This window comes from Manis pentadactyla, chromosome 4, assembly GCF_030020395.1.
Source record: "Manis pentadactyla isolate mManPen7 chromosome 4, mManPen7.hap1, whole genome shotgun sequence".
Classification (NCBI taxonomy): Eukaryota; Metazoa; Chordata; class Mammalia; order Pholidota; family Manidae; genus Manis; species Manis pentadactyla.
Genome location: NC_080022.1, coordinates 123,312,510 through 123,456,688, shown reverse-complemented (window position 1 = coordinate 123,456,688; position 144,179 = coordinate 123,312,510). Strand labels below are relative to the sequence as shown.

Genomic DNA, 144,179 nt, shown 5'->3' with positions numbered 1-144,179 from the left:
CCCTCCCCATCGCTCACTGCCCCGGCCACACCGGCCTTCCTCCTTTCAAACACACCACGCTAGTACCCACGCAAGGATCATTCTCCAGCAGCTCCCTCTGCCCGGGATACACCTTTCCCTGATCTCCACGTGGGGTGTTTGGTCTTTTGAGTCAGGATTCAGCCTAAATGCAAATTCTTCAGTGAGGCCTTCCATGACCACCTCAAGTCACCCTCTGTCACTACCATGTTAATGTTCTTTGAAAATTTAATCTCCTATTTTAATTTTCTGCGTAGCATTGTGTCTGACTGACATGTCTTATGCTTTACTCATTTGTGTATTTTGTCTTCACCAACTAGAAGGCAAATTCCAGAGGAGGAGGAATCTCGGGCATCACATTCTGTGTCCCCAGGTACTTGCATCAAAATCATTAGCTAAATGGACGTAACTGCAATTGCCAAAGCAGTTTCCCCTGGAAGGCCTAAGGACTTTTAGAAACCTAAGTATCAGACAGCTATATACTTGCACAGGACCCAAGGGAAACCAGTGACTAGCTGACTTGACAGTAGCGACTGGGGAGGGTCAAGCAGCAAAGGTGAGATGTTAAATAACATGATGAACAATCATGGCTCATGGAAAGGCCTGGGTTCAGTTCCTAGCACTGTCACTGCTTTTAAGTGGGCAAATCACTGCCCCCCACCCACTCTCTCAGAGCCTACTGCCCCCCACCCACTCTCTCAGAGCCTTAAGTTTTTCCATCTGTAAAATGGGACATCTCCCTTGCAGGAGTAGATTAAATGAGAGCCTGCCTGTGATGTGCCCAGAAAAGAACACCAGTGCAGTAACTCAAAGCCATGGCCATCCAGGATTCAGTCTTCTTCAAAAGACAAAGTGAAACCCTGGCTGATGTAAAAAGTCCATGGGACCTAAAGGTACCAAACGCCAGCTAAGCCCTATTCTGTCTCCCCTCCAGACCTCCATTTCCCTCCCTGCTTGCCCATTGTGTGTCTCCTCCACTCCCAGCAGACAGCGCTGGTCTCACTGCCACCAGCTGCAGCCTCAGGGTGCCCACACACCACTGGACATGCTGCCTGTGCATGGATGGGGTTTTCTTCCCTCAAAATGATAACAAGCTCAGATGCACAGCCCCGCTATCCTTCAATGCCCCAATGACACCCACCTTGGGAGGCCAGCCAGGCCTGTGGGCAGGCTTCCACATCCCACCTGGGCCTCATCCATCAGGGCCATTTACTCCACTGCATGTTACTTAGCTGGTATGTGTTTCCGTCTTTCTCTTCCTAAGCTTGCTTCTTATGGCTCAGAAGTAGGATCTTTCAACTCCAGTCACCTCTGGGCCCGCATACTGTCTACCCCGAGGACTGACCTGGAGCAGACTCGCTCACCTTCCTCTGACCTCCTCTCGCCCTCACTTCTTCAGTTTGCAAGTTATTGCAAGCACGTGGTGCAGATCATTTCACTAGGTTTCTGAGAAACAGAGAACAAGAAAGATAAACTGACAAAATGTAATAAAATCTTAACTAATACAGATGACTGGGGGAAATGGACAGTTGAATATATAGAAAACTGTTGCCTATGGTTAAAAGAGAAAATTGCAATCATCAATTCCACAGGGGTCACGGAAGAGGTCTTTTGAGATTGGGGAGAAGTCTTTAGTTACTGGTTTCAAGTGAATCTTTCTAGGCACAAATATATGAGTGGTATACAGTGAAACATAACTGCTATCCACATCGAAATATGTGTGGGTAACATGCCAGGAAGTCTTGAAGTTCTGACAAAAGGAGTTTTTGTTGAGTCAGCAATCCAATTAAACAACAAGGGCTATAATGTGTCTCCTTGGCAGGGGAGAGGGATGCATTGAATACTTTAAAAATCTGGGGACAGGCCCTCCTGGAGTGTGTGGTGTGGATGTCCCCCCAGCAAAGGCCTGGCCTTTAAAATCCATCCTTGTATAGCATTTCAGGAAAACCAGCTCTCTCCTTGCTGTTCTGGTTGTGTCTGTGTGATATTGTGTGCATTTCCTTTTCTCAAGAGGCACCTGATAAGAAAATTAGCCAAAGTTCCTAATATGGAAAAGCCGCAGAGCACACAATTGTTTGGAGTAAAGGATAGCATAGAATTAAGAGTGTGAGTTCCAGACAGGCCAGTTTCTTCTTAGCTATGTGACCAGAAACAAGATATTTAAAGTTCCTTAGACTCAATGTTCTCATCTGTAAAAGAGGGGCAGTAATAGGAACTATCCTTGGATTGTTATGAGGATTTTTGTCATGAGATAATTTAAATAAACCATCGAGCACAGGGCCTAGGCAAATGGTAAGAGCCAGTTGGCTGGACTGTTATCATCCTCACTGATATGTAGGACTGCGGTGTCTTCCACGATGCCAAAACAATGTGGTCCAGTTTCCAGGAAATTAGTAACAAAATGTATCTTACCAAACTGGCCAATAAGCTAACCATCAGAAAAGAAAAGACTGGAGCAGCAGGCGGGGGTCAGAGGATGGGCTCAGGGGACCCTCCAGCTCAGGGGACAACACTACCACCCCTACATTTCAACCAGCCCACCCCACCCACCCCATTTCCCAGGTCCCAACAGCCCCACTTATACCATTTGCTCACTAACCGGACACCCTCTGGAGGTCATCCCTGAGCCCGGGCAGGTCTGAGGCAGCTGCGCCCACTTGCAGCCACATAGATGATCACATACACATACACACACACACAGACCAGGGCACCTATGTCATGCACTCACAGACATGCACACCCACCCTGCGTGACTCCCCAGTCACCAGCCGTGTCTGCTCTGCTGCCTTCAGCTTTGATATCCCTGGCCCAGCTGAGCTCTAGTTCTCAGGCTTCTGCAGTCCTGGTCTAGAATGACTTAATGAGGGAACCTGAGCCAGGAAGTCTTGCTAGACTCCTAATGGGAATAATCTGGAGCCTTAGCAATGTTAAAGAGGACACAGGGTGGAGCACAGAACTTGGAGTCAGGAGAACTGGTCTTCAGCGCCAGCTTCACTTCATCACGTCCCATCTGTGCAAGTTACTTCATCTTCTGAACCTCTTGCCCCATGTCCAGGATAAGAAGCGTCCTGCCTCTTGGGACGTTGTGATGATCCAGTTAGTTCAGGTGAAAGTATTTCATGATCCATAACGATCTATATAACTGTCTGCTTTTGTGGTGAAGACCAAGAATCTTAATGGTATAAGTTTATTCTCTGGTTTATGCCTGGGGTTTCCTTTTGATAAAAGAATAGTGAAGCCATTGGCACAAAGGTGGGGACAAGATGACCTCTAGAGACAGCAGCTGTGTCACGGAGCTATAGGGGAGTGACAGAGACCACAGAGAGAGGGTGGCTCATGCGGATGCTGTCTGAGGCTCCTCTGCTTCCCTTAGGGTGGAGGTGGGCTGAGAGAACAGAGGTTAAGAGTAACTCATTTAGAAAGTCAGAATTATTTGCCCTGAGAAGTCTTCAGAACACTATGCCCAGGCAGGTACGCAGCTCCCAGGAGGAGAATAAGGAACTTGGAACTCATTTCCCTCAGCCCCTCACAGCCACTGGCTTGTCAGAACTGCTGGGGTGGCAGGGCCCGCAGGCTGACAGATGTGACAGCAGCTGGGTCCAAAGGCCTGAGGCGGGCAGCCCCCAGTGACACCACCTCCTGGTATTCACCTTCTCATGAAATCTTCTCCCTTTGAGTGTGAGCAACATCTATGGACTCACTTTTAACAAACACAACATGATGGAAGTGAGGGGATGTCACTTCTGAGATTAGGTCCCAAGAATCCTTTGGCTCCCATCTTAAATATTCACTCTCACAGTCTGTCTTGCTCTGTCGTCCGTTCTGGGGGAAGCAAGCCACTGTATTAGGAGCTGCCCTGTGGAGAAGCCCATGGGGCAAGGATCTGCGGGAGGTCTCCAGCCAGCAGCCAGCCAGGAGCTGAGGCCCTGAGTTCAATAGCCTGTGACTAGCTTACTCTTGCCAACAGCCATGTGAGTTAGCTTGCAGGTGGGTCCTCTCCCCAGGGCAGACAGCCCCGCCTATACCATGACCGCATCCTCACGGAGATGCTTGAGACAGGTCCACAGCTGAGTGACCCCCAGATTCATGACTCACAGAAACCGGGAGATAACAAATGTTTGTTTTAAGCACCTGAGTTTAGGGTGATTTTATTACACAGCAAGAGATAACCAAGGGATGGAAGGCTCTTCCCAGACGTTCCAGGGGAAAATTCCACCCAGGAGACTGAACAGAGAAGGACTTCCTACTCCACCAGCAGTGGGAGCAGTTTCACTGCATAATCCCTTCCAGTCCACACCCACCTCCAGCGAACAAGGCCATGCCTTCTAGAAGAAAGGAGCACAGGTAAGTAAAGAATGTATGGCTATAAAGCAACACAGAGATGAGGCCAACCTCTGACAGCCAGTTTTGCCACAGCAAGTGTTCTGACATGGCTCCAGGTCAGGGACGGAGGGAGGGATAGGGCAGGATGGAAGGGGGCTCAGAGACGGTGCCAGGGTGCTTGCCTCACACAGTACCTGAGAGGTACGGAGAGCTGAAACTGCAGTGGTTTCTTTTAAGACCAGGTAAAAAATGTCTTTGGCATCCAAATGGCTTTGTGAAAGGAGCCAGCCAGATCATCATGCCAAGTTCTATCACAGAACTAACTACTTTACCAGCTCCTCAACATAAATGCTGTATGGCTCCCCACAGGTCCTGGACCAATCTTCCCTTCCTGTCTGTGTGCATGCGTGCACACACACACACACACCATAAAAGGGTTCAGGGGCAGATTTCCAGGGTCCAAGAGCACAGGGTCTAGAATGATGTGCATTTCAAAACTGTCTGCCCCAAGCCTACTGGGAGGTGGGCTGTGCTGACTCCGAAGGCTGACAGTCGCCTGGCCCAGAGGCTGGAGCTTCACCAGACTCCAGAGAGAAAGACACAGTGGGGTCCCAGGAGTGTGCCCCCTGGTTTGTTCACCATCCCACAGGGTAAGGATGAAGAAACTGCTTATTGTGCACAGTGAGAGTAACAAGCACTGGAATTGGAATTTTATCTTGGAATTGATCCTATTGGTTTCTGAAGTTCTCAGTACCTTGAAAGCCACTGATGCACCAGCATTTGATAAAGAGAAGAATGTCTCTCACACCCCATGTGGTTGTATGGCAACAAATAACAGCAAAGTCACAGTGACCCAACCCCCACCAGCGCACTTCTGAGTGACCTACCCAGCAGTGTTGTGGGGTCTGCCACTCTTGTGCCCCATCCAGCTCTGAACCCCTGCATATGGCCCCCAAAACCAAACAAGAATAGCCCACTGAATAAATTCCTTATGAGCTCAGCTTCTGGGTTTACACCATCAGGGAAAACGGGGCAAGGCCTGACCTTCAGAACTCAGCTCCTCCTCACTCCCTGCTGTGTTTCAAAAGAGGAAAGCTAACTTTTGCCCTCTGTGGTGGGAAATGTGAAAGGCACGGCTCAGAGCCCCGAGCTGAGACCACCACAAACCGCTCCCGGGCGTGGAGCCCTCTGAGCCAGCGCTCACAGCTCTCCATCCACTGGGAGGAAATTCTAGACTCAGGAGGAGCCCAGACAGACCCTGGCTTGGCTCCCCTGCCAACTGCCGTAAACCTGGTTCTGTGCTGTTGGAGTTGCAACGTGGAGCCCGAAATCTGGAAGAATTTAACACCCAGTCGGTTCAGACACAGGAAAACATTGTTCAGAGTAAACACTGGAATCCCTCCCTCATCATCCAGGAATGCAGAGCCAGCAGGGTTGAGATCAGCAGCTTCTCAGAAAAGCCGTGGCCCAGCTGCTCTGCCTGGGCTGCAGCCCGGGAGGCCCAGAGGGGCTCCGCCCGGCTTTCTGACAGTGACCCGGCCAAGGCTGAGTGGCCAGCAGGGCTCTCCTCTCACTCCTGGCAGGCAGGGGCTACCGAACTCGCTGTTTCTCCTGGACTCAGCCTCGTGCAAAGGCCCTGCGCTGTCCCTGAACTTGGGAGAGGTCACTGAAGGCAATGTGCCCCCCACAAACTGGAGGGGCTTGGGGCATTCTGGGACTTTCCATTTCCTGAGCCTGTGGCAGGCTGTGAAAGAGTCACTTTTACTCAAGAAAGAAAGAAGGCTCTGTGTACACAGCCAAGGTGCAGAGCCCCTCACCAGAAGATGTGTGCTGGTGCGATGTGGCCACCGGCGTGCCTTTTGCTTTGAGACTTAACTAATTCCTTCTCTCAAAAGCCATGTGCCAGGCCCCCACCCCAGTTCCTCTGGCCCTGGAGGGTGGAGAGGAGGGACTGACTTTCCCCAGGGGCTACACAATGGATCCAAGGAAATCATTATGCATTAAATCTTTGTGTCCCTGTGTCCACCGCCTGAACTCCACCCAAAAGGATGCAGTCTGAACTGAGTTGTTAAAAGGCTTCTGTCAGCCCATGTGTAGGAGGAAACCTGCGAAGGAATGGTTCAAGAAGAGTGCAGAGTCTGAAGGTGGCCGCTCTGCCCTAGAAAGCTGGGAGGAGTGTCCTCCACGGTGGCTGCTGGGGCAGGGGGAGAAGCTCAGGGGCAGCAGCAAATTGGGTGACAGCCATCTGTCCCTGACCCTCACCATGGCACTCACCCCATTCCTCAGCCCTGGGGGATCCACAGAGGCGTATTTAATACAGATGCATTGAGTGCTTCCTCTGAACCAGGCAAGCAAGAGGGAGCTCCCTGCTCTCAGGGAGCGTAGAATCCAGACCTGAGGTTGTCAGCCGTGTCACCTACTAACGCTGGGAGCTCATTAGAAATGCAATTTCTGACCCTCCCTGGCCTCCTGCATCAGCCTCTGGACAGGGGCCTGGGGACCTGTATTCTCCAAGCCATCCAGGGGATGCTGATGCACTGGGAAGGTTGAGAACTGTCAGCCTAAGCTGTCCCCACCTTACTGGATAATAGAGAAAAGATGAAAGGTTCCTGGTTTGCTTTGGGAAAGTCATAGAAATGGTGTGAGTGTTAATATGCTCCTGGATTCAAAACAGCTGCACCAAATGGTGGTGTCACTGACAGGTTTGGATTCCAGCTTCAAAAACTTTTTCCACCCTAGTCTCGGTCACCCTTCACTGGTGTTGTCTAAAACTCTGAGGAAACGGGAATGTTTCCCCACTATGAGCAATGGAAGAGGTGGATTCTTCCAACCTGCAGCGCCCCCCTGGGTGGGGGCACCCCTGAGAAGCCTATCTGCCCTATTGTCTCATTCTTGCTGGGCACCGAGGAGAGTGTACATCCAGACTTCTAATTGAACTGATTTGCGTATAAAATTACCAACTGACAAGTAAGACTTCATCCTTCCGTTCAGCAAACGACCTGAGTGTCTCTAGGCGCAATTATCTGCTTTGTATTTGGTGGGTGGCTTGCCTGACCTACTGGGCAGCGTGGCAGCCTGGCTGCTCTCTCTCCCTCTTCTCTTGCCTCCCTCACTCCACTTCCTCCTGGTTTCATCACCGCACCGCCTGCCCTTTTCAGACTCCAAGCAGGATGCCTCTCCTCTGCTCCACCGTTAAAGCAACAGAGCCCGGGGCTCTTCTTTCTCCACCCGCACAGCCTCCGGGGTGACCCCCTGATGGTGCCATGTCTCCACATGCCTCCAGCCATTGACTCTTCCCCGGCTCCCATCTCCAGACTCCTGCCAGACGTCTCTTCTCGGTGCCTCAGAACCACACTGTTCAGAGCTGAGCTCCTGATAAACACACACACACACCCCAAAACCTGCTACTCCACTGGCCTTCCCCATTTTGTTGAACACCACCACTAACCTTTGGCAAAAAACTAGGGGTCCTTTTCTCTCCTCTTCGTTAAGACCCAATGTATCACCACCGTGCCAACTCAGCCCATACAAATACCCTGAATCCATTATCTCCTCTCCATTCTCTATTGATCACAATTATCCCACTGCTACTGCAGCTAATACTATAAAATAAAATAACTCACAGTGTGGGTGCTCACATCCTGCCTGTACGAACTCACTGAGCCTTGCCCACAAACCTATGAGTTAAGTGCTGCTAGTATCCCCTCTGACAGAGGGCACAATCAGGGCTCGGTGACTCGCTCAAAGCCATGCACCTGTGGTGGAGCTGGGATTTGGACATGGGTAGTTGGCACCAGGATCCACGTGATTAAACGCCATGCTCCCTGTGCTGCCCCTGTACCCCCCAGATAGTCACAGGGCTTCCAAATTGGCCTCCCTGCTTCCACAACTTATTTTATGTGCACAGCAGCCAGAACATGCCTGTGTTCAGCCACTCTCCCACCTGACATCCCTCACCAAAGGTTTCCACATAACTCTCAGATGAAAACCCAAATTCCTCCATGCTGCCTGTCTCCCTCTCCCTCCCCTAACCGCATTGCCCTTCTCTCTATCCTCATAGGCACCCAACTCCAGCTCTTCCCTCAACCTGGATTGATCTTCCCAGATTTTCATGGAGCTGTCATTCAGATCTTGGCTCCATATCACCTTCCCAAGAAGACTTTCCCTAATTTCCTATCCCAGACTGGCCACTCAGCCCTTCTCCATCATGTCACCTTATTTTGTTTTCATCATGACATATCACTATCTGAAACCATCTTAAGTTTATTTGTTTACACTTTATTTTCTTGCATGCTTTCTTAGAATTTAAGCTGCACAGGAGGATGGAACTTGTCTTTTCCTCACATATATCCAGACTCTAAATTGGACAAACTCACTGAGCACCTACTCTGTACCGGGCATGGGGATAAAAAGGTGAACACAGCAGTATCCCTACCCATACGGGGGCCACCGTCTGAGGCGCCACTAGAGCATGAAGGACCATGTAACAGGAGACAAGTGTCATGAGGACGCCAGGAGCAGTTTCCCACCCAGCCTAGGAAAGTCACAACTACAACCTGGGGCAGAATTTAATTGATTTCATTTCAAGAAACAATTATTCTGGAACCAGAACTGCCAGATACAGAGATGGAGGAGACCGGTGGTTATCTCCCTAGTCACCTAGAGAGCTTTGTAATGCACAGACTGTTGGTTTCTGATCCAGTAGATCTAGGGTAGGGTCTGAGAATTTGCATGTCTAACACATTCCCATGTGAAACTGGTGTTGCTAGTTGGGTGCCACACTTTGCAAATCACTGGACTGGACCCTTTCCTTGTCCAGACCTCCATGAAGAGAGCTGAGCATGATGCTGTGTTGCTATGTGCCACCTGCTCTGATAGAAACATGGGCTGATAATGCGGGAGGGTCCCCAGCTCACCTGGGAGAAGGACTCAGATGTGACTGCTAGAAGGGACTGGTGCCCGCATTTAGTTCTGCATAGCAAGTAGGCATTACTGAGACAGAGGAACAAAAACAGGAAAATGTTTAAAGCTGTAAGTAGCATGATTTGATTTTAAAAGTTAAAATATATTTCAATATCTCTGAAGCCTAAAGCATAAAACCAAGATTCACTGGATGTGAGACTGAAGCAAGTACCAGATGCAACAGTCTTACAACATAAGCAGCAGGAGGCCAGGCTGAGTAAGAGTAAGGTGAGTGTGCTTGCTCAGAACTTCAGGAAGTATGGCCGACACACAGGGGGCACACAGGTGGAAGGAGAGGGCTGCACAGAAAAGTGAGTTTGTCAGCAAAGGTAGTCGAACCATGAGGGGACCCCCCTTGGGCCTTTGTTTCCTGTTGAACATTTGTGCTGAAGAGATCTATCTTTGTCTTTCAGGCACTGGGTGACTGCTGCTGCGTGGCTCTGAGCAGGGAGTAGCACTGTCAGCTTCATGTTGTAGAAAGATGCCCAGGGCAGATGTATAGCTGTGCACCAAGGATTTGTACTCCCCGTTCTTTGTGCAAACTTCATGATGGAAATCAAGGTGCCAGCCAAGAATTCTATTCCACCCAATTTGTATCTTGGTGGAGTCCTGTGTCTGAGTTCTGGTCCATGGGTGATCTAATGTGACTCCTCACTCTCTTTTCCCATTCAAAGGCTGGAAGGAATGCAAGGAGATTGAGAAGCAAGGTGCCAAGAAGCAAAGGTGCCACGGGATTGCAGAGACACAGATGGAAGACACCTGGATCCTTGAATCACTGCATGGCAGTTAACCGCAAAACACCCAAGTGATTTTTAATGACATGAGAAAAAATTTTATTGTGTTAAGTCCCCTGATATATAGAGGGTTATTTGTTACAGCATCTGGGGATATCTTCATAAAAACCAATGGCTGCAAGCTTGAAGGACGGAAATCAGCAAATAAGCTGATTTTTTACCAACTGGGGGGAAAAAAATATGAGAAACGGAACCAATGTAATGGCAGTGAGAATGAACATAAGAGGGAAAGATCACAACTAACTGCAGGGAGGAAGGAGAGAGACACGCCAAGGTTGTTCTTGTCTCTGAGCTGGGTGATGGAGGTGAGCACATTTGGGGCATACAGAAAACCCACAGAGTTATACCCAGGGGGCAACTGTCCATATGAACCCTGTATCCAAGAAAATCATCATGGCTACAGATATATAAATCTGGTAAAAGATGAGGCCAAAGATTGTCATATATCTCATTTGCATAGAATGAGCTGAGAAGAGGGATGAGAACAGAATCATGAAAAACAAATCAACTTTTAAGGCATGGGAGGTAAAGAGGATCTGGACAGGAGACTGGCAGAGAGAAGGAAGGAAAAGTGGGGTGGACAGGGTGGGAGCAGGGGGAGGTGCGGGGGAAGCCGAGTAGACCAGGAAGCCAGGAGAAAACACTTGCCAAGGAGAACGTGCTGTAGTATAAAATAAAAATCATCAGTATTTGTTCTTTGTCCCCCATTCTTACACAGAATTTCTAAAACCTTTGGAATTTTTTGTCCTTTGTACGCTAATAAGATGGTTCATGGGGGAAGCCCTAGATTCCTTCAGGATGGGGGCTGGTGGCCAGGGAGACCCATCAGGTAATTAGAGGGTTAGAACTTTCAGCCCAACCCCCAGCCTCCAGGATGGGAGACAGGCTGCAGATTGAGTTCAGTCTCCAATAGCCAATGACCTAATCAACTGTGACCACATAATAAAACCTCCATAAAAATCCCTCAACAGTGGGGTTCAGGAGGTTCCGGGTTTGCACCCGGAAAGTGGCATGCCTGGAAAGGGCAAGGAAGCTCTGTGCCACCCCCATCTCTTCTATTTAGTTGTTTCTAACTTATATCCTTTATAGCATACTGGTAAACATAAATAAAGCATTTTCCTGAGTTCTGTGCATCATTCTAGCAAATTGTCGAAGCAGAGGAAGGGGCCCTGGGAACTCCTGAATGTATAGCCAATTGGTCAAAAGTACAGGTGGCCCCTGAGATTTGAAACTGGAATCTAAAGTGGGGGCAGCGGCAGTCTCGTGGGGCCAAGCCTTAACCTGTGAGGTCTGCGTTAGTTTGTGTCAGAGTTGAATTGAACAGTTGGTATTGGAGAATCAAAGAATTGGTTGATGTGGAAAACTCCACCCATTTGGTGTTGGAAAAAAGACATTGCAGAGATGGAGATGTCAAGGGCCACAGAAATGCCAAGAAACTCAAGCACTGGATGAACCCACAGGAGTTGGCACGGGAATGCATTTATGAGGGGTGATTCCATGAAAAGACAGAGGAAATGCCAGAATTGGGAGCCCTGTGAAGTTAATGGGAGAGGAGGGAATGAAGACAGTGAATGCAGAAGCAAAGGGTGGCCCTCAAGATGATTCGTGCTTCACTTGTTTCTTACTGTAAATGCATGAGACAGTGTCGCCATTCTGCAGAGAGAAATGAGCCTCAGAACAAAATGAAGTAATTTTCTCAAAGTGCTGCATTTAGTAAATCATGAGGTTAGAATCAAAACCAAGTCAGATTCTAAAAACCAGTGTTCTTAACTAGTATTATTATGATAGAAACCCAAACAAATCTACAAATTCAACTATTAGAACAAGTGAGTTTAGCCAATCATTTGCATTTCTAATTATCAACCATAAACTGATAAAATAAATCATCTAAAAAGATACTGTGTACAACTGCTTCAAAAATATTGAAGTCAAGAATAAATCTCACAAAAGATGTACAAATCCCGACAGAAAATTATACATTTTTAAAAAAAAAAACATGTTTAAACATCGAAATGAATGAAGGGATGTGCCATGTTCACTGTAAAAATGTCAGTTCTCCTAAAATCGGGCAGCAGATTCAATATAATATCAACTGAAATCCCGACAGGATTGTTTACAGAACCTGACAAGCTGATTTTAAAGTTTATGTGGACACAGAAGGACCTAACAGAGAAGGTAACCCTGCGGATGACAGAACACAAAGAGCGTCATGGTACGCTGGGTTGCAGAACTTACAAAGCCAGAATAACTGAGATGGTGTAGAACGTGTGCAACACTAGATAAAAAGACAATGGCACTGAACAGACAGCTCAGAAACGACCCCCTTCTCTACAGCTCTGCCGAGCAGCAAGGGAAGGACAGCATTTTCAGTACGTGGTGCTAGGCCAGCTGAATCTCCATATGGTTCAGGAGTCACACAGCTCCTACCCTCTCATGACACCCAAAAAATCAAGTCCAGGTGGGTCATACTTCTAAGTGTTAGAAGTAAAACTATAAAACTTCTAGAAGATAACACAGGAAAATATTTTCATGCCCTCATGAAGAAAAAAGATTTCTTAAATTTATGAATTTCTAGTCACTGAAAAACAACATTGAGAAAATGAAAAGGCAGGCCTCAGTATGGGGGAAGATTTCTGTACTCCATACAACCAAAGAGAGCTTTTATACAGGATTCATTTTCTTAATTGAAGTATCAGTGTTATACAATGTTATATTGTTTTTAAATACACCATCCAGTGGCTTGACAGTTCAGAATACACTTTTAAATTAAAAAAAAAAAAAACCTGCAATCAATAATATAAAGACAAAAAAATATATAAAGTTGATCAAGGGACTTGAATAAGCTCATCCCAAAAGACAGTGTATCCAAGTGGCAAAATAAACAAATGAAAAGGTATTCAACCTCCAAGAAAATTGTGTTAAAACCACCGTGAGATATCACTACACCCTGAGAAGAATGACCAAAAATTTTTGAAGTGACAATACCAAGTGGAAGGAAGCTACAGAGCAATGGGAGTCCCCACAAGCTGCCAGCGGGAAAGTAAACTGAAAGCAGTTTGACACCGTCCCCTGAAGACACACACACCCACTCCCTGACCTAGCGATTCCACGGCCAGGTCCAGAAATGCGTAACATAAAAATTCATATTCAACAATGCTTATAAAATAGCCAAAAATGGGAAATAACCCAAATATCCACCTAGAGTAAAATGGGTATCACAGCGGTACATACATACGGCGGCACACTTCACAGCACTGAAAGTAAGTAAGCGAGATGCCTAAGTGGAGCCACGTAAATGAAGCTCACAAACAGAAAACAGCGAGGGAAAGGAGTCAGCCAGAATGGTGTTTAAGAATACATGTACTTGGTGTCAAACCCAGGCGGGATCACCACAATCAGGGGCACAGTCACCGCTGAGGCCCCGGGAGAGGGAAGTAATGGGGGGCGCCACAGGGAGTTCCTGGCAGGGTCCCACATCCTGACGGGAGTGTGTTACCACGTGTCCACTCTCAGTAAATCTCACAGCTGTAAGCTGTATGTCTTTGTGTACTTGATGTATATTTCAAAACTTGGTTTTTTATTTTTTAAAGATATAAGAATGAGAGAGGAAGGGATAGGGAGGGGTGGTCAGGAATGGAGAAAAATTGCTAGAAGGAGGAAAATGGAAGATTGTGTCCCTGTAACCCAACCACCATGAGAGAGCATGATTGTAGGGTTACCAGTGTGTGTGGGAGATGGGGGTGGGGATGGGAAGAGGGGATGGGGGTGGGGGTGGAGATGGGCACAGAGGTGGGGACAGGGCTGGGATGGAGATGGAGATGGGCTGGGGGTGGGGATGGGAGTGGGGATGAGAACAGGAATGGGGGTGTGGATGGGGTGGGGATGCACAAGGGTGAAGACCCAGGGGCCAGGCAAGCCTTCAGGAGTGAAACGCTGACTCATCTGTGTCCCAGAACACCTCGAACCTGTCCAAGGCAGAGGCAAGCAGGGATTACCAGGCATGGTAATGAACATGCAGGTGCATGAGCAGTACTATCAACCTGCAGATGTGCTGCCATTTCAGACTTGCTTCTCTGTCTACCCCTTTACGGCGAGGAGCTCGTTCCTGACTGACATCTCCAGAAACTGGGACAATGGGCAATCCCAGAGCTTGGGAACAAGTCCTGGGAGGAGGGTGGCCCTGCTGACATCCATTTCCCTGCACTCTCATCCCCCCCATCGCATCCCAACCCCCACCCCTGTTCAGCCTCACTCCCAGCCTCCTGGCCAGCACCTCACAGACAGCCCGCTCTGCGGCCCCACCTTTCTGCCTTCAGACTTTCTCAAGTCTCCCCTCCTCTACAGAATTCTTCCCTTGACCCCAAGCTTCCCCGACTTCTATTTTTTTCCTTTTCTCTGCCAAAATTCCCCAGGGAGTGGCCTGTGCCGGCTGCTGCTCTTCACTCCCCAAGCCCCTGTAGCCTGGTGTCCATCCTCGCAACTCAATGACAGCCACTGGGCAGGAAGGAGCCAGTGGGCTGACATGTAAGAAGCAAGCACAGCCATCAGCTGGGGGGACGGGGGCTCTAGAAAGTGTGGGCAGGTGGGCACGTACACAGAGTCACACAGCAGTGTAAAAACACACTAGCACAGACAGAAGCATCACAAACATGCACAGACATATGGACACACACAGATGCACACAAATACACATCATACAAAGGTAAACACATACACACAGGTGCACACACAGACACAGACACACATACACCAACACACACACACATGCACAGAGATGCACACACACACAAACCCATTCCAGGAAGGCAGCCAAGGGGCTGTCATTTTGATTAGAGAGATGAGGGGACATCTCAACCTGAGGACTCCAGCCCCTGATGGTGACAGCACCGGAGCACTGCTGCACCCAGGGCAGATTCGGGTTTCCTGGGACCCGCACACCCCACAGCTGGGGAGGAAGCCGTCTGTGCCCTGCACCAGTCCCAGCTGTGAGCACTAGAAAGACACCCCCAGAATAGTGTCAGCTGCAACATAGGGAAAGACATGCTTGTCAGGAGGCCCGGACAAAGTGACCCTGGGACTCAGAAGGTCAACTGTGCAGGAACCAGCCCTTGGAACACAGTGGGAGACCCTCTCTGGAACAAGGGGCGGAGTCTGGATTTGGCCCTAGGGGATCTGCCTCCCCAGGTTCTTGCCCTCCTTTGACTGCTTCTCTCATTGTGACTCGCAGCTCAGACAAAACCACAGCTGCCAGCCTGAGGGAGCGGCATCCGAGCGCTTGAGCCTCCAGAACCGCCACGGGGATGGGTGCCCAGGGTGGGCCCAGCCTGCAGCGAGCAGGGCAGAGAGGAGAACATCTCTTCACTCCCCCTCCGTACTCGCACCTGCACCCAGTGCCTTCATGATCATAAGACTTACTAATTGCTGTGTTTATTTATTGACCCCTTTTATTCCTTGTTCTTAATTATTTTTACATCAGCAACTCAAATATTCATTATTACTTCTTAAAATTGTTATTGTTCATGTGGCTGTTAATGGTCTTGTTCCCTATAAGCTCCCATAAGTTCTCAATAATAAAGGCGTTTACCAGTCTTAGCTTAACATTTCCTTGGTCCTTGGCTCTGCGCCCTTGGAGCAGGGGGCTGTGGTGTAGGGCACACAGTACCACCACCTGCTCTGCCCCCTCCGCCCAAGAGGAAACATGGGTATAGTTTGGGTCTGCTTCATTTCCCTGTTCAAGTAGAACAGACCTCATACTAAAATCACCTGACCATTTTTAAAATATACCCATGCCTGAGCCCTCTGCAGACAAAACTAACCAGAATCGGGGATGTGGGGCTTGGATGTCCCTGTTTGCACAGAGTCCCAGTAGGTGTGTGACTGTAACTGAAGGGAAAGGAGATGGGGGTCCTCAGACCAGCAGAAGACTCCAAGGAAGGGAGTGACCTCCGGATAGGGGGCCCGTGGGTTTTACACTGACCTGGGCTCTCCTCACAGCGCCCCCTGGTGTCCTGCGGTGTGAAACAGGACCCCACCCAGGCTGTTACCTGAGATGCTTCTGGCGCTCCTCGTGCCAGCTTCGGGGTCTAGATGGCTCTGCTCCCCTGTCTTTCCTCTACACGTGTCCCCAGTCCCACCGCCCCCTTCGCCCTCTGCTTGCTGCTGCCAGCCATCCTGAAGTCCGGGCTGAGTGGGGGCACTGTGACATCACCCGTTGCCGTGCTCCCCAGCCTGACTCCTCTGTCCTTGTTCTCTCCCTCTGTGAGCGCAGCCTGCCCCAAGGAGGCAGACCTCAAAGCCCCGTGCTGGGGCAGCCCCTCCTGGCCCATAGCGAGCGCCTGCTGTGTGCAGGGCCGCAGCCCAGGCGCTGTGTGTGCATAGTCTCTGATGCCACAGGAGCAAGTGAGGTCCTTGAGTCTGTTAACAAACACTCCTGCACCAGACCTGGCCAGGTGCGGGACGTGCGACCAGGGGCCGACTTCCTGGGTGCCAGAGTCGCCTGGAGGGCCACGACACAGTTTGCCGGGTCCCTCCCCAGAGTTTCCGATTCAGTAGCTGAGGGGTGGGGCCCAAGAATTTGCCATTCCAACAAACTCCTCAGCCTTCTTCTGAAACATGATGCCCTTTGGATGTTTGGAGAGGGAAACGCTGTCGCCAAGAAGCTGTTTGGAATCGGCCGCCTCCCCAGGCTCTCCATGGACCTGCCCATGTTTGCAGTGAGCATGCACACCTTCTGACCTCACCTGCAACCTCATGCTCTGGAAAACATCCTCCAGGACCCAAGGAGGACCAGCCCGCAGCAGGCTGGGAAGTGTGGCAGACCGGCTGCAGGGGCCGGCGTGGGGCAGCCTCGGGGCCCAGGCTGGGCTTCTGCGGCACAGAGCCGGCATGGCTGAATGAGCATCCCTCCGGACTGTCTCTCCTGGAGCCCACTCACCTCCATCCACCCACCACTCTAGTCTCTTCCCGCAACCTGTCCACCCACAATCCAAAGCCCCCTGGCTTCCCTGTGCCCAGAGCAGCGCCTCGGCTTCCTCGGTCTCATCGGCACATCCCACTGTGCCCTCCTCCTCGAGGTTCTCTGGAAACTGGACAGGCACGTGCTGGAAAAAGCCCAGGACTAGAAGGCAGGTCTGTTGCCTGGTCACAGTGTGATCACCTGGAGGTAGGAAAATGCATGCCAAATGTACCAACATGAGCTCACCTTTCTTACTGCCCACAGGCCAGACCTTTGCCCAGACCTTCTTCTCCAAAGGCCTTCCTTAGCCTCTCTGTCCGCCCTTCCCTCCAGACTCCAGGTCCTCTGCAAGTCCTGTCTCATTCCCTCCAAATCCTGCCCCATTGCACACCCCCATGCCAGAGGGACCATGCTTCCCACCTCTCCTCGGGCATCACAAAGACTCTCCAAACAAAGGCCAGGCTGTTTGGAGGAGCCGTCAGGCAGGCATGGGTGAGGAAGATGAGGTCTGAGGAGGTTCTGACCTCTCTCTTGTCAAGTCTGGACATCTTCATGTGCAAAAGCCAGGAGCAGGAATAGGTACAAAGTGTGGAGGGTGGCATGTGAACTACCCCAGTTTTATGAGAACCTCCAAAGGTGCTACCCTTAAAGGCTTCTGCAGCTGGAAGTGGCTCCTGGAGCTGCTTATAGGCCTAGCGCTGCAGGTGATGGGCCCCAGGCCCAGCGGGGAGCCAGACTCCTGGACTGACTGGTTAAAGAGCCGAGGGGACATTAGGGAGTGACATCATCCCCACCACCTGCCAGCACACAGACGATGCTTCTGCAGGCCGTGATGCTAATCACGTCTGTGTCTATGTTGTTCATGGCAAGACTCCAAGCCTTGGAAATAAAATCTATAGCCCAGGTTTCCTCTTACAGGGCTTGCCTGGCATTTGTCGGATTTAGAGGGTGCACTTTTCCCTTCTCTGTGGGAGCAAAGTCCCCACGAATCAGCATGATGTGCTCCGGGCTCACCCAGCAGCTTCTATGGGCTGTGAGGGGTGAGCTGAGCATGCTTGAGCTGCTGAGGTCCCTCAGTGCACCTCCCTGCCTCCTCACTGCCTCCAGGGTGCTGAGCAGGCCCCTCCTTCATTCACAGAATAAGTTAAGGCCGTGGGGCTTCAGGAACTGGCTCCTGGTTACAAGCACATGGATCCTGTACTAGCTACTGTTTTCAGCTTTCCACACACTACCTGATCCAATGTTCAGAGTCTCCTACAGGGACCTGACAGGTGAGTTCTACTGTTTTTCCCCATTTTACAAATGGAGAAACTGAGGCAAGAGAAGTGAGTTGCCCAGGGCATACATGCATCATAAGGAAAAGAACTAAATGTGCCAATGCCAGAACATAAGCCACTAAGAAGAGGAAGCCAGGTGTCTCTGCATCGACTCCACATCAGGACCCACCAAAGTCCACAGCGGGCTTGCCAGCCCCAGCACCCCCCTCTCCAGCATGAGCTACTCTTTCCCCTCCCCTCCTCAAATCTCTAGCCGAATGGACTCCCACATATCTCTTTGGTCCGTACACTCAGATTTTCTAGGAAAACTGAAAAGAAAATCAGGGGACAATGATCAGTACTTCGGGTCAGAAATTTATTGGCTCTCCCTCTGCATCCCCAAATTGCCTTCCAGGATGTCAAACGTCAGGACACATCACCGCGTCCTAGTGGGGCTCCCTGTAGCCCCAGTTGAATAAGCCAAAGATGGACTTACGACCAAATCAGGTGGCCCATTGCCTGGCCTCTGACCTGTGGCATGACCAGGAACAAAAAGAGGACTCAGTCCACTTCAGTTCTCTTGGGAACACAAACAGGAGGTGAAGAAAGAACTAGTACTTGGCATCAGAAGCTGAAGCTAAGAGGATGTCCTGAGTAGCATAAAGGCTGTGAAGGGTCCTGGCAAACCCAAATGAGGGCCACAAGCAGCTGATGTACCTCTTAAGTCTCTCTCATTGTACAGGTTTCCTTCCCTCTCATTTTGTTTCCTTATTTGTAAAAGAAGCTGAGTTTTCCACAGTCTAGATTTGCTGATCGCATCTCCCTGGGGTCCTTTAACTCATTCCTCAGTCCCCTATAAATTGGCCATAGGATCTGGAGTCTTGGCCAGGTCCCGTTTTGCCTCCCATACGTGGTGGTGTAAATATCGGCAGGCACGTGATGCCCAGTTGTCTGTCCTTTTGTGATGTCAGCCATTGTTCATGATTTTAATGAAAACATTTCATTAGTAGCTTCTAGTTGGTAAAATTCTATCATTCCTTCTTCATTTTTTTATCCAGAATACTTCCATAAGGGGACCCTATCTGTCCATTCTTGCTCACACTGAGGTACAGTTCATGGGAAAAGCAGGACAAATTCTGGATTTTTTTCCTTACTTGTAAGTTTTCAAAATAGTAAATAGGATATTTTGCGTGCTCCAAAAGTAAAGTTTTTGAGTTTTGTAATGAACTTGCAGATTTAAATGTATTAAAAGTGTTTCAGTCCATTGAAGCTCTTATTCTTGTGAATTCTCAAAATGTCCTTTCTCTAGCCAGTCAGAACATTTTCAAGCTGGTTCCTGAGTCCTCTCGACAAGACCTTTTGACATGACCCTAGAAGGCTTTGATAGCTTCCTTGCTATTTTTACAACCAGCTATTCCAAGTTCATAGAACATGAGATGGGCAGTTTTTCTAAGACACCCCCTCGCTTTGGTGGAAATAGTTATTGGAAGTGGCACAGAGACTCCCCGTAGGGGGTCTTCAGCCACATCCTCACCCCTCTGCTGACGCTCCCCACAGGACCTTCGTGCAGAGCTGCCCCCAGGGACCTCCCTGCCTACCCCACAGCATAGTATCCCAAGGCAGATTCCAGAGATCCACTGCTGTGCTACAAACCAAGATTATTTCATGTAGGCCTCTGTGGGTCTGGAATTCAGAAAGGGCTAGGCTGGAGAGTTCATCTCTGATCCACACGGCATCAGCCACAACAGCCAGACTGGAGGGTCCATTTCCAAGATGACTTCTTCATTACATGCCTGGCATGGTGACGCTCCCTCCCTTCTTCTCTCCCCCTCTCCCCATGGTGTCTCATTCTCCAGGCCTCTCCCTGTGGCTTGGAGATGCTCCGCACCAGCAGGGTGGTCTCAGGGCATAACTTCTCACACAGTGGCTGGCTTCCAAGAGGCAGTAAGTAGAAACCACAAAGCCAGCTAAGGGCTATTCACAGAACTAGCACAGCATCACTTCTGCCATATTTATTGGTCAAAGGAATCACATTTGCCCAGATTCAAGAGGGTGGTGAAACAGATTGCACCTTCTGATGGAGGAATGACAGACAAGGCTGTGTTGCAGAAGAGCATGTGAGACAGTAGGTATAGTTGAGACCATCTTCAGAAAGTGAAGTCTGCCACAGTAACTATGCATAGTCACAGCCCTGGGAGTCATTCACAACACTTTCCCCTGACTCAACAAATAATTCCTGAGTTAGGTCAGTCACTCTTGCTAAAGACATAGAATTTCTGAGAAAATGAGAAACGTTTGGAAACAATTTCAATTTTTTAAATTGAATTTCCCTTTAATTCCCACCTTACTTTTTTTTTAATGTTATAAAAAGTAAATCTTGCCTGTTTTAGGCAAGCTCCAATATCACCACCACCTCTAAGAAGCCTTCCCTGATCTCCCTTCAGGCACACTATTAACTACCACAGCACTTTGTTCACACTAGCAGTGCAGTGCTTATATATGATTTATAGCTCATATCTGTAGCTTATATATGATTTGTAGCTCACATCCCCCCGAAATAAAGACCATTTCCCAACCACTTGTGCAACTGGATGGCCGTAAGACTAAGTACTGACCTACAAAATTTAATGGGAAGTGATATTATGCAACTTTCAGAAAAAGTCCCCAAAGAAAGTGAGTATATCCTTTCCTTTCCTTCCATTTTCTTGATTCCTGGAATACAGACACGATGGCTGGAGCAAGCCAGCCATTTTGTACCATATAATGATTTGGGGAGTGGAAGCTACATACAGGAACAAGTTAAAGAGCTTGGGTTCTTGACACTGTGGATGGTCACTCCCACTCTGGGGCTCCCACGTCCAGGTTTTTACATGAAACAAATGAATTTCTATCTGGTTTAAGCCACTGTTCAGGATTTTCTGCCACCAGAGCTGAACCTAATCCTAGCTGACAAGACACATATCAAAGAGGAGAGTGGAAAAAAACAAAATACAACTGAGTGACTTCTCCACTGAACTATGTACAGAACTTGTAGCTTTGGGGAAATACTAATTCTACCACTCTAATTCTACTTCCCAGGCAAGAGAATGGGTACAGCAGATAGTAAAATAATGGCCTGAAACTGAATGTGTCTGGTGACATTGCATATAATGCTCAGAGACTAGAAATGAGCTATATGCTGACCCAGGGAGGACTGATTAAAATATGGAAGATACGTATGTTGGAAATTCTATATCTCTTTTTAAATGAATGAGGCAAATCTGTATGCACAATGACCACAATAAATATTTAGGTAAAAATGGCAAGGCCTTCAAAATACTAAAATCCCAGTGGAAACCAAACAAAATCAAAGAAAGCAGGTTGTAAATGAAAAAAACTTGGGCAAAAGTGGAAAGCTGTTGAAGCCGGCCGCTGGGCACGTGAGGGTCACTGCACTTGCCTCCCTATCCATGTGTACACTTGAGAAATTTCTGTCATGAAAGTAAAACAAAACCATGTGGTTCTGAACCTTTTTAATAGTTGTGTTTTTTGTTTTCACTTTTTATTAAAAATACTTTCAAGGGGCTGCCCTTGAGAAAAGATGAAAGGGATGAGAAGGTGCAAATCTACACTTAAGTGTTTGAATATACATGGAAGATTGGTCTCCAGAATGCAGGACATCAGGAAACTACCCCTGTGACTGAGGAGGGAAGGCAGGGCCACAGGCTGGAGGTGGGAGACTTGCTCTTGGTTTTGCAGTTTGCTTTACCGCCTGCCTGTGCGCCTTGGCACACAAAAACGAATTTCTAAGAGGAAGCATAGGAAAGGCGGATAGTCACCTGTGGTAGGTCCGGACACTTTGAGGTAATGAACCCCCACCACTGCCCCCCTGCCCCCCTTGGTTTCCTGTCTGGCTAATTGAGACCAGTCCTAAAGTTCCAGGTCAGAGGTCACCTTCCACAGTGAAGCACAGAGCTCAGAGGCTTTGAGCAACAGGCTGGGAATATAAGTGTCCCAAACAAATAAGCTTAATTTGTTAAGGAGTGGCAGGAATGCCGGGCAGCCTAAAGTTGCTGAATTTCAAAATATTTAAACCCAGCAGCAGCCTCCAGTACATGTGTGTGTGGACCAGGTCTGGATCTTGGCCCCAGGTTGCATCCTGCACAAAAGCCTCCCTCCTCAGGCATCCACCCCACATAGAAGTGGCTGTTCCTTTACTGTGTCCATGGCCATTTGGTCATATATCTTATGCCCTAGTATAATCACTCTTGTGCCTCTCAGACTGCAGCTCTTTGAAAAATTAGTGTTAATCATTGCCAATCTTCCCTGAGGGCTTACCAGGGGCCAGGCAGCATGCAAGGACTTTGTATCGATCCTCTCACTTGGGCGTCATAGCCACCCTAGAAACTGGGTACAATTTTTTAACCCCCATTTATCAGATGAAGAAACTGAGTCTGAGAGAGGTTGAATAACCTGCTCAAGGTCATACAACTAGCAGTGGGGAAGGCGGCGGAGCTCGGGTCTGAACACAGGCAGTTTGACTCCTGAACCTACCTGCTTAACTGGCACTTTATTTTGGAAAACAGGACTTGTGTCCCAATCCTATTGGGAGATACAGCATCTAGCATCTTACTTTAAATAAAGTGACATTAATTCAACCATATTTTATTGAATAATTACAATATGCAAAGTCTGCATCCCTGCTTCCATAAAGGCAATAGCAGAGAGTCATTTTCGTTACATCTCACCTGACCCACAAGTTCTTCTTGAGAAAAACAGCCACTACGTGAATAAACCCTGAAAACATTATGCCCAGTGAAAGTAGTAACAAAGATATCATGTTACATGACTCTGTTTATCTGAAACATCCAGGATAGACAAATCCATAGAGAGAGAAGCAGACTGGTGGCTGCTCAGGACTGGGGGAGGGTGGGGGAGCTGCGGGGTGACCCTAAAGCTACGGTGTTCTTGCTGGGGTGATAAAATGTCCTATAGTCATGGTTTCACAACTCTGTTAATACGTTAACACTATTGTATGATTTAAATTGGGGAATTATTTGGAATATGAATTATATCTCAGTAAATTCATTATTTTAAAAAGGAAAATACCTGAATTATCTTTCCAAATATATGCCAAAGATTAGATGAGAAAGAGAATAGATGAGGGATGCAGTTAATAAGTAACAGATAGTGACAGATTAGATAGTTAGCTAAGCAGACAGATATCTGGATAGACAGATGATAGATGGATCTAGACACGTCTCCTGTTTATTTTTTTCTCCGGGTTTTCCCTCCCAAGACCAGCAACCTGAGAGAGTAGATCTATCAACAAATCAGGACAGCAACTAAGTTGTTAAGAGGATGGCAAACAGCAGAGAGTATCAAACACCAAGCCATACAAAACCAGGGCTTCTCCCAGGCAGAGAAAGACAAGTACCAAATGGTTGCACTCATCTGTGCAGTATAAGAACAAAGAAAAAACTGAAGGAGCAAAACAGCAGCAGACTCACAGAACTCAAGAATGGACTAACAGTTACCAAAGGGAAAGGGACTGGGGAGGATGGGTGGGAAGGGAGGGATAAGGGAAAAAAAGGGGCATTATGATTAGCAGACATGATGTGGTGTGGTGGTGGGGCCGCACAGGGAGAGCAGTACAACACAGAGAAGACAAGTAGTGACTCTATAGCATCTTACTACACTGATGGACAGTGACTGTAATGGAGGGGGACTTGATAATGGGGGGAGTCTAGTAACCATACTGTTGCTCATGTAATTGTACATAAATCATACCAAAAACAAAAAACAAAAAACTAGGGCTTCTCCACAAGCAACTGCAGCACTTTTTTACCAGTTCTGATGCCCCAAATCATCTGAGGGATCAGTTACTTCTCTCAGATGTGCATCGAAACCCCTGGCTTTGCACTGTGCTGCCATATATTAAAACACATCACAAGATATATTTCACCCAGCCAACCCTCAACTTTCAACTCAAGAACGAATGTTGCAATAGCTAATCAGACTAGCAGGTTTCCTAAGAAACCCATAGGAATTTCTTTTTTCTGTGGAACTCTTTACAGAATTTATTTGGCAAGAGATCCACATACCCAATGCCATTTTTCATTGGCAGCTATTCACAGGAATTCACGTTCATTCCCAGAAGAAACTGAAACTCCACAGGATGCTGGTGGATGGAACAGGAGGAGAGACAGGAGAAAGAGCAGATTCTGAGCCAAGGATCCTGCAGTGCTGAGAGGAAGGGACTCTGTGTCAAGCGGACTTCAACTGTGGACCCTCACTGACTGTCAACTACATCTGCCACTCAACAGCCCCAGAACCACACGGGAGGAGGGACTCAACAGCCTTATAAGGGGGTGGGAGGCATGAAAGCAAAGTGTTGCCCAGGGGAACTAAACAGAACCTTTTGAGGATTTCCCGAGGAGCCCAGCCAATGTGACAGGTGATGTTTCAGAATACTCACCATTCCCAGGGCATCAGGCACATTCAGGCTGTTCCCTCCACCTGGAATGTCCTCATCTCCTTCTCTAGTTTGCAAAACTCGACCCGTCCTTCCAGGCTGGTTTCACCTCCCTGGGGCCTTCCCTGACCCCACCAGGCAAAACTAATCACTCCTCTGAAGTTCCCCGAACACACCATTCATGCTTATCTGGCTGTAATATTCTTGGTTGTTCATGTGTTTGTTTTCTCCAGTGAGTCAGTGGCTTCTTAAGGGTAGCAACCGTGTTTTGGTTACTGCTAAATCCAAGGCTTTGTGCCCTTTCTGGGCTGGCAGTAAGCCTGCCACACCTCCTGCTGTGCATTACTGAATCACTATTTTTTAGAGACACTGTAATTAATTTACAATAGTACAATTATATTTCACTGCACTTTTAGTATATTGATGAATTGCTGTTTTATTGCAAAATTCCCTTAAGATGGTGGTTTTATCATCTGGCAAGATTCCAGTGCCAGAAGATGATGGTTTTTCTATAAGACAAACCTGATAGTTCTCCATTTCCTTTCCAGCCCTAGACTGTAGGATGCTATAGCCCATACTTACCCTTTAAAGCATATCCCAGTAGGCAGCCTGCCTCCTGGCCCAGCCTAGCAGCAATCCCTCCTTAGCATAGTCCTCCCATGACTACTTAACACCTAGAAGTCCCAGGCAGAAAATATTTCTGTTCCAAGCAAATTGTGGCACAGAGAAAAGGTTTAAATTCTGCTTTTTACTAACTTGGGAGCCTTAGGAAGTTCTCTTCACTTCTCAAAGAGTGCAGTTTCTTCATTATAAAAGTAACCACATTTGGTAAATGTAAAAGTAACCACATGTGTAAATGTAGTAACCACATTGTTTTTTCATGTGAAACCTTCATAAAAGTGTGTATCACTAATACCTTAATAAGATATTTTTTAAAGTAAACAAAATAAACACACACACACACACAAAAAAAAAAAAAAAAAAAAAAAGATCATCATAAGACCTGCCCTATTTGTTTTGCAAGGATGCTTTGAGTATCAAATTAAAGACTATATTTGGAAGTGTTCATAAACTGTTCAAGGGCCATGCAAATGGAAGAGTTTTGCTGTCAGCTTCTCCTCTGTATGTGGATAAGCCAGGCTTGATATGGAAAATGGTACCATTTACATGCAAAAAAAAAAACTAACATAGAAAACCCTCACTACTATTGAAGCAAGAGCTGGACGACCCACTTAGACAAGCCCAATCTTACTGTACAAGAAGGCAATCTTTTTTTAACCTAATCCTTCTTCCAAAAAATGCAAATATAATTCCTTCCTTTAATGTTACTTAAAACTTCCAATAATTAATAAACTGAATATAATGACTCCAATAGGACCCCATACCCACCCTCCCCAGCTAAAAGCCACTCTTGGGGCTATTAGCTATTTCTAAATGGGGGCTTTGTATTGGACATGTATAATGTGCCAGGCCCTGCTCTAAACATTTTATGAGTGATAACTCAGTAACTGACAACTTTACAAGATATGTACTTGTATTTCTCCCACTTTACAGATGAAGAAACCAAGGCACAGTTGATGAGTAATTTGCTCAGACACAAGACTGGAGAGTAGCAGAGCCAGACTTGAATCCCCGACCTCTAACGGGCGCACCCAGCTCCCTCACACACACTGATCAGTGATTTGAATCAATCTCAATTTGGTTTTCATTCGACAATGGGCAGTTTTTAGAGCATCTGCGGACTGAGCAGCTGCAATAGGAAGCCTACCTGGGAAGAAGGTGAGCAGTAACGCTCAGCAGGAAAACTGCTCTGAGGACACTGGTTGCCACAGCCCCTGCTTGTGCCCACCCAGAATCCCACACCGCTAAACAAGCCCATGCAGTTGGTAGTTTGTCAGTGTTCCTAGGTGAGAAAACTGAGCCCAGTGGGCTGACCCCAGACAGTACAGCTGTGAAGCCCCCCAACTGAGGGCCACATCCAGGTGTCCCATGGAATCTTCTCCCTCCCTACTGTACCCGCATCCTTTGAGATTTCCAGAGCCATATACATATTTTTTCACCCCTGCATAAGAAGCTGCTCTGATCTCTTGTTTCCTGGGACAAACCAGAGACCATTTCTGCTTTCCTGAGGTCCCAGCCCCCTTCAGGGGAGCCAACCTTCACCCAGCCTGAACATTTGGAAGACCATTCAAGAAAAATTCAGAACCCCTATGTTTGAAGCATCTGTTACATTTCCAAAATGCTTGTACTACATTTAATGATTGAAATGCTTTCTTTTACAATGCAGCCAAAAGCTGCCAACCATAGAAGGATGGACTCCCCCAGTTTATGCTGGCTGGAGGTGCAGAAAGTAGTGGAAACGGGTGAAACCATCAAGGTCATAGGAACAACAGCAACCAGCCATTATTTGTGTCCCTTGGGAAGAGGGTCTAACTAATGTAAAATCCACAGGAGGCTGGTGAGAGAGAGAGGCACCAGGCAGACATCCATCACCTTCACACAGCAAGCTGAAATGACAACACAAAACAGGGTCGGGGAAGCCCACCTCCGCGTGAGAGAGACGCCGTCCTTGTCCAGGCGGATAGAAAGCATGCGGGACTGGACCAGAGGACGCCAAGGCCGGCCCAGAGCCCAGCTCTGGCAGAGAAGGGGCAACGTGAAAGAGGCAACAGAGAAGCTGGGAAGAGGCTGTAACATCTCCCAACTTGGAGAGCGGCCCAGGCTACAGGCTGAGGCAGGCCATGGGGGGACTGGCCACCGTGGGGAAGATAGGGGATCTTCATTACCAGGCTGGGGGCTCATGGGACTGCATGGGCTTCCTCACAATGAAATGGAGACCCCACTAACCCCACTAGGATGTAAGCCCCGTAAGACCCAAGTCTGTGTTTCTCTTGCTGGCTGTTGTGTCCTCGGCACCTAGAAGCGTGTCTAACAGGACTTGCTGTCCTTTGGGCACTCACTAAAAAGCCAGCCAAAGACAGGAGTGCAGACGTCACCCATCGGTGCAGCCCCAGTGCGCCCGTCACAAAGGACATGCCCGTCTGCGACATCAGCTCCCCGCCTGGGACAGCCTCCAGCTTCAGCTTCGGCCCCTCCCACCGCGTATCTCAAGCCACTGGGCTGGGTGGCCCACACCTGCGGGAGGTTTCAACAGCACCAGGTAAATAAGGAGAATCCTTCTGGGGGGACCAATAGAAGTCAGATTTTTTTTTTAAATACCAGGATTAACACAAGAAGAAGAAATCACAGAACTGAAGCATTCTGTACTGTAAGTGTGGAGATGACAGATACATAGATAACAGACAGATACAAATAGCTGTAGACAGATAGATAATTAATAGGTAGATGGTGGATGAATGGACAGATAGGTAGAAGTCTGAAGATGGAATATATCTTCACATATATGTATAAAATGTATACTATATCATGTCTATATAATAAATTAATAATATATATAGTACACAAAATATTCAGTGCTGTCTTTATCCCCCCAAATCCAGTGTGTTGTTTATTTTGTTTCTGGCCTCCTTCTTCCCAATTACATGGAAAAATCGTATAGAAAGAACTGGAAATTTCTAGTGTTTATTTGGATGGCTTCCTGCAAAATACACAATTTGTTGTATGGACCTGAAACTTTAAGCGACTAAGACTCTCAGCTGCAAGAAATGTGATACGGGCTGAATCGTGTCCCCCAGAAAACATGTTAAAGGCCTAATCCCCAGTAACTGTGTATGTGACTTTATTTGCACTAGGGTCTTTATAGAGGTAACCAAATTAAAACTAGGTCATTAGAGTGGGCCCTAATCCTAAATGACCGGATTTTTAAGCCACCCCGTTAAAGGTACTTTTTTGCAGTGGCTCTAGGAAACTAATGCAGACAGACACCAGCTAAAAGCAGGAAAAGGAATGTTCTCAAGCTCAGTGTTTCTTGATTTCCCTAAGCTCTGCTTTCCTCAGTCTGGGCTCCAGTCCCAGGCTGTCACCGCATAGTGGCCTCCCAAAGGGACAGACTTTCATTTCAATTTCAAGTCCATTGGAAGGAGAGCTTCTTTTCCCAGGAGTTCCAGCAGAAGACCTGGAATCAGGTCTTAGAGACGTGAACCTTGGGGGTAGTGTCAGCCTCCGAAGAATGTGATGAGGACTTTTTCACATGGAAAACCAGGGTTTTAATCCCCCCAAAAAGGGGAAAATGGATGCTGAATGCTGTACAGGCAAAGCATAGGAAGGTATCTGAAGCACATTTAACATAAAGGACTCGTGCATGTATTCAATCAACAAGGCACTACTCTAGGTACTTGAGATACAGCAGTGAACAGGATGGGCAAAGATCGCTGCCCTCCTGGAGCTCACTCCCCACTAGGAGAAAGAAGTCATCACTGGAGGCCAAGGAAATCCCTGTGGCAAAGTCAGAGCCTGATATCTTGCAGGCTCTGCATGTTTGTTGAATGAATAAATGAATGGAATATGAAAACAAATAGATCTGCCCACTGAATTCCAGCTGCCTCTGAGAGCCCATAGACACAGGGGATTACGGGGTTCCCAAATGCTATGTAGAATGGGACTTCAGTTTTAAAAAGGGGGGGATGTCTGAACCCCCGGAAGGTGATAGTAAATAACTTCCTCCACACTGGGAAACCTAATGCCTGGTGATGGAACATTGTGACAGACACAGAAAACTGATGAAAATGGACACACAAAACCCCTGTGACAATGGACCTTTGATGGAGCTGGGACTGAACGTCTCCTAAGGGTTGTTTTTCTGTTCCTTCAGGGAACTCCTGGCCCGGGTGTGCCAGCATGAAGAGAGCTGTGCTTATTCTAAGGGAAAAGAGAACAGTGTGAAGTCACCCTATTTTGCAATCAGGATTCTTCAACAGCCAAACATGTTTAAATCCAAAACACTCCCTCCCCAAATGAGATCACAGATGGAGTGAGTACTTGCAGCTGCACCAGTAAACTTTCAGAAAAAGGAGAATTCTAAAATAACAGCCTCGACACTCCCTCTGAAATTCTGAATCATTCAAACAGGTCCCCACTCCCCGAGCGAAGGACACAGTCTCTTCATTTGCTTTAAACCAAGAGCAAAGACGGTGGCCACTGGAGAAGGCTTCAGTGGGTATTCACCACCTTTAAAATCATCAATGTCATTTTATTCATTAATTTACTCACCCATCAACAAATATTTTTTGAGTGCTGTATGCATGAGAAACAATGACCAGCAAAAGGAGACTCAGTTCTACCCTCATGGTGTTTACAGTCTATCCAGTTTGTGCAGCCTACAGACTGACATCCATCAATCACAAACACAATTTCAAGTTGCAGGCAACATAAATGTGGCAATTGATCCAATTGGGGGTGTCAGAGAAGACTTCTCTGAACAAGTGAGAATTCAACTGAGGTTTAAAGGATTGAGTAGAAGGTACCCAGTGAAGACAAAGGAAAAGGAATTGTTCTGAGAGAAGGAAAAGAATGTTTGGCAATTAGTAGTGAAATAGAATGACGTTCAGCATGCATGCCATACACACGGGGTGGGGGGGTTGGCAGTGGGAAATAAGCCTGGAAAAATTGGCAAGGACAGACATTGAAGAGAATCTTTCTCTTCACCCACCACCCCCACCAAGAGCACAGGGAGGCATTAAGGTTTTAAGCAGGGAGTGAAACTCAGATTTGTGTTTTGAAGCTGTGGTAGATACAACATGGAAATGAATGGAGGCTCAAGATGGAAAGAGACCACTGAGAAGGCTGCTGCAGTCCGTGGGCTGCCTGATGAACTGGGAGGCAGTGGAGGAGAGGAAGACAAGAGGATGAGTTTGGAATTGTCTGGGAGGTTAAAGCCACTGCTCTTGCTGATTAAAAGATGCAGAATTGAGTGAGAGAAGGTATCAAGGTCAGCTCCTGGGCTTCTGGCTTGCATAATTGGATGCTTGATGACACCTTTGATTGAGAGAGAACACACTGGAGGAGGAAGAGGCTTCAAGAAGTTAGTTGGTGAGTTGCTGCTGCTGTTGTTTTAATTAAGAATTTTAGTTTTTACCCCAGTTTTAGTTTTACCAGAAAAAATTGATTAAAACAGTACAGAGTTCCCAAATGCTCCCTCCCCCATTATCAATACCTTGCACTGGTGTGGTGCTTTTGTTACAATTGATTACTCAGTATTGACATATTATTGTTAACTAAGGTCCAGAGTTTACATTAGGGTTCACTCGGTGTCATACAGTTCTATGGGTTCTGATAAATGTGTACTGTCACGTACCCACCATTGTAGAACCATATAGAATAGTTTTGCTGCCCTGAAATTCTTCTATGCTCCACCTGTTCATTTCTCCCTATCCTCTAACCTTTGGCAACCACTGACCTTTTCACTGACTCTGTGGTTTTACATTTCCCAGAATGTCACAGAGTTGGAATCGCACAGTATGTAGCCTTTTCAGACAGGCTTCTTTCACTTACAATATGCATTTAAAGATCTTCCATGCCTTTTTGTGGCTTGGTAGCACATTCTTTTTTATTGCTGAATATATTACCATATCTAGATGTCTCACTGTCAAGTTATCCATTCACCTACCAAATGATATGGTGGCTGCTCCCACGTTTTGGCAAGTATGAATAAAACTGCTATGCTCATTCATATGTAGGATTTTATGTGCCATAAGTCACAACCTCACTGAGGTAAATACCAAGGAGCATAATTCCTGGATCATACGGTAAGAGGATGATTAGGTGTGTAAGAAACTGCCACATCGGCTGCGTGTTCTGCATCCCCCACCTGCAGTGAATGAGAGCTCCTGCTGTTCCACATCCTCACCAGCTTTTGGTGGGGTTCATGTTTTAGATCTGAGCCATTCTGGTGGGTGTGTAGTGGTATCTCCTTCTTGCTCTAACTTGCAATCTGTGATGACATGTGATTTTCAGCGTCTTCCCATATGCGCATTTGCCATCTGCGGATCATCTTTGGTGGAGTTTCCGTTCAGATCTTTTGCCTATGCTTTAATTGGCTTGTTTGCTCAGTTTTGAGAGTTCTTTGTATATTTTGGATCCCAATCCTTTATCAGATATGTCTTTTATGAATGTTTTCAGCTAGGCTGTGGTCTGTCTTTTCATTCTCTTCATGGAGTCTCTTGCAGAGTTGGTGAGTTTGATTTTGAACTGGTTTACCCTGAAGAGCCTTGGTGGCCTCAAAGGGGAAATGCCAGGCAGGTGGGGCAAAAGTCCTGGGACAGGAGGAGCAAGCTCAGAGTCCCAGGAACCAAAGAAGGGAGGACACAGCTGGTCTTCACAGGGTCCTGTGGGGTTTGGTGAGGAGTTTGCTCTAATTCCTGAAATCCTGATGAGTCACCTTTGAAGCCAAGCCTTTCAATTCTGATACAGTTAAGGTCACAGCAAAACTCCCTTGCGAGGCAGCAAGGAGCAAGTCACATCTCAGGGTTTGATCCAGGGCCTTGGCTTGAATATATGTTTAATCAGTGTTTGTTGAGTAAATGAATTAAATGTCTAATATGTTGTATGGTGGCATTTATATAAATATCCACGTGAAAAATTCATTAATTCATTCAAAATGTATTTCATGAGTGACTGTTCTGTGTCAAGCACTATACTAGTTGCTATGAACAAGACAGACGAAGATCACTGTCCAGTAGGGGGAAATAGTGAATAAAATACAATAAGAAGTAAATTATATTGGATGCTGAAGGGATTGTCAAGCTCTAGAAGAAAAGAATATATAAATCAAGGTAAGGAAAGTGTTTAGTTTGTGGGGTTAAATGGAAGGCCATGTCATGCTTCACTGATAAGTGACAGTTAAACATTTGCAGAGGGGGGGGAACAGCCATGTGGGGAAGAGCATTCCAAGGGGAGGGAACAGCCAATGGAAAAGTCCTGAGGCAGGGAAGTTCAAGGAACAGCAAGGAGGCCAGGTGGCTGCAGAAGAGAGAGAAAGGGAGAAAGGAGTAAGGGGCTATGTCCTAGGCAACAGGAGGTGAGATCCCATGAGGTCCTACAGGCCAATGTGTGGGTACAGACTTTTCTTCAGTAAAATGGGGAACTGTTGCAGAATTTTGAACAGAGAAGTAACATGATCTGGCTCGCATTTTTTTTTATTGAAGTATGGTTGAGATATTATATTAATTTCAGGTGTACAACATAGTGATTCAACATTTATAGGCATTATGAAATGCTCACCACAATGTATAGTTACCATGTCACCATACAAAGTTATTCCAATATTACTGGCTACATTCCCCGTGCTGTGTTTTATAAAGATCCTTCTGGATGGTTGAGAAGGATGGGAGGAAGGAGACCAGTTAGTGACTGCAGAATTCAAGCAGGTGGTAATAATGGCTTAGTTCTAGATACAGGCAGGTTTTCCTGACAGATTGGATATGGGGCGAGTGCAAGAGAGGGGTCAAAGGTTCCTGACCTGAGCAACACAAAGGATGGGACATGCAAACAACTGAAATATAAAAGGATGCAGGGAGAGCAGGTTTGCGATGGGGGATCCAGAGTTCAGTTTTGGAGCTGGTGAGTTCAAGATGCCTGTTAGAGAGCTAACGGACAGAGATGTCAAGGAGGAGTCCGGGCTGGAGACACGAGCTGGGAGTCTTAGTAACACAAGGTGGTGGAAACCGTGGCACTGAGTGAGATTGGCTAGAGAGTGCAGATGGAGGAGAACCAGGGTGGCACCCTGGGGTGTCCCACACACCACCCACGTCCATTCACCCCCGGGTCCAAAGCCCGGCATCATCTGCATTGAACAGCCTCCAACCAGCCTCCGAGGTTCCACGCTTGTCCACCTTCAGCCCTTTCTCCATACAACAGCCAAAATGGTCCCACCACTCCTCTGCTCAAACCCTGCCGTGGAAAACAACCGAGATGTCTGTCAACAGACCAGTGGATAAGCAAAATGTGGTGTACCTATACAATGACTATTATTCAGAAATAAAAAAGACTGAAGCGTGGGAACAAACTGCCACAGGATGAACCCTGAAAACATTGTGCTAAGGAAAAGAAAACCACACAAAAGATCCCATATTATATGTTCCATTTATATGACATGGTCAGAATAGACAAATCCTCTGATTCAGAAAGAAGATTGATGGCTGCCAGGGGTTGGAGGGAGGGAGGAATGGGGAGCAATGCTAACAGGGAAGGGGTTTCAAAAGCTCCATGGTGATGATGGTGGCATAGCTCTGAATACACTAAGAATCATTGCAAGGCACAATTTAAATGGGTTAATTGTATGGTAGATTAATTATATCTCCACCTGCCTATTTAAAAACCTTGCCACAGCCCCCAATCTCACACAGACAGGAGCCTACTCGTTCAAGGACCCCCTGCGGCTCACACTGTCCAGTCCCTGCCTCTGCTAAGGGAATCTTTCTCCTCTGCTCTTCTGCCCCAGCCTTCCTGCTGCTCCTCAAATATGCACACTGTACTTGGTCTTTTACACCTGCTATTCCTTCTTGCTCCATTTACCTGCATATTTCACCTCACCTCCCTGAGGCCTTCACTCCAGCATCACCTTGCCACCCTGTCCACGAGGCCTTCCTTGGCATCCCACACCGGCCTGTGGTGGCAGTGTACTCCCGGGACCATAGCAGGTTCCCCTTTTCTCCATTCCCCATCTCGCCATGTAGCCCATTATAAACTTACCCATTTCATTTATTGTCTGTGTCCAGACCAGGAGGTAAGCTCCCGCGAGGGTGGGAATTCGCACTGGTTCGCCCACTGCTGAAAGCACAGGACTTAGAACAGAGCTTGGCGCCAAGAAGGCAGTCAATCAACCAGTAAGTCTTCTGAGTAAGTGGTTTTCTCTGTGTGCCACATTATGCAAACCTTCTGCTTGCTTTTCTGAAGTGTTTTGTTCAGTGTTTTTTATGCTGCAATTTTTCTACAAGGGATATGTATTACTTAGATATTCAGGGGGGAAAAATAGTAATAAGGTAAAAAAGTCCTGCCACTGGTCTCCTCTGCCCCCAGGATGAAATCCTAAACTTCAGGAGATCCTGGTTTTTCTGAAAGCCGAACTCCCCACCTCTCTGACCCAGGCAGAATGAGTTCTGTGTGGCTCTGGTTCCTCAAGTTGAAAGTGTTTTCTGAAACAAAAAGAAGGGGTTTCCTTTGCTTAAAAATGGTTGAGCAGGTGTCTTGTCTCATTTTGTTTTGTTTGCATATTGAAGAAGAAGTCTGCAGTATACTTCTGTGCCTGGTGGAACTCAAAGAGGGCCAGATAGCAGGACCGCTCCTCTGGTGGCTGGTCTCCCAGGACTGGAGTCCGTGGAACAAGTCTCAGCGACACGGCCCTCGTGAGCCAGGACTCCAGCAATCCAGCAACGTCTCATGCTCTCCCAAGACACACTTTTGGAAACTTCAACCCTTCGCGGCCTGCAGAAACCCTACTCCCGCTTCAAAACCCAGTCCAACAATGTCCACCTGTGACATCTTTCCCCATCTCGGGCTCTAATTAGCATGTCATTTCCCTGCATTCCTACAGGGTTTTATTTATATGACTGAAGCTTGTCATACTTGTGGCTTGAGCTCTAATCAACTATTTGAGTGTCTTTCTCCAACCCCAGACTGTGAGCCCCTCAAGGGCAGAGTGGTGGTGCCTCCTCTGCCTGGGTTTCCCAAGTGCCCAGCGTGGCACTGGGCTCCGGGAGTGTTTGGGCTCCTGGCACTGCCTCTGGAGGCAGGTGGGCCTCCCCAGGGTGGCCAGCAGGCCAGAGGCAGCCTGGAGGAAGGCCCCAGGCAGACACTCTTTCTGCTCTCCCTTCTTAATGTCTCTGGCATCTTAGGGGAGAAAGTCCCTGATAATCTTTTTTGTAGCTATTCTCTCTTTATCTCTGGAACTTATGTAAAAGACTGGGATTTTCTGCCAGTTTTATTGAGATGTAATTGACATATAACATTATATTAGTCACATGTGTAAAACATAATCATCTTAAATTTGTATATATAGTGAAATGATCACCACACTAAGTCTACTTAACATCCATCACTACACATAGCTAAAAATTTTTTTCATGTAATGAGAACTTTTAAGACCTACTCTCTTAGCCACTTTCAAATATACCACAGGTATTGTTAACTCTAGTCACCATGATGTCCATTACAACCCCAGGACTTATTTATCTTTTAAATTGAAAGGTACCCTTGGGTCACCTTCATCCGTTCCCCCACCCACCTCTGGTGACCACCAACATGTTCTCTGTGTTTGAGTTTAATTTTTTTAAGATTCCACATATAAATGAAATCATACAGTGTTTGTCTTTGTCTGACTCATGTCACTAAGTGTAATGCCCTAAATGTCCATCCATGTTGTTGCAAATGACAGGATTTCCTTCTCTTTATGGCAGAATGACCCACATACATATATATTCCACATTTTCTGATCCATTCATCCGTTGGTGGACACGTAGGGTGTTTCCTTGTCTTGGCTATTGTAAATAATGCTGCAGTGAACATTGGGGTGGAGATATGTTTTTGAGTTTGTGTTTTCATTTTCTTCAGAAAAATACCCAGAAGTGGAATTGCTGGATCATATAGTAGTTCCATTTTTCATTTTTTGAGGAACCTCCATCCTGTTTTCCATAGTGGCTGCACCAGTTTACATTCCCACCAACAGTGCACAAGGGATGCCTTTTCTCCACATCCTGTCCAACACTTACTCTTCTCTTTGTGATACTAGCCATCCTAACAGCTGTGATGTGATCTCTCATTTTGTGGTTTGGCTTACATTTCCCTGATGATTAGTGATATTGAGTACTTTTTCATGTACCTATCAGTATTTGTGTGAAAGGGGACTCCTTTTTGTTTTTTGTTTTTTATTTTTTATTAAGATATTATTGATACACACTCTTATGAAGGTTTCACATGAAAAACAATGTGGTTACTACATTTCCTCATATTATCAAGTCCCCACCCATACCCCAATGCAGTCATTATCTATCAGTGTAGTAAGATGCCACAGAGTCACTATTTGCCTTCTCTGTGCTACACTGTTTTCCCCGTGATCCCCTACACCATGTGTACTAAACATAATACAAAAGGGGACTCCTTTTAAATCAGAGGTTCTGGGTTCTGGAGTTAGCCTGGCCTGGCTATGATTGTGTCATATTGAGCCTGACATCTCCTACCAACTTATTAGTTGACAAAGGAGCTGTTTAGAAAACAAAACTGCCCACTCTGTGGGAGGAGGGTTGTGATCTTCTGGAAAAGCGCTAGACTGGAAGTCGGGAACCTTACGTTTGAGTCTGAGCAGTGTCACTAACACTGTAAGGGTTTGGGGCAATCCCTTAACTCTTCTGAGATTCTATTTCCTCAATTCTAAAATGAAAGGATCTCAGAGAACCTTAACAGCTCCAAGATGAAAGATATGCTTAAAAAGAATAGCCCTCAGGATATATATTTGCTGAGAATTTTATTTTAAAACAGTCTAATGACCATGAAGTACCATCTCACACAGGAAAGCTCCAAGATCTTCACCAGCATCCATAATAAAAATCAGATGGGATTTTCATCCATCCCTCTTGCCAGCCGCTTTCAAGATGGCCTTTGAGGAGCAGCGCAGTAGTCGTCTATCTGGAAGCTCGTTGGTGACCTCAGATTGGAGAGAGCTTGCATATAGCTGCACTCGCCGGTGCCACCTCCCCTGCAGGGGAACCATCTCCAGAGAAGCCACTCATAAAGTCAATAAAGTCATTGAATGTCCAAGGCCCTCATGTCCCATCAGAATCCTGTCCATCCAGGCCCCTTGTCCTGATTTAGTTTGGAAAAAATGGTCGCTATAGCAATGGCTCTGTTCCTCCTGCAGGCAAGGAGCTAGGGAGAATGAGTCAGTTCTTCCTGGATTTTCAGGAGCCTCTGAGCAGAGGAAGGACAGGGAAGCGGAAACAAACAGAAATCCTGGACAGTCACGGAGCCTCGTCATGGAGCGGTTCCTAAGGACCGTCCCTGCAGAGCAGTGAAGGGCCATTGATCTGGCAGGGGGAGGGCGTCGCCTGGATGGGTGACATCTCAGGCAAGGGAAGGCTCCGATGTCCGTGCTGGCTGAGATAACAGGCCCCGCAGGAAGTCTGAGTCACCTCGGGCGGACTCTCTTTCGAAGCATGTGGGCCTCACTCAGAGCAGCGCAGCCCGGAGGCTCGGGGAGTCAGCGTTTCCTGTTGGTGACCTTTGACCTGGGCAGCCACCATCCTTGGGAAGCTTCCGGCCACGCTCACCCAGGCACTGTGAGCCTGGTGTTAACAGGTCTTTGCCTCTCTGCGCATCTTGCATTTGTTTCCCCTGGAATGTTCCAAGCCCCTTGAATCACCCTGCACCAGAAATCCGAACATTCCAGTGTGGGAGAGGCGGCCTGTTACTAATCCCTCCGTGTGATTTCCCAACGGAGGATCCAGAGACCTGCATTCCTGTCCAGGTCCACAAACCATTAACAGTCCCTCTCTAAGCTTTACTCTACTCATATGCCTACCTGGGGTGAGGGGGGAGGATGGAACAGTTTGGGGAAAGCAAACTTTAGAGCAGGAGCATTAGGACGTTTATGCTTCCTGCAAATGAGTTGCTACCTGCTGGCTGATGCCTGCCATTCCATCATTTGGTGCAAAAGAAATACTTGAAGCTGTTACCGTTCTTGAACTCCTAAGTATATGCGAAGGATCCAAGCAGGCTTCTGGAGGAAGCCCCGGTGAAGAATGGAGAAGGAAAGAAACACGGAACGGATAGAAGACTCCACTCCACACGTTTCTTAGGATGTGGCGTAAGTGAAGGGACTTTCAGAGAGGATGACATAAGGGTATATGAGTTAGAGTAAAAAAATCACAGGAAATCAGCTGGTCCACCTGTGATTTCCCAGGTACCGAGACGATGAGTTCAGTCTTATCAAAGTTCCCAGAGCCGGGAGCAGTGCGTTGCTATCTCACCTGAATAGTTCATGCCTTTGGGCAAGCTGCTCGACCTCTGAGGTCTCAGTTTCCTCAACTGTCAACTGGGATGACAGCAGGATTGTGAGGAATAAATGACACTATACATACTGTGTCTGGCAATTGTAAACATGCAATAGATGTTAGCACAATAGAATGACAATAATAGTAACATCACCCTGGTCTCCCTACAAGAGCTGCCCCTGAACCATCCTCTTCACCAGCACTCTATACTCTTCTCGAAGGTTTTTTCAAAAACAGAGATAATATAATACAGTTCTTAAATGAACCTAACCTCCACTTTTCACAACCCCTTTGCCCAGACCTTTGCTGGAGCCCCACACCCATGTGCACCCACAAGCACCCCAAGAGAAATGGGCAGGGAGGTGTGATCGTGCAGTAAAGGGGGCTGAGGGAAAGGGAGACCAGCCTGTCTTGGAGACCCTCACAGGAGGGAGCAGCTGCCTCCACCCCCTGACCAGCCTGGCTCGGCTATAGACGCTCATCTGCTGGAAGGGACTGGGCGCTGACTGCTGACAGCCCTGTGCCCTCCTGGCACCAGGGCTTAGAGCCTGGTGTCCAGAGCTTCCCCTGGGTGGCCTCCAGAGACAATGCTGGGGGCCAGCTACCACTGCTAAGCTGTCCTGCATCCTGAGAGCCCTGGTCTCTGTCAAAAGAATGGATTTGTGCAGCTCAGGCCCCACAAGGCTTGGGCATTGTGGACCTGTTCGCCTGCATTTCAGTGCCAGGCTTCACCCTCTGCTGAAAGGGATCCTCCAGTCACACAGGCATCTAGATGGGAAGCAGCAGCAGTTCACAGCCTCACTGTTTCAGGCCAGGAGCTGTGTGTGGTTCGGGCCAGAGGCCTGTGCTGGGGGTGGTGGGGAGAGTCACAGGAGTCAGAAATCCTGCCCCTGCCCGCGAAGGCTGCTCTCTAGTCTGGAGAAGGATGGGCATCTGCAGCAGCAAGAATGAAGTGCTGCCTGGCCTGGCATCTGACATGCTTATGTGATGATAATAGTGTTATCCTGGGAAATATAACAGAACCAATCATTCACTACATTTCACACATTTGGAAGATAAAATTAAGTAAGAGGATGTTCCTGGTAGTTGTTACAACTTACATTGTTAACCCTAAAGTCTGGGTACAAGTTACATGGACCACATTAGGTCATTCATCTTGGCTAACTTTCATTTGACAAGCTGTGGTTTACCTCAACTAACATTTTCTCATTATTTGCAGGTTATTATAATGTTTAGGTTTCTTTTTTGATGCTGTTACTGTGTCTCATGGGATAGCCCCAAAGCACAGAATGGAGCAAGAGTTCAAAAGCAATTCCCTGTTGAGTAAGGAGGAAAGCAGTGAGGTAGAATTTACTCAGAATGATGTAATGGGAACATAGGCTACATCTCAGAATGTCATGGCAGCTGTTAATGTAAGCATGACCTCAGTGGGCATAGAGACTGAGAACAGACCAGTACTGAGACTAGTTAATTCACTAATTCACTAAATCACTAGTTAATTTGCAAATTCACTAATTTCCTACACCCCACTAAAAAACAAAAAGAAAAAGGAGCACATAAACAGGAATTAAGTTAATTTATATGTAAATATTGAATGTCATCGGAACAACCCTCCATTCCAATTTCCAGCGGACTGTCAGGTAAGAAAGTCTATTAAATCACTCATTTAATCACAGGTGAGTCAATTAGTTTTTGTAGAACAAGTGGAAAATCATGTTTAAAAAAAAAACTAATCATGTCAATAAAGATGAAGAGACCAAAGTAGAGACATCATACTAAGTTACACTTGAGTAGCAAAAGCAACTCACACTATTGCTAAGATGCTAGAGAAAAAAAAAGACCTAAAGGAAATGACAAATGTAGGGCTTAGAATGAAAGACATGTTTTTGTTTTAATGTATCAATAAATTCCTTTATCAGATGATACTGTTGGGCACCGTAATGTCCATGTGTAAGAGCAATTACTGACGAATGTGACAGCAGAGATTTTCATGTGTATTTGTCTAAACCAGTGATCCTCAACTGGGGTCCAATTTCTGCCCACCCACCCCCCCAGGAGACATTCGGCAATATCTGGAAATAGTTTGGGTTGTTATAGCCAGGAAGGGAGGGGGAGGGGGGAGCTGTTGGCATCTGCGTGTAGAATCCAGGGACGCTGCTCAAGTCCTACAAAGCAAAGACAGTCCTCCGCAACAAAGAAGTACTTGGCCCAATCGTCAGTAGTGCTGGGGTGAGAAATGCTCGTCAAAATCACTAATGCGCAGATGTGAATCAGTTACATAGGTTGAAAGAAAGAAAGGAGAGAGAGAGATGAGGAGCCTGAAGACTTTTAATTGTCTTTTCTCAAAAATCCATGCAATAAAAGAGATGCTGTTATTAAGGTAATGATTGTTTTCTGATTCATGATGTCCGCAGAGCATCTCAGCCCCCATGTGATGAAGAATCCGGCATTTGTGCAGCCGCCCTGCATGCGCCCGGCTTGGCTGCAGAGACCAAGCCAGCAAATTTTCCGGCGTGATTCATGCCGAAGTTAAACCATAAAAACTGTGAATATGGTCAACTTGTGGTCACTGGAAGTTCATCTTTTACTCTCGTGAGGAAATGAGCCCAAGTTCAAGCTTCTCTTTTTCTACCCTGCAGAATACAGCACTCAGGGGCCAAGCACTTTCCTGGGGTTTTGAAAGGAACACTGTAAGTTGATTTTTTTTTCTCTTTTTGCTTTGATGAAAATTATGTTGGGAAAGGCTATTTTCAGGATTTCAAGTAGCTTAGGAGGGTGGTGTATCTCACTGATGTGCTGGGGATGATCTTCGGGGCAAGAGCTCCAGTCCTGCTCAGAACAAATGGAGCTCAGAGGTGGGCTTTCTGCCTGCCAGGGTCCCGGATGGCAGGTGTGGAGAGTGCTCTCTACCCCTGGATCTGCAAACCCATTCGGGAGCCCTCTTGTCCCGCCACAACCCCACGCTTTGCAGTTAACCGTGTGGAAGGTGGCAGGGGAGCCTTCTAAGGGAGCTTAACTCTCCTCCTTAACCATTCTCTCCTCCATAGGAAAAAGAGCTCCTAATCTCCTCTTTGGCGAGAGTATTTCCAGTCCCCAATGAGGAAGCAGCCACCAGGAAAGTGGAGTAGAGACCTCGCACGGGGTACTCAGGAGCTCCACAGAGTCTTGCATTGCCACATGCTTGGAGGCAAGCAGGCAGGGGGCTGAGAGCCAGCAGACCTGAGGTCCAAGGGCCAGGGTGCTGAAGCCGTGCAGGGGGACGGCGTTACCTAAAACTCCGTAAGGTGCCAACACACAGACTGCAACTGCTGTAGGACCGGAGCATCTTCCCCTGCCCCCATGAACGTTAGATGGTTGGTGACTGGACTCAAATACTTCTCTGAAAGGACAGGGGATGGAGGGACCCTAGATAAGCAAAAAAACACAGAAAATTCTTGATATGACTAAGTTGTACCTCTGAATTGGCAAGGTTGTATTTTCTACTGTCTGTGAAAATACCTCAGAACTGAGAATCCAGTCATGCTAATAATATTAAATGTGATGGTTATAAGAAACAGAGCTCCCTGAACAGTGTAGCACAGAGAAGGCACATAGTGGATCTATGGCATCTTGCTGCACTGATGGACAGTGACTGCATTGGGGTATGGGTGGGGACTTGATAATATGGGTAAATGTAGTAACCACATTGTTTTTTCATGTGAAACCTTCATAAGAGTGTATATCAATCACACCTTAATAAAAAATTAAAAAAGAAACAGAGCTCCCTTTCCTGCAAAGCAGAGTACCAAGTTTGAAAATGTGAACCCCCCTGCCCTCCTGAACTCAGTGGAAATGTAGAAGCTCAAAGGAAGATGCAGATTTCTATCATACCAAGGGGGCAAGCCTCAAAAGAGGGCATACTTGCCCTTGAAGCACCAGTGTGAGGCCATGAAAACCCAGACCTGGGGAGAGCTGTTCTTGCTTGGCTTCCTTCCTACCTACCACATACTCACGCACTCCATGCCTGGGCTAGGAGGGCTCTGGCCCTGGAGACACTTAAAAAGTAATGAGAGCAAACATCTGTCAGTCAGAACCTTCCCTTGGAACAGATTATTTCGGCTTTGGGGTCTTCAGAAGCACAAGAATTTCTTTTGTAGAAACTAAGAAGGTCAGGAACTGGAAAGAGGAGATGGTTATGAGAAGTTAGTTCCAAGGAGCCTGGAGATGCCTCTCTGTAGAAGAAAATGAGCAGTTTCAAAGTCCTATCTTGGAATTTCTGTACAGATGCAGATCCCCTGAAAGAAGCAGATTAACCCTGTGAAACGGCAGTCGGGGCCAAAGCAAGACCTTCGCTTTTGGGGAGTGAGAGAGGGTGTAAGTATACAATCACATTGATGCTCAAAACTACCCTTTAAAGTTTACTCCAAAATTAAGCATACACACCCACATAAAACAATAGTCTACAATGTTCATCAAATGTTATACCTGAGAAATGCTTCCAAAATTATCCATTCTGGCAACCTCACTCTGCAGATGAGGGCTCAGTGTGACCTGATTGGTGGGAAGGAGGCAAGAAGGTCCAGTCTGGTGGGCACTGACCCTAAATGAGAAAAGCACTGCTCCCCACAGTCTGGAGGAGTGGTTTCCAAATGTTTTGATCACCTATCAAAAAAGTTTGAGCATTAAATTATAGACATATACTAACTATATTAGTATGCTGTATATTTAGAAACATGAACACCAAAGGACAGAAAAATTTTATAGGTATTTTTTAAAAACAAAGTTCTAGCAGAAGTGGACTTAATCAACATAGGCTGTCATTATAACAAACATGCTCCAAATGTCAATGTATAACAAACATGCTCCAAATGTCAATGTCTTGACACAAAGTTTATTTCTTGCTCATGTCAGAGTCTGGAGTTGACTGGTCAAAGGGGCTCTGTTCCTTGCACTCATCTGAGGATTCAGAATCCTTCCATCTCATGGCTCCTCCCTCCTCTAGGGCTTTTGGTAGGGGGCTAAAAACCAGACCTGGAAGTGGGGCATGACTTCCCTGATCCCACTGGTCCAAATGTATCATGTGACCCCAGATCACTGCAAGGGAGGCTGGGAAACGTAGTCTAGCTCATGCCTGGAAAGAAAGGCACAAACCACAGCCAACTCAGACACAGAAGTTCAAGTCTCCCATTCTCCCACCAAAGACTTGTTGAGCACCATGGGGGTATGTGCTCCCCACTTTGGAAACCACTGATCTGGTGTCTAAGTAAAGACTGACCCTGTGGCTCTCCTTCCTTCTTCCAGAGAACAGGACTCCCCAAGAGCCAGATTTGAGGTAACAAATGGGCAACATCTGGGTAGCATCTTCTAAGGAAGATGTTAATACTAATTACTTTGCATTCACCCTGTCCAGTACTAAGCAATTTACATACATTAACTCATTTAATCCAACAAACAACCCACAGAGGCAATGCTGTTATTATCCCCACTTTCCACAGGAGGAAACAAAAGCACACAAAGCTCAGAGAGGTATGTAGCCTGCCCCAGATCACACAGCGGCAGGGATGGGACAACTTTGGATATTGGTTCCAGAAGCGGGGCTGTTGGCTAAAGGGAAAATGAGAGATGAGCTCACAGCTCTTTGCAAGCCTTCCACACCAGGTAGAGAGGGGGCATCAGAAGAGCAGGGAGGGGCTGGCAGGAGGCGAGTAGTGCTGTGAGAAGGGAGGCAGCCAGGGACAGCACTGAGGCCGGGGGGTGGGCACCAGGGGAAAGGGGGATGAAGAAAGCAGGTGGGCTTGCAAGGTCAAGCTGTTGGAGCTCATTCAGGAAGCCAGCGCTGAGTCGGAGTCATTGTCCCCAGGTAGTGCTCAATGCCCGGAACCCTTTTCATGCTGGTATCTCCCTTTGATTAAGCACAGGGTGACAACTGAGAATAAGATGGCCCCACAGGAATTCCATGGACTGCCCATGCTGCCAGAGCTCACACCTGTTGCATCCCCAGGGCAAGTTCAGCCTGTCCCCTGCCCTGGCAACAAGGTCCAAGTGCCACCCAATGCATGGGGTGCAGCAGCTCCTGCTGTGGGCCAGACCCTCCAGATTCCACCAACAAGAAGTAAACTTGCCCGCCTCCTCCAGCTGCCTTCTGAGGAGTCCACCCTGAAGGCACCTGCTTTTCCCAGGCCTTGGGGTGTCAGCTCCAGGGCACCATCCCTGATACCCTCACTTTGGACTTGAAGCCAGTGGGCTGAACAGCCTTGGTTCCGGCTGCCCTTCAGATCTGATCAGGCTGAGAAACAGACTGTCCCATCATTCTGCCATCACTGACTGTCAGACCTCCAGCAAATCACCCCCTGGTGCAGTACCTCAGTGTCTGTACAGTAAAATGGGTTTAGAGCCATGATAACGTAAGCTCCCAAAGAAACCCCTGGGTAGCTCTTTGTCTCTTCACCTCAAAACTGGTGAGGCCTCCTTCAAAGTGGGTAGAAGGGTCTTCCTCTGAGGATATGTCAGGTGATGAGTTAGATTGAGAGACCCAGGCATCTCCACAGGGCCCATCTTCCAGAGAGAGGCCCACCTCCGCCAACAGCAGGGTGCCTGGGGAAGCCATACTAGTCCTGTCACAGAGCTTCCTTGCTCCGGGGGCTGTGAACTCTGCTGCTGAGGAAAACCTCTGCTGGTCAGAGCCTCCGCCTTGCTCAGGGATCCAGCCTGGACTACAGCCTCAGCTTCAGGAAAGAAAGAGATACATGCCTTTTCTGCCTCTGGTTTGATTTTCTTAATTGTCCTACCTATCAATCCAGCCAGTTACCATTTGTTTTAACCAATTTGTATTGTATACAATCCAAATAGGTACAAAGTATTAGGTTCTGCAGTGCATTATGGAATACCACTCCCGCCCCCTAAAACACTCTGGAAGGCTCTATTATCCTTCCGATCCCATTTAACCCATACGGTAGTCCCTGAAGAGCCCTCTCCCATCTGCACTGTCTGGATAATGAAACCGCTATACAAAGAGTGTAAGTGACTTGGTCAAGAACACAGAGCCAGTGCGCAAGTGAGCTGGAATTCAAACCTTGGGTTCACTTGACTCCGAATTTCAGCTGTTTACACCTCACTCTGCCTCATCAGTAAGATAGAAAGTTACATAAGCCAAAGACAGATGTACTAAGAGGAAAGAAAAAACAGGAAGTGAGGGGGAAGTCACAGAAGGCTTGACAATCAGGTCCTACAGTGTATGACTATTATTATGGTGGACTTAACTATTTGACCTGTTTGAACTTGGAAAATAGTTTTTCATTCTGTAATTTATTCATTCATTGTTTCAATAAGAATTTGTTGAAAAATTACCACATGTGAAAATATCTTGTAAACTCTTAAGATATATGCAATTATTACTTTTTAAGCCTTGTGGGAGATGTGAAAGATGTAGAAGATGCAATTTCTGCCCTCTGGGGCTTGTAACTTGTTTAGCCTATAATATATATTTCCCTTAAATTTCTTAGACCAAGACCTAAGCATCCTCTAATGACAGTGGGAAGGTGCAGGATGTAACTGAATCATTTGTCAGGGTTTCCCCAGGATCTCTTCCTATTTGTCACTGTCCCATCCCATTGACTCACTTCAATTTGGGATTCACTGTGATCACTAGATCCTTCTCTTCTGTCTTTTACTCCTTTGGGAGCCCATTTGGAGATGAACTCCTTAGAGATGATTTACTGCTGAACTTGGAGTAACTTCAGGATTTACTCCTGAGCTCCTGAACATTTGGAATGATTTAATTCCATATCCACAGTGCCTCTCTCCCTGATCTTGAGCTGACTTGGTGACCTGCTGATAGTTTCTATTTCATTCCATGTGTCACTGGGGAAAGAGGGGAACATCCCATTTGTGGGACTGGCTGCAGTATGCCTCCAATGAGAAGCTTCATGACAGGCTGCTGATAACCCTGACTCAGGGAGTCCCTGGGGAAGGCAGGGCAGAAAAGGGGGCCTTACAAAAAGTCAGTTCAGCTGGACCTGCCTCCTAAGTCTGGAGTCTTTTTCCATACAATCCCACCAGAATAGAGCCCGCAGGAGCAGTAGGAGAATGATGACGTTGTGCACAGTGGGCAGCCAGCTGCAGTGGGCTTGGGATGTGGTTTAAGTGGAAAGGTATAAAATGATCCATTTCAGGGGGCCCTACCCACCTGAGGACAGCTGTAAGCCTCAGCGAGCAAAGCTATACACAGGGTAGCCCAGCTCCTCTACACCTGAGCCACAGTCATCTCCGGCCAAAGGAGCAGGAAGAACCAGACCTCATTCTCCGAATGGGAGAACTGTCCCCACTGAGGCACAGCCCAGAGAGGTGGCCCGGGAGACCAGCCCCCATCTCCCTCCAGGCGCTTCCCCTCTCACCTCCCTCCCCACCCAAAGCAGTGCTGGACCTCATCTGCCAGTTGATCACGTAACCTGTTGGCACTAAGTAGCGAAATCAGACAACTGTTTTCATCATAAAGGCCCAGAAAAATGTAAGAGATTAAATCAAATTGTGAGACGAAATCAAATTGTATGGGGCGGGGGGACCATTAAACAAGGACATGTTCTGGAATTAGACCCAGTTAGCCTTACCCATTAGTCACCCACAGAAGCAAGGGTATGTCATTCTGTAAATGGACAGAGTTGCATGCAAAGGAGGAAGGTGGCAGGCCTCCACCCCTTCCCTCCTTGGCCCTGCCTGGGAGAGAGGGCAATGCCAGTAAAAGAGGGCCTGGCAGGCGCAGGGCTGGGGGATCCCGGTGTGCCATCCTTTGTTTGGAGCCCTCTGGCTCACCGCTTCCTTCCTCCCGGCAGTCACCCCGTCCTCCCGGACCGGCGGGCGGGGGCGCAGAGGACGCCCTTCAGAGCCAGGCCGCTGGGCGGTCCTGCGTCTTCCCGGCCCTCTTCCCCGCCTAGTCTTTCCGATTCCCTGTCTCTCTCTCTCTCCGCTATTCTCTTCCAAGGAGATGGGATTCCGATTTGTGGGCTGTTGTTAATGCATTCCAGATGCCAGAAGCAAACTTGGCCCAGGCCCGGCAGTTCGGAAGTGGGCCTCTCCCCGCACCCGGCTCCCTCGCCCAAAGGCCACGGGGAGAAAGCCGGCGGGCTAGCGCCCCCTGTCGGCAACAGCCCGAAGCTCGGCGAAGGGAAGAGGATTTTAGGGTGGGGCTGGAGGTTTCCGGTAAAAGCTCAATTCACGAGTCCCGGGTGAAAGAATTCGGTTTATCTGATGAGAAGTCCCCGAGGCGAAGGATTACATAAATCAGACCTCTGTGGTCCTCAAAAACGAACAATGAAGGGGGCTAAAGATTTATGGAGTGTTTGGACAACCTCTTTGTCTCATTTTGATACTGCCTTATATTCTATTTAAACCTTTTTTTTTTTATTCCAGTCTGGAGCCCAGATGGGTTGTTTCTAATGTCGAATCCTTTGAAGGGTGGAGATCGTTGCGTCCAGTCTTGTGTTACATAAAATAAGCTAAGAGAAGCCAACATGTAAATTAACTTGCGCGTCTGTGGCTTGGTGAAATCTCTTGAGCAGAGGAGGAGGAAATCTTAAATGAAGCAAATGGAAATGAATGGTCTGTTTTTGTTAGGAAAAAGCAATCATGAGGATTTTCAAGGCTAGTCTTAGGCCATTGACTTTCTAATCAAACAGAGAGAAACTTTCTTAAAATGTGAATCATGGCAGTGCTGGGCAAGGAGAGGATTCAAAGTCCTTTGGAAGGGGAAGCAGTCCGTGTGAAGACCCAGAGGCCAGGCACAACCCGGGGCTGGGTGGGCAGCAAAAATCCCAGAGGATAATTCCTCTGGGAAAAGGATGCAGTGCACAGTCTCCCCAGAGCAGAGCACGCAGCCCTGGCTGTGGGTATATTTCACTGAATGTGGTCCTGCCCCCCTCAAACCAGGCCTCATGGAGGATCGGGAAACACCTCCAGGCGCTGGGCACTCCCTCCCCAGACAGGCCGGAACCCAGGGCTCAGGCTTGAATAGTGGGAAGTGTCCCATATAGGACTTTTTATTCATGCATTTTCAACAGGGATAAGACTTTCTAGGGGGGTGTTCACACCCTTTCTTCCTTGTCTTCCTGTTAAAGAGACTTCTATCCATGCCAGCTTGCCCCTGAGCAATGGTACTACAGAGAATGCAGGCAGAAAAGGCAAAGAGGCAGAATGGGAGATGCAGTCATGGGGTTTGGTTTCTGGACAAGGACAAGGATTACTTGAGCAAGAATATTAAAAAGATGGGCTGCTTAAACAGAAGTGCTGTGCAGGCTGCTCATAAACAGGGCTTGTGCAGGAGAATTGGGAGAGGGGAGGTGAAGCAGTTTTGGAGGTCAGCAGCCAGTAACGTGGGAGACTCCAAGAACCATTTCAATGAGAAAAAAGACATTTTTAAGGTGATTTGTTGTACACTGGGAATGTACTTCCCTCCCCGACCCATGTGTAGTGGTTTCTTGAGGGACTAAAAAATCAGAATTACTTTCCCTTGCTTTTTTGCCAGGAGGAGAGAGGTGTGTAAGACTGTTGTGCCTTTGAAACAGCATCGTGACTAGACTGGTCCACGTGGGCCCCAGTTGTATGGTGATTACATATTCAGTGCATATATGTTCCAAACACCGAAAAGTACCAGTAATAAAGGCAGATTTGGAGATATAGTCTCAGAGCCTTTTTCTTTCCCTCAATGTTTAAAGCAAACATGACCAATGAAACAAAGAAGTAACAGATATATCAGTTTCTTTATCTAGACTACGTGTCTTTCCGAGATGACTGGAAATCTTTTGTCCGAGGTTCATGGCTGTTGATGAGCCTCTGGGTGGGAGTGGAAGTCTGTTAGCGGGGCTTGGGGCTGTGGAATATGTACCAACCCCCATCCCACAGCCTCAGGCAGTGAAGCACAGTGGTTAGGAGCACGGTCCTCCCTCAGAACTCCCTGGGTCCAAATCCCAGCACAGCTACTTCTTCCTGGTAAGACCCAGGCTAGTCATGTCTCCTGCTTGTGCCTCCACTTCTTCATCTGTAAGGTGGGGATAAAAATAGAACTAGTCCCTCAGAGTCAAGAGTCAGGGTAAGGATCAAATGAATGAATAGGTGAAGTTATTGGCCCAATGACCACCGTATTGTAAATGCTCACCAAAATGTTCGTTCCTAGCAGGGAAAAAGAACTATTTTCTGAACAGGCACAGGGCCTTTGTAAATACCTGTAGTCTGACCATTCAATGAGATCAACCCAGAGGCCACCTGCACTTGCGCCACGGGCCGGACAGCCATCCAACAGAGGAGCTCCCAGGTGGAGGCAGGGATTCTGAGGGGCTGGCTCCACGTCCTCGGCCTGACCCCGTGCATTCTGACTCTTCGCCTCCCCCTCTGGCAGCCCTCTACCTGCTCTACATCTGGAAGTGGGGAGGAGAGGATGTTGGTAGGCAGGTCTGGGCAGCTGTGGTCTTTGTTCCCACCCCAAAGCCTCTGGAAGGAATGGAAGGACATCGGAGGCCACTCATGTCCCCTCAGCCCCCTGCAGTTACCCACATGCCCTGCTCCAACCCGCCAGGAGTGCCCCCTCCTGGTCCTCAGGAGCCTGGGCTCCCAAACCCCAGCTGCTCTTGCCATGGGGCTCACAAGCCCCTGCTGCCCTCCCCATGGCTCCCCTGCTGCCTCACACACACCCAAGTCTCCACCCTCCTCATCGGTCATGCACCTGCATTGTGCAATGCCTCTTTGGAACCAGGAAAATGACCCAGTAATAGGCCCACAACTCACAAATGGGTATGGATGAGGCATCACCGTAATGCTTAAAAATATTCTGGGTATTTCTGGACCTACTTCATAGTCACATCTTTTATAGCCACTCCCTCCCTTGAGTTCCTTCTGCCTCTTTCTATGTGAAGGGAAAGTCACTGCCCAGCCCAGCCTCTCTACTGTCCAGACAGCACCCAGCAGGTGGATGCACCCACCCAAAGGGAGGCCAAGCTGAGTCTTGGTCAGAAGATTGGCTGTGGTCAGAAGATGCTCTAACTTGGATTTATATTTGTTTTTACTCTCGTTTTTTAACTTCTGTTTTTGTGTATGTTTCATATTTTACACAGGAGCACAATAAAAACCTTACATTTATAAGTAAATGCACAGCCATGGGGGCACATGCTCACACACAGAGGTGCACAGTGGCAGAGGTTCGGTGACCTCTGCCCTGGCCCACAGCTCCTGTCAGTCATCCTCTCATCGGGCTCCAGGTGGCCTTTGCTGCTGCATCGGCACCCAGAGCAGTTCTTCCAGCCAGGGCCCTATTCACACCTCTGACTGCAAGGGAAGCCTGGCACCCTCATGACGATGTCAGAAGCAAACAGGGGCTCAGGGTTAAGCCACAGTAACACTTTAGTTCTGGATTGGGGAGTTTGTTGTGTTCCCAGTAGACGGAGCAAGCAGCCCTGCAGTAGCTGCTGGCTGCAACCAGTTGGGAAATACTTCAGAAGGTTAACAGCCAGCCTGCTGAACATCAGTTCCCACTGCACCCACACCCTTCCTGCCAGTAGGTGGTCACATCAGCTGTAGCTTTGCAAGTATCCTTCTGCCTTTTCTCTGCCTATGAAAATCCCACTCTTCACTCAAGATCTAGTTCTGACTGTCCCCCTCAGAGAAAGCCCTCTGGCGCACCCAGTGAGAAGGAAGCACTCCCTCCTTTGCTCACACTATGCGCCTGGGCTCTCTCTCTCCTTCCAACTTCTGTCCCAAAGAAACACTGTAAGTCCCTTAAGAAGAGAACTGCTGTATTTCCATAAATCCAAGATGTAAACCAATGCTGTGAATAAACCATGCATCATTATTCTATGCCCCTCTAAGAAAGAAAGAACCTGTCAATAGACTGCAGACTATAAGACATACCCTTATTTCAGAGATGCTGAAATTTTTTAAGCGCTACTTATGAATGAAACATGGTGCCTAGTTTGTACCTGCATTGCCCCATGTCTAGGGCAGTGCTTTGCATGCGGTATGTGTTCAGAAAATATTTTTGTGCTTTGTTGGAGGTTCTAGCTCAGAATTCTAGGAGAGGAGGGAGTGAAAGAGATCAAGGGCTGGTGAGAGATAAGGTGAGGATGCAGGGAGACAGGATGGGCTGAGTATATGAAGCCCCCCACCAAGAGTCAGATGTGTCTGCTCCCTGTGGTTCAGGAAGGAGTCCAGGCTAAGGCCCCAGGCATCCCAGTTGGAGTTCCAGCCCTTTAATGACCTACATGTCACCAGAAAGCCACTTTACCTGAGATTCCCCCATTGAACGATGACTTGTTAATGACAACTAACATTTATTGAGTGCTAACTACATGCCAGCGCTTTTACACATGTGAACATATTTTCTTCAAAAATGGAAAACTGGTGTCACTGGCCCTTTTTATTTTAAGAAGGATAATGGGAGGGGCAGCCACCCATAGGCTATGTGACATTAGACAAGCCACTTCCTGCATTTCATAGCTGAGGAAACAGGATCACAAAAGTTAATCAGGTACCCAGTCTACATCAGAGGTATCTTATGAAGACAAAATACAAGACAGAATGTCAAAGAGCTTTGAAAACCACAAAGCCAGACAAATGTGAGAGGTTATCGTGGGCAAACAATGACATTACAGATTTCAGAGTGCTCACTGCCGTCCAGAACAAGGATCCTGTTTCATTGCAATGTATCATCACAATAGACACAGAGTCCCTGATCTCAACCATAAATTTTTCCCACTGGAAGCCTTCAGACAGTGTTGAAGTCATAACTCATTAACAGAAAAGCATCCTGAAAGTTTCTATAGTTTCCAGGAACCCAGAGGAGTTGGTTTTAGGTCTTGAAGAATTGGAATAATTAAAAAATATAAAGTATCGATACAGTGTCTGGTAGTCCTACCATTTTAGGTCTCTGCACAGTTAATAAACTAGAGGATAGAGGGATTTTTAATTGGTCCTATTTTCCCATTTCTCTTTGCTCTAATGAGAAAAGCTCTAGTCCCTATCCTTGTCCACATCGGAAGAGTGCTGACTTTACAGAACGGGCTTGCCTGGTCTCCATTTGAAGCCTCGAGAAAACCATTGTTACACTCTCCACTTCCCCTCTCAATAGTATTCCATGACTCTGGAAAAATAACTTATGTATCTAACATGTACAAGTAAAGCAGTCTGATATCTTCAAAGCTTAATATCAGACTTAACTTATAGAAGTGCAAGGAAGACTCAAGGAGATGGGTGGAGACCGAGGCTTTATTAGGGGTTATTTAGAGCACCGGATCTCAGACAGCAGTGAGCATCAGGGTCACAGGACCACTTGCTAAAACTCAGACCACTGTCCCCCCGCCGCTCCGAGTTGTCAGTCCCTAGGACTGGGGTGGGGCACCAGAGCCCGCATTTCTGATAACCTCGCAGCTGATGCTCGTGCTGCTGACCTTGGGATCCCACTTTCAGAACCACTGAGCTAAACAGCAGCTCTTGGAGAGCCAGGAAAGACAAACCACTGAAGCCTTCTCCTGTTTTTCTTCGGATGTGGTGACAGTCGGCTGGGCAGCTTCACTGGTAGAGTCTGTGCCAACGTCTTTCTAAGTGGGGTGGTAGACCCGTCCTGGCAGCCTCCCTCAGGGAGCTGGAAAGCGTGAGATCCCAGGTGCCTCCTTTAAGGCCAGGCCCTGTCTCCCCTGGGTCGGTCCCAAAGGGACTTGCCCTGACAGGACTCAAGGGGCCAAGGCGCCAGTGGGAGGCCCCCAGGACCAGAGCTGTGATGTGCCCACACCACCACGGTGCCACACTCAGGGCTTCATGAAGGGTCCCAACGGGTGGCGCCCAGCCCTGAGCAGGCAGCGATCTATGTTGTCACAATATGAAACTACTGGGGGCCCTCCCACCGCTGTGTGTATTGATTATTGGATACAGACTAAACATATATGTGTAAACCTCAAATAGCCCCTAGAAGGACACTGAGATTTTTTTTTTTTAACATAGTATAGCTCAGGTCTGGAAATACTGGAAGATCTCCCTGCTTACCAATGCCCAAGCAATCATTGTGTGCCAAGGAAACCAATCCTACGGGCCGTGACCAAACCTAACCGGCTGGCAGGAAGGTGCCCAGAGGAGGAGCTACACTGAATCAAGACGGGGCCAACCGGCAGGCTCCTCCTGGGAGGCTGAGGGGGGAAGCGGATGGGTGGCGCGGGACCTCCAGCGAGTGCCCCCTCCTCCCTGGGCTTTCATCTTGTTTCTGAAAAGCAAGGATACTCTGGCAGTGCTTAGCTCAGGAGCCCTTTCTCTCCACCTGCCATAAACACAGTGACTTCTGTTCTTTCCCCTTCCCTCTGTGCTATGCTAGGAACTTGCCCCATCATCAGATTTGGGTTGGCTGCTCAGAACGGCTGAGAACAGCCCCTAGGAAACCAAGGCAGACTTCAGACTGTACAGTCGGACTCACATGGCAAGGAGCTTGGACAATGTTACATTGTGGAGTTAAAAAACACGCATTTTTAAGAGCCTGGGCTTACTGAGTCAGCAATTGGGAACATTCTCAAGAGACTAAAAATATCCTGAGAGTGCACTGAATTTTAAACTATGCTTTAAAAAACTTTCTATGTGAAAACAATTGGGCATTTCTTCTTCAAAACAGTTATGCATTTTCTTTATTTAGATTTTCACTACTGTAATAGTACATATAGCGGGTTCAAGCCTCAGTCGGGGCATTGAACACAATGGCCCAAAGGGCCATCCACTCCTAAGATTCTATCCAGAGGACCAAGATTCATAACTCTAAATCTATCAAACAATTTACATTTTGAAATAAACGAGGTAAAAAGCTTTCCTTGCCTTCTTGTGGATAGTTGGAGGGTTCTGGTTCACAGCATCAATCTGTAGGACAAAGGGTTCTTTTAAGCCAGGGGTTGGCATCTGCCAAATGCTCAGTTCTTGGTGTTAACTGCCCTCCTGCAGCATGACATAAGAGAGAGACAGTCTACAACAGGTCAGATGTACCACCACCACCCTCCCCTACGAACCTTTCCTTATACACACAGTGCACTTGGAGACATAGGGAAGGCAGAAGTTCATGATACCGAAAACTGACACAGGTAAATGAAAACGACAACCTGACTCTAAGCAAAAAGCAGAAGGGGCTGGAAGGGAAAAGAACCTTCCACGGTCTTCTCAAGTGTGCTCTGAATCCAGGGGCAGATGGGGAGGGAGGCGCAGAGATGCAGGGTCTGTGAGGAACCAGAAGACCACAGCACTGAGAAGCAGCCTCACACACTGCCAGAACTTTCCCTTTGCCATTCATGGGGTGTCACACCTTACTGTGGGCTGAGGAATTTGAACATGAATTTGTTGAGGACACAATTCAGTCCACGGCATGTCCATTCAACATCCATTTATTGAGCACCTACTATGTGCCAGACATGTGCTGGGTGCCAGGGATACAGAGACCAATAAAACATAGACCCTGACCTTCAGGAGCCCCCAGGCAGTAGGGGCACAAGGGAAGACACATTACTGCAGTTCAGTGCAGGAGTTACAGTAACAGACACATACATGGAGCACTCTGATGGCAAAGGGAAAGCCTGAGGGCATCAGAGAAGGCTTCCTGGAGGAGGTGGCATCTTTGCTGAGCCCTTTCTCTTCTTTTTATTGGATTTTTTATTAGAGAAGTTACATTTGTGCTCAGTATAAACAGTAAAGTGAAGGTTTATGAAAAGAAAGGGGACTCATGTTCCCCACTCTGCCTACAGCCCTAAACTTCCAAATCTAATGAAGGGTAACAATTTGCTATGGGCCTTGCTCAACTTTTTCTGTGCTTTTACAAACAGATAGGCACCTATGTGGAAGAGTCATGCAAATTCTTTAATTTTGTAATAAAAATGCAAGTATAATATGCACGTCACTCTGAGCCTTGCCTTTCTCTGTATCACAGCCAACCCTCCACCCAGGCCCTCCTCATTCTCTTTAACCAGCTGTCCCCAGAGTGGCTATGTCCTCTAGCAGATCTTCAGTTAGTAATAAAGCATTGATGTGGTTTCCTTATTTATTCATATTTTTCATTAAATTTTAGTTTAATTAGCTGTCTCACTCTTCTCAGTTGAGCAAGGCGATCAAAATCTTGACAGTGGCATACAGCTATCCATGATTAAATAGACATCGGGAGATATAAGCAGACTGCTAGAAGTCTGGCCACGTGACAGGCACAGAAGCGCACACAGTTCTTAATTTACACTTCTCATTGTCAAATCTGTAAATTAACAGGGTAGTTTTCACACCCCAGCTGGAATCTAGGGAAACACATCTCAGCATCTGGTATGGATGGTGGAAGACAGCAGACTGCTAACCAGCAGCTGCAAGTCAGCTCAGTCAGGCCCTTCCCCATGCAGGTGGCCCGAGGCAGGGAGGGCCTGGGGTCCAGGTGTGTCCAAGGCACTGTGCGTCTGGGTAACCAACCTGTCTGGAGAAGGAGGTGCAGTCAGAGTGCTGAACTGTGCCCAGAGCAGCCAATGTGACAGGACACTGTCCACAGTGGTCTGTCCCGACTGGTCAGTCTGTCCAAGGTGGCTGGGGGTAGACCTTAAATTTTATTTCTCCTGGAGCTTATTACAGGCCTGGATACAGTCTTTTGGTTTGGCTGGGGCGGGCGCTAGCCGACTGCCCTCGCTGTTGCTGGCCCCCAGACCCCCATCCCTGGGACACATCCCAGTGTCCCAGCCTGGCCAGAGGCCGCACAGCAGCAGGCAGCAGCCTTGAAGGAGGTGGTGGCCTTGAAGCCTGGCTGCCTGTTTGCGGTCAGCTCATTAGACTACCTCACACAACTTCAGCGTGATGGCAGAGCCCTCACCTCAGGCATGGATGTGGATGGCTCTGAGGGTGTGAAAGTCTGGAGGCCGTGCAGGTTGATGAGGGCCACCACGACCCCAGGACAGAGCTGCCGCCATGTCATTTGATAATCATCACACCACAGCTTCGTGCCATGACGTGACTTGTCCAAGGTGGTAGGCAAGCCAGCGAACCTGAAGACGAGACTCAGCCCCAGGTAGGCCTCCTCTGGAACCAGGAATAAACTGCTTGCACAGGGTCACCATCCCAGTGTCCGTTCCAGGGTCCGGACCCATGATGAGCACCCGGGAGAGCGGGGCACTGCCTGGAGCAGCGGTGTCTCCATGCTCAGGAAGCGCACATGCCTCCCTGGGGGCTGAGGTGGTTGCTGCACCAAATGCGACCTCTGTGCTGAAATGTCTTCAGGCATTTGGATTCAGAGAAGAGTGAGATGGAGTATTTTTTTTATTGTTTCTGTTTGTGGAGAACCAGAATCTAGGAAAGCCAGATGACAGAAGACGAGTCCCTGAACACCAGGCAAAGGAGTTGAGACCAGTTACCCTAAAACCCACCTTTCATCATGTGCCTGCCTTGCTCAAGGTCTCTTCTTGCCTTCAGGCTGACTGGACGTGAGCAAGAAATTCCAAAGAAATTCCAAATTCCAAAGACAGTGAGGCTGAGGGCTGCCCCCAGCGCACGCCAAGGAAGCAACAGCAAGAATGGAGAAGAAATCCTGGTGGTCAGTGTGAAGGAAACCCGGGTGAGAGGTCAGGTGGGCCGGGCAGTGTGAGCGGCTCAGGCTGCCAGAACGCAGAGCCATAGACCCAGGCCTCTAACAATACACAGTCATTCCCTCACAGGCTGGAGGCTGGGAGGCCCAGAGCAAGGTGTCAGCAGAGCTGGTTTCTCTGAGGCCTCTTGGGCTGCAGGCGGCTTAGTTCCCTGTCCTCACACAGTCTTCCCTCTATGTGTCTGTGTCCTGGTCTCCTTATAAGGACACCAGTCATAATGGATAAGGACCACCCTAATGCCTTTGTTTTAACTTAATCACCTCTTAACCACTGCCTGTCTCCAAAATCAGTTACATTCTGAGGTATGGGGGTCAGGATAAGAATCTGGGGTGGGGTGAACACAATTTAGTCCATAACATTTAGCAATAAGACAGTGAGTTTGAGTCCAGAAAGACTGAGTTTAAGGTGATGGCCAGACCTTCCAAATAAGTATCCAGATCCAGCATTCTGTATTCCAAGTCTGGGATAAAACTCAGGAGAGAGGCCATGGTGGCAAATGGCTGGAGGACAAGGCTGCCTGTCTGCCTGAGCCAAGCACGCACCTCAGGGCATATGCTGTCTGTGGAAGTGCCCAGGTGTGGTTTCCACCCACGTGTGCAAGTTCAGAAATACGATTGTATCCAGATATGGAGTGCTAACCGAACCCCAGTGAGTCGGTTCATGCCCAGCAAACTCAAAGGAGGCTACCTTGGAAATGAGACTGCCCATTTAATAACTCACCAGCAGAGATTCCTGGCAGGATAGTGAGTGCCAGCCTTTCCGATGGGACACTGCTTCATATCCCCATTCATTCATTCCTAAATGTATTTTATTAATATTTGCATCCTCCCCAGCATCTAACCCTGTTTCTTGCAGGAGAAGGAGGCCTACAAATATGTCGATGGTCATGCAGGCAAGACCAGGACTGGTCCCTAACAGGTGCAAAGTAGAGACAGGTTCTGGGTCAGACTTCCTGTCTCTGCCAAGTACTAGCCATGTGACCCTGGGCAGAACCAACTGCTCTGTGCCTCGATTTCCTCATCTTATCAAATCAAAGAGGAAGAAGCCAGGTCCAGCAAAGGGAAGCAACCTGCCAGCAGCTGCTCAACTGGTAAGTGGCAGACACAGAATGTGAGCCCAGAGCAGTCTCACTCCCATTCTCTTTCTACTGTGCCACAAATTAGGCTGAAGCTAATCCTCAGCCAAGAAGAACGTCCCCAGGCTGTCACAGGGAAACTGACAGGCACGGAGTCAGAAGGCAGGACTTTACCCAAAAATAAGGGGTCAGAGATGCGATCATGTCCCAATTCCTACCCTACACTTGCAACCCAACATACTATATTAACATCACACCCAAGTTCAAAAGCTTTTTCATTTGCCTCATCCGGAAGGCATCCAGTGCCCCAGAACGTCCCCCTTGGCACTCAGCCAAACCATCAGCAACCCAGCAATGCCCACATAGTTCCTATGTCTGGAAAGCAGATGACAGCTGGGCTCCCCAGCAGCTGGTGCAAACAGATCATGACCAGAACGGGTTGTTACTGTGCCTTAGAGAATCCTAAGCATTCCTTCAGCTCCAAGATGGCAAAGAGTAAGACACTGTCAGTGCTAATTCTAATTAGTTAGAAGTGATTGCCTGGAATCAGTGTTTTCCAAAGAGTTCCATGGCTAAGACTGAGCTGAGGGGAAAATGCTCCACAGTTGACCAGTGATGTCTGCCAGGGGCACAGGAGGGAGCGCAGCATACTAGATGTATGTTTGCCAGCCTTCTTCAGGCCAAACTGCTGACATTCTCGCAGGTCTGGAGGAAGCACCTGGTATCCACATGGTTCACTAAGGGGGACATGAAAGCATGGATATGATGTGGCCCCTGTCTTCAAGGAAAGACACCAGAGGTGAGAAATCAAATGAAAATGTAAATACACTGATGTGTGGGGAAATTTACTCCGTTTTAAAACCCTATATACTTTTTTTTAATATGGTGGGGCCCTCAGGGGCTCAGTTTTCTCAACATGCTTTAAAAACACAGTCATTTGATGCCTCTTGCCTCTTATGGAGGCTAAGCTATAAAAACCAAACCATAAAAAGAATTTGCAAGTGGTCCCTTGCCCACCGCAGGAATACCTTTGGCAACAGCGCAGCTGGACAAGAGAGCCACTCCAGTCGGATCAACCACAATGGCCAGAAAGCATTTCCTTGGGCTTAGCCAAAATCCTCTTTAATTTCTATCCAACCTTCCTACTTCTGCCTTGCAAGGAACTACAGAACATGAATACTCCCACTGAGGACAGTTTGCACATTTCCCCCAAGTCTTTCCTACTCCCAGTTAACCACTGTTAACTCCAGGACTCCACTGTTTTTCCAGGCAACCTGGTTTCAGATCACCTAATTTACCCTGGGCTCCCTGCTTCCCAGTCATCTTGATCTCCCCCCAACTCCTTACCAGGCTCTGTTTGGTTTCCTCCCCACTGATCCTACTGTCAGAAACTGCCTCCAGGCAGAAAGCCAGGTGATTATAAGGCTCACTTCATTTATTTCCCTTTCCTCAGGCACCACAATTGTGCACCACCTGTTGTCCAATGCCTGAAAAAAAAGTTATTTTCTGTATCTTCCCCAGCTCTCTAATTGTTTATCCTATGGGAGATTAAGTCTACTCCTTGTTACATATCATGGCTGGAAGTGGAAGTCCCAGAGTGGTTTTTTTGTTGTTTTTTGATACATTTATAATTTTGGAAGTTATTTCTGATGGAGACCCATCCACTTTGGAGCCCCACCAGTGATATGTGAGAATGCCTGGTCTGACAGTTCTCCAAAGGTTCTTTTATGTCTAAATCTGTATCTATGTATTAACAGGCTCTTGCATACTTATTATTATTGAATTCTCACAATTCTGTGAAGAAGGTATTACACTCATTTTTCAGACAAGAAAACTAGGCTCAAAGAGATTAAGGAGTTAAAAGGTAGGCTTGTCCTTCCAGGGTAGGACCAAGTAAGAGGTGCATCTCTTCCCTCTAATTCCCAGTCCACTAAACACACATAATCTTAAAGTTTAAATGGGAAAATGTGTGCTTTCTAGTGGTGTTGACTTTACCAAAAGATCTAACACGCCAACTTGATCATTTCCACTCCCATGTTTCAAAACTGGGCAAAGTGGGACAACTCTCTTAAAAAAATTTAAAGAAACCAAACAGACTCAAGAAAAATAGAAAGCCTGAACAGACTAACAATAAAAGCAACTGAATCAGGAATTTAAAACACACACGCACACACTATCACCATGCCTAGAGTTTTACAAGCAGTTTCTACCAAACATTCAAGGAACAGATAATCCACATGTTGCACAAATTGTTCCAGAGGAATGAAAAAGAAATACTCCCAAACTCATTTTATAAGGCCAACATAACCCCGATGACTTCCCACAAAGAAACACCAGGCTCAAGCAGTGATTCCGGGGAGCAGTACCAATCACTAGAGAAACAATATTTCCAGAGTTACACAAAGGAGTCTATGATCTAGAGAAAGAGAGAGTGCCTGGCAACTCACTTCACAAGGCAATCATACCCTTGACATTGAATTTCAACAGGACAGTTTGAAAAAGTAACATTTCAGATTGCTCTCACTTGTAAACATAGATAAAAAATTATTTCAAAGTATGGAAGCAAACCCAATCCAGCTCTATATACAAATGGCAAGGAATCATGAACACATTGTATTGATCCCATGAATGTAAGGTTAGTTTGACATTAGAACATTATTTAATACAACTTACCTCTAAAAGAGAAAAACAAAATGACCTTCACAATGAATGAAGAAAAAAATTTAATAACATTCATCAGCCATTTGTGACAGTCTTTCAGCAAGCTAGGAATAGATAGGAGCTTCCTTATCTTGATTTTAAAAAATGGTATCTACAAAAATCCTACAGCAGATATCATATGGTAAAATGTTAAAAGCATTCCCTTTAATATCAGGAACAATATTATGCTATCACCCCAACTTTGCAACGTTATACTGGAGTGCCTAACCAGTGCAGAATGCCTAATTAAATAAATAATATAAAAATTGGAAATGAAGAAACAAATTTGTCTTTATCTGAAATTTGTATGGTTATCTACATAAAAGTCCCAAAGCAGCTACACAAAAATCCTAACGTATGTACAGTTAAAACACACATTTAGAAAACATGACTGTAAAAGTAACACTTGTTTATGTTGGCAACAAAAAATAAAAGTACCTAACAATAAAGCTAACAAACAAGCATATAAAAGGCCTCTATGGAAAAAATTAAAACAACTTTACAGAAAGAAACCAAGGAATGAAGATATGCATAATGTTCATGAATCAGAAGACTCAGTTTTGCAAAGATGAGAGGTTCCCCTACTGACATATAGTTTCAATTAAATTCCAGTAAAAATCAATAGGGTTTTTTGTACTTAACAAGCTGACTCTAAAATTTATATGGAAGGAAGCCAAAAAGAAACCCCATAATGCTCCTAAAGGACTAAGTTAGGGGAATGTTCCTAACAAGATTTAGTAATTATCACATATTAATCTATATGAATTAAGTTAGCATGGTATTGGTACAGAGATATTCAAATAGAGAAATGGACCTGAAAAGAGAGCCCAAAAATAGACCCACATACATACAGAAACTTAATTTATGACACCGTTGGTATTGGAGATCAATGTATAAAGAATGAATGGACATTTCAATAATTGGTTATTCATATTGAAAATATAAAGAAATTAAATCTGTTAGTCTGCCGTGTTGCTGCAATGATGCTGTATAACAAACATCCCCAAATTCTTGGTAGCTTACAACAAGCAGTATTTATTTCTCACACACAGGTCTGTAAGTCAGCTATGGTATACATCAGCTCAGATTCAGGTCTGCTCTCTGAGTTTCTTGCTTTCTGAGCCAGGCTGAAGGAGCAGTGCTACCTGGGCCATGAACTTCTCATGTTGCAGGTGAGGAATACAAGAGGGTAATCCAAACCACAGCACATTTAAAGTCTCTTGTTGGATGGGGCATGTATTAATCTGCTCACATTCTATTCACCAAAGCAAGTCACATGGCTAAGTTCAAAAACGGTGGGGATGTGGAGTATATTCTTTCCACAATGAACACAGCAAGGAAAGAAAGGAAAGAAAAAATGTGAGCAAATAATACAATTGATTTGGTACCCAGCCCCACACAAAAAAGTTAACCTTACAGGTTTAAAAACATAAAAGACATTATGAAACTGTAAGGAAAATATCTTTCTATCCTTAGAGTAAGATATATGACACATAAAAAAAACTATAAAACTCTCTCTCTCTCCTCTCATTCTTCCTCTCACTCGCTCCCTCCGGCTGTTGCTTCTTCTCACTCACCTTCTCCCGACCTTCCGAGCAACAATAAAGAACTGAAGTGAACCAAAAAAAAAAAAAAAAACTATAAAAAATGTATTATTTTAACATTAAAATTTAAAACTTCGGTTCATCAGAATTTCAAAGTGAGACAAAACATTTGCAATATCTATCAATGGCAAAGGATCATTATCCACAATACATATATCTCCCCTTCAAATACACAAGAAAAACAGCCCCGTGCACATAGCAAACTTGGTATTTGAAAGAAGCAACATTACAAATCAGTGAAAAATAATCTGAACTATGTAGTACAAGGTGCTGAGACAACTGGCTGTCTATAGGGGAAAAAGATAAAATGGGATCCCTACCTCACACTACACACCAAAATAAGTTATGGATTACTTAAAAAGCTAAATATGAAAAGCAGCATTTTAACATTTTAAAAAAACATACAGTATCATTATGCACTGTTTAAGGAAAGAGTGTTTTAAATGAATAATGAAAAGTCAAACCATAAAAAGGAAAGGTTGGTATATTTGACATTAGGAAAAAAAAAACCTTCTGGAAGTCAAAAAACACCCTAAACAACAGTGAAGTTTTAGACTGGAAGAAGATATTTTCAACATATGTTGAAACAAAGAAAAAAGATGAATATCTAAAATATCTAAAAAGTGCTCTGTGCACACCACAAAATTCTGCTGGAGAGAGCTTGGCTCATTCGGAGAGCCAAGTATCTCTCAGGGTTTTGGCACAGAGTCGTGTGTGTGTGTGTGTGTGTGTGTGTGAGCACACACACCTGCTTGCTACTGTCTGCTCCTTTGCATAAGTAATTCCTTTGACTTAGAACACCCTTTATCAATTTCTTCCTGGAGCTGGAAAAACCTTCATGAAACTTAGTGCTTCCTTCCTTTATGTGTCTCTGGCTTGTTTTATATCCTCTATTAGACAAACTTCAAAACATTACAGGTGCCTATAATAAGTACTATGTTAGTCTGCTTGGGCTGCCCTAACACACCACAACAGACCAGGTGGCTTAAACAACAGAAATCTAGTTGTCACAGTTGTGAAGGCTTGAAGTCCAACATCAGGCCCAGTCAGCTCAGTTCTGGTGAGGGCTCTCTTCTTGGTGGGCAGATGACCACCTTCTCACTGTGTCCTAACGTGGCCTTCCCTTGGTGGATGCATGTGGAGGTCTTTTCCGGCTTATCAGAAGTCACCAATCCTATCAGATTAGGATTCCACCCTTCTGACTTCATTTACTGCTTAAAAACCTTTGAGCCTTCATCCCAAGGGGAAAAGTTACAAATAGCATCAGGAGCTGGAAACAGGTGCCAGCAGAAACCCAAAAACAGAAACATCCTACAAGGATCCCCGCTCAGCTCTTAGTGGTGGCAGCCAGGCTGAAGGCCCCTTTAAACCAAGTAAATAAGGTGCTATAGTGTGGCTGCTGCATCTACATTTTATGTTTGTGTATTGCCATCTAGTGGAAGACGAGCAAGTTACAAGCAAAAAGGGGAAGGGTGCAGAGAGAAAGGCAACCTAGAAGAAATGTTTACAAGTATGAAGGCTGATTAGAGCATTGTTGGATTTCAATAACTATCTCAAAAGAACACGATGTGCTTTAAATATAAAATAAATTAAAAATGAACACTATAGTAAGTTATCTGTTCATAATCTTACAATCTCCAACTTGTTCTAGGCAAAATAAAAAATAAGATAATCAGCAATCTTTCCTGCAACTGACAGCTTTGCTACATTTGAATTCTTCATGCCATAAACTGGATGGGAATCTACATTACAAAGAAGCCACGCAAATATGAGTTAGAGTTCCTGACTGCTGTACCTTTAACTAGCTAAGTAACACTGTTTTCCCTTCTGAATAAGGTATTATTATTGAATGTTTAGCATATGCTTGGGACTATGTTGAATATTGTACATGGAGTATCTCATTTAATCTGTATGAATCCCTCCCCCCAAAAAAGGGTCATACTTATGACTCTCAGTTTACTGTCTCATCTATAAAGACAGGATAAGCAGCTTGTTTAAAGTTCAAACCAGGACATAGAATTCAATCTACAACCCAGCTCTGCCTGAATCAAACCCAAGTTTTTCATGAGTACATTTCCTTATATACAACATCTGCATTCTAAGAATGTTGTGAGGATGAAAGTCATGGAAAGCACTTTTTGGAAAAAGTACAATGTTTGAATGCTTACATAGCAGAAGTAAATGACACAGGTGTAAAATGATTTATATTTTATTGAGACAGCCATTCACTTTACACAAGTATTCAATAAGGATTGCTTTTCTCACTAGTGACATTCCCTTTCATTCCTGGTTTTAGTAATTTTAGTCTTTTTCTCGTCAGCTTAGCTAAAGGTTTGTCAATTTTGTTGATCCTTTCAAAGAACCAATTTTTGGTTTCACTTATTTTCTCTACTGTTTTTCTATTGTTCTTTTATTTCCCCTCTAATCTTTAGTATCTCCTTCCTTCTGTTTACTTTGGACTTTCTTTGCTCCTTTTTCCAGTTTCCTAAGGTGAAAGATTAAACTATTAATTTCTAATTTCTATTGATTTAGACTATTGATTCCTCTTTTTCTTTCAAAGTAGTTTTAGAAATTTTTTAAGTAGTTTTAGAACTGCAGCAAAATTGAAAGGTACAAAGACTTCCAATATATTTCCTGCCCTACATAACCTTCCCCATGATCTAAATTATCCACCAAAGTCATTCATTTGTTAGAATTGATGAACCTACATTGACACATCATAATTACCCAAAGTCCAGTTCACCAACTGTTCACTCTTGGTGTTTTACATTCCATGGATTTGGACAAATGTATAATTTGGACATGTGTCCATAATAAAAGTGTTTTAACTGCCCTAAAAATCCTCTGTGCTCTGCCTATTCATCCTTTCCCCGATCCTCAGCAACCACTGATCATTTTACTGTCTCTAGTTTTGTCTTTTCCAGAAGTCATATAGAAGGAACCATGTAGTATGTAGCCTTTTCAGATTGATTTCTTTCACCTAGTACTATGCATTTAAATTTCCTTTGTCTTTTCACAGCTTGATAGCTCATTTCTTTTTAGTGCTGAATAATATCCCACTGTCTGGATGTACCACAATTTTATTCACTCACATGCTAAATAACATCTTGGTTACTTCCAATTTGGGGAGAGTTATGAATAAAACTACTGTCAATATCCATATGCAGATTTTTGTGGGGACATATTTCATTTCATTTGTATAAATACCAAGGAGCTCGACTGCTGGATCATATGGTAAGAGCATGTTCACCACCAAACTATCTTCCAAAGTGGCTCTACCATTTTACATTCCCACCAGCAATGAATGTCTTACTTTTTAATACAGTAATTTATAGTTATAAATTCCCTCTAACCACTGTTATGCCTGTATCCCATAAGTTTTGCTGTGTTGTTTCCATTTTCATCATCTCAAAATACTTTCTAATTTTCCTTATTTCTTCTTTGACCTATTGGTAATTCAGTGTGTTAAGTTCCACATTATTTGTGAATTTCCAAAATTTCTTTCTGTTGCTGATCTCTAATTTAATTCCATCATGATCAAAGAACATACTTTATATGGCTTTAGTCTATTTAGAATTTCGAGGACTGTTTTATAGTCTAACATCTGGTCTATCCTTGACAGTGTTCCATGTGCACATGAGCAGAATGTGTATTTGCTGTTCTTGGGTAGAATGCTTTACAGAAGTCTGTTAGATCTAGTTGATTTATAGTGCTTTGAAATTCTCTATTTCCTTGTTCTGCCTAGTTCACCTATCCATTATTAAAAGTGAGATATTGAAGTCTCAAACTTACAACTCAGTTTTTCTTAATAAGTTAAACATTATCAAGTGCTTATCACACATCTGGGACTATGCTGAATATTTTACATAGATTATCTGTCATTAAAAATTATTAATAGCGAATCGTTAGTAATAATAACATTTGTCTATTTCTCCTTTGTCTCAGCTTTTGCTGCATGCATTTTGGGGCTCTGTGGTCAAGTGCATATATGTTTATAATTGTTATGTCTTCCTGATTAACTGACCCTTTCATCAATATGTAATGTATTAATCTCTTGTAACAATGTTTTTGTCTTAGTCTATTTTCAATATGTCATCTTCAGCTTTCTAAGCTCATGGTTTCTGATGAGAAACGTTTTGATCTTATTGAGCATCCTTTATATGTGATGGGTTTTCATTTGCTGCTTTCAATATTCTGTCATTGGCTTTTGGCAGTTTGACTATGATGTGGATCTCTTGGAGTCTATCCTACTTAAATTTGTTGAGCTTCTTGGATGTGTAATTTTTTTTTTCAAGTCTGTTGTCAAATTTGGGGAGTTTCCAGTCATTAATTCTTCAAATATTCTTTCTACCCCTTTCTCTCTTTCTGGGACACCCATAACATTTATATTGATATTATTGATGGTGTCCCACAGGTACCTTAGGCTATGTTCACACTTCTTTGTTCTTTTCTCTTTCTGCTCAACTGGGTAATTACAATTCCTATTTTCAAGTTTTCTGATTCTCTCATTTGACTGCTCAAAGCTGTTAACTCCTCTAATGAATTTTTCATGGCGGTTATTGTACTTCTCAATTCCAAAACTTCTAATTAGCTCCTTTTTATAATGATCTGTTGTTCATAAATCATTTTCCTAATTTTTAGTTCTTTGTCCATGTTTCCTTTAGCTCTTTAAGCATATTTAAGACAGTTCATTGAAAGTCTGGCATTAATTTAAGGTTTGGATAGTTTGTTTTCTCTCTGTATACAAGCCATACTTTGTTTCTTTGCATGCCTCACTTTTTGTTGAAGACTGAGCAGTTTAAATAATATAAGGTGGTAACCCTAGAAATCCGATTTGTTGCCCCCTCCTTCTAAGGTTTGTTGTGGCAGGTTTTAATGACTTTTCTGACCTAATTCTATAAAGTCTGTACTCTTCTGTCATGTGTAGCCACTGAAACCTCTATTCAGCTTAGTCTTCAGCACCTGAAACAGTGTCTCCCACTCTTTGCTGAGAGGCTCATGTGTTTTCGGGCACATCTTTAACACTCCAGCAATTTACAGCTCTGCCTAAGCCATTATTTCCTGTTTGTACAGAGCTGTGAGATCATCCCAAACTGAGATTAGGGCCTTTTCAGGTCTTTCTTGGGCATCTAAGAAATGCCCTTTATCCCCAGGAAAATATTGGGGTTTTTCAAAACCTCCTATAGACATCTTAGTCCCCTTATTTGTCTAAGTTTCTTGACCAGTCTCTTGTTTGCCCCAGCTTGTGTCACCATCTCAGGCAGCTGTGCTGTTCAAACAGTTGCCACTGATTATTTCCAACAAACAACCTGAGGGAAGGGCTTTTCTCGCTGAGGTAGGTTAAAGATTAGCCCTGTGATTGAGACTTTTCTAGGGAGCTGCAGGACAGACCAAACAGTGACAATTCTCTGAGGATGGACTTCTTGGATAACACCAAACCCATTCAGGGGAATTCCAAACCATCCAGTTAGCTGATGGGCTGCTCGCTTTCACAACTACTGTGGTTCAAGGTTGCTGATTTTCAAGACTACCAGAGAGCTGGGGAGAGAGGGATGGGATAAGGACAAGTTAAAACACCACAAAGTTTATTGTTCTTACAGAGATTCAACCATTTTTCTTGAATACGTGTTCCTCAAATTGTAATCCTTTGGTTAATTTCTGGAGTTTAAAATAGTTGGTCTTGGCTATTTCTGCCAGTGTTTTCATTGCTTTTATGGAGGATCAGATTTTCAGAGATCCTTACCCCAACATCCCCAAAATATTTCTCTGGGATTTCTTTTAATTAAAAAGTGGAATACATAGGATTTCTCTTAAATCCTTAAATGCAATCAGCATATGCTGAATTCACTTAGGACATTACACATTCCACTTGTATCAAAATTGTTTGGCTTCTCAAATGTCATAGTAGAATGTCAGCACTTTTTTCCAGTCTACAGCATCCACTTCAGTAAACAACACAGAATGTTAGAACACCAGAGTACAAGCTCAAACCTGTCTGCTCTCCAATTCCACCTGAGTGAAGAGGGGCTAAGGGACAGACTGTCCATCAGTGACTGAAAACTAGTGTTTCCCACAGTCACTTTTTATTTCAAATATTTTTCAATAACTTTATTATTCTAAAAAATTTAGACAATGTATCTTACCTCAGGCATATTTTTAACCAATGTGTAACTGTAATATAAAGGAGAAATAAAAGCAACTTGTAATATGTAATTCAATATGAAAATAAAAGACCACAACTACTGAAGACACAAGTCAGATGCTTGCATTTATGTACATGTAATTACTATGAATGTGGCCACTGCAAATGCAAACTAATGCAGCCGCAGTAGTTTTGACTCTCAATTCAAATGTCATGAGCAATGCTGCCACTGGTGACAGAAGTTTTCAAAATGGTGAAAAACTCTTGGTAAAGTACCAAATACAGAGTACAAACTTCCCTCATTTGACAGTTGCATTTTTGTTAAGTATTACAGATCTGCAACAAAAAAATGTAAAATGGAGTTTCTGTATGTAAAACGGACTTATAGTCTAGACTCAGATAATTATTGCCAATGTTCACCAGCTAGAGATCATGAGTAGCAGATCTGTGGTTGAAACAATTTGGGTTTATCAGCACTTTTTGCACCAGGAAGACCCCACACCATGGGGGTTGGGGAGGGTCTCAGTAGGCAGATGCTAGGAAAGGCTTATTATGATTTGGGCTTGTGTTAGGTGATTTCAAGACAGGTTCCATGAATCATAGGTTTACTCTAGACTGGGTACTTTCAGAAAGCAAAGCAATTCTACAAGTAGATATCTTAATTTTAATCTACGGGGTAGGAGGAACAGTGATCTAAAGATGTAGTTAGTAAAGCAGCAGCCGTCACTCATGTAAGCCAGGAGGACTATTTGGTCACTCTTGTGGTTTGCAGAGTATTCTTATTTCTATGTTTCAACCTGACTACAGAGTGTCCTTATTTTCGCCTTGCTCCTCAGTCACAGAATGGCCTTGTCAGATGTCAGTGTTGTATAAAATTGTTTATACTCAACACCACAGCCTGTTAGTCAGGTCAGCTTCCAGCTTCCAGCTGTCAGGGGTTAATTTTCCTTTCTCATTACAAACAGAATTGTCATGTAATTATTCAGTGGAATATATAGAAGTTACTAGAGATGCACAACAACTTTTGGCTGTGTAGAACCATCCTATGCTTTATAAGCACCTGGTATCCCAAGGCTCCACCAAGATATCACCCATTTAAAGATACCAGTCATTGTGTCAACCACCCCTTCCTTCCCCAAATTACAAAAACACTCCCTTGGGGTTGGCACCATCTCCATGAGAACCACTGCTCTGCATATGCTAAATCCAACCCCGGAATCACATTAAAGTCAGCCTAAACCCTCACAAAACTATCTTACTAAGTTGTGTTTAATGGTTTTATACCACAAGTTGGGTTTAAAAAACTGTTCAGATCAAAGGCTATTTATTTATTGTAGAAATAACACTGAGAGCATTAGCCACCACAGCAGCCGGTGTCCTCTATATGAAGCCCAACTGAGAAGTGGTACACACTGCCAGTTGCCAACCCAATGTCCCTCTCTCCCTTTTTCCCTAACAAAATATCACTTTTATTCAAGGCAGCAGCATGCGTACCCAAGTACCTCCTTTCCCAGATTTCCTTACACTTGAATGACATCATTTTGCCTAATGAGATGTAAGAACCAAGTCTTCTGTGACTTGAGAAAGCTTTTGCTTTTCTGATAAAAGTTGCAACTGATCCTCCAATCCTCTTCCCCCTTTAAAGTAGATGAGTCATCTTCAGCTGTGACAGGCATCTTGTGACCCTGAGGCAATAAGCATGAAGACAAAAACCAGCTAAGAATTGTTTAGGAGCTGCATCCATCCCAACAATTGTCTACTTGCAGACTTCCTTTGTAGAACAATACAAAGCCTTTTTCTGTTTAAGCCACTACTGTTTGTAGGATTTTTGGCTACTTGCAGTAGAACAGATTACTAATAGAAGGAATCAACAGTTGCTACAGATAACTGATGGAATAAAGAATAAGGGTTTACGTTAAGCCTTTAATATTATAACCAATTGGACAAAAAAACAGTGCTCAAACTGTAAGTGGGGGAGGTGTTTAAGTTAAATCATCATTTTTCATAGCAGGGAGTCAATAGCTAATGTATCAATTTGGCAAGGCAAGAAATACCATAAGCACTATAAGCATATTATTTAGCGGTATATAAGTAAATATCCCAAAATATAAAGACAGAAGCAGCTGAAGATGTTTGCTTCTGAGCATAACTGAGAGCAAGACTGTGGCTTTTCTTTGTGGCCTTTCTGTACAACTTGATTTTCTGACCCTTGAGTACTTTTTTAAATTAATCATAGTAGGGAAAAGTTATATGGCATTAAATTATAACTTTTTTAGGAAATTATATTTTTCCTTATTGAGAATGACAATTTAAAGGTTTCAGGAGTGCTTCTTGCCTCTCACAAGAATTAGATATTATTTCTATTTATGTGTTAACTGAAAAGTACATTTAACAGACTATTTTAGAATGTGTTCTTCAAAACCAGGGACAGGTTCTCCTTTCCTTGCAGTGGTTTACAGACAGTGGCTCAGGAGGCTCTTTGGAAACTGGTAGTTAGGGCTGAGTGGCTGATCCCAGACCCTCTGGTCCTGTTTCCACTAGAGCAGCTCTGCTTTATTACAGATACTAGGCTTCCACACAAGACTTAGAAGAGGTCCACAAGAATTAAAAGTTTGAAAATCATTGCAAAAGCTGACACAGTTCAATCTGACCTGCAAGTAATTCACTTTGGCTTCATGTTCCTTTCTTCTCTTTAAATATAATTTACAGGCGTTACAAGATCAGATTTCATATAAACACCTAGATTTTCCATTTTTCTTGAAAAACTGAAAAACCTAGCAACACAGAAACCACAATCCTGAGTGACATCAAATGGCTGGAAGTGACTGATCCCTTTAGACGGAGTGTGAACTCTCCTAGTTGACAGTTTCAGCTGGTAAACTTCGCCTGTCAGGCCCCACCAGAACTGGCAACTTTGTACTTAGGGACAAGAATACAATTTCTTTCTTTACAAAAAGAAACAGCTGGAGCAGTGGAAAGATTACTAAATTAGGACTTCACAGTTTTCTTCACATTACTTACTCAGTTGTAGAACTATATTAGTCAGAACAGGCTATTATGATATGGAAACAAATTAACCAGGAAATCCAGTGACTTAACACACCACAAGACCACTTCTCACTTATGTGTATGTCCAACAGGAGTAGGTAGGGCGATTCTGCTCTTCAAGTCTCCCAGAGACTCGGTCTGACAGAGGCTCCAGCATCCTGGGCACCACTGGTTACCACAGAACAAAGGGGAAGGAGACTACAGAACCTCACCTCAGTTTCCCCTTCCTCATCGAGAAACGACACTAGTCACTTTCACTCACATTTCAGGGCCATAAATATCACATGGCCTCAATTAATTACAGGGGCTGGGAAATACAGGAGAACAAATAGAGTATCTGGTGAGTATTACCATCTCCATTACATGTGACCATCGGTAAATTATTTTACTTATCGCAGTCTTAGTTACGCATCTGTAACAGGAGGCTATTAGCGGCCCTTCCTCTCACTCAAGGCTCTGGGAAGAATCGAATGAGATAACAGATGTGTAAGAACTTTGATGAGCTCTAAGAGTCACACAAATTTAAAAGCATCACAGCACCCATACCACAGTGGAGTCACTATGCCACACCTCCACACACACACACCCTGCCTATTTATTTTAGAGGTGGTGGAATCAAGAGTAAGATGTTGCTTTCATTTTCACTGCTGCATTCAGCCAATCCACTTATACTCAAGGCTGACCCAGGAAAGATAAATGGGAAAACAACACTTACTCCCCTCAATCTCTTCCAAGTAATTTTTCGGTCTTGAAATGATTAAAGTAGGTGTGGCAGGTTTGACTTTCCAGAGACGGCTGTAGTAGTCTCCCCCATCCCTTATACTCCTGTAATGTCACCTTAACAGCCTTCTCACCAAGCTTGGGTCTGTATACTCTTCCCTTGAATTCGGGGGACCTTGGCAGCTGTTCCAACCAACTGACAGAGTATGGCAGAGGTGACATGTGAATTCATGTCCTTCTGTTGCTCCCTAGAGAAGCCCACACTTAGGACGCAGCCTGCCACATTGTGAAGAAGCCCAAATGTGCCTGCACAGAAAAACTTCACAAACAGGTCACAGATGTAAGTGTTCCAACAGCCACCAAGTTGAGGTCCCAGCTGACAGCCAGCATCACTTCTCAGGCTTCCCGCCCCGAGCTGGCAAGGCAGAGCCTGGCCTTCTGATCTTCTCAGCTGGACCCAGATACTGTGTAGCAGACAGAAGCTGTCCCCTCCAGGCTCCATCCAAATTCCTGTCCCACAGCATGTGTAGGCATAATATGACAACCATTTTACACCACTCAGTTTTGGGGTGACTTTTTATGCTGCAGCTGAATTCGTTAGCACCTGTAATATTAGCTTAATCACACAGAGAAAGGGGCAAATATGTGTTTACTGAACCATTACATCTTGAATACTACACTAATGGAAACAATTATGGGGGATGCCAAAATACATTGTATTGATAAGAATTCAGTTAGGCTGTAGCAACAGAAAAGCCAAAACGATAATAACCCTAAACAAGACCGAAGTTTGTTTCTCACTTAAAAATTCACATAGGCAGTTCAGGGCTACTAGCCCCATCGGAGGGAACTCAGACAATCTCTATACCTTATTTCTCTATTACTCATAAAACAAGGTTTCCAGCCCATAGTCCAAGACAGACATTCAAGCTCAGTCTGTCTACATTTCAGCTAGCAGGCAGCTAGCAGGAATGTAAAGAGGGGAAGGGATGGGTTTGCCCCTCCTTGTAAGAATACTTCCTGGAAGTGTATCTATTAGCCAGAACTGAGTCCCGTGGCCACACCAAGATGCTACAAGAAACCTGGGAAAAGCTGTCTTTGTTGTCATGTCCCAGCTAGTAAGTGGGAAACTCGTAGAAGAGAAAAATGGGGGAAGAAAAGTGGTAGCTTCTGCCACATGAATATTCCAGAACTCAATTCATATCTGGTTTTAGGATTGCAGGTTCAAATAACATGATTACCTCTAGAACTATACCAGTGTGTCAGGTCAGGCTGTCAACTCTAAAGATTTGGATCAGGCTTTCAGGTTAAATAAAAACATCTTTATGCAGTAACAACTCTCCTGACCAGATGAGTATAAGTAAAATGGCAAACAAGCACTTAATAAATGAATGATTCCTAAGAAAGGAAAAGACACTTCAAAACCAGTATTTCCTCTAAAACAGCAATACATTCTGATGTGTCTTCCTGTAATCTGTGTTTCCCTGGGCACTCAGTAAAAGAAGTTCCATTTCGTTATCTGTAAATACGTATCACACATAACTGGTTTGTCATGAGGATGAAATGAGATTACACATGTCAAAGTGCTTTGTAAACAGTAGTGTTTTATACAAATATAAAGTTAGGCACCTTCAAGCTATCACTCCAATGAAGTCACCTATTCATTCAAACTGAACATCTTTTCAAAATTTTTAACAATGTATAAATACATTCACAAAATAATCTATTGATTAAAAGACTTCAACAAAGTTTATAATATCTACAAGAGAACTTACAGTTGCCTACAACAGTTTGTAGATTACATATATTGCTTTGTCTTAAGAAATACCATTAATACAAATGCTTGATTTACAGTATCCCCCTTACAGCAAGAGAAAGAAATTGATTCATAAAATAAAATGTCTTTGAGGCATTTATTATGCCAAGTATTTAAATGATTATTCTCACTATGACATAAGAAAAATACTTTTTTAGTGGCAAAAGATAGATTTCATTAGGCCAAGGACCACTGAAGGGCTTCCAAGGAGATCCAAGTAAAATCTGGCCATGTCTGAAAAATAAATAGAGCAGCAGCAATCTCTAAGTATCCCTTAAACATAAAGTAAGAAAATTCCATTTACATCCATTGGGCCTCAAGTATATGACTTGTTACAAATAAAAATAAACAAAATTTTAGAAACTTGTTAATGTCACTGGCCCAAATTTGGTTTTTCCTACCTGTGAATGCCTAGGATAAGTTTCATCATGAAGTATATCTTTTAAGTTGCAAAATTAACAATAATTTCTAACTTAAACATAAGCCAAAGTGCTCATTCTTAACCACAGAAGCAAAACTTTATGAAAATAATCTACAAAAATAAATGTAAACACATAAGAGTTTTGAGACAGACTAAGAATATCCTTTCACGTTCTATGGATCAAAACACAAAGGTTTCCATTACATATGCACATGAACACCCTTTCATTAATTTGGGATATACGGACATGACATCACTATGTGCAAATACGTTTAAAACATAAACAAATTTTGACAATGTTTCTAGCAACACAATACTTTCAAGCCCCAAGTGTTAAAAGAAAAAAAAATTAATGTGAAAACTACCTTTCCTTAAAGTAAACTTTAAAATGGATAAACAAACCAAGCACTCCTCTTTGTGACATGTACTGGGCTCTAAAAGGTTCAGTCAAGTCTTCAGCAGTCCCCCAATTTAACAGATCATGTAAGCTTTTGCTTGCTCTTCAGGAAGTCTGATCATCTCCAGTGTTCTGCGAGAGAAAGAACTCCTTAGTACTGAAATCTATTTTCATAACCTACCCAACTTCAAAGCACTAGAAAAACACTTATTTGTAGTATTTATTGTAATGTATGTAAGCAGAGCCAGTTACTACATTACCTTACATTCAATGTTAAAAATTAACAATGTATATAACATTCCTCACCCAACCTACTGCACTAAACAAAGGTGCAGCATCCCTCATACAAAGACCTAGTCAGTTTTCCCAAGAGATGAGATCAACAATTTACTTATGAATATTACTTACCCACTGAAAACCCTGATTTAAATATTTTATTAGGTAACTCTTGTAAATCCTGTATTTTCTTTAAAAAAAAAAATCTGAGTACTTTAAAAATCTTGCAAGATATAGTCTTACTATGTTTCTACTTGTTCTTACTACAAACCCTAAAATCACACAATATACATTCTTCAAAACTGTTCATTTAGAGCCACCAGAACTATTGGAAAGCAACTGAACTTAAGGTAATTTCTTTTAAATAAGTTGTTTAAAATAAGTTTAAAAATAAAATATGAATGGTAGTTTACCCCTCTGGTTTTACAAGTTTTGGGACACTGACAATACATTTATGAAATGTCCTGCTGTGATACAATGAATCATAAGAAATACGTATTTGGTCATTGATATAACCAAATTTCCCAGGTATACTTGGTCTTCATCCACAGTTCCTGAAAACACTTCAGAGCCTTAAAGGTGAAATGGGTGTCTTGCCATGTTAATGAGACTTTTGGACCCCACCCAAGGGCAGGGGCTGGAGGCTGAATTAGCCAATGGCCAATAATTTAGTCAGTCATGACTATGCAATGAAGCCCTCACAAAACCCAAGAGAAGAGGTCGCGGGCACTCTCTGCTTTGCTCTGCCTGCTCTACTCGGTTGGATCCTGCTTCTTGGTCAGAGAGCTTCTATGCTTGGGGAACAGAACGCCTCCATGTACAGAGCCAGGCCCTAAACTCATCGAGAATAGAAGCTCCTTTATTTGGGACCTTGCCCTCTGCATCTCTTCATCTGGCTGTTAACTTGTATCCTTTATCAAACTGGTTGTGAGGTAAAGTTGCAGTATTTCCAGAGTCTCTCACCTGGCCTTAGTCCATTTAAACATCAATAGGTATTTCTTCCCATGGCCTTGGAGACGAGGGGTGGAGAGAGGCTGTTCTCTCCTCCCCTCTGTTGCATAATTGGTCTGACACCTGTCTGTTTCTGGGGATCTGCCAGCAGAGTTTCTCCCAGAAGGGGAGGGTGGAGAGGCGAGCGTGCACACCAGGATAGGAGAGACCAAGAGGTGGCCATATGGGAAGAACGGAGCTGGGCCTCATTGTGAGCAATAAACAGGTTTCTCCAATCTAGCCTTTCTTTAGACTGACTTTGGTCAAACTGGTTTATTCCTCCCACTCCAGGAACACTGTTTCCACCCCCAGTGTTACACTGGTAAATGTTAAGTGTTTTCCTGAGCTCTGTGAGCCGCTCTAGCAAATTCATTGAACCTAAGGGGGAGGTCGTGGGAACCTCCAATTGGTAGCTGGTAGGTCAGAAGCACAGGTAACTAACTGCCTGGGGCTTGCAACCCGCACCTGGAGGGTGGGTAGAGGGGAGGGCAGTCTTGTAGGATCGAACCCATAACCTGGGAAATCCAGTGCTGTCTCTGGGCAAAGAGCATCAGAATTGAGTTGAGTTCCTGCATACCCTGCTGGTGTTCGAGAATTGCTTGGTGTTATTATGTGTGGGAAGACCTCCTCCCACATACTTAGACACACTGGAATCGGGTCCGGGAAGCCGAATGGAGTTACACTACTATTACTGCTGTGTATTATATTGTTATTGATATATATATATATATATGTATGCATGTATGTAGGAAAAGACTACCCCATTGCATTTGGTATCAGATGAGTGGGAATAACAAAGTACTATAAATCTCCAAAGAGTAATTAAAATAACTTTATCTTCATCATCTCATATTTAATTATGTGCCTTAAAAGGTTTTTAAAGTATGTCATGAAAATTAAACCACAAGAATTAGAAATCATTGCATTAGTCACTAACCACATCAAAATTACCCCCACATCAAGAAAAGACTTACCTGTCTTAAAAACTGCTTCCCAAGGTAAGATGTAGCCATGCTAGTTAAATTCTTTCTGCTGCCCACTTTGCACCTGATGTAACCATACAGGTTGGCACCTTGGAGGACTACACCCATGATAACCACTGCCTGGGGAAGGGAAAAAAATATCAGTGTTACTGGCGAAAAGTGACTGACCTTGCTCTGTGCCATAAATGAGACAAGGCAGACTGTCATGGGAAAGCAATGGAAAAGGAGGCTCTGTAAAGCAGGCCTGTGCCACTGAGGCTCCTTAACTTGCCAGAATAGACCAACCCAGTGCTGCACATGACATGCCATCATCCACCCAACACATCTTATGAAACACATGTGCTAAATGCCAGGCTCACACCAGCCCTGGGGGTGCAGTGGAGTATTTCCTTCTCTATTTAGTATTTTCCATGGATCTGTGAAAGGCACTCAGAAGAGACTCAAATGTTAATTATTCCTTTAAGAATTTTCAAAAGACAAAAGAATTTCAACTACAGAAGAATGGTGCAGGGACCAGGGATCAAATTCAATTAACTGAGAGCTTACAGAGGTGAATCTGCTGTATGCTAATTTTGGTGTTACAGCTGGCAAACCAGTACCAGGCAGCAGTCCACAGGTGTGGACCTCCTGTGAGGGCACTGGGGGGAAACGCACTGGGCAGAGTTGTTTCTTCCTTGTGGCCACATGACAGACCCTAGAGGTCAGTTCACTAAGATCATTAAGGATTGAGAAAAAGAAACTCAAGCCTACTCTTTAAATATTATGGAAGAAAAGTTAATTAGGACAATGTGAGGAGGTCCCATAGTTAAATATCCTATAATGGCTTGGCAACATTTTTCTGTAAAGGGCCAGATAATTAATATTTGAAGCTTTGCAAATACTCAATTCTGCCATTCTAGCCCAAAAACAGCCAGACAATATGTAAACAAATAGGCAAGGCTGTGTTCCAACAAAAATCTATAAAAACAGGTGCTGGGCCAGATTTGGAAACACTGCTAGAGAAAGACTGGGCTGACATTCCCAGATGGCTGCTAGGGATCCTGGGCCTCACAAATAATGTAAGCAGGAGGGTAGAACCAGGACGGAGCCTATGCCCAGGCAGAAAACAAGAGCTCCACCACATACGACAAGGCAAAACCCAGGCAGGGCGGCCAAGGCAGCCAGAGGCCAGCATCCAAACTAGCTCACAGCAGAGTCTAGAGGCCTCACACAACGTGAGAGGGCAGTCAAGGAGAACTCACCCACACGAACCAGTAAAAAGAGGAGGTCTGGATGGAGCTGCCACTGTAAACCAAAGCAAGATGGAGGGGGTCAGAGGGAAAGGCATTCATGCAAAATGAAACCAAAAAAGAAAAGAAGGGAGTCTACAAAGATGGGTGGAGAATCTACTCTGAAAGAGAGAGCCCACCAAAATGAAAGCATTTCCGGGATACTTCACCCAGTGGAAGATGAAGATAAAGAATTCAAAGAGTGTGAAGAAAAGAAAAGACAACAGGAGATGAAAACGGATGCAGCAGAGCTAAACACGTGCAGAGAAGCCTCTGCTGCCCACCAACCTGAAGAACATCCCGTTGCTTCTCTGGCCCTCTTCACCCCGTTCCTATGGGTCACTATGCTTCCGAGACCTCCTGCTGGCTTCAGCTCTGCCCCACTAGGACACAAGCTGTGTCAGAGCAATTAGGCTGCCTGTCTGGCCCCATCTATATCTTCAGTGCCTAGAACAGCTCTGCTATATGGAAGACACTTGCTGAGTAAATAGGTAGAAAAAGTAGAAAGGAAAAAGAGAAGAGATTTTCAAAGCAATTAAAGATGGTAGATGAGAAGAGAGTAACAATTATTCAACACAGAAGTAACTGGTATCTAAGACAGAGAAGCCAAAAAATAGAACATAAATAAATTTAAAGACTTAACAGGAGACAATTTTCCTAACTCAAAGCAAAACCTATGCCTGTCTATTAGAGGGAAATGGATTTTCCAGAAAAATCAACATGGAAAGCTAATAAACACAAAGACATTCTGGTTATGGTGTTTTAGAACTTCGAAAAAAATTTTTTTTTAATTTCTTCATCCAGGAAAAAAATGATCCACTCACTGACATGGAGGTTAAGTAAACCTGGCCTCATATTTCTCTGCTCTATTCAGTGTAAGAAAACAATGAAGCAGTGTGTTTAAGAGCTAAGAGAAAGCTGTAAGCCAAGAATATGAACCCAGCCAAGTCGTAATTCAAGAATAAAGTCAATAGGCTCCTATTCTCAAACATGACAGAGCCAAAGGAAAATAATACCATCGAGGTTCTGGAAAGAACTACCCAACAATGAAACCTAGCCAGCCAGCAGATAAAAGGAGAAGCTGCAATAAAAGGACTGAATCAGTGTGTTTAAAAATAGATCAAAGACTCAACAGCTAGTAAGAAATATCTTTTCAAAAGGTAATTGTTTCAAACCCTGACAACAAAAATGATACTGGAACAAACAAAACTCAGGCTACAGAAAACGGAGAAACAGAGGAGGGAATAAGAAAGTACTTCATTCCCTTTCTAAACAGAACCTGTGAGTCAATAACAAGTTTCAGTACTTGACTCATATAACTAAAATAAGATTAACCACAAAAATCCAAAGGTGGAAGTGGGGAGAAGTGGAAGATGGCATGAGTGGTAACTTCAGGAGCCTTCATAGCAGGAAAACAACAGATATTAAATATATTTCCTAATTCATCAAAGAGAATATGATACAAACATATAAAGTAACAGAAATAACTATTAGAAAAACTGGACAAAAACCCTCCCAAATCCCCAAAAGCAAAGTATTTATGTATGTGCATACACGAAGGAAAAGAGAACCTATACAGCAAAATGGAATGAGGAAATAGGAAAAAAACATAATGAAGGCCAAAACGCACCTGCTATCAACAAATGTTAAGTGAGATAAACTGAGCTATTAAAGAACAAGACTCACACTTTGACTCAAATGACAGACATTTTCCAAAGTTGGTAACAACTGTATCTCCTATTCCACATGTTCTCCTACAACCTTCTTAGACCCCCTGTAGAGTTTACATCCCATTCCCTTGAATGTGGATAGGTGGCAAAAGCGATGCTATGACTTCTGAGACCAGGTTGTTGTCATAAGCTGAACTGTGTCCTTCCCAGAATGTGTTTAAGTCCCCAGTGCCTCCGAATGTAACTGTATTTGGAGATGGGGTCTTTAAAGAGGTAATTAAGGTAATGAGGTCACGAGGGTGCACCCTGATCCATTACAACTGGTATCCTTATAAGAGGAGATCAAGACATGGACAACACATAGAGGCAAGGCCATGCGAAGACACAGGAAAAAGACGAGCATCCACAAGCCCAGGAGCCTACACTGCCAACACACTGATCTGGGACTTCAAGCCTCCAGAACTGTGAGAAAATCAAGTTCTGTTATTTAAGTCCCCCAGTCCACAGTACTTTGTGTGGTAGACGTAACAGACTCATACAGTTGTAAAAGGCAATTCAGCTTCCAAGTGAAATTCTCCTAGATATGAGCAAGCTGTCTAACTGTCAGGAGGCCACCATGCTGTGAGGAAGCCCACATTAGCCACGTGCAGGGCCCAGGTGGAGTCCATAGGACCTCATGAAGGGGAGATGCCTTTCCAGTCCCCAGCTACTCCAGTCACTGCCTGCCTGAAACTACATAAGATTCCAAGTACCTCAACATAATAAAGACCCTTTATGACAAACCCATAGCCAACATCATACTTAATAGTGAAAAGCTAAAAACTTTTCCTCTAAGATTAGGAACAAGACAAGGATGCCTACTCTCCCATCTTTTATTCAACATAGTACTGGTGGTCTTCACCACAGCAATCAGACAACATAAAGGAATAAAAGGCATCCAGATTGGTAAGGAACAAGTTACTGTCACTGTTTGCAGATGACATGATAGTGTACATAAAAAAAACTAAAGAATCCAGCCCAAAACTACTAGGACTAATAACTGAATTTAACAAAGTTACAGGATACAAAGTTAATAAACAGAAATCTGTTGCATTCCTATATACTAACAAACTAGCAGAAAGAGAAATCAGGAAAACAATTCCATTCACAACTGCATCAAAAAGAATAAAATACCTAGGAATAAACCTACCCAAGATAAAAGACCTATACCCTGAAAACTACAAGACACTCATGAGAGAAATTAAAGAAGACACCAATAAATGGAAATGTAACCCATGCTCTCGGATAGGATGAATATTATCAAAATGGCCATCTTGCCTAAAGCAATCTACAGATTCAATGCAATACCCATCAAAATACCAACGGCATTCTTCAACAAACTAGAACAAATAGTTCTAAAATTCATACGGAACTACGAAAGACCCCAAATATCCAAAGCAATCCTGAGAAGGAAGAGTAAAGCTGGGGCAATTAGGCTCCCCAACATCAAGCTCTACTACAAAGCCACAGTAATCAAGATATTTTGATACTGGCATAAGAACTGACTGGCACTGGAACAGAACCAAGAGCCCAGATATAAACCCACACATATTTGGCCAATTAATATGCAATAAAGGAGTTATAGATGTACAATGGGAAAGTGACAGCCTCTTTAACAACTAGTGTTAGCAAAACTAGACAGCTACATCTTAGAGAATGAAACTGGATTATTGTCTAACCCCATACACAAAAGTAAACTTGAAATGGATCAAAGACCTGAATGTAAGTCATGAAACGATAAAACTCTTAGAAGAAAACATAGGCAAAAATCTCTTGAATATAAACATGAGCAACTTTTTCCTGAACACATCACCTTGGGGAAGGGAAACAAAAGCAAAAATGAACAAATGGGATTACATCAAACTAAAAAGCTTCTGTACAGCAAGGACACTATCAGCAGAACAAAAAGGCATCCTACAGTATGGGAGAATATATTTGTAAACAACATATCCGATAAGGGGTTAACATCCAAAATACATAAAGAGCTCACAGGCCTCAACACCCAAAAAGCAAATAACCTGATTAAAAAATGGGTGGAGGATCTTAACAGACACTTCTCCAAAGAAATTCAGATGGCCAACAGGCACATGAAAAGATGCTCCACATCACTGATTACCAGGGAAATGCAAATTAAAGTCACAATGAGATATCACCTTACACCAGTTAGGATGGCCAACATCCAAAAAATTAGGAACAACAAATGCTGACGAAGATGTGGAGAAAGAGAAAACCTCCTACACTGTTGGTGGGAATGTAAATTAGTTCAACCATTGTGGAAAGCAGTATGGAGGTTCCTCAAAAAACTGAAAATAGAAATACCGTTTGACCCAGGAATTCCACTTCTAGGAATTTACCCAAAGAAAACAAAACCCCAGAGACAAAAAGACATATGTACCCCTATATTTATCACAGCACTATTTACAATAGCCAAGATGTGGAAGCAACCTAAGTGTCCATCAATAGATGAATGGATAAAGAAGATGTGATACATCTACACATGGAATATTATTCAGCCATAAGAAGAAAACAAATCCTACCATTTACAACAACATGGATGCAGCTAGAGGATATGCTCAGTGAAATAAGCCAGGTGGAGAAAGACAAGTACCAAACAATTTCACTCATTTGTAGAATATAAAAACAAAGCAAAACTGAAGAGAACAAAATAGCAGTGAACTTGGAGACATTGAGAAGGGACCAGCAGTTACCAAAGGGAAGAGGATGGGGAGGGTAGGTGAGGAGGAAGGGAGAAGGGGATTAAGGGGCATGTGATCAGCACATGTAATGTAGAGGGGTGATGGGGAAGGCAGTACAGCACAGAGAAGACAAGCAGCAATTCACTCTACAGCCTCTTACTATGCTGATGGACAGTAACTGCAATAGGGTCGGTGGGAGGGACTTGATAATATGGGTGAATGTTGCGGCCACAATGTTGCTCATATGAAACCTTCATAAGATTGTATATCAATGATACCTTAATTTAAAAAAAAAAGATCCCAAGTCCCAACTTCCCAGACAAGCCCTTTCAAGTCCCTGAACAGAGAACTGTGAGGGAATAAAATGACCATTTTTTTATGCAACTACGTTTTGGGAAGATTCATGATGTACGCAACAACCAACCAGAACAGACTCCCAACAAATTTTTCGGGAAAAAATTTCAGTCCCAAACTAAGCTAATATGTTAGTTTGGAGTTCATGGAACAACTCCATCCAACAAGACAATGTGATAAACATGGCAATCTCTGTACAAGGCGAGGTAAATTAAAATTCTGTGAGGGGCTTGGAGACCTGGTCAAATGGGGTCTTTAAGAGGATTCTGCTCTCCGTTCTTAGGGAAAAGCAGAGCTGGGGAGAGGACTTCGGAGACACAACAAAGCTGCCTGTACAAAATGGGCCCCTTGTGTGAACATAGGCAGTAGGTCCCCAGTGTGAACACAGGTGGTTATTTATTCTGATCACCCACCGGGCACCCTAACAACTTCCTCACCAGCTCCACACTGATACTCACCAACCACTTCACTCTGAAGGAGAAGAGTGCACTGAAGGCAAACACTACCCACAGCACAGGGCAGGCAATCAGTCCTAACCAAAAGATTCTTGATTCAGCCTCTGAAACACTTTTACTCTCTTGGGAGGTTGCCTTCAAAAGAACATGAACTTAATCACCAATACTGTGATATTTATCAGTAAAAATACAACATTTTTAATGAAAACACCTTAACATCAAATTAAAATAAATTAATACAAACAACCCAAGTCCCGAGTTAGAACCCCAAAAAGAACAGTGAGTAGATCTAACACTATTTAACTCAAAAGAGTCTTGCAGATGACCCAAAACAGTAAGGGCTGTCTCCAACAGGCTTCTATTTAATCCATATTACACGCCCACTGTATCTTTGTAAGGAAGCTTTGGATCCTACCTTACTAGGTGAGGACCCAGGGAATTAAGGCTATGGTCATCCTGGAGACTAAAAGGTCAAGTCAGGGTCCAGAGCCAGAAATGGAATCAAGGGATGCTGGACAATGACTACAATGTCTTAGTTAATACCCAGGAATTTTAAAGGATGGTAAGCTGTTTCCAAGGTAGATTTGGTAACATAAAGGACTATGGGCTCACTGAGCACAATGCTGCTCTCTGAGAAGTACTTCCAGGCAGAAGGCAAACAATTTAACTGGCACTGTCTCCAAAACTTTAGTCGTCTGACTCACAAAACGATTTCCACAGGGAAACTGAATGTTCACTGTACGTAAGCAGGCTAACGCAAAATGGAACAGGGTCCCCCTAGGGCTCCTGAAGGAACAGGCTGCTCTGATCAATCGGGGTTTCTGTCCAGTCACAATCCTCTTCGTTCTTTTTCCTGACACAAATGGAAGAGGACACTGGAAGCAAGGACAGAACAAGCTGTTGGAAAGCAGTTTTCTGCTGGACATGGAGACATCCCAGGAGACACATGGCGAGGTAATGCAAAGCTGCGAGTCCTCACAGAGACAGCCTTTATCGGCAGCCCCGACGGGCAGCTTCACACGCTGAATAACTCTGACCCCAAGCCCTCTCTCAGAGGGTTCTTTCCTGCCCACACCTTGCTTCCTCTCTGAACTAGACAGAAAATGCAGTGAGTTTCAGAAGGCCATCTGGCTCAGTGCTGACATGCTGAGTGATCTGGGGACATACAGGGATGTACTTTTATTCTCCAGTACTTCACCCTTAATTATTCAAATGTAATCTACACATAATTTATTGAATGATACTGTTTAGAGGGCAGGTTACCTTTCTGGCTTCAAACACCCAATGGCTTTTTCCATCTTCATCAATATGATTCCACCAGCGCAGGCCGACCATTAGCCTACCTGTGACATTCTGGAAAAGGTTAATATACACACGCACACTTTAAAAGCACTGTTTAAACACCCACCATAAGGTCATAGCTGAGGGTAACAGTCCACAAACAAAACATCTTCAGCTTCACCTCCATAATATCCAGTTAACAAAGCCCACTACACACCAGGGCTGCAGAAAAGATCGAATGGCCACAGCAGGACTAGGAGGGAGGAGGTGACAGGGGACGCAGACCCACACACTTTCCCCTTTTCCCTCATGAACTCTCGTCCTTTCTCCAATCCCCTGATGTGTTCTGAAGCCCCTTTCTCTTTAGCTACCGGGAACTACTTTTTCCTATGTCTCCTGAGTCAAGTGCACTAGCGTGCTTCTTTCTGCTCTCTGCTATGGAAAGATACAATGAGAAATCAGCAGTCTGGAACCCAGAAGAGGACCCTCACCAGAAGCTGGCCATGCTGGTGCACTGATCTTGGACTTCCAGCCTCCAGAACTAGAGAAATAAACTCCTGTTGTTTCCAAGCCACCCAGTCTAGGATATTGATACAGCAGACTGGCTGAGGCAATGGTTATAGGCACCAGTCTTCATTTAGTACTTCAGATGCACCAAGCTCTTTTCCTCTTGCTAATATATTACTAACAGTTTGCCTAATGTTTGCTTACTCAACAAATATTTACTGAGTACCTACTGGCAACAAAATGTGCTGGTAACAAAATGGTCACTAACAGATACCATCCCTGTCCTCATCAACTTCAAGAATTGTGGGAAAGAGAGGCAGTCAACCAATGTACAAATGTGCCGTTACCAACTGCGGTGCTGTGAGGGAGAGGTGGGGTGGGGGGCACCTTAGGAGTCTAACAGGGAAATGTGATCTAGTCTGGAAGTGAGGATGTCTCCCTAAGGAATCAACATCTGGGGTGAAATTCAAAGGATACAGAGGAAATCAGTAATGCAGGGGATTTAAAATTTAGTGGTGTCCATTAATAGACTTGGTGGTTCTGTAAACTTGGATGGGGAAAAATACTACATCTTTATTTTCACTAACTTCTGGCTGAAGTTTAGTTTACCTTTAAGTTATGAGTATAGACAATAAATGACATCACTATCAACAGTCCCTGGGACTCTGTCACAATAAAAACCACAGGTATTTTTCATGTTGTACTACGTGTTGCAAATATCACAAAATACCATTTATGTTCACTGCTTTCAAAGTAGGTAGAACTGCCACTAGATCTTGCTTTTTAATGCATTAACAAAGAAGCACATACTATTGAATCAGAAATGTCTGTTTAATGTGCTTTCATTGTATTTCAAAGTAAGTGACTTCCTCTGTAATCTTATATATTTCCTTTTATGTATTTAAAAGCATTATGCATAGCTTAAGACTGTGAAAGGAGTCCATGGCACAAAAAAGATTAGAAGTCCCTGTGCTAAGGTGATGTGGGAGTGAGAAGAGCACTCCATGTACAAAACAGGCACAGAGCCCTAAGGAAGAAAGTAAAATCTATGGACTTATGGGAGTTTGTGATTAACTGGATAAGGGGTAGGAAGAAGGCGATTCATACATTTCCAGTTTGCTCAAGTTAAAAAGTAGTGATTCCAGGCTCTGCAGAGGGGAACATTGATGAAAGAGAAGCATCTGGGGCTGGAAGATGCCAAGAGTTATTACACAGGTTGAATCCGACATGCCTTCAAGACAGCCAAAATGTCAGGAAGACGGACAGATGGACAGTCTGGGGCTGCGAGAACAAACCTGGATGGGAGATAGAGACCTAGGAGTCAACGGCTTATGGAAAGCAACTGAGACCAGCAGCTTAGGGAAGGAATACAGAAGGGGAAGGAAGGGAGGGGCTTTGCAGACCAACACTCAAAGCGCAGAGGTGCTCACACTGAAAGGTGAAGTGAAAGAGAAACACTGGCCAGGAAGACAGGGCTGTTTTATCGCCGTCTTCAAATAATAGCTCTTAGAATATTTTCAAACTCCTCCATTTTCTCATTTCCAACTCTTCACTTTCTGCTTTTCTCTTATTTGTTTTCCTAATTTCTCTCAGACTTATTGTTTTTGAGCTTCTGTATCTCTGTCCAATAAAAGCCTTCAGTCTATTGCTTTTCCCTAAATTCAGCTTAGACACATTCCAAAAGTTTCAATGTAAATGATCTGACCGTTATCATTAAGATATAAATAATTTATATTTACAGTTTCTGTTTCCCTTTTAAGCCCAGATATTTATATTAAGCAGCTTGACTTCTCTTTTTTATTCCAATTTTGACAACCATTTTTTAAATCAATTTCCAGTTTTGTCACATTGGACTAGAAAATGTGGTGCTTTGGCCAATTCACTTGGATATTCTTCACAGTGGCATCTCATTAACTGGTGTAAATGCTCTGCAAGAACTGAAGAAGGCATTATCTCTGTACGTACAAAGTTCCAAATGCTGTTAAGGTGAACCTGTTAATTCATTTGGATCCTTCAGAACTTCATAATCTTTTGTCACTTTATCAAGGACAGTGGTTTGTCAGACTCCCAACATTAATGAATGATGTTTCTTTCATCTTCTCCTCATGCTTCTTGTAACTTTTCACTATGGATAGTTTAATGTAATGTCATTCTGTGAATGATGCTCACTGTGACTCATAAAATGACCTTTTTTATTCCACTGAATGCTGTCTTACCTTTGTTTGTTTGGTCTGGTAGTAACATTAATGCCAGGGTTCTTTTTGTTTGAATTGGCCTGATGTTATCTTTGCCTTCTTTACCTTTTTCTAAAATCGTGATTTTAGTTAGCTCTTTTTGGTTGGACTTTTGATTTCTAACCCAATCCTAGAATTCTTATCTTTAAAAAGAGAGCCAATCAAATTACATTTACTGTTATAACTAACTGCTTCCACTGCCATCACCTTGCACTACACCCTGTGATTCTTAAGCCTCCATGACACTGACTAGGTTTCCTTCTCTTGCTCTATGAATTATGTTGGAGTTGCTCCTACTTTCTCCAGTGTTGGGGAAGATACACAATTTGTTTTAAATTTTACTAAGTTACCATTTAAATTTTTAAACTTTTACTTAACTTTTTTTACTCTATTTGTCAGAGTAAGAAATAAAACTAACGTCATATATAAACTATAACATTTAAATTGTTTTTCAATAATTTTATCTTATTTTTTAATTATCTCTTCTCTTGACAACTGCATTGAAATTTATAATAATTATGACACATCTCTGTTCTAACTAGGTTCAGAACCCTTTCCCAAGTCTATTTAATAATTTTCCCATTCTTGACTTATTTTCCTTCATATCTCAGTTGTTTGGATATCTATAAATAATTTTGCCACAAATAAAAGGGTGACATATTTTAAGCCCTTGTTTAAAAAAAAAGCTTATCAGAAGATGTACCTTTGGCCACATTTTTTTAAATTCCTAAACCTAGAAGGATTTAGTTATTTAATTATGAGAGTTTGAAAATTACCAGTTTGAAAATGACTGAAAGCTGTGTTATACTTGGCTAGAGAGAAATTAAAATGCACAAAAAAAAGAAACAGTCCTCAAAACAAAATTATGATCAGGATACATTTAGAGCATAAAGCATCAGAAGAAATTCAAAGAAACAGAAGCCAACGAACACTGTACAAGGACAAAGCATACAGAAAACAGACCTCTGTTATGTTCATCCTCAGCTTTTTGTGGCCTATAGAATGCCACCAAGCCGAACACTTCTCTCTAAAAGAATCAAAAGACCTAAAACTGGCTGGGTTCTTGGGCATGCATAGATTTGTAACATCTTACTGGTCTTTGAATCAGTATACATGTCTGAAAAATCCCAGAATTAGCTTTTGCTCTTTTTCTCCCCTTTCATTTACTTCCATTATAATAAGAAAATTTCCAAATGCACAGAAAAGTCAAGTTTTACAGTGACCACCCACATAACCTCGAGCTTACACTTAGTATCTGACTGGAGTTACTTTATCACATGTCCTCTCTCTGGGTACTCATTTCTTCATCCCTCCATCTCTCTACCCATCACTGCCTTTGGGTCTGAAACCATTTCTGACTCCTCTCTACACCCTTTGACAGGGTTTCTCAACCTCCTCACTACAGACATTTGGGGCCAGACAATTCTTTGTTGAGGGTGCATCTGAAGATGTTTAGCTGCATCCCTGGCCTCTGCCCACTAGATGGCAGCAGCACACTTTCCCCTCTCTCAGCTGTGAAAACCAAAAATGTCTTCATTGACAAGTGGGCCCTGTGGGGTAAAACTCGTCCTAGCTGAGAAACACCGGCCCTAAAGCACACACAGGAGCCTTTGCAAATGGAGGGTACTCTTAAGTATTGGTGGACAAACTATCATAGGTCTTATCAAGAATCACACACAGCATGCCGGAAGTGACCCTGAAGTAAAAGCAGTGGCATGAATTAAGCAAACTGTACAGGATCTGTGGCCTTCGCCCTGTGTTATTTGTTTGTCTGTCTATTTAATTTTAAAGCTGATGTACGTAGACACAAGGCACAGCCAAGTCAGTCAGTAATAACCTACAGATGATATGATATACCTGGCACTTTAACTTCAGACAGATGAGGCCTGAAGTAACAAAAAGACAAATTAACACCAATTAAATGCTGTCTTTTTTTTTACTATTTATACATCATTCAATCTCATATTTAATACAATTTTAGAATAAAAACAATCAAACCTACCTTGACTGCCCAAAAGTCACATGACAACAACAAGATAATTGTCACCATACAGGCAATAAAGCTGCTGCTGAACAATTCACAGAGAAGATAGACTACAATTGCACTGACTCGAAAGAATAAATGGAAAAATGATGCCACTGGGTGTCTGAAAACCAAAACATAATAAAAGAAATGCAATTACATTTTACTACAGGTATTGCAGATGTGGATGAAAAATGTTTCAGCCGCAGCATAACCATGCAGTTTTCTCAAAATAAAAGAGATGACTTGAAGAAGCAAACTGCCTACCTCTGCTTTTTCTTAAGTCCCATTATTTGACTAGGCCCTGTTGTTACAGAAAATGCACTATGAAAACATGACTTTAACACCTCATTGAACATAAACTTTCACAAGATACATACCAAGATATTTTACCCCACTTGGAGGAATAAGGAAACAATACTCATAGGATTGAATCCTACTGTCACATGACTGAAAACTGTCACATGCCGAAAGAATTCCTAGGTCCGGAGAAATCACTTCCGGCATTAAAACAAAGTAATCATCAAATAGGGTTTGTTGGGTTTTTTTTAAACAACTTTATTGAGATATAACCAAAATACCATACAATTCACTTATTTAAAATGTATAATTCAATGGGTTTTTGGTGTATTCACAGAACAGTGCAACAGTCATCACCACAATCAATTTTAGGACCCTTTCATTACCCAAAAGGAAACCCTCTACCCATTGGCAGTCACTGCCCATTTACCCCACCCCACCCCTCACCAGCCCTAGGCAACCACTAATGTACTTGTAATCTCTAGGATTTGCCTATTCTGGACAAACGCATAAATGAAATCTTGTAATATGTGGTCTTCGTGACCAGCATCTCTCCCTTAGCATAATGTTTTCAACATTCAGGTAGAATTTGGTTAAGTGAATTTGTTTAAAACTAAATTTGGAAGAGAAAAATGTTTGGTTTGATATTTTCATGTTAGTTTACACAAAATATGGAATTCTGAAATTTGTACAATAAATCGAAATGTATTTACAGAAACTATCTAAAGAAATGGTATATTCTTGGTAAACAGTAGCTGAAATTAAAAACACCATTGTTCACATAATCGGATTTGCAGACCTGATGAATCAAATTCCACTTGCCAGTTAGTCCCAAAGAAAATCTGCAATGTCACCTTTGTCTCAGACTAAAGCTCAAACTAGTGACATACAATATTCACAAGTACATTTCCACCACTCTGCCTTGAATCGCATTGGTGGCACCCAGCTACAGACCGAACAGCACTGGAAACAAACACAAATCTCTTATACTTTATTTTATCCTCATACCTGATCTTGGATTTTTTGGGTCTGTTAGTTGTCTCCTCTTCCGCATCAAACAGTGAAACATCTTCTGTGTCATCATTACTGTCCTATAGAAAAATACCCATGAAGCAAAACGAAAGTCAGTTATCTGCATGCCTACTTCATACAAGGCGGCACACTAATTGGGATGGAAGACAAATTCAGTCAGGCACAACCCTCTGGGATTCACCACCTAGGGAAAGGGCACGCACAGTTCTCTCAACCCCCATCAAGTCATCTGGCCAGGCTGCTGAGGCCTGTGAGAAAACCACTGCATGCAGGCGATGGGCCTGCAGCCTCCATGTCTGGTCCCCACTGCTCTCACAAGTCACAGGGAGAGCTGGCCCGGAATGACACCACACAGGACACCATGCTTTTGGCTCCTTCAAAAAATCATCTGCCTGCATCCTTGTTCCCAAGCCCTTCTCCTGACTTTTTTCTCCAATGCTGAACCTAGTGTGCCTAGAATCCCTTCTTTTCCTGCCTTCTCAAGGGCCTTATTCCATCAACTTTCCCTTTTTTATTTACACTTTTTTGGATCTTCAAGTCTTTCTATTCTAAACTTCTTCAGGTGTAATTTGTTGCTGAGAAAAAAATTTTTTAAACCCTGATTCAGAACCTCCCCTTCTAGCTGCCACTTTCCATCCCCAGCATTCCTTCCTTTAACAACCTCAAGCTTAGATCACACCTCAACCCACTGTAATTCGCCCACAGCCTCAAGCACAGCAAACCTGCTCTTCCTTTCTAGTGCCAGCCACTCTCCACTCACTGCCTTCATCTCTAGCCTCACCCCTGCTCTCCTCCAGCCCCTCACTGCCCACAGAAGAACCTTCCTAACATAGAAATCAGAGCAGGCAACTCACCACCTCCTATCTGTCTGCAGTGCCCCTACCTGTACAAGATAAAATCTAATCTTTTCACATAGAGCAGATTCCACAGCAACACTGTTACTACATGTTCTCTGAAAACACCAGGGTCTCTCCCATCTTTCTGCCATTCACATTTGCTCTACCCAGAAGCTCTTCCCTTCTCCATCCCCTACACAGCTCACCACCAGACAAACACCAAATCACTTTTCAAACTTCAACTCAAATACTGAATCAGCTGAGAGAAACTCCCTGAAACCCACAGGCAGAGTTTCCCACGTACCCCCAGCACTAGGACACATCTCCACGTGAACCACTGTCTCAGGGTATTCTGGCTGCAAGGCCACTCCTACTTCTACCTAGACCCTAAGCAGCTGGAAGGCAAACCTGTGCACTGCATTGTAATAAACCCTAGTGGCTAGCAGAGCACCTGCCAGGCTGCACAGTTACTTGCTGAATGCGTGATGCTGAACGCGTGAGTGAATAAACAAAGGAGGCAATTACCTATGACACACACAGACTGTGACCAGTGCCAGGAGAAAAATATAAGTAATGGGAGCACCAGGAAGCAAGAGAATCATTTCTACTGCTGGCTCTGGAGCAGCTTCCTGGAGTTTATGTCCTGGGACTTGCCAGAGAAAGTAGGCCTCCTGCTCACTCTAGTCCCTTGACCAGATATATTTTCAAGGGTACAGAGTGGAATACACCAATTATGTACAGACAATGGCCAGGGAATCCCAGAGTAAGTGGAGCAAAAAGTGGAGTAGGAGCTCAAGCTAGAAAGGTAAGTGGATTCAGATCTATGGGACCAGTGGTGTAGGGATCTTGGCTACAGGCTATTATTACCGGGGTGCTTTAAAAAACAAAAAAAAACCTAATACATGGGTCCCATCTGAGGTTCAAATGCAATTGGCCTGGGGTGTGGTGTGGTCTGAGCATCTGGATTTTTTAAAGCTCCCCAGATGATGACAATGTGCAGCCCAGACTGAGATCCACTGTATGATGTTATGGAGTAGCTGAGGCCTTCCACTCGTGGCCCCAACAGACGAATCTCCATCCAGCAGCGAGGGCAACCCTTCACTTCGGATCCTATCATTCCCCAACTTAAAACCCAGAGGACCTGACAGAAAAACAGACTCCTTATCAGGACCTACCAGGATCTAGCTCCTGCCCCTCTAAGACCTTATCTCAGGCCACTCCCCTTTATTAACTGTGGTAACATAATGCTTCCTCTCACTCCAGCCAAGAACTTCCAGGCTCTAATCCTTGGGATGGGTGAATATGTAAATTTAATTGGCAAAAAGAACTTTGCAAATGTGATTAAGGATCCTGAGATGGAGAGTACTATCCTGGGTTACCCAGGTGGACCCAATGATTAATTACCACGGTCCTTGTAAGAGGAACACAGGAAGATCAGAGTCAGAGGGTGACTGAGACAAGGAAAGCAGAGGGTGGAGAGACTGGAGATGCTATGCTGCTGACTATGGAGACGGAGGAGGGACCACCAGCCAAGGACAGCAGGCGCCTCTAGAAGCTGGAAAAGGTGAAGACCAATCTTACATTCTCCCCTAGAATGTCCAGAAGGAACACAGCCCAGTCAACACCTTGATTTTTGCCAAATATCACTCATTCTGGACTTCTGACCACCAGAACTTTAATACATTTGTATTATGTCACTAGGTTTATGGTAATTTGCAACAGCAGCAAGAGGAAAGCTATGCAGCAACTAAGCCCCTGCCAGAATAGCCTTCTTGTTCCTTAAACATCCAAACTAGTTCCCCATTGGTTACTTTTACGTTTGTGCTTCATTCCATCTAGAACATTCTTTCCTCTCATCTGTTCTTTGAAAGATTGGCTTATTCTTATTTATTTAATACTGAATGCCTACTATGTGTCAGGCCTGACACCCAGAAAACAGAAAAAAGGCAAAGAGCCTGCACTCTTAGAGTTTTATTTAAGATGGGGAAAGCTATGGGCACAACAGATTTCAGAGTGGTTTTGGACCATTTAAGATCAAAATGCTAGGATTAAGAACTTTTTTAATTGAGGGGGGAACCATTAGTATATTCTGGGCATAGAACTAAGATTCTGATTTAGGTATTATATGAAACTTCTGCCTATTTTATTAAGAATATTGGAGGAAGGGGTAAAAAAGAAAGGCACAAAGCTGGGAGACTGGTTAGAAAGCTAACCCAATAACAGAGCCAAGAAGTAATGATTTGGTGTGGGGTGGAGGTGGTGAAAAGTAGCCAGATTCCAAACACATTTTAAGGCAAAACTGGCAGGACTGTGATGGGTTGAATGTGGCAGTAAGTGAAAAGGAGTCAAGGGCAATTTCCAAGCTTTTGTCCTGAGCAGATAAAAGGAGGAAGGTGCCAAAGGAAGATTCTGGGAACACCCACATTTAGAGATCAGAAAGCTGAGAAGGAATAAACAATGGGGGCTGAAAAGAAAGTGCTAAGGGTAGGAGCTGAACCCAGAGGAGTGTAGAATCCTGGAAATCAGGTGAATTGTTTCCAGAAGACCAAATCAGCTGTCAAATGCTGCTCACAAAATGAAAACCAAAAACTGGCCACTGTATTTCTAACAGATTATCAGTGACCTCAGTAAGTGCAGCGTTAGTATGGCAGGGGGAAGGGGAGACAGCAGACTAGAATGGGTAGGAGAGAGAATAGAATTGAAACAAGTATAGACAAATCTTTTAAGGAGCAAAGAATGGCAGATGAAAGGGATGTGGAATTTTTACTTTTTAAGAGAGGAAAAATTAAAGCATGTTTATATGTGAACAAGCTTCTAAAAGGAAAAAAAAATTTGACAATACAGAAGAGAGAAGAGAGTTTGTGGAGCACTGACTTCCAGGAGGCAAGAGGGGATGGAAAGCAGGGCACAAGTCAAGGGGATAGTCTGCAGAGGAGCACAAACAGCTCAGTTCCAAGGCAGAGGATACTGGAAATGGTGAGCAAAGGTGCAGATAGCAGGTGGAGCGAAAATTCTGATGGCTTCCGTTTTCTCAGTGAAACAAGAAGCAAAGTTACCAGCTGAGAGAGAACAAGGGAGGAAATGTTGACAGTCTGAGGACATCCCCGAGCACCCTCCAACTCACGCAGCAATTCAGGGCAAGAAACCCGTGTGTGTGGCTCACAGCCCTATCCCAAGGCCGAGTACAGTGAATAGGCCGGCCATAGCCAACCCTCAGTAAGGAAAAAACTGCCCGCGATACTCTAAAAGTGCACTATAAAATACAAGTTTTTGTTAAGTAGTAAGATTAAATTATTCTTACTAATCTTCAGTCGTACAGCTGCGGACGGTAATTAACTCCAAGGACAGAGATGTGATCATCCAGTGGACCAACCCTAACCACCCACGTTAGCTCGGAGATGGGAGCGCCCGGCCCGGGCGGCGTCTCCCACTACAGGGCCGCGGCGCATTCCGGGGGTCAGGCTGCCCCCTCTGCCCCTCGCCCGTGACCACCGCCGCTCCACTCGAGGGCGTTCCAGCAGCGCGGCACCGGGCGGCCACGCTCTCCGTGTTTGTTGAAACGCGCTTCTCCACACCCCGCTGTCCGTCCACCCGAGGCCTCGGGGCGCCCAGCCATGCTCCTCCGGCGACCCGCAGCCCTGCGCCCACCGCGCTCCTCCTCGGGCTCGGGCAGCGAGCGGGGATGCTCGACTCGCGCCTCTCAGCCCCCATCCCCGCCGCCCGCGCCCCGCGCCCACAGCCCCTCACCTGCTGCAACATGGCGGCCCAGCGCCAGCCCCACTTCCGGGAGCCACGTCCGCGCGACAGTGGCCGGGCAGGGACTGGCACAGATGCGGTCGGGTCACTGCAAGCCAGGAGGAGCCAAACTACAAGCCTCAGCCCGTCCCCACTTCCGCCTGAAGAAGTCTCGCGGGAGGAGCAACTGAGGGTCCAGGACGGGGGCGGGCGCGGGGGCGTCAGGGCACGGGGTGAGATGGGTGAGCGGGGCTCTGGCGGGGAGGGCCGAGAAGCGCCGGGGGCCGTGGCCGGGGCGGGGCTGTAGGGGGCGGGGCGGACCGAGAAGCGCCGTAGCGGCGGGGGCGGGGCAGCAGGAAAAGCTGGAGGGAGAATATGCTGGGAGGAGGGCCTGCTTGGGTCCGCAGTCGGCCTTAAAGTGACCTTTTCCTGGTTTGTCGCATGTAGATGTTGCTACTTAAGAAGTGTCCTTCCCGCCATCATCGTTGTCCTGAAGGCAGGCGCTTGCGGCCGGGGAAGGGCTTTAATATTCTATAGTTGTGTTTTGTTTGAATGTTGACCACGGTGGACATTCCTGTACAGTATTATATGTGTACCTTAAGCTATAGAAGCAACTGAAAAAAATGTGCTCCTGCGAAGGGGTAAAAAGTTATTAAGAACAAGGCAGGAGGACTCCAGAGTAAATGGAGGCTTTTATTATAGGAGGAAAATAGGTGCCACGAAACGATAAAGAATAGAGGTTGAGAGCTTGGACGCCCCTGGTTTGAACCCAGGCTCCCGCACTTAGTAATTATCTCACTAACCTCCAGGTCTGTCTTTCCTCAGTTGTGAAGTGGGTGATGATAATCTGAACAGGATAACTGCCTAGTAAAGAAATGTTATTCTTATTTCAGTTCTAAATTTAGCAGCTAGTGGTGTCTGATTTTCCCCAAGAAGGATCTGAAAATTCAGGGACTTTGCCTCGTCTTTGGACCTGTAATTATAACAAGATCCAGGCTGCCCAGCCTAGGTCAAACTGCTGTTGGTGCATGAAATAATGTGTATTGGCACATTTCCTTATTTGAAGGGACTCTTGCCTTTAAAAATCACAATTTTTCTATTCACCAGTGCTACTTTAAACCTAATATCCTAATAATGAAAAAAAAAAATTCTCGGAGAAAGTGTGGCAAACAATTGCATTCCTGCATTTGAAGGTGAAAAGCTGAGGCTGTGAACAGGTAACCTGTGCACTTAGCCTGCCCATGCCATGTTTTTGGTGGCCCATCCAGTATGTGGGTTGTGGGGTTTTGTGAGGCCAGTGGGTTTTTGTTTGTATCCTATTTGAATTCATCACCATCTGTAGGAAATCTTAATTCAGTCTATCTCCCATATGGGGAAACCCAGGTCTTCCCCACTGTGTTTCTCTCCTGTGAGTCTCCTTTACTACTCACATAAAGCAGTTCACCTCTGGTCACCAAATGTGTGGTTTTCCCCACACCACACAATTCTCTGCAACACTAGCTGGGTGTCCTACAATTTAACTCAATCTGACACTCTCTACAGGAGATAGAGTCAGATCCCAGAGCTTAGAGGCTCAGTCCCACAAGACATACACACACACACACACACACACACACGCACGCACACTGGTCATGTTATCACCTGCACTTCTAACCAGGTATATGTAAGAGGTTCCAAAGATGCCCCCTCCATGGGTTCAATTAATTTGTTAGAGTAGCTCACAGAATTCAGGGAGACACTTTCTTATATATGATTGAAGGATATGATAAAGGACACATATGAACAGCTAGATGAACAGATACACTGGGCAAGATCTGCGAGGGTCCTGAAGGCAGGAGCTCTCTCCCCCTGAAGCTGGGGTGTACCATCCGACCAGTACATGGATGAGTTCATGGGCTGGAAGCTCTCTGAACCCCATACTATTGGGATTTTATGGAGGCTTCCTCACAGAGGCATGATGAACATTAAATAAATCCATGTCCAGCCCCTCTCCTCTCTCTGGAGAATGGGCAGTAGAGCTGGCAGGGAGGGGGGCAGGCAGGGGTGCAAGTGGCTGAAAATTCTAAGCTTCTACATGGCTTGGTCTTTCCGGTGACCAGCCCCCATTCAGGAGCCACCCAAGAGCCCACCCTGAGTCACCTCATTAGAACAAAACAGCAATAGACTCATAGACACTGAGAACTGACTGGAGGTCACTATGGGGGAGAGGTTGGGTGGGTGGGTAGGTGAAGTAGGTGAAGGGGAAAAAGAGGCACAAAATCCCAATCTCACAATATAAATTAGTCACAGAGATGATGGTACAGCACAGAGAAGATAGTCAATAGTTCTGTAACATCTTTCTGTGTTGACAGATGGTAACTACACTAGTTGGGGTGAGCATTTAATAATGTAGATAACTGTCAAATCTCTATGTTGTATACTTGGAACCAATATAATATAATATTGTATATTAACTATACTTCAATAAAAAAATAATTTTAAAAAAGATGCTCCTAGTGCTCTTACCACTTAGGAATTTACAAGAGTTTTAGGAGCCCTGTTGTCAGGGACAGGGTCAAAGACAAATTTTAGAATAACAGATGCTCCTAGTGCTCTTCTTACATCAGAAATTACAAGGGTTTCAGGAGCTCTGTGCCAGGAAACAGGGGCAGAGACCAATGGATATTTTCTGTCATCCACACCATCCTGTGACCATGCTGAGCCATTTAGCAAGAGCCATCCCTTTGGAGAGCTTGACCTTGAGCTCTCCAAAGGGCCATCATTGCACTCTATTCTAAATTACCTACCTGGCCCCTGGCACCACCCTCAGAAGGTTTAAGTAGAAGCCTTAATACATTGGATATTAGTGGCCCCCTTTGTAGAAAGGATGAATATGCTTAATTCTCATCCACTGGAGTTAGCCTGAGAAGAAAAAGAACACAGAATGTGAGGTGGAGCCAAGATGGCAGCATGAGTAGGGCAGCGGAAATCTCCTCCCAAAAACCACATATATTTATGAAAATATAACAAAGACAACTCTTCCTAGAATAGAGACCACAGGACACAGGACAACATCCAGACCACATCCACACCTGCGAGAACCCAGTGCCTTGCAAAGGGGGTAAGATACAAGCCCCAGCACCCTGGGCCCCGAGCGCCCCTCCCCCCAGCTCCCAGCAGGAGGAGAGAGGTCTGAGCTGGAGGGAGAAGGAGCCCAGGACTGCTGAACACCCAGCCCCAGCCATCTGGACAAGAGCGCAGTCACAGTGCATGCGTGGGGTCCTGGATACTAGGGAAACAGGGCAGCAAGACCGGTGAGCAGGTCCCTGAGGCCAGCGCCCCAGGACAAAGAAAAGCGAGTGGCTTTTTTTTTTTAATTATTTATTTATTTTTTTTTGGCGAGTGCTTTTTGGAAGTCTTAAAGGGACAGGGACCCCAAAACTGGATGGAAGCGTCCCGGGACACTTAGTCCAGAGGCAGGGAATCTGGGGATCTCTGGGCACTATAACTCCCTGGGCAGCAGGGAGCACGGGAGGCCCCTCACGGAGACAAATAGCCTCCACCATTTTGGAGCAGGAGCCCGAGGCAGGCCACGCCCACAGCAACAGCAGAGATAAACTCCATAGCACCCAGGCAGGAATCAGAAGCCCTGTCTGTGCACAGCTGCCCAGCACAAGCCACTAGAGGTCGCTGTTGTCCCAGGAGAGGAGGGCCACAAACCAACAAGAAGGGAAGTTCTTCCAGCCATCACTCATCCCAGCTCTGCAAACTATTCCTATCACCATGAAAAGGCAAAATTACAGGCAAAACAACATCACAGAGACAACACCAGAGAAAGAGACAGACCTAACCAATCTTCCTGAAAAAGAATTCAAAATAAAAATCATAAACATGCTGACGGAGATGCAGAGAAATATGCAAGAGCTAAGGGATGAAGTCCGGAGGGAGATCACAGATGCCAGGAAGGAGATTACAGAAATGAAACAAACTCTGGAAGGATTTATAAGCAGAATGGATAAGATGCAAGAGGCCATTGATGGAATAGAAACCAGAGAACAGGAACGCATAGAAGCTGACATAGAGAGAGATAAAAGGATCTCCAGGAATGAAACAATATTAAGAGAACTGTGTGACCAATCTAAAAGGAACAATATCCATATTACAGGGGTACCAGAAGAAGAAGAGAGAGAAAAAGAAAGGGATACAAAGTGTCTTTGAAGAAATAATTGCTGAAAACTTCCCGAAACTGGGGGAGAAAATAATCGAACAGACCATGGAAATACACAGAACTCCCAACAGAAAGGACCCAAGGAGAACAACACCAAGACACATAATAATTAAAATGGCAAAGATCGAGGACAAGGAAAGAGTTTTAAAGGCAGCTAGAGAGAAAAAGGTCACCTATAAAGGAAAACCCATCAGGCTATCATCAGACTTCGCGACAGAAACCTTACAGGCCAGAAGAGAATGGCATGATATATTTAATGCAATGAAACAGAAGGGCCTTGAACCAACGATACTGTATCCAGCACAATTATCATTTAAATATGATGGAGGGATTAAACAATTCCCAGACAAGCAAAAGCTGAGGGAATTTGCCTCCCACAAACCACCTCTACAGGGCATCTTACAGGGACTGTTCTAGATGGGAGCACTCCTAAAAAGAGCACAGAACAAAACACCCAACATATGAAGAATGAAGGAGGAGGAATAAGAAGGGAGAGAAGAATCTCCAGACAGTGTATATAACAGCTCAATAAGAGAGCTAAGTTAGGCAGTAAGATACTAAAGAGGCTAACCTTGAACCTTTGGTAACCATGAATTTAAAGCCTGCAGTGGCAATAAGTACATATCTCTCAATAATCACCCTAAATGTAAATGGACTGAATGCACCAACCAAAAGACACAGAGTAATAGAATGGATAAAAAAGCAAGACCCATCTATATGCTGCTTACAAGAAACTCACCTCAAACCCAAAGACATTCACAGACTAAAAGTCAAGGGATGGAAAAACATATTTCAGGCAAACAACAGAGAGAAGAAAGCAGGGGTTGCAGTACTAATATCAGACAAAATAGACTTCAAAACAAAGAAAGTAACAAGAGATAAAGAAGGACACTACATAATGATAAAGGGCTCAGTCCAACAAGAGGATATAACCATTCTAAATATATATGCACGCAACACAGGAGCACCAGCATATGTGAAACAAATACTAACAGAACTAAAAGGGGATATAGACTGCAATGCATTCATTTTAGGAGACTTCAACACACCACTCACCCCAAAGGATAGATCCACCAGTTAGAAAATAAGTAAGGACACGGAGGCACTGAACAACACAGGAGAACAGATGGACCTAATAGAACATCTATAGAACTCTACATCCAAAAGCAACAGGATATATATTCTTCTCAAGTGCACATGGAACATTCTCCAGAATAGACCACATACTAGCCCACAAAAAGAGCCTCAGTAAATTCCAAAATATTGAAATTCTACCAACCAACTTTTCAGACCACAAAGGTATAAAACTAGAAATAAATTCTACAAAGAAAACAAAAAGGCTCACAAACACATGGAGGCTTAACAACATGTTCCTAAATAATCAATGAATCAACACAAAGCCCCAACTTCTGTGGGACGCAACGAAAGCAGTCTTAAGAGGAAAGTATATAGCAATCCAGGCACACTTGAAGAAGGAAGAACAATCCCAAATGAATAGTCTAACATCACAATTATTGAAACTGGAAAAAGAAGAACAAATGAGGCCTAAAGTCAGCAGAAGAAGGGGCATAATAAAGATCAGAGAAGAAATAAACAAAATTGAGAAGAATAAAACAATAGCAAAAATCAATGAAACCAAGAGCTGGTTCTTTGAGAAAATAAACAAAATAGATAAGCCTCTAGCCAAACTTATTAAGAGAAAAAGAGAATCAACACAAATCAACAGAATCAGAAATGAGAATGGAAAAATCACGACAGACTCCACAGAAATACAAAGAATTATTAAAGACTACTATGAAAACCTATATGCCAACAAGCTGGAAAACCTAGAAGAAATGGACAACTTCCTAGAAAAATACAACCTTCCAAGACTGACCAAGGAAGAAACACAAAAGTTAAACAAACCAATTACAAGCAAAGAAATTGAAATGGTAATCAAAAAACTACCCAAGAACAAAACCCCTGGGCCAGACGGATTTACCTCGGAATTTTATCAGACACACAGGGAATACATAATACCCATTTTCCTTAAAGTTTTCCAAAAAATAGAAGAGGAGGGAATACTCCCAAACTCATTCTATGAAGCCAACATCACCCTAAAACCAAAACCAGGCAAAGATGCCACGAAAAAAGAAAATTACAGACCAATATCCCTGATGAATGTAGATGCAAAAATACTCAATAAAACATTGGCAAACTGAATTCAAAAATATACCAAAGGATCATACACCATGACCAAGTGGGATTCATCCCAGGGATGCAAGGATGGTACAACATTCGAAAATCCATCAACGTCATCCACCACATCAACAAAAAGAAAGACAAAAACCACATAATCATCTCCATAGATGCTGAAAAAGCATTTGACAAAATTCAACATCCATTCATGATAAAAACTCTCAGCAAAATGGGAATAGAGGGCAAGTACCTCAACATAATAAAGGCCATATATGATAAACCCACAGCCAACATTATACTGAACAGTGAGAAGCTGAAAGCATTTCCTCTGAGATCTGGAACTAGACAGGGATGCCCACTCTCCCCACTGTTATTTAACATAGTACTGGAGGTCATAGCCACAGCAATCAGACAAAACAAAGAAATACAAGGAATCCAGATTGGTAAAGAAGAAGTTAAACTGTCACTATTTGCAGATGACATGATATTGTACATAAAAAACCCTAAAGACTCCACTCCAAAACTAGTAGAACTGATATCAGAATACAGCAAACTTGCAGGATACAAAATTAACACACAGAAATCTGTGGCTTTCCTATATACTAACAATGAACCAATAGAAAGAGAAATCAGGAAAACAACTCCATTCACAATTGCATCAAAAAGAATAAAATACCTAGGAATAAAAGTAACCAAAGAAGTGAAAGACCTATACCCTGAAAACTACAAGTCACTCTTAAGACAAATTAAAGAGGACACTACCAAATGGAAACTCATCCCATGCTCTTGGCTAGGAAGAATTAATATCGTCAAAATGGCCATCCTTCCCAAAGCAATATACAGATTTGATGCAATCCCTATCAAATTACCAGCAACATTCCTCAACGAACAGGAACAAATAGTTCAAAAATTCATATGGGAACACCAAAGACCCCAAATAGCCAAAGCAATCCTGAGAAAGAAGAATAAAGTAGGGGGGATCTCACTCCCCAACTTCAAGCTCTACTACAAAGCCATAGTAATCAAGACAATTTGGTACTGGCACAAGAACAGAGCCACAGACCAGTGGAACAGATTAGAGACTCCAGACATTAACCCAAACATTTATGGTCAATTAATATTTGATAAAGGAGCCATGGACATGCAATGGCAAAATGACAGTCTCTTCAACAGATGGTGCTGGCAAAACTGGACAGCTACATGTAGGAGAATGAAACTGGACCATTGTCTAACCCCATACACAAAAGTAAATTCAAAATGGATCAAAGACCTGAATGTAAGTCATGAAACCATAAAACTCTTAGAAAAAAACATAGGCAAAAACCTCTTAGACATAAACATGAGTGACCTCTTCTTGAACATATCTCCCTGGGCAAGGAAAACAACAGCAAAAATGAACAAGTGGGACTATATTAAGCTGAAAAGCTTCTGTACAGCAAAAGACACCATCAATAGAACAAAAAGGTGCCCTACAGTATGGGAGGTTATATTTGTAAATGACAGATCCAATAAAGGCTTGATGTCCAAAATATATAAAGAGCTCATCCACCTCAACAAACAAAAAACAAATAATCCAATTAAAAAATGGGCACAGGAACTGAGCAGACGGTTCTCCAAAAAAGAAATACAGATGGCCAACAGACACATGAAAAGTTGCTCCACATTGCTAATTATCATAGAAATGCAAATTAAAACCACAATGAGATATCACCTCACACCAGTAAGGATGGCTACCATCCAAAAGACAAACAACAACAAATGTTGGCGAGGTTGTGGAGAAAGGGGAACCCTCCTACACTGCTGGTGGGAATGTAAATTAGTTCAACCATTGTGGAAAGCAGTATGGAGGTTCCTCAAAATGCTCAAAATAGACTTACCATTTGACCCAGGAATTCCACTCCTAGGAATTTACTCTAAGAACGCAGCACTCAAGTTTGAAAAAGACAGATGCACCCCTATGTTTATCACAGCACTATTTACAATAGCCAAGAATTGGAAGCAACCTAAGTATCCATCAGTAGGTGAATGGATAAAGAAGATGTGGTACATATATACAATGGAATATTACTCAGCCATAAGAAGAAAACAAATCCTACCATTTGCAACAACATGGATGGAGCTAGAGGATATTATGCTCAGTGAAATAAGCCAAGCGGAGAAAGAGAAATACCAAATGATTTCACTCATCTGTGGAGTATAAGAACAAAGGAAAAACTGAAGGAACAAAACAGCAGCAGAATCACAGAACCCAAGAATGGACTAACAGGTACCAAACAGAAAGGGACTGGGGAGGATGGGTGGGTAGGGAGGGATAAGGGGGGGAAGAAGAAAAGGGGTATTATGATTAGCATGCATAATGGGGGGGGTGGGAGAAAGGGAAGGCTGTACAACACAGAGAAGACAAGTAGTGATTCTACAACATTTTGCTATGCTGATGGACAGTGACTTTAAAGGGGTTTGTTGGGGGGGACCTGGTATAGGGGAGAGCCTAGTAAACATAATATTCTTCATGTAAATGTAGATTAATGATAACAAAAAAAAGAAAAGCAGTTCCTGTGTGGTGATCTCCAATAAGTTCTTCACAATGGTGTAAAGGGCATATCAAAGTGTGGGCAAAGGGTTTGTTTATGCTTATACAGAGGATCAAAGCCTAATTTGGCTACCCAGAAAATGAATTAAGATACAATATGAAGAAGAACTTCCAACATCAATATTCTCTGGAAGAGTCATTCCAGAAGGTGATCATCAAAAAACTTCAACAAAGATCCTGGTGCTGTTGCAGTTGTAGCTGCATTCATTCCACCGGTTCCTGGACTTGCCATTGGAATGAAGAAGGAGATATCTAAGCTGGCCTGTGCATACAGTAAAACAACAAATTTGACTGGATCTATACTGTCGGAACTCAACCAAGAATTAGGAGAAGTGCAAGTTGCAATGCTCCAAAATCTTGCGACTATAGACTATCTGCTGTTAAAAGAACATATGGGATGTGAACAGTTCCCAGGAATGTGTTGTTTTAATTTGTCTGATTTTTCTCAAACTATTCAAATTCAGTTAGACAATATCCATCATATCATTGGTAAGTTTTCACAAATGCCTAGGGTGCCTAACTGGTTTTCTTGGTTTCACTGGATATGGCTTGTAATTGTAGGTCTGCTTTTGTTATGTATCTGTATCCCTATTCTGTTAATTTGTGTATGCAATTTAATTAGTAGTTTGTTAAAACCTATACATGCTGAAGTTACTCTACAAGAAGATATGTCAAAGAAATAATCTTCCCATGTTTTCTTCCATCTGCTACTTCTATAGCTTTTCTTCTTCCTTCCTAATTACAACCCTTAAGTAGAATTTGTGCCTCATATCGAAACTACCAAGTATCATAATTCTTCCAAGTGGTAAAGATACCTCAAGACAAATGCTGGGCATAGACACCACAGGGCATAAATCTGCAAAAAAGTAAAAAGCTAATCTTTTCAAAGAATATTGCTTCTCTCTCACTTACCAACTTTACATTTCCCTGTATGGCCCCGGAAGATGACTGGTTAGCCAGAGACAGGTAAGATTCCTCAAGGGAGGAACAACCTAAGACAGGCACAGTTGCAGTGGGGCCATCAGGTGAGAAATTGGGGATCAACAGAGGTGAGGCTTAGAACCTCACCCCCCCTGTTTTGAGAGAAATCTTCTGCATCCGTGGATGTTTTGTTGCCCTTGTCTAGCTTGGATTAATACTTAGTCTATAGGCACACACCTGATCATCTACATTTGCCCTCTTACAGCACTAAATTATGTTTTCTACCTTTATCTTGTATCTACCTACCACTTCAGCATTTTATTAAAGAAAAAAATAATAATAATAATAAGGGAGAAATGTGGGATTCACATATAAATCAAGGATAAAAATCAAATGAATAATCATATCTGACTTGATTGTTTATAGTTCAGGATGTGTGATCAAAACCGAAAGTTTCTGTGATATGACTGCCCTTGCACTGTTCACCATGTAAGAACTTATTCACTATGTAAGAATTTGTTCTCCATGTAAGAACTTGTTTGTTATGCCTCAGAAGATTGGAGACTGACGAAAATTAGTCTTGGGGTGGATTAATGATTGTGCATTGAGCATTGACTCCCCTATACAGAATTTTATTGTTGTTAACAACCATTTGATCAATAAATAATGAGAGATGCTCTCTCAAAAAAAAAAGAAAAAAAGAACACAGAATGTTCTCAAATGTAAGAGGTCAGCCCCTCCTGCTCCTAGATTCTTAACCCACTGAACTTTGTCAGGCTACTGTGCAAACCACCAGAGAACTCCAATGCATTAATACAATCCATCATTCATTTGCTACAAATTATATAACACTAGATTGGTAGTGATGAATGGTATTTAATTTTCAATAATCCCTTCCCCTAAAATCGGGCTTCGGTAAGTTTCACTGAATGGTTTTCAGGGGAAATACAGATGCCAATCTCTCCTGGCCTCCCTCGTTTTCTTACTTTAATGTTATCAAATCTTTGGCTTTTGGAGGATAATTATCAGTCCCCAAGCTCACTGCCAGGCAACAGTCAAAAACAAAACAATACAAGAGGCTAAACACCAATATCCACTTGGTTTTCGTTTATTGTAAGACACTGTAATTTCCCAAGGCTGATTCAGATAAATACATTTTGTCCAAGTTCGGGGGCTGCTGTTTTCCCTAGCTTCATGAAATTATCTATCGGCAGGCCTTTGATCTTCCTGATCCAAGCAGCTTTGCTGGCTTTTTCTGGATTGAGCACACCAGGAGGCTTTCTGGCCTGACACTCTTTCATCCTGGCTTCCACATACTCTTTCTCCTCCCTCACAGTCAGCAGCACGAGCTCCGTGTTCACTGGAAAGGGATCGAGGGCGGAGTAGAAGCGAGGCTGTCTCCTCCTGACCAACTGGGTTGCTGTGGCCGCCGAGGGAGCCAGCATGCGGTTCCGTTTAATGACCTGCGAGCTAGTCAAGGGGCTGAAGCTACGCACCGTCCCATCAGTTAAACTGGTGGCTTGGTCTTCACCCTTTAAACTGCCAGAGAACCTGGGGTGGATAATCATGGGCTGGGGTATGGTGGACTGGACCCGGGGACTGTGCAAAGAGTTCTTCAAGTTGGGCTGCAGTTTCTGGATTTCAAGGGGAATGTTGGTCTGTTTCACATGTATGGGAGGGTTGCTGAATCTCAACCTATCCACTGCATGTTGGACAGGTTTTCCTTTGAAACTCAGGACCTTCCTCGGATGTGAAATTGAAGGTCCCCAGACATCAATGATTTGGGCTTGGGGCCTGCCGGGATAGGCAAACTCCCCTGAGTTATGAGCTTGCTGCACTGTATTGACGGTCAGGAGGAACTGGTCTGGCAACATAGAGATTTGCCAGGACCTTTTCTTTGGGTGGTGGATGAAGTCTCCAGGATTTTCCAGTTGTTTTTGTGCTTTCTCCACATCATCTGGCTCTCAAAAAAAAGAAAACAAAAAACCAGTGTTCCATGAAAAACATTAGTACTTATACATGAGAGTTAATTCCATTCTGATTGCTATGCAAACTGTGGTCTTTGTTCCCCAATGGGTATGCCAAGATGTAGGCAAAAATCCTCTGTGATACCAGAAATTGCGATGTATTAGACACAGTAAGTTTTTACCAGATAGATATGCTAGTACTTGAGTACAAGTGTGTATTACCTTCTAGACATGCATATTTTAGAGGGAACATTTGTAATCCCAATGGTACACACATATTTTAAACTTTCCTGTGGGAATGACCTTCAAACCTCATCTGTGACTCACACAAAACAGGCTTTATAAAAATGTATAGTTAACAGGTACCAAAGGGAAAGGGACTGGGGAGGATGGGTGGGTAGGGAGGGATAAGGGGGGGGAGAAGTAGGGGGGTATTAAGATTAGCATGCATGGGGGGTAGGAGAAAAGGGAGGGCTGTACAACACAGAGAAGGCAAGTAGTGATTCTACAACATTTTGCTATGCTGATGGACAGTGACTGTAAAGGGGTTTATAGGGGAGACCTGGTATAGGGGAGAGCCTAGTAAACATAATATTCGTCATGTAAGTGTAGATTAGTGATACCAAAAAAACACACAAAAAACAAAAAAAAACAAAAAAATAAAGGGCAGTTCCTGTGTGGTAACCTCCAATGAGTTCTACACAAGGGTATAAAGGGCATATAGAAGTGTAGGCAAAGGGTCTGTTTGTGTTTATACAGAGGATCAAAGCCTAATTGGGCTACCCTGAAAATGAACTAAGATATGATATGAAAAAGAACTTCCAACATCAGCACTCTCTGGAAGACTCATGGCAGAAGATGATCATCAAGAAACCCCAACAAAGATCCACGCACTGCTACAGCTGTAGATGCACCCATCCCACCAGTTCCTGGACTTGCCATGGGAATGAAGGAGATATCTAAGCTGGCCTGTGCATACAGTGAAACAACAAATTTGACTGGATCTATACTGTTGGAACTCAACCAAGAATTAGGAGAAGTGCAAATTGTAGCGCTCCAAAATCTTACAACTACAGACTATTTACTGTTAAAAGAACATAAGGGATGTGAACATTCCCCAGGAATGGGTTGTTTTAATTTGTCTGATTTCTCTCAGACTGTTCAAGTTCAGTTGGACAATATCCACCATATCATAGAAAAGTTTTCACAAATGCCTAAGGTGCCTAACTGGTTTTCTTGGTTTCACTGGAGATGGCTGGTAATTACAGATATGCTTTAGTTATGTAACTATACTATTATGTTAATGTGTGTGTGCAATTTAAGTAGTAGCTTAAAACCTATCCATGCTGAAGTTACTCTACAAGAAGATATGTAAAAGAAATAATCAATCTTCCCATGTTTTCTTCCGCCTGTTACTTCTATAGCTTTTCTTCTTCCTTCCTAATTACAACCCTTAAATAGAATTCGTGCCTCATATCAAATTTACCGAGTATCATAATTCTTCCAAGTGGTAAAGATACCTCAAGACAAATGCTGGACATAGAAGCTACAGGGCATAAATATGCAAAGAAATAAAAAGCTAACCATTTCAAACAATAAGGCTTCTCTCTCACTTACCAACTTTACATTTCCCTGTATGGCCCCGGAAGATGACTGGTTAGCCAGAGACGGGTAAGATTCCTCAAGGGAGGAACAACCTAAGACAGGCACAGTCGCAGGGGGGTCATCAGGTGAGAAATTGGGGATCAACAGAGGTGAGGCTTAGAATCTCACCCACCCTGTTCTGAGAGAAATCTTCTGCATACGTGGATGTTTTATTGCCCTTGTCTAGCTTGGATTAACACATAGTCTACAGGCACACACCTGATCATCTACATTTGCTCTCTTACAACACTAAACTATGTTTTCTACCTTTATCTTGTATCTATCTACCACTTCAGCATTTTATTAAAAATAATAATAATAAAGAGAGAAATGTGGTATCCACATATAAATCAAGGATAAAAATCAAATGAGTATTCATATTTGAACTGTTTATAGTTCATAATGCATGAGCAAAACCGAAAGTTTCTGTGATGACTGCCCTTGTACTGTTCACCATGTAACTTATTCACTATGTAAGAATTTGTTCTCCATGTAAGAACTTGTTTGTTATGCCTCAGAAGATTGGAGACTGACGAAAATTAGGCTTGGGGTGGATTAATGATTGTGCATTGAGCATTGACTCCCCTATACAGAATTTTATTGTCGTTAACAACCATTTGATCAATAAATAGGAGAGATGCTCTCACAAAAAAAAAAAAATGTATAGTTAACATACATCTGTTTTTTACCAAAAATGTTATCACAAAGTCTGTTCTCCACCTTGTTCATCAAATTTGACTGCAAAATATCTTTGGACATTTCCGTAAATCAAAACTGCCTTCAAAATATATGTCATCCCTGGGAAATGCAAAATAATCACAAAATGACCAAAAGGCAGTTCCTAAACACGAGTTGCCAAAATGTTCTGAGCAGTAGCAGCAGATCCAAAAATCACTGACATGAACAAGAGACTCATTCTGGCATTCTGCATTACAAGTCAAGACCTCCAAGGTGCCTAAGACCTCCAGTCAACTAGTATACATGCACTGGTGAGCAAATCTATTACATCTCTCTCATTTGGGGTTTTCAATCCCTAAAACACCTCAGAGATGCACTGAAAACATCATCCCCATTTTAACATAAGAAAAAACTAGGTGGTAAAAAGTAGAAGTCATTCATCTAATTTGACTTAGCAAGTAAAAGTCTGTACCCAACCTATACCAGTCTATACCTAGCAAATAACATTCACCATTGTGTGGAGCTTTTAAGTTTCCCTGATGGAATAGGTTTTAGCCTAAGATGTTTGTGTGTGGGCATGCTAGGATAAAATGAAACTTCAAACTTCTCCCTAACCTTTACTTTGTTAAGTAAATATTTTATTAAAGCATATAAAACTAAATGAACTAAGATGTCAAAATCTTCCCCTCTCTCCTCCAAGCCCAGAATAAACCACTGTGTATGTGTGTGTGACAAAACACACAGGTTTTCTCTTTTTATCAAAAGGAATTGTGATGACTTATTGTCCATCAACCCATCTTTTTTTGTAAAACAGCATATTGTGGGTATCTTTCCAAGTCAATATATGTGGACCTTCATGGTATAATTTTTAGCCACTCTGTAATATTCCACAGTATAGATTTTTCATCATCTACTTAGTCATTGCCCACTGATGATATTTAGTTTGTTAGTGATCAACCTTAAAGAAATGCAAATACCATTTTTACTTATCATATAAGCAAGTACAAAATGATGGATGGTACCCAGTGCTGGTGTGACTCTAGAGGGAGTTCTCATGGTTTGTTGGTGGGAGTATAAACCAACACATCATTTTTTTAGGATAGCCATGGCAGTATCTGTCTGGTTTTTAAATGCAATTAAGTGTAGGACTTCACCCATATGGGTGTACTTACTCAGCTACATCCACATGGGCATACACAAATGTGCCCATTGTTAGAATGGCCTCCTAAAATTTAATTGTTTTACTCTGTCCTCAAAACTAATCTCACAGGGAGTTTGATTGAAAGAAACACCATTGTATTAGCCAGAAATATTTGCAAGGCATTTTAAGTCTTTACTCAAGTCTCTCAAAACCAACAAAGGGACATCCCATTCATGGTGTCCAGTAACTCTTCATAAAAGGCCCTCATCTCTCTCCCTCACCTCTCATACATAGCACCTCCCCCAAGTCTATCTCCTCCCTCATGAAATCCCGTTATACCCTCCGAAATCAACCTCTACTGTCTCTTCTCCCATCTGCTGTGCCCATTACTCAGATTGGCAAGACAATAGTCCAAAAGGTGAAGAGGCTGAATGTCAAGCTGTGAGCCCAAGCCTGGAAACTCACCTCTTACAAAGGTTCCCACTTTGCGGCTTCAAGTTAGTAAGGGGGTTAATAAAGGAAAACTAATTGCTCTTAAGAAAAGCCATGCATTTTATCCATTCTGAATTCTCAAAGATAAGCTAAGTTACTGACTTGCTGAAAAACTAGACTGAACAGAGCAAGAGAACAAGAGAGAGACAGAGACTGTGACAGAGAGGCTGCATCTTGCCACTGATAGAGAATAAAGTATCATCACCATTCATTGTATCTCTGAGGGATTTTGCTTCCAAACTCTCTTGCCCACCGTCCATGCCATCTGCTTCCTTAGAAACCAGACTCGCCATCTTCTTGCCTTCTCTAGGTGATTTTGGCTTTCCTTGACTACTAGGTGTTTATACTAACATTGCTAAATTAAGATTGAGGAGGAAACCGTGGTAATTACATAATTCAATTAGGTCTGAATAATAGGGGCAGAGCTCATAATTAGACTGATTTTCACCCAATGTTGCCTAAGAAACCAGGTAGTCACCTGGAGACTAAGGTCTAGGTCACCTCCCAACTGCCCTCCCACCATTTTTCCTACTGATTGTCAAGCTTCAAGCATTATCTAAAACTCTCAGTCCTCTCAAAAGAGAGCTATTGGAAAGTGACACACTTGGAAGTGATCTACTGATGTTCTCTACAGATCTGTGGATCCAATTTCACATGCCAAATACAGGGCAGGTAAGAGGAAGGCATCTGGTACATAATTTATTCTCTGTGTGTCTTATAAATAGCATGAGCCATGCCACTCCTCCTTGACCTACACACACACACACACATACATGTATCTGCTTTATTACTAATATTTTCTAGGTATGCACATTATTAACCAGGGGTCTAAAGATGATACATTTTGCATAGAACATTCTTCTGCAGTATAATAATATCTTGTCTCTATCCTAAGGAAATAATTATGCACTATATGTTTGGTGCGATGTCAGTAGCTTGTTTTTTGTTTTAATGGAAGGTATTAAGGGCTCATGTTATCTACTGTACAAAGATTCTCATAAGTATGTAAGCCTAGGTGTTGAAAATCAGGAGATTTCTTTGAGCTGACTAACAAACTGATGAATCAAGAGAATGGATCCCATTCTTCCTTAAAGAACCATTGGCCAAAATATCCCACAAAGAAGCTAGTCCTGGCACCCCCTCACCTTCTCCTTTGGGGGCCACTGAGATGGCCTGGGATTCGCCTCTCTTACATGAAGGTGACCTGGTTGTCCTCAACAGAAGGCAGGGCCTGTGAGGTTTGTTTAAGAGGGAGGACTCTTGGGCCACTGCTTGTTGACTGGATATTGAGTCCCTCAGGCTGTAAGTCTGAGTGCTAGACTTGGAGAGAACTTTTGCGAGGCTGTTCTCTTCTCTGTCCTCTTTATCCTTCTTTTGTTTGGCCCGTTCCACGGAGTACTGCCACTTTATATTTTCAAAGTGAAACAAGAGAATATTGCTCTCTGTGTTGATCACCAGCCTGGAACCAAAACAAGATTGCTCACCGAAGGAGTGTGGAGGCCACCCCTGCCCAGCCTCCAAACACCCATGTCAGGTACTTGTCCCGAGGCCCTACAAATGGGGTGGTGTAGGTTGTTGGGAGGTCTAGAGGCAAAAGGGAGCAGGCCAGGTAATGGGGGTCATCAGCATTCTACCTTTTTTTTAAATTAAATGTGGGTAGGGCCCCTATGTTCCTTGGGTTAAAATATTTTTACATGAATGTCCATTCCTGGAATGAGTGCCAACTACATAGGCTGCCCAAGGCAAAAGGCTTAGGGTACTCTGCACACCGATGCCTTGAAATTCATGGTGTTTTAAGCACAGTATACAAACACTGTGTTTCTGTTGCTGGGATGGGGATGAGGGAAACGAATGGGCAGGGCCTTCCTCCCCTGCTGACCCTCCAGCCCACCCTTCTTCACTCCATCCTTGCAGGGTCTCTGTGCACGTTCTGCATGTAGACAGAACATCTGTACTTCATAAAGCAGGGTGATTTCCATCCTCCCTAACCCCCAGCTATACCCTGGTGGGAAGAGTCCCTAATCTGGGTCCCCCGGTGCTGCCCCCCACCCACTCACTGACTTCTGTCACTCACAGCATGCACAGGGCGAGCTGCTTTCCCTATTCTGTGCCTAGATCTCCTAGGACCATAAACAAGAAATGGAAATACTTGGTGCAGGTTCCTTTCTGCTCCAAAAGGCTGCAGTTGTTGAGACCTTAACTGTTACTGTGAACTCTACAGAAGTACTTGTTTGGGTTGGAAATACTAGAATGGAATTTGGGAATTCATTCCTATTAGAAACTCTTTCAGGCTTATTTTTTCTCAAGCCGAAAGGAAATGTCTCTCTTTGGATGTCATAAATGAGAAAAGGCCAGAGGTGACTTTTCTTTTTTTCTTTTTTTATCAGCATTGATTATTTTGTAACTGAAAAGTGTTAATTTATTGAGGCTTATTTCCAGCCCTCCCCCTTAGAAACAGGTAATATGGCTCAAGGAGATTAACTGATGTCTTGAGTGAGCCTATAATAGAATTTAAAAGTTAATTCTATTTGGGTATTTTCATATATCACCCTGAACCTAGCATATAACAAGCACATTACCATATGTAACTGGTGGTGGCATGGTTCTGGTTTCTGCAAACCACCTGCTCAGTTCTGTCCCACTGAACACTGGACCTCCGGTGCTGCTATCCCCGACCCTCCTGTAACCTCTTTGCATCAAAAGTAGGCCCCAGTAGGTGGAGCTCTCAGGCAGCGGAATGCACAGTCAGGGGGCAAGCAGGGGCTGCACACTTGCAGAACGGTGGTCCTTGCTGCACATCCATACAGCCCTTGCTGCATGATTTGCCCAGATGTCCAGAACAAATTAAGAGCAATGTGCACCCTGGCTAAATTTTGTGTGAGGTCCAGTTAGGCCCCCATAAGACTATTACTCTCCAACAGTCAAATATTCGAGGGGAGCATGGCCCACTCTTCCCTGCTGCCAGCAAATTTAGGGCTGGTATCCCCAAGGAGAAAAAAGAACATCCCAACAGCTCTGACCTCCGCACCTACCACTCACCTGTTGCCCTGAATAAAGAAGGACAGCACGGGATCAGCTCTGCCACTGGCTTTCAACACCTTCAGGCAATTCCCATTCAGGAAGCTGTAGATGCGGATCTTGCCATCGGCACAGGCGCTGATGACCCGGAGGAAGAGGAGGGCCACGTGAAGCACCTCCCTGGAAGGGAACAGGGCAACAGGCAGCACCCGTCTTCTGGGAAGCTGCTCCGGTGTGTTTGTAGTTTGGAGTGTTTTGCGAATGGTTGGGGGCAGTGGTCACACTGTCATTTAAGTGATGTTTGCCATCGTTTTCTAATTCTGGGTACCAGCTAGTGACCCTCAAACATGGCTGTTTTCTCCTGCAGTTATTTGTCCTGCCATTTGGTCACAGTGCCACAAGGTGGCCAAAACACAAAGGCTTATGTCACAGATTTTTTTTTTTTGGTCTGATGTATAGATGATCATGCTTTTCTCTTACAGTTGGATTCCTAGCTACTGACTTCTACAAAAGTCATGCTGAGAATTATTTAATACTTTGATTCCTTTTCATAGTATTACTAGACTTAAAAAGAAAAACAGAGGGGAAAATGATCATGTTTATATGAAGCAAAACCTGCTATTTAAGCAGTTTCTTTTGGGCCTTAATTGAGTGGCTTTCATTCTCTCAGTGAAACATCCTGAAGGAAAATTATACCCATGGATGAGATTTATGAGTTCCCCTTTATGACGACCAGCAGGAAAAGAGAGAAGTTCAGGAGAAGACTTAGACAGATGCTTCCAATAAACCCTCCCTACAATCACTGGATCCAGCTGAATTTGATGCCATCAATTTGTTAGATCTCATATGCAAAACAATCCGTTAGTCCCCACCGTCTCTACCCATCCAAGTCCGTCCATGGCCGAGTTCATGAGCTAGCTTCTCCACAAAGCCATCCCTTATTTCCCTTTCCCCTCCCTCTATACACATGTACACAGACTTCAGGCACACTGGCAGATTCTCCTGGGCACAACTTGTGTCTCAGTCACTTCTCGTGCACATGGCCTAGCCCATAGAAAGCCCTCAATAAATAAATTGTTGAAAAAATGAGCATCGGCTCGTGTTTCGGAGTATGATCATTGCTAGAGTGTGCCAGAAGAATGACATCCACCCCATATCCTTTGGCCTTAGCCTTAGATCCAAGAGCCAGATTAAGACTTTTTTAAGGCCCCAACCACTAGCAAAACAGAAATAACAAAATCCTTGGAAGGCAGGAGCATACTTAGCACATTCAAAAAATAGCAAAGAGGTCAATGTGCCTCGAATCCCACCTTGTTTGTTTGTTTGATTGATTGAGATGGTGATAGATTACTCAATCTAAAGTGTAAAATAAGTATAAAAAGGTCCAACAGTAACTTTATTCATGCCCGAAGTGCATCTTAGTCCACCTACAGAGGACTCCAGCACTAGGAGAGATGCCTTGTGATAGAAAGGTTTGATCGTATCTGTATCTCTTTTCATCTTGCTGAGCTGAGTCTGCGCTTCTCACAGGTTCCTGTGACAGTGGGTAGTTCAGTCTAAACCATTATACCCTAGGCTTTGGGATCAGAAAACCTGGATCAAAACCTAGTTCTACCACTTACTGGCTGTAACCTTGAGAAAGTAACTTAACCTCTCAGCCTTCAGTTTTCTCTTCTATGAAAAAGGGATAGTGATTTCTGCCTAACAGGACTGTGCCAGGATTACGTTAATGAAGGTATTTTAAAAAGAGCCCAGTACCTCATATGATAGTGGTTATTATGATCCTGTCATAGCCCAGTCTCTCTCCAGGCTTTATCACTGTGCCAGAAATAACTCATCTGTCCCCTTCTTTGTTCATTTTTTATCAAAAGACACTGAAGAGAGGGTTCTTAGTGAAAATGGTGGAGGAAATAACTCCAAAATTCCACCCGTCCATGAAAGCAATGAAAGAAATGGAAAAAAATGTCAGAATCAACTTTCATGCCACTCTGGAGAAGAGCCCAAGGTTTGTGGCAACTCGGGGAGCACTTAGATGGGAAAACTGGCTTGGTCTCAATAAGAACCTGGACTTGGTGGCCCATTAACTTACCTAGTCCTGTTCCCAAATCCTCCACCCAGTGGTAGCTATGAAAATAACAACCCACATTCTTGATACCAAAAGAAACACACAGACTTCATTTATAACGAATTATTTAACCTGTCTGGTGGCTTCCTGAAAGACTGGCTCAACACATTTGTCCTTACTTTACTGTACTAAGAACTCACCTGGTGTTAAAGCTGCTACCTGATGGGTATTTGTTGGGAACACTTATAGGTAAATGTTTTAGTCACTGCTCCATAAGGTAACAAATATCTGTTGGGGCAAACAATACCCTAATCAAAAAGCTTTGGAGGAAGAGCTGGGGAATGAAATATTCATAAGGACTTTGAAAATCTCAGGCATATTCATGGGTCTCTACATGGCTGCATATGGGGCTGTGTACGTGGTTGGGAAAGTCCTGAAAAAACCCTGAGCTCTCACTCTTAGCTGACCTTGGCTGACTTGAAGTTCTGCATACGCAGGAAGTGAGAACTAAGGCAGAGTTGTAAGCCACCTGGCTGAGTGTTGAAGGTTTCCCTCACCAGGCACACAGAGTCCCTTGGCAAAGAATGAGAGATATTTTATTTCCAGGTATTCAAGTATATCTTTCCAGTCATTAGGGTACCACCAAGGTAATAGAACAGAGACTTCTGTGGCCAAACAATACAAGGAATATAGACTCACTAAACAAACAATAAAAACTGCAACAAGCAACAATAAAAACAAACAGCCCTAAGGATGGTGGAGAAAACTGCAAAAAAAATATATTATTACAATACTAGCTGTGGAAAAAACATTTAAGAATAAAGCTTTTTTTTTAAGACACTACAGAGTACCAAAGCTTTACTAAGGATCATCATTCCCATCAGGCCTACTTTGCACCCCCTAATTTCATACCTCATATTCATTTTCTCCCACACTATATGCAGAATCTCACTTTTGGATGAAAAAATCTTGTCTCAAGAGAACATAAAGGAGACCTTTTCTTCAGTCCTTCTTACACTGAAGAACAAACAACTATGTTTTTTCATCTATGTTGTATTCAAAAGATGGGTTTCAATAATTAGAACAGTCCAGAAAGGCAATCTGTCAAGCTAGTCCTCATTTACCAATGAATTAGAAATATTTATAGAGCACTTTCATATGCACAGCACTACTACAGATGAGTGGGAGGAAGGCCCTACAAACAGGAGCATTGACCAGGTCCTGCGGGTGTCTATGGATTTGCTCTAACTGTGCAAGGTCTCAAGAGCTGGTGTGAATGGCATGTTAGGACTGTCATTGGTGGGTGTGACAATGGTCTGAGAAGGTCTCATTGTTGATGGGTGTGGGAGGTTCATGGATTGATGGAATAGCGACCCAACTGCTGGATTTGCTGAGAACAAATTATTTTCCAATGCTTAAACTAACTCCTAACTTAATCATGCTTGGAAGGTTTTAAAAACATATAGTCAATTGTTAGATGACATCTTAAAGTTTGACTTCTTCCTTGAGGTCAAGGTTTGATAATCTAGATGACAAGAGGCTTACTGATAATCACCTATAGGTGAAGACTAATTACAGAACACAGGCCTTCCAGACACCCACTCACCAACAGTGCAGTTATACACTACAAACAGAGAACATATATACCCAGATACCCTTCCACTTCCCACAAAGCCAGTGCGCCTGTGCAGGAGGTTTCTATGAGGGTATGAAGACATCTAGGGACATATTTTACTAAACAACTATCTCCTGACAGAGGCCCTGAAAGATCCATTTACTCTTTTAATCAATTAGGCTAGCATTTAGTTCCCTGGAGCTTTTCTACAAAGCACTCAGGAGAAGCAGCATTATTCATGCAGTGAAGGAGTAGCCCCTAAAACCCATGGCTTGGCAGAACCCTGAACTGATCACAATACCCTTTCCAAACAAGCCCAGATGTGACCTCAGACTTCCCAGTTAGGTCCAAGCAGCCACTACCACTAAATTGGGATGGGAATTGTAAAAAGAAATCCATTTGCTGTCCTGGAATAAACTCTAGCCCATAGCTCTTTCTTTAAGCCTTTTGTTATTTTTAAACCTTTGGCACTTGGATAATTTTAAGCTTTTGTGAACACAAGCTTAAATGGGTAAAGGCCATTTCCAAGAATTTTAAGTGTCCTGGAATGGGTATTATTTGGGATGGTTCGGTCAATATTCACAAATTTGGCAGATAATAGATTATCGTTTGAGTCGTAAGTGTAATCTTTCAATAACTTGTCAAAATCCACATCTCATATTGTTATTCTTAAGAGAAACAAGGTAGGGCATGAACAGGAAAGAATGAATAACAGGTGGAAGAGGAGGAAAACAGAATAGGTGAGAAGCAGAGGGGTCAAAGGTCTGCAGAGAACAGAGCGACTGATGCCAAAAATCAAAGTCTAGGCTGTGACAAGAAAAGGGGCAAGCACTGCATTCGTCTGACAGGCTTTTCTGGCACCTACTTTGGATGCTTGAAGGCCATGAGGCATCGCTCATATGTCCCCACCATGCTCCAGGCCATGACCAGCCCATCAGCACTGCCAGAGAGGAGATGCCACTGGTCAAAGCACAGACACTTCACAGATCCCTCGTGGCCACTGAGAATCTGCAAGAAAAGATGCCCGTTTTCAGCCCATCTTCGTCTCAGCTCGTGACTCCTGCAAGAGCCGAAGTTGGAGGCTGCTCTCCATGAATCCCAAAGCCTCAGTCCAGCAGCCTGCGACTACCGCTTACTTGGCATTTGTCTGAGTTGCTTCACCTTTGGCTCTAGGAAGGCCTGTAGAGCCCATGCCACCCTCTCTTCAGAGCACTCTCCCCAGTGAAGTGTGATCAGGGAGAGGCCTGCTCCTGGTGGGTCTGTGGCTGGGGCAGCCCCCATCTTCCTGGAGTACCAGAGAGGCCCAGAGCACCCCTGGGGCACCCCTGTGCCTTCCGCTGCTGGGTAGACCACAGTGACAAGATTGGTGGGGAGAAGCCCACCAGCCAGACCACAGCTCCTCACTGTGATCCTGTGTTCCTGGCAACAATACCTCACTACCACTCACCAGGGCCGGGGGGGTCACATCCAGAAAGAGCATTTTTTAAATACGAATATTCAATCCCTGCAAAACAGCCAAAGCTCTCTTTTCTTCAGAGAGTAAGGAGAAGAAACACTGTGACTGTTCCCTCACCTTGTGCCAAAATGGGGGTAGAATACTCTGGAAGAGGAAAAGGTACTGTACCTCCGCGGCTTTCAGTAGATGCTGAGCCCATGTACTGTCCTGAGTCAGAATGCAGCTTTCTACCACCACGCCCACGACAACATGGGTCACCGGGGCCCTGACCACCCCCCGCCCCCCAACTCAGAGTGGCCCCTTGGGTGTGGGGGGTCTTCCCCATCCGCCCCTCAGGACCTCCCTTTGGTGACTGAATTTGATTGCTCTAGGGTGGTCTGAGGAGCCACGTGGGGGAGACCATCAGTCTCGTGCAGTCCATCCCCCCATGCCCCGCTCCCCCCACAGCCCACCACCCTCTCACCTTTACCAGCTGGGCTGTGACAATGTGCCACACTTTGACTATCCCCCGCTCACAGCTGCTCACGATGTGGGTGTCATTGATCCTGGTGGCCAAGATGGGGTCTTTGTGTTTAAACGTCTTCAGGCACTTTCCTGTCTCTATGTCCCACTCTGAAAAGCAGAGGCAGAGAGGGGGAGGGTAAGTGGGGAGAGAGGGAGAAGAAGGCAGGTTACAGTGGAATTCCACACCCCATCACAGAAGCTAAGATTAGCTGAGCTGAGCCATCGAGTCAGATGCTGCAGCCTGGCCCAGACCTCCGCAGGCTCACCCCCCAGCTCCAGCACCTGCAGCACAGAGCTCTCTGACCACAGGCCCTGGGATAGCCTGCAAGGTGCAGACCTTGGGCTCTGACCCTGGAACAGCCTTGGGGGCCAAGTGCTGGACTGAGCATCTCCTGTAAGCCTCCTCCTCACACTGAAAACTGCTTGCTATTGAGTAGACCTCAGGAAGATCATGGCATGTTTCATGGCATCATTCTTCCAGGGTACTATTCTCCTGATCCACTGCTTCTATCCCCAAAGGAAAATAAAGCTATCCATCCTCATTATGTTTAAATGTACCTGAGCCTGACTTTTGGATTTTACTAATTGCGAGACTGTCACAGCTGGGGGCAGCTTTAATGCTGCTCCTACATAGACGGCGCTCCAGCAGCTGCCCAGCACACTCCAAGGGTTGGCAGACAGGTGAGTAGAAGGGAGGGTGGGAGAACAGAGCTGAAAAGAAGAAGCTGGAAGTGGGCACCATGTATTCTGGGGTGAAAACATTAAATTTAGCTTCAGCAGCTCCCAGAGCACGTCAGTGAGCAGAACATATAAAATCTAAGACAAAATAAAACCACAGGTGACACTACAGGACACCAACAAGCCAGGCACCATTCAAAGTGCTTGACGTGTGTCTGCCATCTTCAGAAGGCAGGTACTGTTATTATTCCCCACGGCACAGATGGGCAACCTGGGAGGTTCGGGAAACTACTCAAGGTCACACAGGTAGTGAGCAGACTGACCTGTGACTCAGACCCAGCCAGTCTGGATCCAGAGGCCACGCTCTTCGCCACATACACAAGGTGAACCCTAACTATATAAGTGTGCTTTGCTTCACTTAGTTTTTAGATCTACATTGGCCCTTTTATCAAAGTATCAAAAAAAAGTCATCAAATTTTATCAAATGGGAAAATTGAAAGATGAATTAAAAGGTTCATTGGTGAGGTACCCTGGTTTAAAGAATTGAAAAGTAGAGGGTTCCCTTTCAGGTCTCTAACTGTCTCTTTTTTATTGGATCTTTGCAGGTGGGAAGAGCCCAGGGGAAGCAGGCAGGCCCGTGGTGAGGGCCAGGATTAGGGTGAGGAGGGAGGACTTTGGATAGTTTTTTCAGCATGTATTTTGTGCATTAATTTTGATTTTTTAAATACTGCATTAAAACAAGTGTCTTGATTACCAAAGCTCCTTTGGTGCCCCCTTAAGTTGCACGCCTGGGATGAGGACCTAACTCCCCTTGCCCCAATCTGGCCCTGCCACTGGCCCCACAGGCTCGGAGGCCTTGTCTGCCCTCCCATCTTCAAGCCCCCACCTTTCAGCCTGTTCTCTTCTCCTCAGAGCAATCATGGCAATGAGACTAGGAGGGCAAAGCAGGCATGGGTTGGGTACCTTAGGCAGGTGTGAGTGTTGCATACATAACACCATCCAGTCTCCATTTCCTATGTGTTTCTCCTCCACCCATGCCTAACATGCTGTGGTTTCCTGGCCCCTTGCTTCTCTGTTCGCTCTTTCCTCCTGCTCTGCAGGGGAAATTTCATCCATACCTGGGGCCTCCACCTTTCATTGTAACTTACAACCACCCAATTGACATCATCTGGAGCCCCAAACCAGTAAAGCCCTCTGCCGTCCTCACCTGATGTCCTCAGGAATCCCACACTCATTGTATTAGCTTCCTATTGCTACTGTAACAAATTTCCACATGCTTAGTGGCTGAAAATACAGTTTACACTCTTACAGAAGTCAAACATGACTGCACTAACGTCTAAGATCAGGGTGTCAGCAGGGCTGTTTCCTTTATGCAGACTTTTCCTTCCTTTGCTACCTCCTGAAGTCACCCACATGCCTTGGCTCATGGGCCCCTCCCTCCATCTTCAAATCCAGCAATGGTGCATCTAACCATTCGAACTTAATCACATCGCTAAGTCCCCTCTGCCCTGCAAGGTAGCGTAGTCACGGGTTCCAGGGATTAGGATGCGAACATCTTTGGTTGGCCATTATTCTGCTACCACTCAACCTGTCCAAAATTGAAATCAGCACCTCCTCCTTCTTCCTCCCCTCTCCTCCTCCTCCCCTACAGTCCCTGCTTCCATTAGTGGCACCTCCATATACCCAGTGACCTGAGTTCAAACGTCTGGCCTCTTCATCTATCCTTCGGTCTTCCTCACTTTCCTTATCCAACTGGAGGTGACATTCTGCCGATTCTCCCTCTAGAAATCTCCCTCTGGTCTGTGCCATCTCACACAAACTCACATCCACCTGACTTTCTTCACACTCGACTGTTCACAGATATTCTGAAGACGCCACAGCCATTCTCTAAACTGAGTGGTGTCTTGACTTGTCCTTCCCACCCAGTCACCCCTCTCCACATCTTTCTTCCATACTATCCTAGAGTTCCCTTCCTCAAATATACATTTGGTCATGTCGATTCTCAGCTTAAGAGGCATTTGTGGCCTCCCATGTCCTATAGAATCAAGTTCAATTTCCTACCCTGATGTAGAAGGCCCCTGACAACCTGGCCCCAAACAAACTTACCAGCCTTAGTGCCAATTCTACACATGGCAGCTCAGCTGTACCGAGCAAGGGGAAATTCTCTGAATACTCTGTTTTCCCCAACCTTCTGTGGATTTGCCTGTTCTGTTCCTTCTGCCTGGAAGGTCCCACACTCTATCTCTGCCTCCAGAATTACTCATCCTCAAGACCACACACAAATAACACCCTGTCTGTGGTGTTTTCCCTTGTACCCCTATTTCCATGGTCCCTTAGAACTCCGCATGTTGATCAGGAGCGCATGATTTAGAGTCAGATACCCTGAGTTCAAATCCACTCTCTACCACTTGGCAGCTTTGATTTGGGGCAAGCTGTTATTCTCTCTGAGTTTTGGATTCCTCATCTGCATCCACCCCACAGAGCTCTTGTGAGTGATGAATAAGATAATATATATGTAAAGCACCTATCACGATCACAAAGTTAGTATTCGATAAATGGCAGCTGTTATTATTCACATATTTATTATATCTTCATTATATATTTATGTATCTATCTTCATTAGGAGACCATGAGCCTCTGGAGGAAATAAAAAGCCATACCAAAAAGGCCAATCACATTCATTTTTTTCCTTAGCACCTAGCACAATGTCTAGCATATTGTAGGTATTCAACAAACAGTTGTCAAATGAATGGATCAATAGATACAAGGATGTGTGGATGGATGGATGAATCGAACACTAAATGATTGCCTATACAAATGAGCAAAACAAGTATTCTGGCAACCCGTGGATTTGGGAAAACTTTGTAAAAAGTTTAAGGCATTTCTTTCTCACCTTTCACCTGGCAATCTCTTGCTCCAGATACCAGCCTGTTCTTACATAAATCCATGCAAGTGATTGTCCCCTGGTGGCCACTGAAGATTCGTATGCAAGCCCCACTTTTCAGATCCCAGTATCTGCAGAAATCAGGCCAAAAAAAATGTTTTTGAGGTTTTCAGAGGGCCCAAGGGAGCATACTGTATAGACTTCCTTTGGATCAATGGGTAGTTGGAAGATGGCAAAGTTGCATGGTCAAGCTCAGAATCAGAGGCCTGGATTTGAATCCCAGTTACACCTATTAGGTGTAACTTTGGGAAAGTTACTCAATTTCTGTGTACGTTTCATTTCCTCACTGATAAAATAGAAATGATAATAATAGCGGTTACCTCATAGAGTTTTTGTGAAAAATTAAATATGCAAATGCACCAGTTGTCAGCTAGGGGTGATTTCCATCTGTAGGGGACATTTGACAATATCTGGAGACATTTTTGGTTGTCACAAGTGTGGAGAGAGGTGCTGTTAGTACCTAGTGTGGAGAGTCCAGAGGTGCTGCTGAGCATACTAGAATGCACAGGACAGCCTCCACATGAAGAATTTTCCAGCCCCAAATGTCAATAGTGCTGAAATTGAGACACCCTGAATTAATGCATGTAATGTCAGAACAGTGACCAACATGCAGAAAATGCTTGATAAATGTTAGTTGGTATCAGATGGAAGAGTTCCTGGATAAGTTACTGAACCACTCTGTACCTCAGTTTCTTCATCTGTAAATTGGGGATAATAATGGTACTTACTTCATAGAGTTAGTATGATACATGGCACATAATAAATGATTAATAAATATTCCTTTTCTTTTCCTTGGGATGTTTTAAGCTTTCTCTTCTAACATTTCCAAAGGTCCTATGGCCTTTCCTGTTTGTCAGACCCTATTATGCACCTACAGTGCATTTAATGATGCCCCAGTGGTCTGAAAAAAATCATGACTTTAATTTCTGTTTCTAGCAAAATGGCCAACCATGTGTCCAGATTTTTTTCTTATTTATGCAGAAAAGGTATTCGATAAACACTTTTAGAAAAATAGGAATAGAAGGAACTTCCATGATTTAGGAAATCTATAAAACAGTCATAACAGCAAGTCTTATGCTTAATGGAGAATGCACTCTCTTCAAAAAGGCAACAAGAAAAAGATGCCTGCTTTCACTGCTACTGCTTAACTGGGAGGTCTAGGCGAAGTTAGATTGAAGAAAAAGAAAAAGGTAGTATAAGTATTAGAAAAGAAGATGATACATTATCATTATTTCCAGTTGATAATATCATCTACATAGAAGAATCAAATCAACACTCATACTTTTAGAACTAATAAAAGGTTACCAAGGTTGCTGGATACAAGATCAGCCTATAAAGATCAACACCATTTCTCTATACCAGTAATAACCAACTTGAACATATAAACATTTTTCATTTCATTGTGATACCATTCACAACAGCAGTAAAATGTTTATAGATATGAAAGAATATACCAGACTTTTATAAAGAAAATTTTAAAGTGCTAAGAAATAACAGAATAAATGTGTTGCACAGATTAGTCTATCAATTCAGTACAACTCAATCAAAAGTCAAGTTAGATTTTTTAAGTGTATAACTTACTCTAAAAACTGAAAAAAAAAACTGTCACTAAGTTACAAAGAAAAGGAAAGTGAAGAATAGAACTTGCCCTACCATCATATATTAAAACATTCTGCAAATACATAGCTAAAAACAAAACAAATTTAAAAAATTTTAAGGAGGGTAGTCCCAATCAAAATCCAGCAGGTTATTTGTGAATATCAGCAAAATTTATATGGAAAAGCATAAGACCCAAATCTCCAATACAATACTGAAGGAAGGGAACAAGGTTGGGGGACTGACACTACCCCATTTCAAGGCTTGCTATAAAGCTACAGTAATTAAGGCAGGGTTGTATAGGTTAAAGAATAGACAAATAGATCAATGGAACAGTATAGAATGCCCAGAAATAGAACCCTACAAATCCAGTCAATTGATGGCAAAAGCAATACAATGGAGCAAAGACAGCCTTTTCAACAAATGGTGCTGGAACAACTGGACATCCACATGCATAAAAGTGAATTTAGGCACAGACTTTGTACCCATCAGAAAAATTAACTCAAAAACTCATGTACATATGTACCAGACACACATCCAAGAATATCTGTGGCAGTACTCTTTGAAAGAATAAAAAACAATAAACAATAAAAATATCCATCAACAGAAGAATAAATGATTTATAATATATTCATCCAATAAAAACTAGACCTCAGTGAAAATTAATTAATTTCTGCTACCTGCATCATATGGACTAACCTCAGAATGATAGTTCAGTGTAAGAATCAAGTACAGAGATGATTTTTTTAATATAATTCCATTTATGTTAAGTTCAAAAATGGGCAAAGGTAATCAATATATTTGGAGATATACAAATAGGTAGCAATCAATATATTTGGAGATATATAAAGAAATACAAGGGAATAATTAGTATGAAATTTAGGATACCATTACCTCTGGCTGGCAGGAAGAAAGAAGCAATGAGAGGCATGTGGTGGGATTTGGGGGTGGTGATGTCCTAGTTCTTGGCCTGACTAATAAGTACATGGGTACTTACCATATTGCTTAAAAATATATGTATATATACATATTTAAACACTATTTTGCTTCTATACCATTTTCCATGCCCACAAAAATCTACTTTCCCCTGCAGGAATCTATAAAAAGAAATATAAATTATGCTTTCATCTAAGAATCCTTAAAAAGATACTTTCTGATTCATAGTCTTCAACAAGCAAATAGGCCTGATATTTGTTGTAAATCTATCTCATTCAAAATTTAAACAACATGCAGATTCATAGTTTTTAACCTTGCCAAAAAAATTTGAAAATGTGGGCTATTCTAGAAGTCAGTATTGTGTAGGATAACTTGGCAATAAATACGAAAAGGCATGCATGTTTCTTCCCCAAGCTGATTTTGGGCTCTCGGTGGGGCGGGGACCACAGCCACCTTGGACTGCTCACCTGATACTCAGGTCATAACTCCCACTCAGTAGAAAGTTTTCCTTCTCACACAAGAAGAGGGCACGGACACTCCCAGCATGGCCTCGGAACTCTGTGGGTATCTCCTTTACTTGTACAATGTCCAGAAGCCAGATCTTCCGATTGGATGACACAGCTAACAAATCTCCCCCAGAACAGTGGATGACTCTCTTTCGGTCCCACCTGAATTGCGAGGGTAAAGGATGATCCATGAAAGAAGAGTTAGTGTCCTTGCTGGCAGTCACTGGATACAGTGGCTTTCACCTGCCACAATGGTTTAGGAAAATTCAGGGCCGTCCAGCAAGGGATGCAGCAGAAGGCAAGGCCTAGTATTAATGGGCCCTGGCGGATCCCTACCTCACACTATAACAAAATTTCAGGTAGATTTCAAACCTACAGGCAAAAGGCAAAACTATTAAAAAATTATGCTAATGTATGATAAATTCCCAAGAGAATAGAGTATGCATCATCTCCCAAATTTAATCAACCATGGAAATCTTTTTTTCTTGGCAAACCTCAGTGGAACACAGTTGAGAAGCCCTATACCCACTGTATATCCCACTGTTACATTTTTTTCCTTAGCCAATATCCAGTGAGCATATATCAGGTTCAAATTCCTGCACTAATAGGTACCATGGGAAATACAAAGATGAATAAGAGGACCTTGCCCTCAAAGAGCTTGTAGTCCAATAAAACAGGGTGAGTTGAATTAATTTTCCAATCATAAAATAATCAGCACATAAATAAAATATGAGGAGGATGACCAAATTTTATTGTCCAAATTGAAACTTTTTTTTACTGTGAAAGAGGACACTATTATTAATTACTTTGGGACTGCATCTTTAATTGGGATTTTTTCAGTCAACAGGGATGTATAATCACTCTAAATATGAGGAGAAATTCTTGATTTTTTAATTAAATATTTGATATGTCATATCTAGAGTTTGACCAGTCATCATCTCTTCTAAAGAGCACATGTCACCAAGCTTTTTTTAAAAGTACTAACTTCTCCCTTTTCCCTGACTGCTCTGTCTTCCCCTTAGTGACTGGTCAAAATGCAATTTGTCAGTAAGATTCATGGCCAAAACTAAAATAGAGGTGATTTTTACAAACCCTTATGAATGAAAAGTGAAGTCCTAGGCCTGAAGTCTGCCAGGAAGTTGATCATTAAAGGGTCTTCTTATGGCATATCCCAGTGATGCCACACTATGCAGTTATCATTAACACCATTTTCATGCTTAACATGGAGAGATATCCACAGCACTTAGCTGGACTGGATGGCAGAAATATGCAAAGAAAAACGCTCTAGGACAGACATCACTACAAACGGTGCTTATCTCTAGGTGACAAGATTACAGGAGACTTTCACATTTCTCTATACATTTTCTGGCATTTGGTGGATTTTTTCCCCCAACAAGCATATATTACTTCCAAATTAGAATGAAACATTAGGGATACTTCAAGAAAAGAAGAATTACATGTATGTGAATTGTACAAAACATCATTGGTCAGCATACCCAAAATTTATAAGGGGAAAGTGTTCTCCACCAACTGCTGAATGGTGCAAAAATGAAGCACCTGCTCTCCAAACGGTACCTCATGTTAGTTTGGGGCTGGAGCATGAGGTGAAGAATGACTGCCTTCCCAAATGAATGGAAGTCATGGGAATCCTGAGATGGCAGTGTGGGTGGTTCAAGGGTCCCTGAAGACCTGGATTCTGACCCCAGTACCTACATGTCAGAGAGAACGTGGATATTGTAAGTCCCACAGAAGACATTTCTCTCCTCCATCTGGACCTGCTGAGTTTCCTGGCCCTGATATGCAGTCCACAGGTTGTAGTCATTCTAACAAGGGAACACTTGGAGTTAAAGTATGGCAGCAAATTTACTCTGGACCCCAGGTGCACATCCTCAGGGTATCCCCAGGCCAGGGCACACGGACGCTTTCTCTGTGGCTGTGCCACGTGGGGATGGGGAGGGGCCAGCAAGCAGGCACCAAAGTGATCTGGGAGTTAGAAAGTATTGAGTCAAGGGTCCTAATTCTTCTTCCACCTCTGCATTTTCAGTGTTCTGATTTTATGAAATTTCGATGTCACTAGTAGCTCAACCTTTCCAAAACTGAGCTCACAAAGGATATGCTCACAAGACAGTCACAGGTGCCCTTTGAACAGCTATTTCACAAAAGTCAGGGTTTCCTGTTTTATTGCATATACCTGATAGTACAAAGCCTGCTCACAGAACTCAAGCCATATGAGAAATTACTGCTACACACTATGCATCTGCACTTCAAAGGTTTCATGCATCTGCAACCTTAATTTCTCCTTACAGCTGCCTCACAAAATACATCATTTGTCTGACAAAATACCCTCATCATTTTATGAGGTATCTGAGCCTCAGAAATCAATGTTATCAAGCCTCAACAAGGGTTCTTCCCTGCCCTTTCCAATCCCTCCCTTCCTTCCTTCTTTCTCCCCTCCCTCCCACCCTCCCTCCATCCCCTCAGCACACACTTTCTGAGCAGCTATTGCATGCCAGGCATGCCAAATTCCAGACTCCCAGTACCACTCCTTCCCAGCCATACTCCTCACTCCCCAGGAGCAGGAAATCACACTAGCAGGAAACCAAAACAAGCGGAGCTCGCCATGAATGAACACAAAGCAGACCACAGCATCACGTCTGCATCTGGGGATTCCTCCTGGGGACATCTCTTCCTAAGTCTTCTTCCAAACAGCCTTCTCCTTCATGCCTGTATTCTCTTCCTCTGAATACCTGCTTTCCTCAGCTTACTCTCCTCCTTAACCTTTAACCAAGTAATGATGTCCTCCTAGAAGTCTCTCCCCGGAATCTACCTGCCTGTCCTCCAATGTCAAGCAGTTCTAATATCCCACCTACAATTAAACAAGGCTTCCTGGCTTCTCACTGCCCAGGCTGGAATTCCTTGGCTTTTGCTCACCAACTAAGTTGTGAGAGTCTAGAAGCTACATCGCAGTCATTGGGAGGGAAAAGACCCAGGTTCAAATCCCAGCTCCACCAATGACCAGCTATGAGACCTTGTACAAACCTTGCAATATCATAGCCTTCATTTCCACATCCATAAACTGGGTGCAATGATATCTACCCGACCTATGGTGAGGATGAAGTAAATGATGCATACAAAGCCCTGGGCACCGAGCTGACACCTGTTTGACCTCAGTACGCACTGCAATCCCCATCCCTCACTAGCACGCACCTCCACCTTTTCCTGGCAGGCCCCTAAACTGCTGAGTCTTGCTCCTTCACGTTATTTTCTGATCTCCATACTACTTAACCTGTTTCTCTCTCTTTTTTTAAATTATACATTTCTAAAATATCAAACACTGCCTGGGTAGTCCTTTTTGGTCAGGCAATTACTAGCTACATCACCTACAATAGAAGGGCATTTGCTTTCCTATGCTTAACAAAGCAACAGGGTTGGAAAGAGCAGATCAGCATTCAACTTGTGTCTCTCACTCCTCTTGCTGCAAGACCTGAAACTCTCTGTGCCTCAGTTTCTTCATCCATATAACAAGTGAAGTGTACAGGCCACTCGAAGATAAAAAAAAACTGCAGGTCAAATAAATGAGGTCCAAAATATGTTTTCTCTGGCCCACATCATTTTTTAAAATGTTTAATTGGTTGCCAGCATTTAAGAAAAGCAAGGGATGTCACATAATAATTCAGATTTCTAACTTCTCTTAAAAGCTCAGATGGTCTGGGAGGTTGAGGTCCACAATAACTAACATGGCAATAATTAGCTGGAGTTGAGTGGTAACTGGCCTGTTCCAATGGGGAGTGGGCTCTCCAGTTGATTTCAGTCCCATCATCCTTCACTGCTCACAACACCCACTACCCTCATTTGTGTGACCTGTCTGATCTCTACAGACATATGAGCTGGATGGTCTCTCTAGACGCTTCTATTTCTCAGGTTCTAATTTGCCACGCACAGGTTCCTTCAGGGAAGCTAGGCTGACCACCCCTTGTGAAGTATCCTCTTGGGGCCCGTTGAATAGATTATAAAATAGAAAGCCCTTGAGCAGAGAGGAGAGGGCAGGGTCTAACAGTCTTAGGAATGAGCACCATGCCTAGATAGGCAGAACATAGAGCTCAGTCTTCTATCTACTCTTCTTCATTATTGCCCAAGATCTGGTAGGCAAGGCTATAGTACTGTAACTCTCCCCTTCCATCCTAGAACCAGAGTGAACCTGGAAGAACCAGGTAAGAAAGCTTAATTCATTGCAGACCCTGGATTTTCTGGACCAGCCCTGACTCTCCCCTCATGTTCTTCTCATTCCTGAGCTGCAGGCTCTTGCAGCTCTAGATACACGGACTGAAAGGTGTCAGGAAAACCCCCGCTACCTCTGACACTGCTCCTGACTCTCCAGTAGATGACCTGGTGCCATGCACAGAGGACACGGCCACAGGATGTGAAGTAAGGAAGAATCCTGGGAGGACAACCAAGTCCTCTCAGTCCTCTATGTCCACTCACTTAACAGATGAGGAATTTGAGGCTCAAGGCCAGGAAATGACTGGCTTAAGGACGCACAGCACAGAGGTCTAGTCTCCCTTAAGGAACGTCAGCTCCCCTCTCCTGTTACCCATATGCTATACCCTGTACCCTCCCGTCTCCTATATCCTTTATGTGAGGGCCGAGTCTGGCCCTAAGAATGAGGTGCTCACAGTTGTTTGCCCTGGGTGCCATCACAACCCACCTTTGTTCTCGGTTTCCATTTCTGGTTTTTCACAAGCATGCATTGTCCGTCATCTACCATTTTAGGAACCGGGATAGTAAGCTTGTTGGCATAATTAGGATCTATGCCCCTGATGTAAGACCCCTGCAGGACAGAAATAACACACAAAATGGCCACTCTTGGTTCCTCCTCTCCGAGAGGGGAAAAACTAGTGCTTGGCAAGATCTGAAAGATGGAGCAGCTGTGGCTGAGGAAGGCCCAGGCCCGGCCAGCTGGGCCAGTCGTGTGTGCAGAGTGGCTTAAGGAGGAAAATGAACACCAAACATCTGCAGCAAGACCAGCAAAATGCGGTGAGCAGCTCCCAGCTTTCCAGTGAATGGCCCGCCACACAGTGCCCGCTTCTTCTCACCTTCTGTACCCACCTCTGCCCAGAAAAATCCAAGCTACCCAGAATCCATAATTTGGGGTTAGACTTCAGGCAAGAAGCAGACATAAACATGCCAGAGATGATTACTACTGGAGGAAAATTCTATTTTCACCTAAAAACGTACTTTGTGATCTTGTTAAGTTTGTGTACTGTATGAGGCTGATCCACAAACATACTAATGGTGTTCTTACTGCATAAGCTGCAATGTAGCACTCTGGGAAAAAACCCCCTGCTCTGTGAGGTTTCAGGAAGCCTCTGCCTCTCCCGTCCTGAGAGGTTTCCAGGGGTGTGGTCCCTGCTGGAAGCACTGGTGATAGGAGAGTGAAATGGTGACCAGCGGGGAGGCCAGGCAACAAGGGAGTGACCGCTGAAGCCTGAGAGGTAGCAGCTGTGGGGCAGGAGGCCAGCTGAGGGCCTGCCAAGCGGACCCGAAGGCTTGCAGTCAGGCCAACCTTAGCACAGAAACGTGGCTGGCCTCCAGACTGGCCCTCCCTGATGGGAAGTACCTGCAGGAGGGCCACCTGGTTCTGAATGAACGTGTGCATCGACAGGTCCGCCTTGACCTGCTGTGCCAACGCAGCCCAGTGCTGGCTCACAGATGCACACTTGTTCAGGGTGTTTGTATCCAGCATACCTGCAAAACAGAAGATGGACCTGGGGACCTCTGAACTGGGCCATAATGGGGATCCCCCAGGACACCCCAACATACTTAGAATGTACTTGGAGAGGTGGCTAGGCAGCTGACGGATGAAGTCCCGGAATTTGCTGACCCCAGAAGACAGGCCTCCAACAGCACTCAGGTCAGGCAGGATGTTGGCGGGGGCACTCTTGGCCTTGGGCCTCCCTGCTTTTCCAGAAAACAGAGCATGCATTTTGGAAATGCACTAGAGTGAACACTTGCATTGTTCCTCTAGAGTGAAGTCAGAGAAAGGTGCATGGTTGGGTCAGCTTGGCAGTGACTCCAGACCAAAAGCAAGGCCTCCTCAAAGGCTCTCCCCAAAATATTGCTCATCAGAACCTACCCACAGGCACTGGATTTGGGTCATTTCCTCTGCCAAAATGGAATTATACCTCCTGAACCAAATACACAGTCCTTTTTGGCCTTCCCAGCACAAGGAGAGGGCTATAGATTTAAACGTTGCCCATCTTGTGGGAAATGGCTTTGTGTCTAGAATGTCCTTCAGATCACCCCAACAAGTAAAAAATGTAAACACTCTTTTAAAGGGGGAATGAATGAAATAGATTGGTAAAATGTTGACAATGGTTGACGTTGGGTGATGGTTATGTGGGTGGTTATCATACTGTTCTATCTACTTTTGAAATTTGAAATTTCCCATATAAAAAAAAGTTTTAGAATCGATGCTTTTTGTTCCCTCTAATTATTTCACATGTATGTCTTGCTTCAAAACCCACTTTAGGGGGTCCAACTAAGTTCCCCACTGCTGTGATTTCCTCCTCAAGACTGGATTCAATGCTGCAAAATAACCACTGGAGGGTTGATTTCTAGAAGTGTCCACCATGCAGGGGTCAGGGGCTAGATGGGGAATCATGGCCTGGGACAGAAGGAGACTTCAAAGGAAACTCTTGATAGCTTCCTTTCTGATTTCTATGTTCAGACATCTCTCGGAAGCACCACGGTGAAGAGGCAAAAACATGAGCTTACTGAGAGAGCTGTATCCTTTGAATCCTTGCTTCTCTCCTTATCAGATGTGGGATTAAATGAGGGACTAAATATCACAGAGCCCTACACATGGCAGGTGCCAACTGAACATGAGTTCCCCAAATCTGCCATTCCCGGACACTGTTGCCCTGCCTACCGGGCAGCTGCACTTGGAACTTCCCAGCCTTCTCTCTTTTGGCTCTCTCACTGCAAGCTGACTTCCCAGTATGAAATGCTTCCCTCTGCACATTTTCAAGCAAGTTGCCTTCTCAAGTTTTGGATAAAGGGAAGGATGTGTGCTTGGTTCGGGCTGCCCAGTAGACATGGGAGGTCTTGGACTGGGGGTTGTAGCCTTTCTCAGGGAAGAAAAACACATGGCTGGAGTCTTGATCCAACCCTGAAAACCAGAAGACCACAGCAAAGTTGCTCTTTAAGCATATGTGTGCAGGGGAGACAGGTGGAGAGAAATGGTTTTTTTCCATGTAAAATGGACCAGGCCCCGTTATGTCTGTTTTTCAGTGGGGGCCTCTGAGTCTCTGTGCAGAAATCACAGAAAGTCCCCTGTTAGATGTCACAAGTTCACCTATGATGCAAAATTACCAGAGCTCTATGCACAAGGAGAGAAAGTGAACAAGGTGTGGCCAGGAGCTGGAAGAAAGCCTGCTTTTCTGAAGCTCTTGCTTAATTTCAAGATGAAAAACTACCCTTGAGTCAAATTAGAAATTTTAATTTTTTAAGAGAGAAGCTCCTCTAGGAGAGGGCAAAGGTTGCCACAACTTATCAGTGGGTTTATGCAGCTCTAGTAGTAGTAGCTGATTCCGATGGGGGTGGTGGGGCCTGGCTTTCAGCCCCCTTACTGGCTGACCTAGGCCGTGGCACTCAGATCCCCTGAGTTCAGGCTTCTGTATAAAATTCAGGAGGCAGACTGGTGGATCTCAAATCTAACTTACAGTAAGTACCCTTTGACTTTCTTGCCACTGCTTCACTCCAAATCATCATCCTTTAATTTCCCTGAGACACTAAAGAAAGTTAGTGCCATATATTGGGACCTATCTGTCCCCCAGGTCACCCACCCAGCTTTAAAATTATTTTGGATTCTTTTAGTCCACACATATGACCACAAATCAGGTCTCATGGACATTAGGAATTCCGTACCTCCAAGAGCTCAAACTGCTCCTAACTCTCCCTCCCAGCCCTCTCCCAACCCCCACTAAACCTGCGCGTCCTATGCTGGGCCTTCCACTCCCGGACCACTTTGTAAGCTCTAATCTCTTGCCTCCCTTCTGATTTTTGTTTTGTTTTTGTTTTTGTTGTTTCTTTTTGCTTCCCTGGTCCAGCTGGTCAAACATTCCCAAGATCTTCCCTACACCACACCCTAGACCAGTGGCTCTCAAAGTGAGGCTCCCAGACCAGCAGCGTCGGCATAGGCTGGGAACATGCCAGAAATATGGACACTCAGACCCACCTCAGCCCTGCTGAGTCAGGAGCTCAGCAGGGGGACCCCAGCCCCCCCACCTCCCATGCATTAATAACCCTTCCCTGTGATTCTGATATAAACTGAAGTTTGAGAACTACTGGCCTAGGCTTATTTGTCCTTTTGCTATCTCCAGCCTCAGATAAACTGCCCTTCAAAGCTGGATTTTATGAACAACCAAGGAATGTGGTGGAATGAATGAAAAAGCCCTAAATTTCAACCTCTCAACCTGGTTTCTGTGCAGTGCAAACCAAAGGGCAAAACAACTCTGTAATTTCTCCCTTACAACTCTCCCTCCCAAATCCAGTCCAGTCTCTAACCCACTAATGCAGGAACAACACCAGCATTCAGGAATAGAGGTGCCAAACAACCATTTCTGGGCCTGCAGGATGCAGAAATCCATTTTAAATGCCTGAAATCCACACTTGTCATTTTATGATTTTCTAGAAGGAAGTCCCGTTGAACAATTTCTCCTTCGGTAAACACGATTGGGTGTCAGGACAAAGAACTCTATTCTGCCTCTGGAAAATCCCCACCTGCCTAAGCTTGTCCACACCTCCCGCTCTTTCGCAGGCTCCTGAGATCTGCCTTCCTGGTCTCTGGGGGCCCTCTGGTCGCCCCCTGTGGCCTGGCTCACCTGAGATGTGCTTCTGCTCTCTCAGAAGCAGGGCTCTGATGACGTCGGCAGCAGTGAGCAGTAACTTGGAGTCACACATCTGCAGCAGCAGGAGTGTGAAATGTGCCTTAGTCCCGTTGGGGCTCTTCCCAAACCAGGACAAGATCTCCTCCATCTTCTGTTCCACAGTTTTATCCAATATCTGGTTCAAGGAAGCCTTCAGGGTTTTCCCTACCTTCTTGCTAAGGTTGATCCGGGACCTGTTATAGATAAAATCCTTGCTCTGTGTGGTCTGAAGGATGTTTTGAAAATAGTGTAACAAGTACAAGCTATCTAACTGCTCCAGAATGCTAACTAGAAACATCCTCTGGGACATCTCACTGACCCTGCGGAACCACTCTTTGGCAGAGAAGATCTTGCAAGCCAAGATACATGTTTCGCACTTCTGGCACTCGGGGACAGAATCGCTTCCCTTCTCACAGCGGAAACAGGGAGCGTTCCTGAGCCTAGACTCCAGGTTTTCCATGATCCTGAGATGACCAGCTCATTTTATCTTCGCACATTGTTGTCAAGTCTACCAAAAGCCAGAGGGACCGGAGAAGCTAATGAATACCCCAGTTGAGCCTTTTCTAGTATAAACATTTCCCAGGGACAAACTAAAACCGCTGCGATGGATGGAAAGCTTATGACTCCCAGAAACTGCCGGTGGAAGCCTGGCTTTTTGTACCGACCTCCTAGGAAACATGGCTTTACCGTAAATCTCCTAAATCTGGCACCGCTGTTGTGGAGGCAGTTGCTGTATATTCTGAAAGAGCTGGTCATCTCATTTCTAGAACAAGAATAGCGTTAATAAATTCATAAGGACACCTTTTAATGGAAAATATATATATATATATATATATATATATATAGTCGAGCCTGGTGTTGAGCTTCAGTTGTAACAACTTCTAAATATTTGTGACTATAAAGTTAAACTTCTTATGTTTATAGTTGTTCAGTTATAAGGTAACAATCCCAAAGATCTTGAATATGTTTATATTCACTTTCTTAATTCGTCATCAAAGTAAAACACAAACATTTGATATAAATTTAAGTTAACTGCTTCAGAATGCTAACCAGAATCCCTGCAGGGAACCACTCCTTAGTGGAAAAAGTTTCACTGGGCCTGAGAATGTTTCTGGGGACACCCAACCACTGTCACACCCCCACACGTGTGTCTGGAGGCAGTACAGCTTAGGAGTATGCTTAGCGAAGAGCATAGGTCTGGGGTCTTCCTGGGCTTGGACCCCAGTCCAGCTGCTTGCTGCCTCTGTGTACACGGACACATCATTTAATCCTCTATGCTTCAATATCCTCATGTGTAAAGCAGCAAAGACAATGGTTCCTACTTAACAGAGTCGTTGAGAAACACTACATGCAAAACACTTAGAAAATTGCCTGGTCCATACTTAGCCTTCCATGAATGCTAACTAATGTCCTGCTGCCATCCTCATCATCATTTTAATCATCGTTCTGGGCAGCCAAATGATGTCCACTACCATGTTTACACATGGTATGTACATGTATCTTGTGTGTGTGTGTAGTTCTTAAAAGAAAAATGACATGGAAGAGACTTAACCTATTTCATAAGATGGTTACCATTAAGCCCTGGCCTATGATCCATATAAGAATGATGTCTTGAGCCATTAGCACCAACCCTGTGAGTGCACATGGACCTTCGGTTTCCATCAGAGGGCTTCTGCTGTCAGGTATGACCCAGAGAGAGGCCAGGGACTCACTGGGCTTTTCAAACATTTTTCATTGGGAGATCCTGTTTGCAAATCATGTCTTCTGTAAAAGCTCAAAATGTAACATAGACAAAAGTGATATTATATTAGTACAAATTTGTGTTATAAGTTCAAAAGTTTACTTGTTAGCCAGGTAGTTACTGAGGACAATGGCACTATTCTGATGAAGACAAAACCTTTAAACCTGAAGTTAAGGAAGGAAGATACTGTCATATCAGCTTCAAAATCCACAAAGTTTCAATTAGCAGTGTCTCCAGGGACCCTAGAAGCCACACAAGTCAGTTTAAAAAAACCACAATTAAATGCTGACATATTCAAGATAAGGGCCTGCAACTAACAGTCAAAAGTTTCCACCAAAAATTATACTCACACACACACTACACACATATATATGCATACACACACAGACAGAAAGAGCAGATGTAACAAAATGTTAATAATTGGTGAATGTGAGTGAAGAGTATACGAGTGTTAATTGTTCTATTCTTTTGGCGTTTTGTAGGTTTGAACTTTTTCAGAATGACTAATGTATACAGCTAAGTTGGAAAAATTTCCTCTAATAGACTATTCCCCAGCGGCGGCCACCCAGCTCCCCACCTCAGCCAAAATGCCCTTGCAGATGTCGGGCAGCCCAGAACAGACATTCAAAGGTGCGTGGAGACAATTCTCCTTCAGACAAGACTAGGTTCAAACACTGATTTGGGTTCTTAGGAGCCCTGTGATCTTGAGTAAGCTACATGGCCCCTCTGAGCCTGTTTCTCCACCTTACTGATGAGGATGGCAGAGATGAAGGTTAAAAGGAAAAGATTGGATGCAAACTCCACAGTTCAAGCAGGTTTATTGCTAAACCTGAGAGGGACCCCTCTGTTCTGGTGAGCAGAACAAAGAAGGCCTCTCTTACAGGCTAACAGGCTTTTTATGGCCAGGTTTTTAGGCAGGCTTCTGAGGGGATGGGTCAGGGAAAAGGTGGGCTTGCGGCTTACTGACATGTCCTCTGGAGTATGCTTATAGCCTAAGTAAGATGAAACCTAGGTCTCTGAGATGGTGGGTGGGCTTATTCAAAAAGGTGGTACTCATTAATGACAACAAAAAAAAAAAAAAAGAAAGAAAGAAAGAAAAGGGGGATTACTCCCTGATAGGATAAAACTAACTGCAAATCAACGATTAATGCATGCTTTACATATCCTTAATTTTGATCTTTTAAAGGGTGTCAGATGATCAGCTATGGAAGTACATTTTTCTGATAATACTCCTTTCTCTTAAAAAAAAAAAAAGCAGTTCCTGTGTGGTGATCTCCAATAGGTTCTTCACAATGGTATAAAGGTCATATCAAAGTGTGGGCAAAGGGTTTGTTTGTGTTTATAGAGAGGATCAAAGCCTAATTTGGCTACCCAGAAAATGAACTAAGATACGATATGAAGAAGAACTTCCAGCATCAACATCCTCTGAAGAGTCATTCCAGAAGATGATCATCAAAAAACTTCAACAAAGATCCTGGCACTGTTGCAGTTGTAGCTGAATTCATCCCACCGGTTCCTGGACTTGCCATGGAATGAAGAAGGAGATATCTAAGCTGGCCTGTGCATACAGTAAAACAACAAATTTGACTGGATCTATACTGTTGGAACTCAACAAGAATTAGGAGAAGTGCAAGTTGCAGTGCTCCAAAATCATTCAACTATAGACTGTCTACTGTTAAAAGAACATATGGGATGTGAACAGTTCCCAGGAATGTGTTGTTTTAATTTGTCTGATTTTTCTCAAACTATTCAAATTCAGTTAGACAATATCCATCATATCATTGATAAGTTTTCACAAATGCCTAGGGTGCCTAACTGGTTTTCTTGGTTTCACTGGATATGGCTTGTAATTGTAGGTCTGCTTTTGTTATGTATCTGTATCCCTATTCTGTTAATTTGTGTATGCAATTTAATTAGTAGTTTGTTAAAACCTATACATGCTGAAGTTACTCTACAAGAAGATATGTCAAAGAAATAATCTTCCCATGTTTTCTTCCATCTGCTACTTCTATAGCTTTTCTTCTTCCTTCTTAATTACAACCCTTAAGTAGAATTTGTGCCTCATATCGAAATTACCGAGTATCATAATTCTTCCAAGTGGTAAAGATACCTCAAGACAAATGCTGGGCATAGACACCACAGGGCATAAATCTGCAAAAAAGTAAAAAGCTAATCTTTTCAAAGAATATTGCTTCTCTCTCACTTACCAACTTTACATTTCCCTGTATGGCCCTGGAAGATGACTGGTTAGTCAGAGACAGGTAAGATTCCTCAAGGGAGGAACAACCTAAGACAGGCACAGTTGCAGGGGGGCCATCAGGTGAGAAATTGGGGATCAACAGAGGTGAGGCTTAGAACCTCACCCCCCCCTGTTTTGAGAGAAATCTTCTGCATCCGTGGATGTTTTGTTGCCCTTGTCTAGCTTGGATTAATACTTAGTCTATAGGCACACACCTGATCATCTACATTTGCCCTCTTACAGCACTAAATTATGTTTTCTACCTTTATCTTGCATCTACCTACCACTTCAGCATTTTATTAAAGAAAAATAATAATAATAATAATAAGGGAGAAATGTGGGATTCACATATAAATCAAGGATAAAAATCAAATGAATAATCATATCTGACTTGATTGTTTATAGTTCAGGATGTGTGATCAAAACCAAAAGTTTCTGTGATATGACTGCCCTTGCACTGTTCACCATGTAAGAACTTATTCACTATGTAAGAACTTGTTCACCATGTAAGAACTTGTTTGTTATGCTTCAGAAGATTGGAGACTGTTGAGAATTAGGCTTGGGGTTGATTAATGATTGTGCATTGAGTCCCCTATACAGAATTTTATTGTTGTTAACAACCATTTGATCAATAAATATGAGAGATGCCCTCTCAAAAAAAAAAAAAATGGTGGTACTCCTGTCCGGGCTCTATCAAAGGTGGATAATAACAGCTAGAACTACCTTCCAGGATTCAGTCAAATGTGTGAGACCAGTTGTCACTACTACTGTCATTGGTGCCCTAGATTAAACTTCCAGTGTCCACATCTGGAAACCCAGCATAGTCAGAGAGAGGCACTGAAAATATCACCAGGCTTGCACAGGGTCAATGTGGGGACAGGAATCAGGCTGGGAAAATCAGTTCTAACAGCCCAACCTCTTCTCTCTGAAGAGGTATCTGGAGTCAAGGCAAGAGGAGATTAGCATCTCATTTATCAGGATGGCCAGACAAAGGGGGGTGGCCCAGGGCAGGGGCACAAATGGGGGTCAGAGGACCAGCTGGAATCCCATTGCTGCTTCTTACTAAGGTAAGGCCTTGAACAAACTGCTCAAGCCTCTCTGAGCAGCTGCTTCCTTGTCTGTAGTAAATACATGACAATGCCTACCTGCAAGGTTTTGTAGTGTAAGGATTACATTAAAGTAGGTGAGCACAGCTGCTGGCCCTCCACCCATTCACCACCACTGCATGCACACATACATGTACACTTGGACATGCACACTCATGGACACTTGGGTGCACAGCATCTCTCCTGCCTCAGGCCAGAGTCAGGGCTTTGGTGGAGGGCAGGCCCAGAAGGGATAAGCCAATGGTGGGGAGTGGCCAGTGGTAGTTTAGGAGGCAGGCAGGCAAACAGGTCCCAGAGTAAGACCCTAGAGAGGAAAACATTTCTGAGGAAGGCGTGGGGCTAAGAAGTACATCTGGAGATTTCTCAAACACCTAGGCTTCCAGCAACCTAAAGGCTTCATGCCAGTCCCCAAGCTTCCCTTTCTGTCCTATATTATTCCATTTTATTCATGATTCTGATCAAACCTTGTCTTGCCAGTGGGTTTCAGCCTGGGACAAGTTCACTATGGATTCAGTGAGACCAAGGAATGACAGTGGAACATTTTTGGCTTAAAAGGGTTTATTACCCAGCTTGTTCTCCTGGCTATAGGTTGATCACTAGAATTATGTCTGCATCCAACAGTCTGAAGGTCTGTAATCCTCCTTCGCCTCTGCCTCTGCCCAGAGAACTGGCAGAGCTCTTTATATAGTGACTCAATAATAGCTTATTGCCTAAGGTGTGGAAGCAGTAGCCTAGCAGTAGGTCAATTACATCATCAAATAGTTTAGGGTCAGGGGAGGATCCTGGCCACAGGAAGCCCAACTTTCCCCATGAACTCTTTTCCCAAATGTGGATAAAGTGAAGGTTCCTATGACCAGGATTCTCACGTGGCCCTGGTTGGGCAATATGTTGTTATTGACTCTATATAAAGAGAGCCAGTGCTCTGGGCGATGCAGTGGGCACAGCTGCAAGGCTGCAAGGCTGCAGGAGAACAGAGACGAGACTGGGGTGGTGGCAGTGCCGAGGACAGAGACTGAGACGGCTGCAGGGAAAGAGAGGCCCAGAGGCAGAGACAGGCTTGCTGCATGCAGACTCACTCTGAGTGGACAGGATTTTAGTGATTGACCTGCCATTGTGGAAATAAAGTTGGGTATAAACCCTTTCACCCCAAGAACATTCCACTGTCATTTCCTTGGTCTCATTGAAACCATAGTGAACTTGCCCGGGGCTGAAACCCATTGACAAGACACCAAATTACCCCAAATCTCCACTTCCTTTACCCACCCTCCCACGTGGTTTAGAAAGCTCCAGGAGGTGTGGCTGCTGCTTCACCCCCATTGGCTTTGCTGTCCTGCACCTGAGTTTCTGCTGGCCCCACAGCCCCTGCCCGGGTCGGCCAGCAGGAAGTCAGGAAGGGCTTGGGTTCCAGAGCAGGAGAGTGTGGATTGCAGAGAGCAGCTCCCAGCCTGCTCCTGTCTTGCCTGTGGGTTTCAGCCCCAGGCAAGTTCGCTATGGATTCAGTGTGGCCAAAAAAATGACAGTAGAACATTTCTTTGGGGTGAAAGGGTTTATTACCCAGTTTGTTCTCCGGGCAGTAGGTCGAGCACTAGCATCTCTACCTCAGCCCAGAGCACTGGGCCGAACTCTCTATATAGCGCAATAATAGCTTATTGCCTAAAGGTGTGGAAGTGGTAGCCCAGCAACAGGCCAATTACATTATCAAGCAGCTTAAGTTCAGTGAGGATCCTGGCCATAGGAACCCCAACTTCCCCACAATACCCAACTTTATTCCCATGGTGGCAGGTCAATCACTAGAATCCCATCCACCCAGAGCGAGTCTGCATGCAGCAAGCCAGTCTCTGCCTCTGGCCTCTCTGCCCCTGCAGCCATCTCAGTCTCTGTCCTCTGCGCTGCCACCACTTCAGTCTCATCTCTGCTCTCCTGCAGCCCTACAGCCATGCCACTGTGTAAAGAGCACAGCTCTTTAGAGTCAATAATGACATATTGCCCACACATGTGTAGTGAGCTAGCCCACCTGGGCCAGGTGAGAGTCCTGGCCATAGGAAATCTTCACGTTATTCACATCCCCCTTTTTTTAAAATAGAGATCATAATTCCACCTAGCCCACGGGTGGGTGAATAGGTCAAATGAAGGGATATATTTGTAAAAGCACTTTGTAACATGTGAAGGGCCATTGCAGTACAGGGGGCATTAGGGAAAGTGTTTTATCCATCACCCCCCATCATGCAGTATTACACTCATTAGCAAAGTTAAAAGAGAAAAGTCTTTGTTCATGAGAGGTCAGGGAGTTTCCATGTTGCCAATTTGCCCTCTGGCTTTAAAAGAAGCAGGTGGAAAACAAGTGTACTGGCTAGAAATGTTTTCTCATCCAGAAGGGAGCCAACTAAGAGAAGACAAGTTCTACACTGAGCAGAAGTAGCTGACTCCCCAGGACCCTGCAGTGGGCGAAAAACATCTTCCTACTTATACTAAAACTTGCAGGCACTTGTAATCAAAGAGCAGAACAGGTTACAGAGAGCTAACAGACATAACCCAACTGTTCTCAAACCTAAGCACGTGTGCAATGCCCCTGGAGGCCTTGTTAAACAGATTACTGGGCCCACCCAGGGTACCTGATTCAGTAAGTCTAGGGAGGGAGCAGAATAATTTGCATTTCTAGTAAGTTCCCAGGTGGTGCTGAGGCTGCTGGTCAGGAAATTACTCCTTGAGAACCACTGACATAAGCTCTTCTCATGTCTCAAAATCTGTGAACATAACTTTATGTTGGAAATAAACACAAATATGTGTGCATTTTATTGTATGTGCCTATGGGGAAGTTGGGGTTCCTATGGCCAGGATCCCCACTGAACTTAAACCACCTGATGATGTAACTGGCCTGTTGCTAGGCTACCGCTTCCACACCTTTAGGCAATAAGCTATTACAGCTCTATATAGAGCGCTAGGCCCAGTACTCTGGGCGGAGGCAGAGATGCTAGTGCTCGACCTACCACTGGGAGAACAAACTGGGTAATAAACCCTTTCACCAGAAAGAACATTTTGCTATCAATTTCTTTGGTCACATTGAATCCATAGCGAACTTGCCCAGGGCTGAAACCCACTGGCAAGACAGTACCTCAACATAAAAAAATTTTTTTTAAATAAG

At 44.3% G+C, this 144,179-nt stretch overlaps 2 protein-coding genes across 2 annotated transcripts; both read right to left on the bottom strand.

The window, feature by feature from the left end:
- Positions 1 to 74,159: 74,159 nt before the first annotated feature.
- Positions 74,160 to 96,122, bottom strand: TVP23C (trans-golgi network vesicle protein 23 homolog C). Its single transcript, XM_036925817.2, has 7 exons — positions 95,901 to 96,122; positions 91,294 to 91,376; positions 89,965 to 90,109; positions 85,204 to 85,293; positions 83,944 to 84,075; positions 77,450 to 77,578; positions 74,160 to 75,341 (listed from the first exon to the last, which is right to left on the bottom strand). The coding sequence occupies exons 1-7, from the start codon at positions 95,910 to 95,912 to the stop codon at positions 75,315 to 75,317; spliced, it is 618 nt and encodes a 205-aa protein (XP_036781712.1). The 5' UTR covers positions 95,913 to 96,122; the 3' UTR covers positions 74,160 to 75,314.
- A 10,769-nt stretch (positions 96,123 to 106,891) lies between these two features.
- Positions 106,892 to 136,592, bottom strand: FBXW10B (F-box and WD repeat domain containing 10B). Its single transcript, XM_057500833.1, is given in 14 exon segments — positions 106,892 to 107,747; positions 112,852 to 113,165; positions 114,746 to 114,904; positions 119,270 to 119,412; positions 120,324 to 120,472; positions 123,936 to 124,057; positions 126,986 to 127,186; positions 128,738 to 128,847; positions 131,730 to 131,852; positions 132,642 to 132,769; positions 132,845 to 133,045; positions 133,689 to 133,704; positions 134,044 to 134,192; positions 135,907 to 136,592. Coding segments are annotated over 14 exon segments (3,141 nt in total). The 5' UTR covers positions 136,412 to 136,592; the 3' UTR covers positions 106,892 to 106,926.
- Positions 136,593 to 144,179: the final 7,587 nt, after the last annotated feature.

Coding starts and splice junctions, on each gene's coding strand:
- TVP23C (XM_036925817.2), bottom strand. Junction 85,294..89,964: donor GTGACTTTTGGGCAGTCAAG/GTAGGTTTGATT, acceptor AACCTTTTCCAG/AATGTCACAGGTAGGCTAAT. Junction 77,579..83,943: donor CCTTCAGAGTGAAGTGGTTG/GTGAGTATCAGT, acceptor TCCCTTCCCCAG/GCAGTGGTTATCATGGGTGT.